The 144179-nt window shown below is 43.7% G+C and overlaps 6 protein-coding genes and 1 long non-coding RNA gene across 10 annotated transcripts; 4 read left to right on the top strand and 3 right to left on the bottom strand.

Annotated features, from left to right (window-relative positions):
- Nucleotides 1-11710: 11710 nt before the first annotated feature.
- Nucleotides 11711-40021, bottom strand: LOC121580695 (CPD photolyase). 2 transcript variants are annotated; one of them, XM_041895684.2, is made up of 10 exons: nucleotides 39851-40021; nucleotides 39285-39661; nucleotides 38845-39029; nucleotides 34284-34466; nucleotides 33669-33827; nucleotides 33073-33271; nucleotides 31721-31873; nucleotides 25063-25184; nucleotides 17575-17734; nucleotides 11711-12191 (listed from the first exon to the last, which is right to left on the bottom strand). In XM_041895684.2, the coding sequence occupies exons 1-10, from the start codon at nucleotides 39859-39861 to the stop codon at nucleotides 12043-12045; spliced, it is 1698 nt and encodes a 565-aa protein (XP_041751618.2). In that variant the 5' UTR covers nucleotides 39862-40021; the 3' UTR covers nucleotides 11711-12042. The 2 variants fall into 2 exon arrangements, with proteins under 2 accessions (XP_041751618.2, XP_041751619.2); XM_041895685.2 differs by having other exon boundaries at nucleotides 38845-38996; nucleotides 39851-40019.
- A 246-nt stretch (nucleotides 40022-40267) lies between these two features.
- On the top strand, nucleotides 40268-52485 carry LOC121581439 (UAP56-interacting factor-like). Its single transcript, XM_041896936.2, is given in 10 exon segments — nucleotides 40268-40446; nucleotides 40939-41032; nucleotides 41034-41065; nucleotides 41403-41575; nucleotides 41823-41965; nucleotides 45935-46004; nucleotides 46118-46170; nucleotides 46358-46432; nucleotides 48840-48978; nucleotides 51720-52485. Coding segments are annotated over 10 exon segments (951 nt in total). The 5' UTR covers nucleotides 40268-40373; the 3' UTR covers nucleotides 51819-52485.
- Nucleotides 52486-57615: 5130 nt separating this feature from the next.
- Nucleotides 57616-81798, bottom strand: LOC121580694 (TSC22 domain family protein 2). 2 transcript variants are annotated; one of them, XM_041895681.2, is made up of 4 exons: nucleotides 79299-81798; nucleotides 68895-68969; nucleotides 60027-60078; nucleotides 57616-59353 (listed from the first exon to the last, which is right to left on the bottom strand). In XM_041895681.2, exons 1-4 carry the CDS (start codon nucleotides 81161-81163, stop codon nucleotides 58952-58954), a joined length of 2394 nt encoding a protein of 797 aa, XP_041751615.2. In that variant the 5' UTR covers nucleotides 81164-81798; the 3' UTR covers nucleotides 57616-58951. The 2 variants fall into 2 exon arrangements, with proteins under 2 accessions (XP_041751615.2, XP_041751616.2); XM_041895682.2 differs by lacking the exon at nucleotides 68895-68969.
- Nucleotides 81799-87625: 5827 nt separating this feature from the next.
- On the top strand, nucleotides 87626-97047 carry pfn2a (profilin 2a). 2 transcript variants are annotated; one of them, XM_041895679.2, is made up of 3 exons: nucleotides 87626-87950; nucleotides 89926-90118; nucleotides 94718-95147. In XM_041895679.2, exons 1-3 carry the CDS (start codon nucleotides 87822-87824, stop codon nucleotides 94813-94815), a joined length of 420 nt encoding a protein of 139 aa, XP_041751613.1. In that variant the 5' UTR covers nucleotides 87626-87821; the 3' UTR covers nucleotides 94816-95147. The 2 variants fall into 2 exon arrangements, with proteins under 2 accessions (XP_041751613.1, XP_041751614.1); XM_041895680.2 differs by having other exon boundaries at nucleotides 87628-87950; nucleotides 95052-97047.
- Nucleotides 97048-104259: 7212 nt separating this feature from the next.
- LOC121581438 lies at nucleotides 104260-105579 on the top strand. The gene is made up of 3 exons (XR_006003207.1): nucleotides 104260-104546; nucleotides 105186-105242; nucleotides 105334-105579. It is a non-coding gene; the product is annotated as an uncharacterized LOC121581438 (long non-coding RNA).
- A 6038-nt stretch (nucleotides 105580-111617) lies between these two features.
- Nucleotides 111618-117141, top strand: LOC121581677 (proline-rich extensin-like protein EPR1). The gene is made up of 7 exons (XM_041897160.2): nucleotides 111618-112014; nucleotides 112269-112442; nucleotides 112562-112683; nucleotides 112765-112930; nucleotides 114172-114287; nucleotides 114398-116949; nucleotides 117045-117141. Exons 1-6 carry the CDS (start codon nucleotides 111648-111650, stop codon nucleotides 116945-116947), a joined length of 3495 nt encoding a protein of 1164 aa, XP_041753094.2. The 5' UTR covers nucleotides 111618-111647; the 3' UTR covers nucleotides 116948-116949; nucleotides 117045-117141.
- A 21732-nt stretch (nucleotides 117142-138873) lies between these two features.
- Nucleotides 138874-142325, bottom strand: ahsg2 (alpha-2-HS-glycoprotein 2). The gene is made up of 7 exons (XM_041895678.2): nucleotides 142030-142325; nucleotides 141158-141268; nucleotides 140983-141064; nucleotides 140495-140652; nucleotides 140055-140162; nucleotides 139774-139851; nucleotides 138874-139580 (listed from the first exon to the last, which is right to left on the bottom strand). The coding sequence occupies exons 1-7, from the start codon at nucleotides 142237-142239 to the stop codon at nucleotides 139200-139202; spliced, it is 1128 nt and encodes a 375-aa protein (XP_041751612.1). The 5' UTR covers nucleotides 142240-142325; the 3' UTR covers nucleotides 138874-139199.
- Nucleotides 142326-144179: the final 1854 nt, after the last annotated feature.

The raw sequence follows: 144179 nt of genomic DNA, 5'->3' as shown, positions 1-144179 counted from the left end.
CATCTGTCCAGTGATGTCCACAAAGCAAATATTGCATTAACAAACAGTTACAGTGGGGAAAAAAAGTATTTAGTCAGCCACCAATTGTGCAAGTTCTCCCACTTAAAAAGATGAGAGAGGCCTGTAATTTTCATCATAGGTACACGTCAACTATGACAGACAAATTGAGAAAAAAAATCCAGAAAATCACATTGTAGGATTTTTAATGAATTTATTTGCAAATTATGGTGGAAAATAAGTATTTGGTCACCTACAAACAAGCAAGATTTCTGGCTCTCACAGACCTGTAACTTCTTCTTTAAGAGGCTCCTCTGTCCTCCACTCGTTACCTGTATTAATGGCACCTGTTTGAACTTGTTATCAGTATAAAAGACACCTGTCCACAACCTCAAACAGTCACACTCCAAACTCCACTTTGGCCAAGACCAAAGAGCTGTCAAAGGACACCAGAAACAAAATTGTAGACCTGCACCAGGCTGGGAAGACTGAATGTGCAATAGGTAAGCAGCTTGGTTTGAAGAAATCAACTGTGGGAGCAATTATTAGGAAATGGAAGACATACAAGACCACTGATAATCTCCCCCGATCTGGGGCTCCACGCAAGATCTCACCCCGTGGGGTCAAAATGATCACAAGAACGGTGAGCAAAAATCCCAGAACCACACGGGGGGACCTAGTGAATGACCTGCAGAGAGCTGGGACCAAAGTAACAAAGCCTACCATCAGTAACACACTATGCCGCCAGGGACTCAAATCCTGCAGTGCAAGACGTGTCCCCCTGCTTAAGCCAGTACATGTCCAGGCCCGTCTGAAGTTTGCTAGAGTGCATTTGGATGATCCAGAAGAGGATTGGGAGAATGTCATATGGTCAGATGAAACCAAAATATAACTTTTTGGTAAAAACTCAACTCGTCGTGTTTGGAGGACAAAGAATGCTGAGTTGCATCCAAAGAACACCATACCTACTGTGAAGCATGGGGGTGGAAACATCATGCTTTGGGGCTGTTTTTCTGTAAAGGGACCAGGACGACTGATCCATTTAAAGGAAAGAATGAATGGGGCCATGTATCGTGAGATTTTGAGTGAAAACCTCTTTCCATCAGCAAGGGCATTGAAGATGAAACGTAGCTGGGTCTTTCAGCATGACAATGATCCAAAACACACCGCCCGGGCAACGAAGGAGTGGCTTCGTAAGAAGCATTTCAAGGTCCTGGAGTGGCCTAGCCAGTCTCCAGATCTCAACCCCATAGAAAATCTTTGGAGGGAGTTGAAAGTCTGTGTTGCCCAGCGACAGCCCCAAAACATCACTGCTCTAGAGGAGATCTGCATGGAGGAATGGGCCAAAATACCAGCAACAGTGTGTGAAAACCTTGTGAAGACTTACAGAAAACGTTTGACCTGTGTCATTGCCAACAAAGGGTATATAACAAAGTATTGAGAAACTTTTGTTATTGACCAAATAAATACTTATTTTCCACCATAATTTGCAAATAAATTCATAAAAAATCCTACAATGTGATTTTCTGGATTTTCTTTCCTCATTTTGTCTGTCATAGTTGACATGTACCTATGATGAAAATTACAAGCCTCTCTCATCTTTTTAAGTGGGAGAACTTGCACAATTGGTGGCTGACTAAATACTTTTTTTCCCCACTGTACATGAAAGCATGGTCAAGCAAGTTAATGTTTTCAACTGTTTACTAAACAACTAATGAAGTAGAACTACAGAGTTACTGCACACCAGCACAAAGACAACAGGAGCACTGCCTCCGCTATTCTAGCACCATTTTCAACTTAAACATTTAAACATAATGAAATCAACTAGGCTATATATGCTTTTTTTAATACAGTGAAAACAAACTTAAAGATATTTTATTATTTATTTATTTTTATTGGTCAAATATTTGGGGAAGTCTGGCTTCCCCTGGCATCCATGAATACACGCCACTCAGCTCTAGCAGTTGGAGATAGTTCAGATGGGTTTGAGGTGGCAAAATTGCTGATGCACACCTCATGGTAAATGTAATACAAGTTTATTTGTTGCTTTACTGGGGAGTCATGAGTTTTTCATGAGGACATGGGTTCCATTGAAGACCAGTACATCACATCATATTATGATGTCGTGGACCCAAACTGCACCACAGGATTAGTTTGACTAATTAATACAAACTTGAGGAAAAATTGGTAAATTCAGATGAATTCAATCACTTTTTGAAAGCACCCTTTTTGATTTGAACGAAATCTTCAATTCGTATTTGCCCATTGTAGAAGTTCTCAGAAAATGACTTTTTGCACATGAATGCCAAAACATTCAAGAAATAAAGGTGCTCAAAGTTGACCTATTTTGCATACCCCACCATACCATGAGACATCCATGTCTTCATCACTGGAAAAGATAAACGGTTGAGATTGAGATAATTTAAAAGCGTACAAACCTTAAACGTCAATTATCTAAAAACGTGTAAAACTCTGTATTCAAGAGCATGTTGTGTCTCAACCGATGGCGGGCACAACACAAAAACCTCAGATGATGTAAAGTAGGGTCTAAGCTACAACATATGCGAATATGAAACAAATCGGAGTTTACGTATTTTTAGATAATTGACGTTAAATGTTTTTAAAAATGACACTTTTCGAAAACATTTTAAAAAATGATTTAAAAAATTGTTTGACAACTCTAAGTTTTAAATGATATCAAACTCCACCATTTATATTTTCCAGTGATGAAGACATGGATGTCTCATGGTATGGTGGGGTATGCAAAATAGTTAACTCTGAGCAACTCTATCTCCAAAAAAAACACTTTCTGACCACTTCTTCCATGGGCAAACATGTATGGCAAGTGTTGTTTAAATCACAATGGATGCTGTCGAAAAGCGATTGAATTCATATGGATTTACCCTAAACTCAATTTTCTACTTGGAGTGTTTACACGCAGTCGTACAAATGAGTTGGCCAAAACAAATTAGTATGAAATTAAAACAAAGATTTACTCTCTCTCACACACACACACACACACACACAGACGGAATTGCTATTGTCTCTTGCTAATAGGGGTCAGGGGTTAATCCCTGGAAAGGTCCTTATTAAAGCAGTTTATTAGCCAGATTAGCTTTCTAGCATATTACAACAGTGATAGACAGTAGAATAATGCAGCATTTCATATCCAACATTTGCTGAAAAACAAGAATATCCCAACATTAAAGGGATACTTCGGTATTTGGGGTAATTTCCTATGAGTCAGATGAACTCATGGATATAATTTTTATGTCTCTACGTGCAGTTTGAAGGAAGTTGAAGGTCATCCCAACATGTAAGAGGCTATACTAAACTTTTTGCTCAAAGCCAACAGGGGTCCCTGTAAATCAGGGTTCTTCAATTCCGGTCCTGGAGGGCCGAAACACCTCTGTTTTTCATCCTCTCCTTCTAATCAGGGGCTAATTCAGACCTGGGACACCAGGTGAGTGCAATTAACTACCAGGTAGGAATAAAAAACAGAAGTGTTTCGGCCCTCCAGGCCCGGAATTGAAGAACCCTGCTGTAAATGGACAGAAATATTACCCAGAAATGACCTGATTGTACAGAAAGGGGCACACCTCCCAATAAACACTCAACGGAGTATGATATTCATATTAGATTCTGTCTGTGTTTAGGATTAGGGGGTACCGTCACTGCCATAGTGGAAGCCCCTGCAGCCGGGGGCCCACAAGCTCTGGGGGCCCATGTGCTCCCCATCTCACACCTATCTACATTTTATGAATTTAAATAAATAATTGACAGTAACCCTCCTTTTTAATTTCCACATGTAAATAATAATAATAATAATAATAAGTCATTTAGCAGACGCTCTTATCCAGAGCGACTTACAGGAGCAATTAGGGTTAAGTGCCTTGCTCAAGGGCACATCGACAGATTTTTCACCTAGTCGTCTCGGGGATTAGAACCAGAGACCTTTCGGTTACTGGCACAACGCTCCTAACCACTAAGCTACCTGCCGCCAAGCAGGTAGCTTAGTGGCAAGCGAAGTGTTTGTGTTGTCCAATCTATATGGGTAGTAGGTGAGGCAGACAAACAATATAGTTGTCATGCGTCTAATTAGCCTATTTCCCAGCGGCAGGCTATAGGCCTACAGGAGTTGTATATTTAAAATAATAATAAGTTACTGATTAGTATGCTGTTGCATCGAAAATCTATTTTACAATCTGCAATGTTTGAATTTCCCACTTTAAATGACTGAACATGTAAATACATTATTGCTGCCAGCCAGCAGTCTAAATACCGTAGGGGAGATTGCCTAGTATAGGGAATTGATCCCATATAAATATGTAACATCTTTGAACTATCCCTTAAGTGTTGATGTGTAGCCCAAATTTGGCAGTGTTTTGATTTTCACTGACCTTACCTGTACATTTATGGGAAAAATATAAAAAATAACTTGCTGTCGTGATGTACAGAAAAGTAAGAGGATAGTATATTTCCAAATATTTGTTTCTCTCTGTGGGACACTTTGCAAAGTATACCTAGGCCACAGTGCTAATGACTCATCTCCACTAGCTGGTCACACAACACGTCAAACTCATCTACACAGTGTACAAAACATTAGGAACACCTGCTCTTTCTATGACAGACTGGCCAGGTGAATCCAGGTGAAAACTATGATCCCTTATTGATGTCACCTGTTAAATCCATTTCAAATCAGTGTAGGTGAAGGGGAGGAGATAGGTTAAAGAATTACTTTTAAGCCTTGAGACAACTGAGACATGAATTGTGTATGTGTGCTATTCAGAGGGTGAATTGGCAATACCCAAAAATGTAAGTGCCTTTGAACGGGGTATGGTAGTTGGTGCCAGGCGCACCGGTTTGTATCAAGAACTGCAACGCTGCTGGGTTTTTCACGCGCAACAGTTTCCCGTGTGTATCAAGAATGGTCCACCATGGGCCAGCATCCCTGTGGAACATGGGCCAGCATCCCTGTGGAACGCTTTCGACACCTTGTACAGTCCATGCCCGACGAATTAAGACTGTTCTGATGGTAAAAGGGGGTGGGGGGTATATATATATATATATATACTCATTGTAATGACAAGATGCGTGTGTCGCCACCCTAACAATGGGATTCTTCGTCCACAGAGCGGAACGGTGGGTTCTCAAGCACCTGCCTATTCCTCTATTTGGATCCATCTTTGAAAACATTCTATGAGGGGTGTTGATGTCAACTGCCCGTATTCAGTGGAGAGTGAGATGCTATGCTAGCCTCGTAAATAATGTATGTATACTGTAGACCGTCTCGAATATCAACAGGAACAACTCCGATAGGGGTTTTTTTCCTCACTGTTGCCGGGATGTCATGTGCATCAAACTTATCAGTACACTCGTAACAACCTTTACGAAACTTCTATTAGCTAAAATAAGCCTCATGTATCAAAATAGCAATTCATTTTTACCTTGACTGAATAGGCTCTATGCACGCATCACTTCCGCATTGGCGTCAGGATGCTTGGGCATTTCCTGTTACCGGAAAAAAAAACATCAGACAGTGACAGTAGACCGTTATGATGGCAGAGATGAAGTTTACAAGGTGTTTGCTGGAGTTGCCTAAAGTATCTGTTAATGATATACGGAGGGTCGTCCGGACATTCAGTACGACACCACGTAGCAAACTGGATAAAGGCTTAACATTTTAAGTTTCTTCTTTTCTTTGAAGGTAATATGCTAACGCTAGCTAGCCTGAGCTAGAAGCCTTGCTTTGGTGTTTTAAGTCACGACTCCGTCCTGCTTCAGGTTAATCATGCTTTAAATAAAGTTTAATCATGTGTATATACCTCTCACTTCATGTGTTTGTACTTTTATGAAAGTATCAGGTAAAAACAGGGCTACAAATGAGATCTCTGTGAGAGCCCACTGCTACCGCTCAATTAAGAAACTAAAGCCACCACACCAGCTGAGAGTAGGACTAGATTAAGTGACACGTTCAAAGTTCTGTTGAACTTGTTCAAGGTTCCGTTCAACACATGTTTTACTCATTTAATGTTACCACAGCTTTGATTGCCATTGCTAAGAGAACACTTTAGAACTTTAGTGGTTTTCACGATAGCTGAACAGTGGTAGCCTAATACAGACCAGGGTAGCTGAGTGGGAATTGCCATGCTTTGTTGTTGGGTCTGTTGTAAACAAATTGGAGTTTGGTTTGAAATGTAAACAATAATGAGATTACTACTTTTTCCTGACTTGATGACTGCAATGACAGTAACATATTCCACTCAGCTATTCTTCAAACTGCTTGCCTTACCTCCATAACTTGCTACATTTGCACACACTGTATATATATGTATTTCTGTTGTATTTTTGACTTTGTTTTGTTTTACCCCATATGTGACTCTGTGTTGTTGTTTTTATCGCACTGCTTTGCTTTATCTTGGCCAGGTCGCAGTTGTAAATGAGAACTTGTTCTCAACTGGTTTACCTGGTTAAATAAAGGTGAAATAAATAAAATAAAAAACTGCTGATGTTCTTCTCAAAACTGTCCTGTCATCTTTACTTCTTTCTTTATAAACATATGGCCCAACTTCCTTGCTTTTGTACTTGATGTTTCTACTTTTCAAGAGGAATTAGGAGCAAAACCTTCACTCTACTGTTGCTATTGGTACTAGGCTACAATGTTGCACCACTCACCTACTGCTCTGCCAATACTGTTTGAAGGTAGGTAAATGGCACAAGACAATAGGTAAGTGGTGGGAGACAGTATAGCCAAGTGGTGCAAGACAGTAGGAAAGTGATGCAGAAAGCACAAAAGTGACACGAGACAGTAGATAAGTTGCTTACACCAGTAAAAAGAACAAGTTTTGCACTCGGTCATTTCCCAAACTCCGGGCCGTGGGGCTGGAAGACTGAAATTGTTCCATTGAAACAGCACTGGAACAGCTCCCTTCTTCAGACGTCTGCGCCCAGCTGGAGTCGGAGGCTCTATCACATCTTCACTTAGAAAGTGTCAGCTGCAGACTCGTGTGTTTGTTGTAAGAAAGTTGACTCGTCGAATGTTAATCACCCACCGTTTATGTAATTCACTGTCTTTGGGAAACACTGTACATTGCGGCACACAGCAGTGATGGCTGGAAGAGCTGTCATCCCGTTTTTGAAAGGACACTTTCGTACGTTTACACGTCATCGTGTTATAAGTCAAGACGAAGTATTACAAGTAAAAACATTAACATAAACATTAAGATAAACAACAACAACGACGAAAATTAACCGTTTCGGATGTTTTTGACGACAAGCATTCAATGGTAGCACAGCATTCTACGATAACCGGAAGTTTACATCCGTCCTGAGATTTAACCGGAAACACGGCATGCTCGCCTGTGCATATCGCCTATTCGACTCTCATTGACCCACATACAAAAACTCCTCAATTGCTTTATAATTGATGATCTGCTTAACGTGGACAGATTTGGGGTGGTCAAATTTGGTCAATAGAACATTTGAAGTTACATTTTATGTGAGGCTTATCTGATCTAATGGAAGTTTCTAAATGGTTAGGTTGTTACAAATGTACTAATAAAATCGGACACGTGGCATCCCGGCAACTTTGAGAAAACCAAATGTTATATCATAGTTGTGCCGGTTGTTCACATGCGAATGTTCCCGCCTGCTCCCACCCCGGTTTGCGGACATTAGTATCGTTAGAGCATTGAGTCCTGCATCTTGTCCTTATCTAGATCATCTTTGCTTTAAGTCAGACTCAGCGATTTGATGTTGCCACAAGCAGCACCGCAGATGTTTCAGATGAGCGCAATGCAAGATGATGCACTCAAGGATTAATCACAGAGTATCTGCGCATGTGCACGGGTTCGCTTCAATAGCTACACATGATGGCTGCGGGACCGGAAACAGCTGAGAAATTCAGTCTGGCACTTCAATGCTCTTAGTTGTTGCGGAAATAGATCCAAAATAACTGTTTACTTTGTGCATCGCTGACTAGCTTTAAAATTATTTTTTGTTATCTATGCAACAGCCCCTGGTCAACAATGTAGAAAACTTTTGATTAATCAAAAAGTGATACACAATGCTCTTTTTTTGTCCTGTGCATCCTGAAGATCACAGATAGCCTTGGTTGCAACTGAGATTGTACTAGGTTTAGCTCTGAAACCAGACTGGTTTTGGGATAAGATACAAAAAAATATTATATAAGAGTTGATGTAGCCATTGGGTTAACATTATAGAATAATAATTTATAGGACACAGAACACTAGACTAAAAACAAATTACAACTTTATTAGAAAAATACAAAGCATCATGCTAATCTCTGCGTAAGACAACTGTGACACAAAAAATAACGGTAACACTTTACTTGACACCCAGTGTCATAACACATTATGACACCCGTCATAACAGCTGACATAACTGTCATAACTGAACATAAGAAGTTCAGGATGTAAGAGAACGTAGCAGACACTCAGATGGAAGTTTGATTTACATTTATTTCAGTACTGGATCACTTAATAAGACGAAAGTGCTTTGCCTCTTAGCATATGACTGAATTACATAGACTCTCTCTCAGCCTATATAGTGCTCTTCCAGTCTACCCTCTATCCTACCCAGTTGCTAACTATTACTAGCTGCCACTCACTTCCTACATATCATTCCTCTCCTTGGTGTCATATCTCACCCTAGCCAGTCCATTCCATCACGCACCAATCCTAAGATTAGAACTAGTGGCCCCCCAATCTATCTTGGCACACTGACCTTCTAGTACTCACTCCTGATACTACGAACACATGGCTTTCCTCGCTCTCTCATACCATTTACAAATCTTTATAATATTGGATCAAACACTCTTCATATCAATAACCTGTCATATGGTAATAACCTGTCATAATATGGTCATAACAAATAATTTTATGGAACCTACATGAGTGTTACCACGCTGGGTGTCAAGTAAAGCGTTCCCAAAATAACACCAGGCGTGAAATAAAGCACTTCCCCCAAAAAAAATTTTTTAATGTACATAGGCTAATGCTGAACTGAAATTGATACTAACGCCTCACGGCTATAAGTCACTACTACAAAACACATGACAACACGATCCAGTATGTAACAACACAAGATGGACTGGAAGTCTGTCTGTGATGTTCTTAACAAGCCAAAGAACATCAACCTGTCATACATTTACATTATATTTTAGTCATTTAGCAGACACTCTTATCCAGAGCCACTTACAGTTAGTGAGTGCATACATTTTTCACACTGACATGAGACATGAGGGGTGGGATGTGTGTTCTGGGTGACGGGTCCACACAGTGTCAGAACAACAGCATCCCCATGCTGACTAGTGGGTTGGCTGGCTGTGGACACGCTAGTGTATGACATACATGTACATACACTAGCATCATTTGCATAGTCGCTTAGATACCAGATACAAATACAATGCAGTATTATTACCTTTGACCCTCAGAAGTCTGTTTGACATCCTATTTGACATGTTTGATCTGCTTCACAACCTAACACACATTGCTATAGCTACAGTAAATGCCGTTTAACAGACGCTTTTATCCAAAGCGACTTACAGTTATGCGTGTATAGCTTGCTTCTGCAGTCCATGTAGTTATATAAACCTGAAATAGCAGCATGCTGTGGCTGAAAACCCCTGGCTGTGCTCAGTAGTTGGAAAACGTTTTGAAACGGTACTACCTGAGCCCGTATCCACAAAGCGTCTCAGAGTAGAACATTGGTCGCAAGTGCTGAAAATAGAGACATTTTACTCCTACTCTGATGGGTCAAAATAAAAGCTTTGCATGAAGCCTCTTTAGTCATAAGAGTTACACCTAGTTTACATATATTTAGGAGACCTCATGAGCTGTCCTGATTAGTTAAGAGTTACCAGCAGGTGTCTTGATTATAGAAAAGGGTAGTGGGTCAGTGGTTCATGCACCATAGATTGTTTTGGAGTTGAAAGAATTTGATATTTCTATACGATCAACCCTTAAATAATCTAGACATTCATGCAACAGTAGGTATCTCTTGCGCCTTTGACAATATTTTACATGAGGCCTAATTAACATGATATGCCTAAACACTTATAACCACTAGGCTAATAAATTCTTAAATTTCGACCATTTCATTAACCTACATCATGTTATATGCCGTTATCCCTTTGGAGCGCAATATCTCTAAATTGGCCTAGAAGTTGGGCAATTGACAGCATCTAGGAGCTGTGTGTTTGCTGATTAATGATAGACCTTTCAAATACATGTTTTAGGCAACATTATCGGCAAGTGACTTGATGCCTACTGTGCAAAAAGCGGTATAGAGTTGTTGAAGGGGAGAAACGAGCATGTTGATATAAGAGTAATATTATCAAAATCCAGCTTTTAACAAACAGTATGATTCAGTGCAATATGCCTACAGTGCTATGAAAAAGTATTTGCCCCCTTTCTCATTTTCTCTACTTTTGCATATTTGTGATACTGAATGTTATCAGATCTTTAACCAAAACCGAATATTAGATAAAGGGAAAATAAGTGAACAAATAACACAACAATTACATATTTATTTCATTTATTTCATAAACAAAGTTATGCAACACCCAATTCCCCTGTGTGAAAAAGTAATTGCCCCCTTACACTCAATAACTGGTTGTGCCACCTTTAGCTGCAATGACTCCAACCAAATGCTTCCTGTAGTTGTTGATCAGTCTCTCACGTCGCTGTGGAGGAATTTTGGCCCACTCTTCCATGCAGAACTGCTTTAACTCAGGTGACGTGTGGGTTTTCAAGCATGAACTGCTCGTTTCAAGTCCTGCCACAACATCTCAATTGGGATTAGGTCTGGACTTTGACTAGGCCATTCCAAAACTACCAATTTGCTGCTTTTTAGTAATTTCCATGTAGACTTGATTGTGTGTTTTGGATCATTGTCAACAGTGAAGAGGCGACTCCGGGATGCTGACCTTCTAGGCAGAGTTGTAAAGAAAAAGCCATATCTCAGACTGGCCAATAAAAATAAAATATTAAGATGGGCAGTCTGAGATATGGCTTTTTCTTTACAACTCTGCCTAGAAGGTCAGCATCCCGGAGTCGCCTCTTCACTGTTGACGTTGAGACTGGTGTTTTGCGGGTACTATTTAATGAAGCTGCCAGGTGAGGCATCTGTTTCTCAAACTAGACACTAATGTATTTGTCCTCTTGCTCAGTTGTGCACCGGGGCCTCCCACTCCTCTTTCTATTCTGGTTAGAGCCAGTTTGCGCTGTTCTGTGAAGGGAGTAGTACACAGCGTTGTACGAGATCTTCAGTTTCTTGGCAATTTCTCGCATGGAATAGCCTTCATTTCTCAGAACAAGAATAGACTGATGAGTTTCAGAAGAAAGTTCTTTGTTTCTGGCCATTTTGAGCCTGTAATCGAACCCACAATTGCGGATGCTCCAGATACTCAACTAGTCTCAAGAAGGCCAGTTGTATTGCTTCTTTAATCAGCACAACAGTTTTCAGTTGTGCTAACATAATTGCAAAAGGGTTTTCTAATGATCAATTGGCGTTTTAAAATGATAAACTTGGATTAGCAAACACAACGTGCCATTGGAACACAGGACTGATGGTTGCTGATAATGGGCCTCTGTACGCCTATGTAGATATTCCATAAAAAAATCAGCCGTTTCCAGCTACAATAGCCATTTACAACATTAACAATGTCTACACTGTATTTCTGATCAATTTTATGTTATTTTAATGGACAAGGACATTTCTAAGTGACCCCAAACTTTTGAACGGTAGTGTATATATATTTTTGAATGTGCCGTACTGAACTTCACCCCATCTTAAAGTCTGTGGAGTAGGTTGGAGAACAGGGTCGTATTCACAAGGCACCAAACCAAACAAAACAGACTGAAACAGAGGGATCACCTGAATGTGTAATAAGAAATACTTATTTTCGTTTTTTTGCGTTGAACAACATTTTGCTACGTTTTGCCCTTACGAATATGACCCAGGTATGGGAGATTATGGCTCTCTTCCCCATCCTTGCACAACTTGCCTCTGCTCCCATTTTCATTACAGGTCTTTGGGGCAGTACTTCCTCTCGAACTGTGCCACGTCAAACTTGCGGGTGCAGCCTTTGTAGTTCATGTACCGTATCTTTCCGAAGATGGGTCTCTCGGCCCAGCCCTGGTCATGTATCCCACATATGGACCACATACAACCTACAGAGAGGTAGAGAGGGTTGGGGGGAAAACACATTCATCAGTGTAGAATAGACATGGTAGCAGTCGTAAGAACAAAGATTCAGCACGAGGCAAGCAGGTAGAGGTGCAAATGGATTGTTGGTTTTATTTACACAGCGCTGGTGATGACGGTGATAAATGTACAAGTTGATATATTTAGAAAAGGTCTGACTTCCAAATGTCAGTATTCAAAAGACAAAAAACTCTTATCAGGCAAAACCTGTCTTAACCAGAAAGCGCAGGTGAGGTCTACTAGGCTCAGATGCAGCCTCCCCAAAACCAAAAGAACATACCCAAACGGTAGAGCTGCACAATTAATCAAAATTGCGATATTGACATGCGCAATACCAATAAATCGAAAGAGTCTGCAATATTTTGAAACGCCACTTAGCCATCTAACGGCCGTTTCTTTTACTTTTGATTTATTACTTGAGTTGACAGAGTTCCCTCTCCATCTCTCCTCTTTAGGCCGCTTCCCAATCCCACACAGAGCAAGCCCCGCCCCGTCACTCAAGCAGGCAGTTCCTTGAGTTGCAGATTCACTCTGCATGCATTGACCAAACAACAGCATGCAGTCAACTGATTTTTCCAAACAAGAACGACGTAGCTTTCCACTTTGCTTCTTAATTTAAATCCACGTTCTCTACACCGAGTGTACAAAACATTAAGAACACCTTCCTAATATTGAGTTGCCCTCAATTCGTCGGGGCATGGACTCTACAAGGTGTCGAAAGCATTCCATAGGGATGCTGTCCCAAGTTGACTCCAATACTTCCCATAGTTGTGTCAAGTTGGCTGGATGTCCTTTGGGTGGTGGACCATTCTTGACACGTGAAACTATTGAGCGTTAAAAACCCAGCAGCGTTGCAGTTCTTGACACAAACCAGTGCGCCTGGAACCTATTACCATACCCAGTTCAAAAGGCACTTAAATATTTTGTCTTGCCCATTCACCCTCTGAATGGCATACATACAGTGAGGGAAAAAAGTATTTGATCCCCTGCTGATTTTGTACGTTTGCCCACAGACAAAGACATGATCAGTCTATAATTTTAATGGTAGGTTTATTTGAACAGTGAGACAGAATAACAACAAAAAAATCAGGAAAAACGCATGTCAAAAATGTTATAAATTGATTTTCATTTTAATGAGGGAAATAAGTATTTGACCCCTCTGCAAAACATGACTTAGTACTTGGTGGCAAAACCCTTGTTGGCAATCACAGAGGTCAGACGTTTCTTGTAGTTGGCCACCAGGTTTGCACACATCTCAGGAGGGATTTTGTTCCACTCCTCTTTGCAGATCTTCTCCAAGTCATTAAGGTTTCGAGGCTGACGTTTGGCAACTCGAACCTTCAGCTCCCTCCACAGATTTTCTATGGGATTAAGGTCTGGAGACTGGCTAGGCCACTCCACGACCTTAATGTGCTTCTTCTTGAGCCACTCCTTTGTTGCCTTGGCCGTGTGTTTTGGGTCATTGTCATGCTGGAATACCCATCCACGACCCATTTTCAATGCCCTGGCTGAGGGAAGGAGGTTCTCACCCAAGATTTGACGGCACATGGCCCCGTCCATCGTCCCTTTGATGTGGTGAAGTTGTCTTGTCCCCTTAGCAGAAAAACACCCCCAAAGCATCATGTTTCCACCTCCATGTTTGACGGTGGGGATGGTGTTCTTGGGGTCATAGGCAGCATTCCTCCTCCTCCAAACACGGCGAGTTGAGTTGATGCCAAAGAGCTCGATTTTGGTCTCATCTGACCACAAAACTTTCACCCAGTTCTCCTCTGAATCATTCAGATGTTCATTGGCAAACTTCAGACGGCCCTGTATATGTGCTTTCTTGATCAAGGGGACCTTGCGGGCGCTGCAGGATTTCAGTCCTTCAGGGCGTAGTGTGTTACCAATTGTTTTCTTGGTGACTATGGTCCCAGCTGCCTTGAGATCATTGACAAGATCCTCCCGTGTAGTTCTGGGCTGATTCCTCACCGTTCTCATGATCATTGCAACTCCACAAGGTGAGATCTTGCATGGAGCCCCAGGCCGAGGGAGATTAACAGTTATTTTGTGTTTCTTCCATTTGCGAATAATCGCACCAACTGTTGTCACCTTCTCACCAAGCTGCTTGGTGATGGTCTTGTAGCCCATTCCAGCCTTGTGTAGGTCTACAATCTTGTCCCTGACATCCTTGGAGAGCTCTTTGGTCTTGGCCATGGTGGAGAGTTTGGAATCTGATTGATTGATTGCTTCTGTGGACAGGTGTCTTTTATACAGGTAACAAACTGAGATTAGGAGCACTCCCTTTAAGAGTGTGCTCCTAATCTCAGCTCGTTACCTGTATAAAAGACACCTGGGAGCCAGAAATCTTTCTGATGGAGAGGGGGTCAAATACTTATTTCCCTCATTAAAATGCAAATCAATTTATAACATTATTTACATGTGTTTTTCTGGATTTTTGTTGTTGTTATTCTGTGTCTCACTGTTCAAATAAACCTACCATTAAAATTATAGAGTGATCATTTCTTTGTCAGTGGGCAAACGTACAAAATCAGCAGGGGATCAAATACTTTTTTCCCCTCACTGTACATAATCAATTTCTCAATTGTCTCAAGGCTTAAAAGTCCTTCTTTAAACCGGTCTCCTCCCCTTCATCTACACTGATTGAAGTGGATTTAACAGGTGACATCAATAAGGGATCATTGCGTTCACCTGGATTCAACTGGTCAGTCTGTCATGGAAAGAGCAGGTGTTCTTAATATTTTGTACACTCAGTGTATATTATACTGTTTGTGTAACTTTTCTCTGCAAAACGCTAGTTGGTGGGTCTTAGCAAGCTGCAAAAGCGCCCAATTTATTTTTTGTTAGACCCCAATGCTAATCGCTAGCTAACTGGCTAGCTAAATCCACTGAGATAGGGGAAACTCTTGCTAGCAAACTTTTGCGCTAATACAGCCCGGTAAAAGTGGTGGAGTAAATCAGCATTGTTTGTAGAATAGCTTGCTCTTAAAATCAGATGAAAAGGCGCAGAATATTCTAAAATCTATGTCTGAATGTACCCATCTATTTAAATCTAATTAGGGTCCCCTGGGAAACACTGACCCACTTTGGTTCCTACTCTGTCACAACCATCTCCTCCCTGACTTTTTCATTCGTTGTCATGCCAAACAAAACTGCATTCCAAGTTCCCATTGTACTCCAACCATAAAATTAGAATGATCATTCTATTTCTATGATTCCAACAGTTTACCTAAGTGTTTTGATCTATAATCGCAAGTAAAATCGCTCTATTTGGGACAGAATCGCAATGCAGGCCTACCAAACGGACACTTAAATACAATAAGCCACACCTATCCTGGCGCGCAGGCCAGGTACTTCTCACAAAACCTTGACAAGACAGAGAAACCGGACACATGCTCGCCAAACAAAGACAATTAAGATATTGACACTAAACTGGTAAATAGAATGAAATAAACCAAAACGTATTTCTAATGAGTGTAGCGCAGTTTGTGAGCTTTACAAACAACATTTCCACTTCGGGAATGAGAATGGTTTAAATGTATTAACATAAATTACCGTAGGCCTAGATTACTGGGATTAACGGTAACCTATTTTTTTTGTTTTGCTTTTTGCTTTTTTTCTCTCTCAAATTTCGTGGTATCCAATTGGTAGTTTCAGTCCTGTCACATCGCTGCAACTCCCGTACGGACACGGGAGAGGCGAAGGTCGAGAGTTGTGCGTCCTCCGAAACACAACCCAACCTAGCCGCACTGCTTCTTGACACAGTGCCCGCTTAACCCGGAAGCCAGCCGCACCAATGTGCCGGAGGAAACACTGTACACCTGGCGACCTAGTCAGCGTGCACTGCGCCCGGCCCGCCACAGGAGTCGCTAGTGCGCGATTTGACAGGAACATCCCTGGCGGCCAAACCCTCCCCTACCCTGGACGGCGCTAGGCCAATTGTGCGCCGCTGATAAAGTAATGTGTGAGTAAGATATGACTAAAATGTCACACCCTCAGTTAAACTAATAATGTATGACTATTAGAAGACTAGAGATTAGAGAGTTAATCATATGTGCTTATATAAGATGCATATTTGCCCAGCAACAGAGTATTTGTGTCTTGTAATTAGGCAAATAGAAGTGCAAACGTTGAAACCAATAACAGGAGACCGGTTTCAAAAAACAGAGGTCCCCACACAGGGAGGGGGAGTGAGAGGCTTGCAGGATATTGTGAGAACAGCGATAACTATGTATGGGAATAGAGAGAAAATGCAGCCTGCCCGAGCAAGGAGTAGGCTATGATAAGAACATGAGTGTGTGTGAGAGTGTAAAGAGACTGTGCGCCCATTTTGTGGCAGAGCCCTCTCTGAATAAATACTGATCCTTGTATGTTGGGACTCTGTCTGATTCATTGAACTGGAGCTTTTACAACCTTCAGGACTATAGTTCAGTTTGAACATTGAGATACAAAATTCTCGTGACAGCCGCCCCATGGGTCTCCCGGTCGCAGCCGGCTGCGACAGAGCCTGGATCGAACCAGGATCTCTAGTGGCACAGCTAGCACTGCGGTGCAGTGCCTTAGACCACTGCGACACTCGGAAGGCCTAGATACTGTATATTTAACAAGGAATTGACAAACAATGGGCAAATAACTGACACACTGAAACAATGAATGCATAGGAATTGGCAGGAGACAGTGCGCATTAGTGGAGAGAGCAGACCTTCCTATTCGGCACAGAACAAACGTGCATTGTAAGTATACATCAGGTATTTGGAGTTGTCTTAAAAACAGACTTTCTTGCATATATGCATTTATTTGACAAAATTCTGCAACAAAACACTACCTTATAAGATGTATTGACACAGATGCGTCAACGTTACCTTATAAGATGCATTGACTGTTAGACAAGTAGACGTCTCAGCATTATCAATCAAACTTTACAGTCCCCAGAGGGACATTTTGTTTTGCAGGCAGGGGTAATTTTATTGATTACCTCCCAGATGCATTGCTGACATTTTTTACAAAAAGTGACAAGCCATCTATTTCTATCTGTATGCTACCTTGCTAGCTCCATTTCTGTCAGGTCAAAGATCACGTGGAGAAATTACAAATTCGAATTGTTATAAGTAAAAAGCTGCGCCTCCGCCAGGTCAAGGCAAATTCAATGGGATGACGCATTGGTTAGGTCTGCCCGTACACCTGTCAATTAACCTTGCCTTCACCTATCCAGTTCTGGCAGATCTAGGAACATTGAAGGGGTGTAGAAAGGGGATAGGTGCAGAAATGGAACCAGGCCTTACACACACACCGAAAGAATACGTGCTTCGGGTAAGAATTTAACCAACTAACCACCAGTGTGTCACTTACCTACAAATCCGTTGGGGTCCTGCCCGTCCAGCTCGTATCGGTCGTTGAGGTAGATGGCGATGGAGAGCGCTCCCTCTGGTGAGGAGGTCCACTCCAGGATCTTCTTGGCCCAGTACATCCTTAGGAAGCCATGCATCTTACCCTCAATCACCATCTGGTACTACAGGAGGAAGGAGACAAGATGGAGTACTTATTACAGTGATATAGGGCTGTCCCCGACAAAAACAAATCTTGGTCGACCAAGAGTCGTCTGTTCTTTCGACCAATCGATTAGTAATAAAAAAATTATAAAGACGTATGTTTTCACATTTTCCCACATTTTGATATGTTACAGCCTTATTCTAAAATGGATTAAATTGTTCCCCCCCCCCATCTACACACAATACCCCATAATGACAAAGCAAAAACTGGTTTTTAGAAATCTTTGCAAATTTATAAAAATAATTGAAATATCACATTTACATAAGTATTCAGACCCTTTACTCAGTACTTTGTTGAAGCACATTTGGCAGCGATTACAGTCTCAACTCCAAGTGGGCTGTCATGTGCCTTTTACTGAGGAGTGGCTTCTGTCTGGCCACTCTACCATAAAGGCCTGATTGGTGGAGTGCTGCAGAGATGGTTGTCCTTCTGGAAGGTTCTCCCATCTCCACAGAAGAACTCTGGAGCTCTGTCAGAGTGACCATCGGGTTCTTGGTCACCTCCCTGACCAAGGCCCTTCTTCCCCGATTGCTCAGTTTGGGCGGGCGGCCAGCTCTATGAAGAGTCTTGGTGGTTCCAAACTTCTTCCATTTAAGAATGATGGAGGGAACTGTGTTCTTGGGGACCTTCAATAATGCAGAAATGTTTTGGTACCCTTCCCCAGGTTTGTGCCTCGACACAATCCTGTCTCGGAGCTCTACGGACAATTCCTTTGACCTCATGGCTTGGTTTTTGCTCTGATATGCACTGTCAACTGTGGGACCTTATATAGACAGGTGTGTGCCTTTCCAAATCATATCCAATCAATTGAATTTACCACAGGTGGACTCCAATGAAGTTGTAGAAACATCTCAAGGATGATCAATGGAAACAGGATGCACAAGCTCAATTTTGAGTCTCATAGCAAAGGGTCTGAATACTTATGTAAATAAGGTATTTCTGTTGTTAATTTTGAATACATTTGCAAAAATTTCTAAAAACCTGTTTTCGCTTTGTCATTATGGGGTAATGTGTGTAGATTGATGAGATTTTTACTTTATTTTATCCATTTTAGAATAAGGCTGTAACGTAACAAAATGTGGAAAAAGTCAAGGGATCTGAATACTTTCCGAATGCACTGTATAAACACATCCTATGCATCAATTACCGTAATTTTCGGACTATAAGCCGCGCCTTTTTTCCAATTTTTCGACCCTGCGGCTTATATAACGGTGCGGCTAATCTATGGATTTTTACAGCTAACGGCCACTAGAAGACCTCCTAAATCTATGGATTTTACAGGTTACAGTCCACCAACTTTAACTCTATGGGCTCTATGACCGGTCCGCGCCCCCCACCTTTAAGCGGCGGGCTCCAGCAGGACAAGCTGGAGGCCGGAAAAGAGTGAGACAGGTAGCGCGCAAAAGTAAAAGTGGAACCGAGAGTGGTACGAGAGACAGAACAAGAGACAGAACGAGAGCAAGACAGACAGACATTACGAGAGCGAGACAGTTTGTCTCTTTCCCGATAATCCCCTCTGTGCACGAACCCTTACATATGGTAATTAAACATTAAAACACCTGCGGCTTATAGTCCAGTGCGGCTTATATATGTACACATCATTCAATATCATTCAATTTAGCTGCTGCGGCTTATACTCCGGTGCGCCTTATAGTGCGGAAAATACGGTATATGCACTGAGCTTGTCCGATGCTTTAAGCGCATTGTTTGATAATAATAATAATAATAATAATAATAATAATGCCATTTAGCAGACGCTTTTATCCAAAGCGACTTACAGTCATGTGTGCATACATTTTTACGTATGGGTGGTCCCGGGGATCGAACCCACTACCCTGGCGTTACAAGCGCCATGCTCTACCAATTGAGCTACAGAGGACCACGATGAAATAATTAGACACAAATGACTGGATTGCATTTCAAATCATGAATGACTCGTATGCTGTGTGATGACATGAACGAATGAATGATTGATACAGTAGCCTATATAAGTATTGAAATATAGGCCTAAGTAAGTTACGGTATTAGGACTAAACAGGACGCGCTCTTTGGCCTACAGCTCAATGGTGGTTATACAAGGCTGCTATACTAAGCCTACTAATGATAATGACATTACTTATTATAATGATGATCATAACAATAATAATAATAATAATAATAATAATAATAATAATAATAACAACAACAATAAGGAGATCAATAAAAAGTTGCGTTATTATTATAATAAATATTTTTGACAATTTGGAACAGTGTAAACACTAAATATATAAGTAATACCAGAGGCTGTTCTAACGAAGAAAATAAAGGGTAAAGCCTTTATTACAGCATAGCAAAGATTTAAAAAATAGCAGAATTTGTGAAATTGTTTATCGACATGTGGTTGCGTGAGGCTTAGTGCTCACGGAATAAGTAGGCTATTAAACATACACTCAAACTGGCAACAGAAGCAGGATCTGTCTTATTTCTGTAGATATAAACTATATATACAAAAGTATGTGGGCACCCCTTCAAATGAGAGGATTTGGCTATTTCCGTTGCTGACAGGTGTATAAAATCAAGCGCACAGCCATGCAATCTCCATAGACAAACATTGGCAGTAGAATGGCCTAACTAAAGAGCTCAGTGACTTTCAACGTGGCACCGTCATAGGATGCCACATTTCCAACAAGTCAGTTTGTCAAATTTCTGCCTTGCTAGAGCTGCCCCGGTCAACTGTAAGTGCTGTTATTGTGAAGTGGAAACGTCTAGGAGCAACAACAGCTCAGCCCTGAAGTGGTAGGCCACACAAGCTCACAGAACGGGACCGCTGAGAGCTGAAGCGCATAAAAATTGTCTGTCCTCAGTTGCAACACTCACTACAGAGTTCCAAACTTCCTCTGGAAGCAACGTCAGCACAATAACTGTTCATCGGGAGCTTCATGAAATGGGTTTCCATGACCGAGCAGCCGCACACAAGCCTAAGATCACTATGCGCAATGCCAAGCGTCGGCTGGAGTGGTGTAAAGCTCGCTGTCATTGGACTCTGGAGCAGTGGAAATGCGTTCTCTGGAGTGATGACTCACGCTTCACTATCTGGCAGTCCGACGGACGAATCTGGGTTTGGCGGATGCCAGGAGAACGATACCTGCCACATGTGACCTTGTTGGTTTCTGAAGACTATGAGCAGAAGCATAGAGGAGAAATTATGACAGAAGCAGAGAAAGCTGTTTTTGTACCAATGAAAGAGAATTTGGCGATTTGGAGGAGTGAAGATCAGCGATTTCTCAAAATCATGATTTCGGCTCAAGGACAAGGACAGCCAACAAGCTGTATGGATGACACATGAATCTATTTGCAGTGCGAAGATGGATTCAGACCCTATGAAAGAGGAGATGTTGCAACAAGTTCCAGAAGGTTTGTGGTCTCAACACAGTGCCGATATTGGACTTGTGAAATCAGCCCAACCGGTGAAAGTTGAACTTCGACCAGGAGCCAGACCTCCTTGGAAGAATCAGTATCCATTGAAAGATGAAGCAATCCACAAGGGATTGAACCACAAATTGAAGGACTTTCGAAAGCAGGTGTTTTCAGGAAAATAAAAAATCCTCAGAGTAACACACCTTTGTTGCCTTTGAAGAAACCCGATGAGACTTATCGTATGGTTCATGATTTGAGAGCAGTGAATGAAGTAGGGACCTTTGAGAGCTATGGTTAAAGATACTGGGAATGGACAACTCCATTAGCAATCTTTCCTGGACACAATAAGGCCTTGTGGCATTTGAAACGATCAAACAGAGGTTACAGGAGGCACCTGCACTCACACTACTCTAAGAATTTCTTACTATATGTGTCTACTTCTACTGGAGGTAAATATGCATGTGCAGTTCTTTGTCAGCCGACAGGTACAGGGACAAATCCTCAACCTATTTCCTACTACTCTACTGCCTATTCAGAAGTAGAACTAGGGCTACCACTGTGCTACAGAGCAATGGTGGGAGTATATTCAATGTATGACAAAGCATCATCTGTTACGATGGGTTAACCAGTAACAATTCTTACCCATCATAGTCTCAGAAATCTTCTGAACTATGGAAAATATACATTGACTATGCCTAGGCTCAGAGACTATCATAGGCTCTTAGAGCAGGAAGATGTCACCCTAGTGAGGTGTGATACGGTGAATCCAACCGAGAATTTGGCAACTTCAGAGGATGGTGAGCCACATGATTGTGTTCAAGAAGCAGAGAAATACTCGAGGCTTAGATCAGATTTGCAAGCCTTTCCATTACGTGAGGCAGACCTGGAGTATTGGACTGATGGGTCTTGTTATCGTGTGGGAGATAAATTGTGTGCTAACTATGCAGTAGTTAAAGCCCAAGGAACTGGATTTGTTGTTGAAAAGGCTGAAGTAATACCACAGCCTGCGTCTGCACAACTTGCTGAACTTGTGGGGCTAACAGAAGCGTGTTTGTTAGCAGAAGGAAAGCGAGTGACGATATATACTGATTCTGCATATGCACATAGTGTATGTCATTTGTTTGGAGCAGTGTGGAAAGGTCGAGGGTTTAAGAAAACGGATGGTTCTCCGATACAACATCATGCGCAAATAATGAAATTGTTGCATGCTATGATGAAGCCTAAAGAGATAGCGATAGCTAAGTGTGCAGCTCATAAAACAGATGTGTCAAAAGTCAAAGTCAAACAAAGCTGCTGATGAAGCTGCAAAAGCCGTCACAGGAGCGGACAAATTGGGAAGGTTTTTCTGGTCACTCATGGAGTGGAATTGGAAGACAAAATTACGCTGAAGGATGTGATTTTGATGCAGGACGCTGCTTCTACGATTGACAAACAGTTATGGCTAGACAGAGGTGCCGTCAAAGATGCTACTGGTCTTTGGAGAAACCATGAGGGGTTGATAGTAGCGCCTCTAGACCTATTAGGCCTGATGATTCAGGAAGCACATGGGTTAGCTCATGTTGCAAGGGGGGAGGTTAGGAGAAAGATCACAAAGGAGTATGGATTTTGGGCACCATATTTGCTTGAACAGGTTGACTATGTCATAGGCAGGTGCACAATCTGTCTGAAAAATAATGTTCGCAGGGGTGTGACTGTTCTTCCTGGTCACCTTCCTACACCGAGAGGTCCTATGTGTGAGTTGGTTATCGACTTTGTTGATATGATAAAACCAGTTGAAGGGAAAATATATATGCTGGTGGTTGTGGATAGATTTTCACGATGGCCGGAGGCCTGTCCAACCAAGCGAAAAGACGCTCAATCGGTTGCCAAGTTCTTGTGTAAAGAAGTCATAAGCAGGTGGGGACTTCCTGATCGAATATCCTCAGAAAATGGGAAAGAGTTTTGTGGATAAATCAGTGAAATTGATTTGAAAAAAATTGGGGAAAAAGTCAGACCAAAACATTATGAAAACTAGGGTTGAAGTAACTCTAGGAAATTTTGAATATCTGATTGTGTGATAATTTTCACATTTCTTTGCATATTATTGTGATATTTAGTATTTTCTTATGAATCAAAGGGGGGAAATGGAATGTGATTCATTTTATATATCATTTTTATATTATTTTTGATATTGATGTTTTAATTTGCATGTGTTGCTTTGCAAAAGATACTGGTTGGTGTTTTCTTTTCTTCCAGAAGCATATGGGGGAATGTGTAGAGTGGGATTCAAATACTCAAACATGGACAATATGAATGGACTGGAGGAAGTTGAACAAGGAAGATGTGGAAATGTTCAGATTCCATCATCGACGTTACATTGAAAGTCGACACTGCTGAGGAGATGCAGTGTAGTGGACTACATTTCAGTGTCTGCATGTGTAATACATAATTTGTGTCATATTCTTTCTGTATAAATTTTTTGAAGAATCATGTTTTCTGTTGTTGGGTACATGTGGGGACCTCAGATGTTTTTGTTTTTTTCGTGGATGCTTAGGGATATTGGGTCTAGGCAGGGACAGAGAGAATGTGGACATTTTTGATTGTATTTTGTTTTCTGAGGTTTTCATGTGTATTCAATTGCATCATAGCTTAAAATGCATTGATAAAAATGTATAAATTAATCTGGAGTACTTAGGTGGTCGCCTGGGGCAGAGGGGCCGTGAGAGAATTTTCCTGTCTTGATTGATTGATGGATATTTGGAATGAAAGCTGCCAGACAGGTTTTTTCGCTCTCACACTCCATAAAAATGTGTTTACACTCCATGAAAATGTGTCTACATAAAAATGTGTTTACTCTCCATAAATTCTGTTTTATTGCTAAAGTTACTCAAGAAGCCTGATGTAATAAAAATTGTTATTTGTCATAATCCTATTATTTTTGTTTTCGAGGCGTAATTAGTCTCGAAGGGGGGAAATATGTAGTATCTGAACAGTTTATAATTTTGGCTGACGTTTGCAAATGGTGTGTTCGATGAATTTTATTCTGCCTTGCTGAAACATCTGGAAAGCATTACTATAGGGGCCCCCTGAAATAGAGGACACTTGGATATGTGGAGGCCAGGGATTGGTCTATCCAAAAACACCCATCTTATGTTACATAGGATATATACCAGGTTTTGAACAAAGGACGGAGAGAATAATCATATTTGAGATTGGGTTAGTTCTCCAGATTCTGCAGAAATCTGTAAATTGACGCTGAAATCTTTTGATATAATAAACCTTTATAATCAAAGTACAGTGTCAGCGGATTCCTTGTCAACACAGCATATCAGCATCGTTGTTCGGCCACCACAGTACCTTTGCTATTATCGCACATTGCAACATGGTCTAGGAAAAGGCGCCAATTTAACAGTGCATTGATGTTTCAGAACGGCGGCCAGTGACCGCTATCCAAACGTGGGAGAAAACACATTTGTTATCAAATGATATTTTTATTAGTGTTGCGCCATTGTTCTTATGTAATATAACCATATACAATTTCAGTAGTGAATGTCTTAGCGTGATGGACTGTGCCATTCCCACGGCCTCCACAATGGATTAGTCCACTCAGACAAGCGCGAATCAAGACAGGTGTCTTGTACACCATGATTTATTTTTATTGCTACTGCTCAACTAAAGACATCTCGGTCGACCAACAGCCTATCGACCAAACAATCATAAATTGGGGTCAGCCCGACAGTGATAGTTCACTTTATTTAAGTTGCTATGGATAAAAGTGTCTGCTAAACGGCATATTTTATTACATGATTTATGTTAAGAAATAAATACAAGTCTTCTTGTTGTTCTGAGAATTGCTGAATTGGCTGGTTTGCATGTTGATAGTCTATGGGAGGTCAGTTCTGTAAATGATACCTGGGCTGCGTTCCAGAGCTTGTCGTGGGTCTGGGCTTTCTCCAGCTGCTTGCGGGTATAGACGTACGGCCTGATGTCTTTGGCGTGATCCTTCAACGTTTTCTGGGCCCAGTCATTCGCACCTAGATCAAATACAAGGATAATTCATTTTAATTTAGCAAAACAGAACGGAATCATCCCTTCCCCATTAAAAATGTCACAATGGACTTTCTTAAAATTGTTGCTTGTCCAAGTGCCTGCACATAATCTACCATATAATACTAATAAAATCAAATGTTATTTGTTATTTGAAATGCTTACTTACGGGCCCTTCCCAACAATGTAGAGAGAAAGAAAATAGAGAAATAAAAGTAATAAAATAATAATAAATAAACAATGAGTAACGATAACGTGGCTTTATACACAGGGTACCGAATCTTTGTGGAGGGGTACAAGGTAATTGAGGTAGATATGTACATATAACTAGGAATAAATTGACTAGGCAACAGGATAGATAAACAATAGCAGCAGTGAATGTGATGAGTCAAATAAGTTAGTGCATAAAGGGTCAATGCAGACAGATAAATAGTTCACCAAATAGCTACCCGGACTAACTATTTAGAAGCCTTATGGCTTGGGGGTAGAAGCTGTTCAGGATCCTGTTGGTTCCAGACTTGGTGCATCGATACCACTTGCCATGCGGTAGCAGAGAGAACAGTCTATGACTAGGGTGGCTGGAGTCTTGACAATTTTTAGGGCCTTCCTCTGACACCGCCTGGTATAGAGGTCCTGGGTGGCAGGGAGCTCGGCCCTCTGTAGCGCCTTGCAGTCGGATGCCAAACAGTTGCCATACCAAGCGGTGATGCAGCCAGTCAAGATGCTCTCAATGGTGCAGCTGTAGGACTTTTGAGGATCTGAGGACCCATGCCAAATCTTTTCAGCCTCCTGAGGGGGAAGAGGCATTGTCGTGCTCACTTCACAACTGTGTTGGTGTGTGTGCACCATGATAAATCCTTAGTGATGTGGACACAGAGGAACTTGAAGCTCTCAACCCGCTCCACTACAGCCCCGTTGATGTGAATGTGGGCCTGCTCGGCGCTCCGTTTCCTGTAGTTCACGATCAGCTCCTTTGTCTTGCTGACGTTGAGGGAGAGGTTATTGTCCTAGCTCCACACTGCCAGCTCTCTGACCTCCTCCCTATAGGCTGTCTCATCATTGTCAGTGATCAGGCCTACCACCGTTGTGTCGTCAGCAAACGTAATGATGGTTTTGGAGTTGTGCGTGGCAAAGCAGTCGTGGGTGAACAGGGAGTACAGGAGGGGACTAAGCACTCACCCCTGAGGGGCCCCCGTGTTGAGGGTCAGCGTGGCGAATGTATTGTTGCCTACTCTCACCACCTGGGTGCAGCCCATCAAGAAGTCCAGGATCCAGTTGCAGAGGGAGGTGTTCAGTCCCAGGGTCCTTAGCTTAGTGATGAGCTTGGAAGGCACTATGATGTTGAATGCTAAGCTGTAGTCAATGAACAGCATTCTCACATAGGTGTTCCTCTTGTCCAGGTGGGAGACGGCAGTGTGGAGTGCAAGAGATTGTGTCATCTGTGGATCTGTTTGGGCGGTATGCGAATTAGAGTGGGTCCAGGGTGTCTGGGATGATGGTGTTGATGTGAGCCATGACCAGCCTTTCAAAACATTTCATGGTTACAGATGTGAGTGCTACAGGGCAATAGTCATTTAAACAGGTTACCTTGGTGTTCTTGGGCTCAGGGACTATGGCAGTCTGCATGAAACATGACAGACTGTGTCAAAATGAAGATACTTGCAAGCTGGTCAGTGCATGCTAATCCGTCGGCCTTGTGAATGTTAACCTGTTTAAAGCGTGATAACACAGTCGTCCAGAACAGCTGGTGCTCTCATGCATGGTTCAATGTTGCTTGCCTCAAAGCGAGTATAGAAGGTGTTTAACTCATCTGGTAGGCTTGCATCACTGGGAAGCTCGCAGCTGGGTTTCCCTTCGTAATTCATGATGGTTTGCAAGCCCTGCCACATCTGATGAGCTTCAGAGCCAGCGTAGTAGGATTCGATCTTAGCCTTGTATTGACACTTTGCTTGTTTGATGGCTCATTGGAGGTCTTAGCAGGATTTCTTATAAGTGTCTGGATTAGTGTCCCGCTCCTTGAAAGCGGAATATCTAGCCTTTAGCTCAGTGTGGATGTTAACTATAATCCATGGCTTCTGGTTGGGATATGTACAGTGCATTCGGAAAGTATTCAGACCCCTTGACTTTTTCCACATTTTGTTACGTTACAGTCTTATTCTAAAATTGATTTAAATTGTTTTTTTCCCCTCATCAGTCTACACACAATACCCCATAATGACAAGCAAAAACAGGTTTGTATACATTTTAGCAAAAATGAAATTGAAATATTACATTTACATAAGTATTCAGGCCCTTTACTCAGTACTTTGTTGAAGCACTTTTGGCAGCGATTACAGCCTCTAGTCTTCTTGGGTATGACGCTACAAGCTTGGCACACCTGTATTTGGGGAGTTTCTCCCATTATTCTCTGCAGATTGTCTCAAGCTCTGTCAGGTTGGATGGGGAGCGTTGCTGCACAGCTATTTTCAGGTCTCTCCAGAGATGTTCGATCGAGTTCTAGTCCGAGCTCTGGTTGGGCCACTCAAGGACATTCAGAGACTTGTCCCGAAGCCACTCCTGTGATGCCTTGGCTGTGTGCTTAGGGTCATTGTCCTGTTGGAAGGTGAACCTTCACCCCAGTCTGAGGTTCTGAGCGCTCTGGAGCAGGTTTTCATCAAGGATCTCTCTGTACTTCGCTCCATTTATCTTTCCCTCGATCCTGACTAGTCTCCCAGTCCCTCCCGCTGAAAAACATCCCCACAGCATGATGCTGCCACCACCATGCTTCACCGTATCGATGGTGCCAGGTTTCCTCCAGACGTGATGCTTGGCATTCAGGCCAAAGAGTTCAATCTTGGTTTCATCAGACCAGAGAATCTTTAGGTGCCTTTTGGCAAACTCCAAGTGGGCTGTCATGTGCCTTTTACTGAGGAGTGGCTTCCGTCTGGCCACTCTACCATAAAGGCCTGATTGGTGGAGTGCTGCAGAGATGATTGTCCTTCTGGAAGGTTCTCCCATCTCCACAGAGGAACTCTGGAGCTCTGTCAGAGTGACCATCGGGTTCTTGGTCACCTCCCTGACCAAGGCCCTTCTTCCCCGATTGCTCAGTTTGGGCGGGCGGCCAGCTCTATGAAGAGTCTTGGTGGTTCCAAACTTCTTCCATTTAAGAATGATGGAGGGAACTGTGTTCTTGGGGACCTTCAATAATGCAGAAATGTTTTGGTACCCTTCCCCAGATTTGTGCCTCGACACAATCCTGTCTCGGAGCTCTACGGACAATTCCTTTGACCTCATGGCTTGGCTTTTTGCTCTGATATGCACTGTCAACTGTGGGACCTTATATAGACAGGTGTGTGCCTTTCCAAATCATATCCAATCAATTGAATTTACCACAGGTAGACTCAAATCAAGTTGTAGAAACATCTTAAGGATGATCAATGGAAACAGGATGCACCTGAGCTCAATTTCAAATCTCATAGCAAAGGGTCTGAATACTTATGTAAATAAGGTATTTCTGTTGTGTTAATACATTTGCAAAAATGTCTAAAAACCTGTTTTCACTTTGTAATTATGGGGTATTGTGTGTAGATTGATGAAGATTTGTATTTATTTAATCCATTTTAGAATAAGGCTGTAACGTAACAAAATGTGGAAAAATGAAAGGGTCTGAACACTTTCCGAAGGCACATGCATACACACGATAACATTTGCACTATACACACACGTACACATGGATTTTGTGTTGTAGATATATATGGTAGGGGCCTGAGGGCACACACTTAATGTGTTTTGAAATCTGTTATGAATGTATTGTAATGTTTTTAAAATTGTATAACTGCCTTAATTTTGCTGGACCCCAGGAAGAGTAGCTAATGCCTTGGCAGCAGCTAATGGGAATCCATAATAAATAAATACAAATACATACGGTCACTGTGGGAACGACGTCGTCGATGCACTTGTTAATGAAGCCGGTGACTGATGTGGTATACCCCTCAATGCCATCGGATGAATCCCGGAACATATTCCAGTCTGTGCTAGCCAAAGTCCTGTAGCTTAGCATCCGCTTCATCGGACCACTTCCGTATTGAGCGAGTCACTGGTACTTCCTGTTTGAGTTTTTGCTTGTAAGCAGGAATCAGGAGGATAGAATTATGGTCAGATTTCCCAAACGGAGGGCGAGGGAGAGCTTTGTATGCCTTTCTGTGTACGGAGTAAAGGTGATCTAGAGTTGTCTCCTCTAGTTGCACAGGTGACATGCTGGTAGAAGTGAGGTAGAACGGATCTGTTTCCCTGCATTAAAATCACCGACCATTAGGAGCGCCGCCTCTGGATGAGCATTTTCTTGTTTGCTTATGGCCAACACACCTCGTTGAATGTGGTCTTAGTGCCAGCATCGATTTGTAGTGGTAAATAGACGGCTACGAATAATATATATGAAAACTCTCTTAGTAGATAGTGGTTTGATATTTGGTCTACAGCTTATCATGAGGTATTCTAGCTCGGGCACCAGCTGTTGTTAAAGAGAAACACACCTCTCCCTTGAGCTTTACTCGAGTCTTCCGTTCGATCCTGCAGATGCATACAGTGAGGTAAAAAAAGTATTTGATCCCCTGCTGATTTTGTACGTTTGCCCACTGACAAAATAAATGATCAGTCTATAAATTTTAAATGGTAGGTTTATTTGAACAGTGAGAGACAGAATAACAACAAAAAAATCCAGAAAAACGCATGTCAAAAATGTTATAAATTGATTTGCATTTTAATGAGGGAAATAAGTAATTCACCCCCTCTCAATCAGAAAGATTCTGGCTCCCAGGTGTCTTTTATACAGGTAACGAGCTGAGATTAGGAGCACACTCTTAAAGGGAGTGCTCCTAATCTCAGCTTGTTACCTGTATAAAAAGACACCTGTCCACAGAATCAATCAATCAGATTCCAAACTCTCCACCATGGCCAAGACCAAAGAGCTCTCCAAGGATGTCAGGGACAAGATTGTAGACCTACACAAGGCTGGAATGGGCTACAAGACCATCGCCAAGCAGCTTGGTGAGAAGGTGACAACAGTTGGTGCGATTATTCGCAAATGGAAGAAACACAAAAGGACTGTCAATCTCCCTCGGCCTGGGGCTCCATGCAAGATCTCACCTTGTGGAGTTGCAATGATCATGAGAACGGTGAGGAATCAGCCCAGAACTACACAGGAGGATCTTGTCAATGATCTCAAGGCAGCTGGGACCATAGTCACCAAGAAAACAATTGGTAACACACTACGCCGTGAAGGACTGAAATCCTGCATTGCCCGCAAGGTCCCCCTGCTCAAGAAAACATATATACAGGGCCGTCTGTAGTTTGCCTATGAACATCTGAATGATTCAGAGGAGAACTGGGTGAAAGTGTTGTGGTCAGATGAGACCAAAATCGAGCTCTTTGGCATCAACTCAACTCGCCGTGTTTGGAGGAGGAGGAATGCTGCCTATGACCCCAAGAACACCATCCCCACCGTCAAACATGGAGGTGGAAACATTATGCTTTGGGGGTGTTTTTCTGCTAAGGGGACAGGACAACTTCACCGCATCAAAGGGACGATGGACGGGGCCATGTACCGCCAAATCTTGGGTGAGATCTTCCCTCAGCCAGGGCATTGAAAATGGGTCGTGGATGGGTATTCCAGCATGACAATGACCCAAAACACACGGCCAAGGCAACAAAGAAGTGGCACAAGAAGTAGCACATTAAGGTCCTGGAGTGGCCTAGCCAGTCTCCAGACCTTAATCCCATAGAAAATCTGACCTCTGTGATTGCCAACAAGGGTTTTTCCACCAAGTACTAAGTCATGTTTTGCAGAGGGGTCAAATACTTATTTCCCTCATTAAAATGCAAATCAATTTATAACATTTTTGACATGCGTTTTTCTGGATTTGTTTGTTGTTATTCTGTCTCTCACTGTTCAAATAAACCTACCATTAAAATTATAGACTGATCATGTCTTTGTCAGTGGGCAAACGTACAAAATCAGTAGGGAATAAAATAATTTTTTCCCCTCACTGTAGAAAAACCAGCTAGATATATTAACCATGTCCTTGTTCGCCAATAGAACAAGGACAACAGAGGGTAAAGGGGGACTATTTATTGGTCAGGGAGCCCGCATGTAGGACTCTCTTACGCCGTCTCTTCCTTTTCCGAGTCTCTGGGATTAGGGCCTGGTCCAGGGTGAGCAGTATGTCCTGTTCCGCCCATTCCTTGAAGTAGAAATCTTCATCCAAATCAAGGTTAGTGATCGCTGTTCTGATGTCCAGAACCTCTCTTCGGTCATAGGAAACGATTACGGAAACATTATGTACAAAAACGTATGCTCAGCACTTAAAACACAAAACAGCAGAACTGGTCATGAGCCTGTAAAATTGCAGCTATCTATTGCAGCGCCATTCTAATCAGGTATTTGTTTAGGGCTCTGGTCAAAAGTAGTGCACTACATAGGGAATAGGGTGCCATTTGGGATGCAGATAATGTCTAAACTCAAGAGAACTCAGTCCTCCTCACTCACCCTTCACGCTGTCATAGTTGGGGTTGTAGAAACAGAAGTTATCAGTCAACTCTCTGCGCACCACCAGTTCTTCTGTGAAGGAGGAAACTGACTCGGCGGCACTCTTCCCACTGCGCTTGACCTGCAGCACCACGCGCTGGGCAGACAAGTGACCTGGAGAGATGTAGGGAGAAATGGAGAGAGGTAGGGATGGAGAGAGAGAGAGAGAGGTAGGGATGGAGAGAGAGAGAGAGAGAGAGAGGTAGGGATGGAGAGAGAGAGAGGTAGGGATGGAGAGAGAGAGAGAGGTAGGATGGAGAGAGAGAGAGAGAGAGCGGTAGGATGGAGAGAGAGAGAGAGAGGGGTAGGGATGGAGAGAGAGAGAGAGAGAGAGAGGTAGGGATGGAGAGAGAGAGGTAGGGATGGAGAGAGAGAGGTAGGGATGGAGAGAGAGAGGTAGGGATGGAGAGAGAGAGCAGGGAGGGAGAGAGAGAGGGCAGGGAGGGAGAGAGAGGTAGGGATGGAGAGAGGGCAGGGAGGGAGAGAGAGGGCAGGGAGGGAGGGAGAGAGACGTAGGGAGGGAGAGAGACGTAGGGAGGGGAGAGAGACGTAGGGAGGGAGAGAGACGTAGGGAGGGAGAGAGAGGGAGAGAGAGAGAGAGGGAGGGAGGGAGAGAGAGGGAGAGGGAGGGAGGGAGAGAGAGAGAGAGGGTAGGGAGGGAGAGAGAGAGGGTAGGGAGGGAGAGAGAGAGGGTAGGGAGGAGAGAGAGAGGGTAGGGAGGAGAGAGAGAGGGTAGGGAGGAGAGAGAGGGTAGGGAGGAGAGAGAGGGTAGGGAGGAGAGAGAGAGAGGGTAGGGAGAGAGAGAGAGGTAGGGATAGAGAGAGAGGGTAGGGAGGAGAGAGAGAGTGTAGAGAGAGAGAGGGTAGGGAGAGAGAGAGGTAGGGATAGAGAGAGAGAGAGAGAGGTAGGGATAGAGAGAGAGATAGAGAGAGAGAGAGGTAGGGATGGAGAGAGAGAGGTAGGGATGGAGAGAGAGAGAGGTAGGGATGGAGAGAGAGAGGTAGGGATATAGAGAGAGAGGTAGGGATGGAGAGAGAGGTAGGGATGGAGAGAGAGAGAGGTAGGGAGGGAGAGAGGGTAGGGAGGGAGAGAGAGAGGGTAGGGTGTGTGTAAGGTCATAGGGTGTGTGTTTGTAGGCTGGCATTAGGTGAACACTAGGTTTTGAGTTGGCATGTTGAATTTCATAAAACACTTAGAAAGGGGAGAGCTGACTGAGATGTGTATTGCAGGGTCATAGGGTGTGTGTTTACAGGCTGAAATAACACTAGAGTTTGTGTTGACAGAAATTCCAATAAGTTGCTTCCTCAACTGACCGAAGCGGATCCACGGCGAGAGCTGACTAACAGCAGAAGAATTGGGGTTGTTCCTCTGAGTGGCAAAGTTCTTGAGGCGCAGGTCGATGAAAGACTCCAACATGGCTATGCCTGCTGCAGTGCCAGATTTGGCCCAATCCACCTCCTCTACCGTCCTGTCCACCTCCAGAGAGGACAATACCTCTGCCCAGTCTACTGGCTGGGAGAAGAGAGCTTGATTTTATTCAATGAAAAGGTTGTGGAAAGATAAATATCCATGAGTGGTTGTGGGTAGGCCTACACCAAGACAGGAGGAAAGATGATGGGAAAGAAATGAGGAAGAACTTATGTCCCCTCTAAAAACAACATCAAACTTACTTCCACTTTGGCGTTTCAGGTCTGGAGGGACTTGATAGGTGTAAGCAATACAGCAGAAGCTCCATTGGAAGGCTTTGCAAAGTCATCACCCTATTGCTTACACCTGTCCTGTGCATTCTGGGGGCTATGGGTTGTTTTCTGATCAGGCAAGATATTACCCAACCCAGAGAGAGTTTAGTGGATTGTCTCTATACAAATACAATACCATTAATACCCACCTTCTATAAACAACCTCTTACCTTGGCGGTTCGGACAGCAGGGTGCGGATGTTTGTCCACTAAAGGCATCTCTGTGAGGAACTCGGGCAGAAGCTTGGTGATCTTGGTACGGATCGTCCTGGCAGCATACTCCAGCTTGTCTGATGCCACCCAGCAGGGCACCACGTTATGGGCATCCACCTGCGTTAGTGATGGGAAGACGTGATAGGTGACGGACTTGAAATCCTTTGTAACAAAGCCTGAGAAATTGAAGAAAGCTAAACAGGAATTCAATAGGTGTTCAGTGTTGGTATGGCAGAGTGAGTTCCATCCCTGTCTACCCAATCCGGGACACGAACCTTCTGACACAAATCTTTTGCACAATGATATTCAAGAAGCACCGTCTCTCAATGACACTGACCCAGAAAAAGAAATGCATTTCTGGGTCTAGGTGCGACTTTCACCCAACTTTTACCGCATAATGATTCAATCAAGCCACAACAAACTGTCTGCGCATTTTCGTGATAAATTGGACAAAAATCATTGCAAATTGCCATGCAAAATGTCAGAATTGCAGCAGCAAAATAAAGCATTTTTGCTCGCAACTATCACAAAAACAAAACCGCTGCGAAATCCTGAAGGGACTGATCTGCATACTTGTATGAAGGGGATATCCGATGGAAGACCATTTTTGACCTCCTCCACCCACTGCAGCGGCGTCCTTAGAGGGGAGAAGTCGGTCACCACTGCCCCCAAAATCCAGTCCCGCACAAAACCCGGCAGCAGTTCTCCAGCGGAGCCCTGGAGCAGGTGGAACTGAATATCCAGCGCACTGCAGTCCTGTGAAAATGGGGACAGATAAGCGCGTGGGACAAGCAGGAAGCAGGTATAGAGGAGAATCTCAATTGGATTTCCTCGATTCCTCTCGCCCCCTTGCGTCCACTCGATGAGGAGGAGAGGAAACGTGGAAACAAATGCGCTTGTAAGAAATGAGACTGTCCTCCTCTATCGCTCCATCAGGCAAATTACGTTTACAGAGGTGGAATCTCAAAATTCATGTGTAAAAGTGGTAAAAAAATGACTGTTAACAGTTCTGCTAGACATTTTATAGATAAAAGGATAGGGTAAACCTCCCTATTAAGCCCACCAAATCCACTTTTCAGACATTTTTTATACATACTGCCCCAATTTAAGTGAGAACATTTTAGTTAAAATGAAAGTATAATCTCTCATTTGAAGTGTCAATATTTCATTTATACCAATTTCTAATGTTTTTATTGTTTAATTTGTCAGAATATGTTGAAAGTCTGGCATGGGCTTAATGGGTACCTAATGTAACCTTTAAGCCCATGGGTGTTGCAAATAAGCCCACTTCAGATTTGTTGATAAATAAATATATATTTTTTGAAAATCTTAACAATACAAACTTCTTCTATTCAAATCTGTAATCTCTTAGCTCTCAATAGCTATTTTCCTTTTGTCTCCACTCCTATCCTATGGCCTGTAAATGGCTTTTGAAATAGGCGTGACCAGCCTTTTTGCTGTGTTGTCAACGCAGAAAAAGATAAAACTTACAACAGGTCTTCTTTGGAATGTAGCTAAAAACCTATTTATGAAAGAAATCAAAACTATAGTGGAAATTACTCTTCAATACTTCATCTTTCAATATGTGTTGTCATTTAGTCTGCATCTCTATCCGATGGTGTGCTGTTGGCATTTGAAATTGGCCAAAATGTCAGATGTTTTTATGAAGATTTCTGAAGACCGACTGACTAAAAGAAAAACAGTTTGCAGGTTCAATACTAATGTTCTAAGGATAGTAAATGAGTCAATTTCAGGATTTACATTTAAACAATAACTTTAACTGATTTTCAAATGTTCAATCACATTTAGGCTAGTAGTTTGAAAACATTGTAAAAACACATTTTAAAACCATTCAGTACATTGTGGAGTAACATTACAACATACAGTTCATTGTGAGGAGACATCAGTCATAACATCTGGAAGCTCATGTATCATTAGCCTATAACTTAAGCAAAATAAACAAGAAACATTTCTGCAATTTCTACTTTCTCCTAGGCTAAACGTAGGCCTATGCTCTTTGATGTGATTTTATCGTTATTTTAGTGTAACATAACAGGTTATAGGGTGGTCTAAGCTTTATTTTGTTTGTTTGTTTCAATCTTTTGCCCACGTGGTGGTTGTCTTTGCTTGCCAGTCTTACGCTAACAAGTCTTTGAAGGCTTTCATCTTGTTTTTGTACAGATTTTCAATGACCTCATGATTGCGCAAATAGAATGGTCCAGGTCCCTCCAGCTCTGCTTTGCAGAGGATGAACTTGAACTCTACATCCTCAATCTTGTCCCTGGATGGGAGGAAGAATGGGTTGTTTGGCCCTCTGTCTAGGAACTTCATCACATACCGTTCACCCTCAGGTACTGACTCGTTAAGTGATGGTACGATGTAATATGCCGCTGGTTTGGTGAACATGACAGCATAGTACACGTCTCTCTCCACTGGGAAGGTTGTGGTACAGGTTTCTGTATTCTCATTTTCCTCTTTGCTCACTGCCTCGTTGCCTCCGATGCGTTTGCCTTCTCCAGAGGAGCCTTCTTGCTCTTGCCATCCTTAGGTTGTTTATTTTTTGCTGCCTTCTTTTTTCCACTTTCCCCTAGCCGCAACAAGGCTTGTTCAGATGTTAGAGACGCTCCATATTTTAGAGTGTTGATTCTGTCTTTTGGCAGGATTGCTCTTCTTGGTTGACATGATGCGTTGCAGGAAGACATCTTTGATGCCAATGCCTGATGAGGGTGAAGGGCTTGAAGTTGCAGAGGATGCAGACGTTGATGGCTGGGGTTGTGACATTTCATCATTTGCAAGCATTGCAATCCTCAATATTGGTGATGTTGAGAATGTTGGACCCAGCAAGAGTTTCTACACTGAGGATAATCTGGGACATGGATTCTTCGCCCACAGATGTTGCGCATGAGCGTGGTTGTGCAGGTGGAGATATAGAGGTGGCACGGGGTCCCACTGGAAAGTTTAGTGCTGTTTTCCTGGCTGGGCGAGGTTGTGCAGGTGGAGACAGAGCGATCACATGGGGTCCCAGAGGAGTATCTTTGCTTGTCATAGCTTCTGCCAGAGAAGAAACAAAAATTATTGTTAACGTTAGGATAGAATATAGGCCTATCCAGAATGAATTGACCTATGCAATATGACTGATATTTAAATATGGATATGAATAATCTGAATTATGGAGCTGATTTATCAGGTGAGGTCAAAATTAGGGAGGAAAATGGTTAAAAGGTCAAAAGGAAGAAAATCCCCATTGAAACACAGTCAAGTGGGCTTAATGGGAGCAGGTGGGCTTAAAGGGAACATCAGTGAATTTATGGTTAAAAAACAGAATATTTTATTCTACGCACATGACATTAAAAAAACAACTATATGAAATAACCCTATATATGGTGCACTAACATAACATGAAAAGTATACATTTATAATGCAGAGAAGTAATTAGCTACACTCATTTACATCCACCCCAGACAGTGTGATATTTTTGCTAGCGTCCCCTTTAAGCCCACCAGGTAAAAATGTTAATAAAAAAATTAATAAAGATAGACATACACATTTATTGTCTATTTAACAGTATAATAATATAAACTGCATACAAAAATGTTAACTATACCTGCTTATCATGCTTTATGTCATTGCAATGAACCATACTATGCAGCTACTGTACTGATGCAGCATGTGGTCTGTTTCCTAGCATGCTAAAACTCATATTTTGATTTAAAAAGAAACAATATTTATAATTCAAGTAATATTCTAACATATGTCTTATTCAAAACACTAATCACTTAAATGAGTACTTACCAAAAACAGGAGTAGAAATATGCAAAAAAAATTGTCTTCTGAGGGTACCAAAATCACCAACGTTTTTTTGCAACTTCTTCTAGGATCAGCAGGCACATGTCACACATATGCTTTGATAACTCAATATTGACAAATCTTACTGGCTTACAATAATAAGTGACATTTATGTAGCAAGCAGCTTAATTGGAAGAAACGTCACACAGCAAAAAATGCTGATGTATTTTTATTTATTTTTTTACTCAGAAGTTGCAAGTGGGCTTCTATGGTACGTGGGCTTAATAGGGACGTTTACCCTAAGTAGTGTATCGTTTTTAAATGCCTGCATGCTTTTCTCATCCGAGAAAATACAGCTGTTTCGAAGGGGGTGTGGCGCATTTCAAAACTCTTCCGAGGTAGGATACACCTGAGCATCCTACACTGGAGGCGGCAACGAGGAGAGGAGAAAACTCCTCCCTTCACCTATTAACGAACTGACACTCTCCTACATATGGCAACCACGTATAGGTTTCCGGGTCACAGAAGAGAGGAGGATGGAGTTGAGGAGAGGACAGAATTTTTGGCCAATTGAGAATCTCCCTCGTCGACTGATTGGGCCATAAACAAGTGTAAGAACTGTGGAGGATGCCAAGCCGACGACCCAGATGTCATATCCTCACATATATTTGTTTACAATCATAACATGAGTAACCTGCTTAATTGCTAACTTAAAAAGGTCTGAAGTCCACTTGCATCAGATCACACAGGACACAGAATTCTCAGAGGCCTCATGAACTCGTGAGACAGAGTGTAACGATCGTAGGGGGGGATGTAGGAGGAGGCCAGGGCCACCCGGGCCGGATACCAAGACAAAAACCGCACACTAGAAAAGACAAGCACCCGACCTTGACTTTGGTTCAATTTATTTTTTATTTCCTGTGAATCAACAAACAGATTCGCATACAAATTCTTCAGGTTTGTGTTCGTTGATTCACTGAAAATGTAAAATGAATAGAATTTAAGTCAAGGTCGGTCGCCTGTCTTTTCTAGTGTGGTTTTTACACTTGTTTTAGGATACTAGTTGTTTTGGCACTGATTGGCCCAATCAGTTCTTGCACTGGTTGGGCCATCTCCATCTCATAGTCTCTCTAAGTTCTGGTTGGGTAAACAGTTTGAGCCCGTCCCTAGATGCAGATTGTCGTTTTTCATCATGAACCTTGTTCTGGAGGAAGCTCTGCAGTGGTCACTAGCTGGCACAGCCAAAGTCCATAAAATCTGATTTTAAACCTAACCACACTGCTAACCCTAATGCCTCACACACAAGTCATTTTCACCCCATACAAAGATGTGGGGGGGGTCTCTCTACCTTAGCAACTTCCTCCAGTCCCCTCAGCATGAAGCCAAAATGGCGGATGGTGGCCAACTCAGAGTCTTGTGGTATCACCAAACAGACACAGATGTGCAGGGGCAGCTTCTCTTCGAGGGCAAGCTGCTGGGCATGGATCAACGCCCAGTTATCTACAGTAAGAGTCAATGAGAGAAGCAAACAATCTACTGGTGTTACTGGTGAATATGACTGCAAATACTGAAAATAATCCCCAAAAACCTTTCACACTACAATGCCAATCCAAACTATACTGGCTTGAATAGTTTATTTTCCCATTGTCCAAGCAACTATGGTGGATGGATAACCAGGCCAGAACAGCACAGTTAGCCTTTGCACACTGCTGAGCCTATAGCTACATTCAATGCACTTTCAATCGGCCATCGTGTTATTGGTAGTATATATACTGGAGATTTTGTCACCTTGGACCCTGTGATCCCGGTTCATCCAGTAGACTACTCCCTCTGAACCTTGCTTTATCTTCTGGGTTTTGGACAGAAAACGGAGGCGCTTCTTGTTGAATTTCAAGTCCTGTTTCTCCTTCCGTTGCTCAGCCACCACACCCTGCAGCCATCCCTTTTCTCTCTCCCTCTCACCCTCTTTTACAGCCTGCAGCTTCTGCTGTTTGGCGTTGTCCATTTTGGCAAAGGTCGCCTTGCGTTTTTTTGCTGGCATTGTGGTTCGATTATTAATAGTGCTTAGGCCTACTAATTTGGTCAAGGAGGAGTAGTAGCAGTGTCTTTGGCTCTCGAGTGTCACAAACTTCCAAATGTGCTTGGATGCTGGAATGAGCAACAAACTGGATAGAGGGAGGCATTGGAGGTCAATTACTAAATACATATCACTCAGTTCAACAATCGTCCTTTTTCATCTTCAATACATTTCTGATAATACAAGCAACATAAAACAGGATGTTATCATGCAGACCAAGGCACAATTTGAAGTCAGCGATGAAATAATTCAATGACAATCGCAAGAAATGACTTACCTGCGATGCATACAGGTTATTGTGAACGTTTATCTCACAGTTAAAATCCTGTTAAACTGAGGGTTCTTGATATGTATCCATTCAAACAACAGCAGAAACGTACACACATACAAGCGTGTTGTTTTCTTTTTGTTTCGTAAGAGCAGACTACGCATGCCATTAGTGTCTCTAGTGCGCGTGCGTAAAGGCGTCCCTAGTTACCACAGCCACAAAGTCATAAACCCCGTCCATTTATACAATTTATCTTCTTAAAATCTGATTTTAAACCTAACCTTAACCCCACTGCTAACAGTATGCCTAACCCTAAATAAAAATAAAAAAGTACATGTTTTTTTCCATGAATTTTTACGAAATCGCCTATTTTGACTTTGTGGCTTTTGTAACTAGTGACAACAGTTTTGACAGGGGGGTATTTTTTGACGTAGCTAGATATCTAGCCTGGCTTGCTAAAGTTTGGAGTTGAGGCGCAGTTTGTAATTTTATTCAGAAAATTATCCTGTGTGTAGTTACAGATTTCCACAGTATGAGCAACGTTCGGTTTTCGGCTACACGGGGGAGCACTTCAGGCGGACCTGATAAGGTCGACATGTCTTTAGGTAAAGCTGCTCGCGACACTGTTTTGATGTGGTTGGGTCACCAGAAGCTCGAGCTTGGTTGTTGTAGCTAGCTTGCCATTTTGCTAAATGTTCGCACGTAAGGGATCATAATATACATCGCTATATAGCTAACTACATGTATTTATTTTAGATACATTACACTGTCTATTTGAAACTCAAAAAGACCTTACTACTTAACTACTACTCTTGGCAACTTTGTATGTTAACCGCGTTCATTCAATGCGACCAAGCAAGCTAGCCACTACTAGTCAGCTAACGAACAACAAGCATAACTTGTTGTTATGCAGGTCTATTGTATTGGCCCATCCAAACGTCAGCGAGAATGATGAATGTAGTTAGTTAATGTACAAATTCAGCCAAGACTTCCAAGAGCCAGACAAGCTTGCATTCATAAGCATGGCATACATACATTGACTGAAAAATAGCTCACTGACAAGTCAACTTATTGTTTTGTTCATCTGACTATCCTAGATGATATCATTCGTTTGAACAAGAAAGAGCAACAAGCAAAGAGGCCGGGCATGGGGAACAGCAGGCCACTACAGAAGGGGAAGGGCTTTGTCCAAGGGAGCTAGGGCCAGGGGACAGACCCAAAGAGGTGTGTACAGTAGCTTTGTTTGTGGTGCTCATCACTGCAGCTGGTTCTCTATTGTTGAATAGCTTCATCTAATCATATAATAATAATAATAATAATAATATGCCATTTAGCAGACGCTTTTATCCAAAGCGACTTACAGTCATGCGTGCATAAATTTTTGTGTATGGGTGGTCCCGGGGATCGAACCCACTACCTTGGCGTTACAAGCGCCGTGCTCTACCAGCTGAGCTACAGAGGACCACATGCCTGGGATATTTGAAATGGCAGACATTCTTAGCTCCACTTAAAATGCCAATTAACTATTCTCCACATGAATAAGAAGCTGTGTCATTTCCAGGAGGTGGTGTACCAAGAGGGGGGATAATGAAAGCGGGTGTTGGAAGAGCCCGGAAGATTACCCCTCTGGATGGTCGACGCTGGGGTCAAGGGGTCATCACTGGACTGGCAGCCCGGAAGACTGCAGCGCTACAGAAAGGCATCAGTCCGCTGAACCGACTTGCTATCAACCAGGTACTAAGGGCTCATACATCTGGGACATTTTCATTAGGGCACGCTGTAGCAAAACGTGCATCAGAAAACCAAAATGAGCATCCCTGAGTTTAGATAATACCTCACTGTTTCACTCAGTTTCTAACTGTTTTCCTCTGTTTCATGCCTAGTTAACATGACCCTTGTTGGGATCAAAGAGGAGAGAGTTAGTTTTCAAAGAAGACCTTGCTCCTCTGTTCACTATCTCTATTTACATTTTCTCTCTCAGAAGTTACGCCCCTTCAACAACCAATCACTGCCTTTTATCCAACCAGCACAATACAGACAGACGCAAGGCCAGAAGAGGGCTTACAGACAGACAGACGTACAGAGAGGCGCCAACTCGACTAGACCCTTTCAGCTGCGGAGACTGTGAGGAAATAACATTTGGAGCATTTACTCCTGGATGACTACCAGGAACCTACCAGGTACAACCCTAAATCCGTAAACATGGGTACCCTCATAGATATCATCCTGACTAACTTACCCTCTAAATACACCTCCGCTGTCTTCAACCAGGATCTCAGCGATCACTGCCTTATTGCCTGCGTCCGTAACGGGTCCGCGGTCAAACGACCACCCCTCATCACTGTCAAACGCTCCCTAAAACACTTTAGCGAGCAGGCCTTCCTAATTGACCTGGCCCAGGTATCCTGGATGGATATAGATCTCATTCCGTCAGTAGAGGATGCCTGGTTGTTCTTTACAAGTAATTTCAAATTAACTTAAATAAACATGCCCCATTCAAAAAATACAGAACTAAGAACAGATATAGCCCCTGGTTCTCCTCAGACTTGACTGCCCTTGACCAGCACAAAAACATCCTGTGGCGTACTGCATTAGCATCAAATAGCCCCCGCGATATGCAACTTTTCAGGGAAGTTAGGAACCAATATACACAAGCAGTCAGGAAAGCAAAGGCTAACTTTTTCAAACAGAAATTTGCATCCTGTAGCACTAACTCCAAAAAGTTTTGGGACACTGTAAAGTCCATGGAGAATAAGAGCACTTCCTCCCAGCTGCCCACTGCACTGAGGCTAGGAAACACTATCACCACCGATAAATCTACAATAATCGAGAATTTCAACAAGCATTTTGCTACAACTTGCCCATGCTCCCCCCCGCTTCTCCTTCACACAAATTCAGACAGCTGATGTTCTGAAAGAGCTGCAAAATCTGGACCCCTACAAATCAGCTGGGCTAGACAATCTGGACCCTTTCTTTCTAAAACTAGCCGCCGAAATTGTCGCAACCCCTATTACTAGCCTGTTCAACCTCTCTTTCGTAACGTCTTGAGATTCCCAGAGATTGGAAAGCTGCCGCGGTCATCCCCCTCTTCAAAGGGGGTGACACTCTAGATCCAAACTGTTACAGACCTATATCCATCCTGCTCTGCCTTTCGAAAGTATTTGAAAGCCAAGTTAACAAACAGATCACCGACCATTTCGAATCCCACCGTACCTTCTCCGCTATGCAATCCGGTTTCCGAGCTGGTCATGGGTGCACTTCAGCCACGCTCAAGGTCCTAAACGATATTATAACCGCGATCGATAATAGACAGTACTGTGCGGCCGTCTTCATCGACCTGGCCAAGGCTTTCGACTCTGTCAACCACCGCAATCTTATTGGCAGACTAAATAGCCTTGGTTTCTCAAATGACTGCCTCGCCTGGTTCACCAACTACTTCTCAGATAGAGTTCAATGTGTCAAATCGGAGAGCCTGTTGTCTGGACCTATGGCAGTCTCTATGGGGGTGCCACAGGGTTCAATTCTTGGGCCGACTCTTTTCTCCGTGTATATCAATGATGTCGCTCTTGCTGCTGGTGACTCTCAGATCCACCTCTACGTAGACGACACCATTTTGTATACATCTGGCCCTTCATTGGACACTGTGTTAACAAACCTCCAAACGAGCTTCAATGCCATACAACACTCCTTCAGTAGCCTCCAACTGCTCTTAAACACTAGTAAAACTAAATGCATGCTCTTCAATCGAACGCTGCTGGCACCCGCCCACCCGACTAGAATCACTACTCTCGACGGGTCTGACCTAGAGTATGTGGACAACTACAAATACCTAGGTGTCTGGTTAGACTGTAAACTCTCCTTCCAGACTCACATTAAGAATCTCCAATCCAAAGTTAAATCTAGAATCGGCTTCCTATTTCGCAACAAAGCCTCCTTCACTCATGCTGCCAAACATGCCCTCGTAAAACTGACTATCCTACTGATCTTTGACTTCGGTGATGTCATTTACAAAATAGCCTCCAACACTCTACTCAGCAAATTGGATGTAGTCTATCACAGTGCCATCCGTTTTGTCTCCAAAGCCCCATACACTACCCACCACTGTGACCTGTACGCTCTTGTTGGCTGGTCCTCACTACATGTTCGTCGTCAAACCCACTGGCTCCAGGCCATCTATAAATCACTGCTAGGCAAATCCCTGCCTTATCTTAGCTCATTGGTCACCATAGCAGCACCCACCCGTAGTCTGCGCTCCAGCAGGTATATCTCACTGGTCATCCCCAAAGCCAACACCTCCTTTGGCCGCCATTCCTTCCAGTTCTCTGCTGCCAATGACTGGAACGAATTGCAAAAATCTCTGAAGCTGGAGACTATTAGCTCCCTCACTAACTTTAAGCATCAGTTGTCAGAGCACCTTACCAATCACTGCACCTGTACACAGCCCATCTGAAATTAGCCCACCCAACTACCTCATCCCTATATTGTTATTTATTTTGCTCTTTTGTACCCCAGTATCTCTATTTGCACATAATCTCTTGCACATCTAGCATTCCAGTGTTAATTCTAATTGTAATTATTTTGCACTATAGCCTATTTATTGCCTTACCTACATAACTTGCTACATTTGCACACACTGTATATATAATTTCAAATGCCAGGAGTGGCTTCGTAAGAAGCATTTCAAGGTCCTGGAGTGGCCTAGCCAGTCTCCAGATGTCAACCCCATAGAAAATCTTTGGAGGGAGTTGAAAGTCTGTGTTGCCCAGCGACAGCCCCAAAACATCACTGCTCTAGAGGAGATCTGCATGGAGGAATGGGCCAAAATACCAGCAACAGTGTGTGAAAACCTTGTGAAGACTTACAGAAAACGTTTGACCTGTGTCATTGCCAACAAAGGGTATATAACAAAGTATTGAGAAACTTTTGTTATTGACCAAATACTTATTTTACACCATAATTTGCAAATAAATTCATTAAAAATCCTACAATGTGATTTTCTGGATTTTCTTTTCTCAATTTGTCTGTCATAGTTGACGTGTACCTATGATGAATTACAGGCCTCTCTCATCTTTTTAAGTGGGAGAACTTGCACAATTGGTGGCTGACTAAATACTTTTTTCCCCACTGTATTTTCTGTTGTATTTTTTTGACGTTATGTTTTTTTACCCCATATGTAACTCTGTGTTGTTGTTTTTATCGCACTGCTTTGCTTTATCTTGGCCAGGTCGCAGTTGTAAATGAGAACTTGTTCTCAACTGGCTTACCTGGTTAAATAAAGGTGAAATAAATACAAAAGATGACTCACCTCCATGGAATATCACCACGTCACACTGTCAGCTGGTCCCAATTCGCTATCTACCCCTTCTTCCCTTTGGCCCTAACCCTTGAATGTTTGCAGATATGTATGGTTTAAAGGGCCAATCAGCACTCAATTTGTTTGGATAGCAGTGAGGATTGTGATTTTTCTCAAGTACATCTGATATATATTTGAAACAGTTGAAACAATAACAAAGTGTCCTCCCTGCCACTGTTATTGGTAAACGGATGAGGGATTGGGCTGAAATGTAACCACTCTAAAATTAATACAGCTATGGATGCAAGGACTGACCATCTATGATATCAGAAGTATAGTTTTAACCATGTGTTGAGGCTATACAGTGTTTGTTTAGATTTACTTTGTTTACAAAGATTGGAGTAAAACAAGCTTATATTTTGGGCTCTGATGTGGTACGCCAGTTGAACTAAGCTCATGAGGCATTTATAAGTTATATTCTTCAAGAATCAATGGGTAAATATAATTCATTTACAAGTCCAAAAAGGGATGTAGCAACTGCAGATTTCCTCTTTAAGTAATGTGGTGGAAGCGCCATACACTGCTTATACCTATCTAGGCCTGTAATATCTGCAAATATCGAAGGGTTAACATCAAAGCAAAGGGGTAGGGAAGAAATTGGGACTGGCTCTGTCTAACACTGAGAATCACTGCAGAATTGTTCCAAGTGCTCTCCAATGACATTGCACAAACGAAGGACATCATGGAACATTTCGATCTCCATTCCTAGACCAACCGTCCATCTTGTCTTCTCCTTGTAGGCCCTTGCACCCTGTCCAAACCCAGAGAGAAGCCTGCCAGTCCACATTTCTCTTCCGCAGGGGCCTCAAGGTACGCTCTATTGGCCCGTAGGTGTCTCTGACCGTATGCAGCCTTTTCTGGGAGGGGGGCAGTGCATGGAAAGTCCTGTCTTTGTCTCACCTGTACATTCTTCCATACCGCAGGTTCAGAAGCTGCCTTTAACCTCTACACCTCCTGCCCCAGTTAGAACTCGCCAGTGAGTATTTTACCTGTGTGTGGGTGTGGAAGGTTGTGAACACATTCTGACTGTGGCCTCTTGACAGACCACATTCCACTGTATAATATAGAGCACCCTCATCATTCTTGAAGACTATACACATCGAACCTTTGCTCGTCATTATCCACAAGTTGTCTAACCATATGTGTGTCTGTCTGTCCACCAGGTGGCGCACGTCAACAAACAGCAGTGGGATCCTGACCGTTTCCATCGACAACCCCACTACCATGACACCGCCTGAGTGAGTCACATTATGAAGCCACACATACCACTATATGAACAGAGGCTGATTGAATACATAGGGCCAGTAGTTACCATACCATAGAACCTGATCATAACTAAGGACCAGAGTTGTTCCTGGTCAGTTCAAGTGGTATGAGGGTGGCAGGTAGTTAAGAGCGTTGGACCATTAACTGAAAGGTAGCTGGTTCAAATCCCCGAGCTGACTAGGTGAAAAATCTGTATGTGCCATTGAGCAAAGCACTTAACCTTAATTGCTCCTGAAAGTCGCTCTGGGTAAGAGCGTCAGCTAAATGACGACAACATTTAAATACTCCTGGCCCTATATATACACAGTTGTGACCAAATATATTGGCACCCTTGGACTTTTCTTACATAATTCCTTGTTTCTTCTAAAATAAGTTGAAAAAATACAATTGGTCTCCACACCTTGTTATTGGATTTTCGACATTGCGGAACCAATTTTATTTTTGTAAACTTAAGTTTACCATTTTAAGTTAGAAAATAAAGACATTGCATGGACACAATTATTGGCACCCCGTGAGCTAGTACTTGGTTGCACAGCCTTTGGCCAAGATACACTATATATACACAAAAGTATGTGAACACCCCTTCAAATGAGTGAATTCGGCTATTTCAGCCACACCCGTTACTGATAGGTGTATAAAATCAAGCACACCGCCATGCAATCTCCATAGACAAACATTGGCCTTACTGAAGAGCTCAGTGACTTTCAGCGTGGCACTGTCATAGTATCGTCAGTTCGTCAAATTTCTGCCCTGCTAGAACTGCCCCGGTCAACTGTAAGTGTTGTTATTGTGAAGTGGAAACATCTAGGAGCAACAGCGGCTCAGCCGCGAAGTGGTAGGCCACACAAGCTCACAGAACGATACCTCCGAGTGTTGAAGCGTGTAGCGCAAAAACATTGTCTGTCCTCGGTTGCAACACTCACTACCAAGTTCCAAACTTCCTCTGGAAGCAACGTCAGCACAAGAAGTGTTTGTCGGGAGCTTCATGAAATGGGTTTCCATGGCCGAGCAGCCGCACACAAGCCTAAGATCACCACGCGCAATGCCAAGCAACGGCTGGAGTGGTGTAAAGCTTGCCGCCATTGGATTCTGGAGCAGTGGAAACTCGTTCTCTGGAGTGATGAATCACGCTTTACCATCTGGCAGTCCAACGGACAAATCTGGGTTTGGCGGATGCCAGGAGAACGCTACCTGCCCCAATGCATAGTACCAACTGTAAAGTTTGGTGGAGGAGGAATAATGGTCTGGGACTGTTTTTCACGGTTTGAGCTAGGCCCCTTAGTTCCAGTGGCTGAATGGAAGCAAGTCCCCGCAGCAATGTTCCAACATCTAGTGGAACATTTTTGGACAGTGGATTGAACATTGCACTCCAAAACACCATGATAATCAGCTGTTTTCATGATGTCTTGAACACATTGAAGGCCCCCAGTACCAGAGGCAGCAAAGCAACCCCACAGTATTATCAAACTTCTCCCATGTTTTGATTGTAGGCAGGGTGTTCTTTTCTTTAAATTCTTAATTTTGTCGTCAGTCAACACAGTGCTGATCTGCATTGCCAAAGCACTATAATTTTGTTTCATTGGTCTACAGAACATTTCCCCCAAGATTTAGGCTTGTTAGGTGGGTCTTTGAGAAGTTCAATCAGGCTTTCTTGTCTCTTTCAGTAGTGAGGTCTTCCTATGTTTACCAACAACCAAATTAAGCAGGGTTGCTTTGCTGCCTCTGGTACTGGGAGGCCTTGAATGTGTGCAAGACATCATGAAAACAGCAGATTATCATGGTGTTTTGTAGTGCAATGTTCAACCCACTGTCCAAAAACTGCATCTGTTGAAGGTTGTGGAACTTCCAGCAGGAAAACAATCCCAAACAAACGTCAAAAGCACCCTGGAATGGTTCAAGAAGAAAAGCTGGACTGTTCTGGAGGGGCCAGTGAAGAGTTCTGATCTGAATCACATCCATAACCTATGGCAAGAGCTGACAACTGCAGTTGGTGGAGGGTACCCCTCAAACATTATTAGAGCAGTTTGCTGCTGAAAAGTTAGCCAAATTGCCAGTAGGAAGGTGCAGCAAGCTCATTAATGGCTACAAGAAGCGTTTGTCTGCAGTTCTTGTCCAAAGGCTGTGCTACCAAGTACTAGCTCCGGGGTGCCAATAATTGTGTCCATTTGTCTTTTATTTTCTAAACTTATATTTACAAAAATACAATTGGTTCTGCAATTTAGAAAATCAAATAACAAGGTTCGGGGAACAAACATTATTTTCCAATGTCAACATATTTTAGAATATATAGGGAATTATTTAAGAAAAGTGCATGAGTGCCAATATATCTTCAGCAACTGTACATAACCACTCGCCATATTTTCTTCTCTGTTCCCCCAGGCCACCCTGTGCTTGGCCCCTGCAACCCCCGGCCCCCACCAGCTCTGCCCCAGTCAAGATGGAGGTAGAAGAGGAGAAGAAATCGGAACCGCCTAAAGGAGTCCCCTTGCAGTTTGACATCAACAGCGTGGGGAAACCGGTGAGAATAAGATACAAACTGATATTTTGACACATTTTTGGCAAAAGAGCTGATCTGATTAGGTAAAAGATCAGAATTAGGCTGCCTGTGTAAACGTACCCCAAGTTGTTTCTGATCTTGTCCTCATGAGCCTCAGTGTACAAAAACATTAGCGACACCTGCTCTTTCTATGACAGACTGACCAGGTGACAGCGATGATCCCTTATTGATGTCACCTGTTAAATCCACTTCAATCAGTATAGATGAAGGGGAGGAGACAGGTTAGAGAAGGAATTTTAAGCCTTGAGACATAGATTGTGTATGTGTGCCATTCAGAGGGTGAATGGGCAAGACAAAAGATTTAAGTGCATTTTGAATGGGGTATGGTAGTAGGTGCCAGGCGCACTGGTTTGTGTCAAGAACTGCAACGCTGCTGGGTTTTTAATGCTCAACAGTTTCCCATGTGTATCAAGAATGGTCCACCACCCAAAGGAAATCCAGCCAACTTGACACAACTGTGGGAAGCATTGGAGTCAATATGGGCCAGCATCCCTGTGGAACGCTTTCGACATCTTGTGGAGTCCATGCCCCAACAAATTGAGGCCGTTCTGAGGACAAAAGTGGGTGCAACTCAATATTAGGAAGGTGTTCCTAATGTTTTGGACACTCCGTGTAAATGTTAGGAATGGTTGTTTGAAGTACCGTATTTTCTGCACTATAAGGCGCACTTAAAAGCCTTTAATTTTCTCAAAAAACGACAGTGCGCCTTATAATCCGGAGCGCCTTATATATGGATCAATTGGTTAATTGGTTGATCCATACTGGTTGTACACGGCGCTCAAGGTGCTCTGTCAAAATGTTTCAGTATGAAAAACCAATAAAAACAATTTAATAATAATGAAATGTTTCAGTACGACTTTGATATTCCCGTGAACCGCACTGTGGAGAAAACGGGGACCAGTACGGTGTCTGTACGCACCACAGGGAATGAGAAGTCATCCTTCACTGTAGTTCTCGCCTGCCAGGCTAATGGCCAGAAACTTCCACCCATGGTTATTTTCAAGAGGAAGACCTTGCCAAAAGAAAACTTACCAGCCGGCGTCGTCATCAAAGCTAGCCCGAAGGGATGGATGGAAGAGGAAAAGATGAGTGAGTGGCTGAGAGAAATGTACGTCAAGAGACCGGGTGGCTTTTTCCACACAGCTCCGTCCCTATTGATCTACGACTCCATGCGCGCCCATATCACCGATGCTGTCAAAAAACAAGTGAAGCAAACTAATTCGGCGCTTGCCGTCATTCCGGGTGGATTAACTAAAGAACTCCAGCCACTAGATATTGGTGTCAACAGGGCGTTCAAAACTAGACTGCGAGCTGCGTGGGAGCAGTGGATGACAGAAGGCGAACACACGTTCACCAAGACGGGGAGACAGCGCCGGGCGACTTACGCCACTATCTGCCAATGGATCGTGGATGCCTGGGCTGATATATCAGTCTCAACTGTGGTCCAAGCTTTCACGAAGGCAGGAATAATCTCTGAACTGCCAGGCAACAGCAGCGACACTGACTCGGATAATGACGAGAGGGAGCCGGCAGGTTGGATGCCGTAGTCGCCCAACTGTTCAATTCGGACACTGAAGAAGAAGAATTTGAGGGATTCGTGGACGGGAATGAACTGAAAAGTGAGCTTTACGTTTGATTTAGTGGTATCAGACTGTTTCTTTTACTACGTGTTTACTGAATCAGGGAAAAGTTCCCCTCCACATTTGGGAGAAGAGTGAGCAAGGCTGGGAGATATTGTTAATATGCACATTAACATTTGAACAATGTTACCATGGGAGTGAACGGAGTTGTCAGAACGCTTAATAAAGTTTGACTTTATTTTGTTGACATTCCCTTTAGCACAGCTCCATCTAGTGGATGCATAACGCAACCCCAGTCAAACGTTTGACTGCAGTATCTTCTATTCTATGCGCCTTATAATCCGGTGCGCCCTATATATGAAAACAGTTCTAAAATAGGCCATTCATTGAAGGTGCGCCTTAGAATCCGGTGCGCCTTATAGTGCGGAAAATACGGTAAATAGTCTAACTCCCCCTAGTGGTTCAAAATCTAAGTTTCCCCCCTGTGAATTGGTGAATAGTGTCATGTTCATTAGGGCACGCTGTAGCAAAAAGGTTTCAAAAACGTCCAGAATTAACATAAACGTAGTGAACAAATTCAGATCGTGCCTCCCTGCTTCGGTCAGTTTGCTTCCATTTCGTTTCTAGCACAATTGGCCCAGCGTCGTCCAGGGTAGGGGAGGGAATGGCCGGCAGGGATGTAGCTCAGTTGGTAGAGCATGGCGTTTGCAACGCCAGGCTTGTGGGTTTGATTCCCATGGGGGGCCAGTATGAAAAATTTAAATATAATGTATGCACTCACTTAACTGTAAGTCGCTCTGGATAAGAGCATCTGCTAAATGACTAAAATGTAAAATGTAGTGAACTGGACCCAGTTATACTGTATGTACACCATTATATGTAAATATATATTTATATTCTGGTCTCTGACATTGTTCGTTTTGATATTTCTTAATTTTTCTGAATGGTGTATTTTTTATTATTATTATTGCTAGGTATTACTGCCCTGTTGAAGCTAGACACACGCATTTCGCTGCACCTGCGATAACATCTGTGCACGCGACCAATGCATCTTTATTTTGTGTGAAGTGAATTGGATGTTTTTCTGACAAGCGTTCTCTCTCCCAACTGTTGTCACAGCAGACTGCGATGACTTTGAATGAGCGATTCCGCATCCTGAAAGACGAGCACGTCACCACTGCGCAGACCAGCAAAGGCAGCCGATTCGTCACTGTGGGTTAAGACAATGATATGAAGGCTAGAAGAGAAGGGGGAATCCCCAAAACCCTTTGTGTCCCAGACAGACACGCACACTGACCCCCACCTATCTGATGAGATTGAACCGTTTAAAAGGCTCATGAGCTGATCGGAAGCTGATCCTCCTGAGTGACGTTCCCTATGGAGCAGACTTGGGGAGAAAGAGAAACACAAAGTATATGACAACTATACGGGTGCAATTATCATGGAAGATAGACAATGTTTGTTTTTGTACCACTATAGGACCCTATATCAATATCGTTAACATTGTACTCAGCTGTCAGTGTTCAGGAGCTTCAACATTTTGTCAAGACGATAAGGAAAATACTTTCTCTCAAAGGAGTGTGGGTCTGCGGTAGTTGTACTGAAGACCATTTTGGAAGAATGTTTTTCAATAGGGAGGTTGCTTTGTGCCAGTAATGAAGGGTTTTGTTTAGTGTACGTTTTTTTAAAATGCTGTTTTTGTTTTAGAATGTTTCAAAGAAATGTGGCACATTGTTTCCCGCTCGATGTTGAAACATGTAGCGTTCAAGTATTTTTGCCCAACACAACCCTTAACCACAGTTCACGACACCTAGACACCAGAGGAGGCTGGTGGGGGGAGCTATAGGAGGACAGGGTCATTGTAATGGCTGGAATGGAATAAATGGAACCTATCGAACATATGGAAACCACATTAATGCCATTCCATCCATTACAATGAGCCCCGTCCTCCTATAGCTCGTCCCACCAGCCTCCTATAGCTCCTCCTACTTCGGGATCGCAGTGGCATGAAAAGTGTTTCCCGTTTGACAACAGCTGAGTGGATGCCCTGTACCAAAATTAAGGAATAGTGGGAATCATTGCGCATTGATGACGCATTCTCAGTAGGATGCCTAGTATGCTGATATGTTGCTTTCTGCATTCATTTTTACTAAACCGTAGGCATACGTTCTTAATAGTATGTTGTACGATTAGTTGTTGAATAAATCCCTAATTAACGTACAAGGCTTTAAAAAAGTATTTGTGCGTAATCACGGTAGGCCTGCAGAGTATACCCAGTGTTAAATATATACAATATATTCATTAGGAAAACAATTATACGACTATCTTGTCTGTACCTGCACGGATGCTGTTGCGCTAAGCTAGTCACCTGATATTTGCTACCCAGTTTATTATTTTAGGAGAGTAGTAGCCTATCGATTGTCTCTCTAATATTTGTCATCTGGTGTATTTGCTTCAGTCTCAATTGTTTAATCGAAGTTTTCGCTGCCAGCTCCTGATATCAGTGCATAGAAACTACACTGTCCTGAATTAGCCTAGAGCCCAGCTATAACCTGTCCCGAGCTTGTTTTCCTTGGCTAAACTAGCTGGACTATGCTAGTTTTCGTCCTCATTGTCAAACTTCATAAATACTGCACCCTCAACATCAAAACTCCTTTGCTAGTTATACAATCATGTAACTAAGAAATTCGCTGGAAAGAAACTTAAATAATGTATTGTTTTGTTGAATAGTCATGACTGGTTCGCGCAATCTGTCAACGATGTCCTTCCCCCTCATTGCTACTTAACGCAATATAATTTCTACTTCGTTCCCATGGTGCCCTTATGGCAGCCTAGGGTGATTTGCTCTGCTGTTTTTATTGAAATGTATTGTTTTAAGTGTTATGTGCATTGTTTTTGATTAACCTTTTTGTTTTTGGGTAGCTAGCTAATTTTCCCCCAACATCGTACACCCCCTAACCTCGGACACTCTAGCGGTTGATGGACTAAATCACCTCGAGCTCAACATTTAAATGGACTGGGAAAAAACGGTACCTTTTGCGACTAACGACACCCTTCTAGCTAGCTGACCACCGATTTTCAGTGCAATTTATGTAAATGAGGTTAGGTTTTGAGTGTTTTCAAAAAAGTTATATCTGTACACATTTTGTGGAACACGCTGCATATTGAAAAATTCGACTGCGCGACAGACCACACATTTAATAGCCACATTTTTACCTCTGAAATATAGCTAACGGATTTTCTAATGTTGCTAGCTTAGTTGCTAAATGTTGATAGAACTGCTAAGAAAGCAAAAAGGAAAGAAATTGTAAGCGTTAGATAATACATATCACGAAAACAGCTGAATGTTGTCAAGCTTTACCGTATCAAAATTGGAGTCCTCTGACCATTAACTTTTTGACATCTATCACTGTTGGCTAAGTTTCATCTTACAACAGCTACATAGAGGCAGTATTTAGTCAAATTTTACAATGTATGCATCAATATTAAACTAAATGGGACACTCATTTTCATTACAGATAACAAACAAAATACGTGGGTACACTTTAAGTTAGTGAAAACTTTCATCACCTTTCAATGCCTTAGCTTTGAAATGTAAATGTTTATACATATTCAGATTGAGTTATCTTTCTAAAATGTGTATAGTATGCCAAGTTATTTAGCTACATGTATTAACACCACAGCATGGAGAAGGTCAAGAGGAAGCAGTGGAGTGAGGTGGACATGTTCCATTCCATGGAGGACTGTGGGGCAGGGATGGCTATCCGCCAGGCTGCCAAGGTTAGGCATCTTTTGTTTTTAGGAGATTACCATGTGTATGTGAATTTTATCTGCTAGTAACAGTTTTCTTTTCTTATCTACCAAGGTGCATGGTGTACCTGCCAGTGCCTCCCAGTGTGCAACACCTGTAGGAGCCGCCGGAGTCCACAGCTGCAGAAGAAGGCCACGTGCCTACTCTACCGGCCACACCATCGTCGGCCCCTCAACCCCACCATTACAAACACCAGCTCCTCCAAGCCATCGTCTGCAGTTTTGTCCACCAATCCCCCCCTGTCTGTCACCACCAACACGACCTCCTCTGGACAAACTGCCTCCTCCGTCTCCCCTGGTCACACCACCATAGCAGCCTCATCTGGTGTCCCTGCCCCCTGCAATTTGAATACCGCCACCTCCACAGGTAAACACATGTTAAATTACGAAAAAATTACTTATGTTTTATAAAACAGCACTGTAAAAATAAAAAATCTCTCTTTACATATCTACAGTACATAGCACCAGCCCTCAAGTCATCTCCACCTCCTCCAAAACCTCTGCAGCTTCCTCCAGAGGTATTGATGTAAAAAAAAAGTTGAAAAGGGTTTTCATGAAACATGCTCTGTCTAACACTACTTTTTCTCAAACTGCAGCACAGAAAAGGAAGAGAAAAGCTCCACCGGTCACATCTGTCACGCCACCACTCTCAGGTACTTCATCATCTGTTTTTCTCTCTCTCTCAGTTGTATCAATTACTATTGTTGTTGAAGAACTTCTACATTTTGCAAAACCATATTAATCCATTTTTATTATTATTTTATATAAAAGAAGACACCTGCTGTGCTCGCTACGGGGAGCATGATCCGCCTGCAAGCTCCTCTCAGGAGTGTAGATCCGAGGTGCCATGGGTGTGCTGTGACTTCTGCCAGCACTGGTTCCACTGCAGGTGTGTGCAGTGGGATCAAGAGGTAGCGGTGGAGCTGGATTTCTATTGTGATTTTTGTGACAATATAGGTCGAGATTTAATTGTTTGTTTTGTTTGTGTTCATATGAAATTATTTATTTGTACAAAAGTCTAAAATATTATATTTATTGAACCCATCTTGTGTATTTCTTCCTTTACTTTCCAAGTGCACCTCTGCAACAAACTCCAACAGTGTTTTCATTGTTTGTCAATGCACATAACTGAAATTAGTTTTATTTGATGTAAATTATTAATACTCATTTTAGTATTCAACTGTTATCTATTTTTTTTTTAAACATAAGATTCATCTGTAAAACAAATTAGACATTTGGTTACAACACTGAATATGTTGGTGAAGAACCATTTTTTAAGAGTCCACAGGAGGGCACACCGGGCTACGCAATGAAAAGCTGACAGGCAAGTCATAATTTTTTACAGGAAGGCTAGCCAACTATCTAGTAAACACTACGGGTACGTGGTTGGTGTCTCTTCTTTGAACAAAATAGTAAGGTGGCCAATAACGGGTCGTATGCCGATAATACGGGGCATATTTTTTTGCTAAACCGCTTATCAAAAAGCTGATAATAGTAGTATTTCCACTGAAATGTCAATCTTGCTAATTGCTAACCCGTTAGCTAACATTTTTATGACACCAATAATCACATAACATTGATGGCTTGATCACAAGATAACACTGTTGAAGGTAATATTTATTAAACGCTGTTGAATATGCCGATAATACGGGGTTCCACGGTAAATAAAAGTATTGATCTAATCATTTTTAACCTCAACGTTGAAATTGGACAATACATTTTACTTTTCTGTCATCAAGTATATCTAGCCGCATTTTCTTTTGAATACCTGAATTGAAGAGTTTCACCTATTGGTTGCATTCGTAAATTCACTCTGGCCATCTACTCCGATTTCAGAGCACTCTCGTCTGAGTGTGCCAGAGCACCCGTTGAATGTGGCCGGTGTCAGTAAACGTAGGCAAAAAAAGCGTAGTTAAATTGTTGCCAGCAGCACAATTACAATCACCAACGCTCTTGATAACATGAAAACAGCCTAACTAGCTCTGCTAGGGCGAGTAAAACGGTCAGTGAGGTGTTCTCCCATTTGTGTCTGGAAGTAGCTAGCCAACGTTAGCTTGGGTGCTTGACTGCGGTTGTGTGGTCCGAACGCTCGGATCAACCCTACTCCTCGGCCAGCGTCCAGTGTGCGCTCTGAATTTATGAATGGACAATCTGACAACGCTCTGAATTTATGAATACCCAGAGCGCATTTACGAACACACCCATTATCTCATGGAGGACTAAAGTATCCTGAACAAAAATATAAACGCAACATGAGCTGAAATAAAAAATCAGAGACATTTTCCATTCGTACAAAAAGCTGTGCACAAATTTGTTTAAATCCTTGTTAGTGCGCATTTCTCCTTTGCCAAGATAATCCATCCACTTGATAGGTGTGGCATATAAAAATGCTGATTAAACAGCATGATCATTACATATGTGTACCTTGTGCTGGGGACAAAAGGCCACTAAAATGTGCAGTTGTCACACAACACAATGCCACAGATGTCTCAAGTTGAGTGTGCAATTGACATGTTGAATGCAGGAATGTCCACCAGAGATGTACCAGAGAATTTGGTAGTACGTCCAACCGACCTCACAATGGCAGACCACATGTAACCACGTCAGCCCAGGACCTCCACATCCGGCTTCTTCACCTGCGGGATCGTCTGAGACCAGTCACCTGGACGATAAAACAAACCCTTAGTAAGGTGCTCAAAAAAGGTCTTCAACTTGAATCCTACCTAAAAAGCTTAAACATTAAGGACGGCGGTAGGAAATCCATTCATAAGCCAAGAGTCCACACAGAACTGTACGTCACCCTCTCTGCAGTGCAGATTCTGACTCTGCAGCAAGTTTTTTTAAAAGTATATGGTCCGCCTCTCACTCAGGTCCATTTCAGAGTGGCACTGTTTAATGGCAGTCTGACAAACAACACTACTATTACAAGACTTAAATCAGTGACAATGGCCTGGGACTATTATGTTTGAAGGAAATAATCTAAAAAATGAAAACTACCAGGTTGACAAGCCAGTCTTATTGGAAGGAAATTGTAGGCAATTACTCCTCAAATGGTCAAGTTGTGAGGTTTGCTAGAAGGTAACTAATATAATACTACATTAAATTTTGGCATTTATGTAGAGAAACTAATTACACACACAATTGTGACAATTTAAAATGACTTCTCAGTCTCCTGTAGTTTCTAATGGGTAGTAAATTCACACAAAAAAATTCTGAATATTGCATTTATTTAAATACATTAAATTTGCAATGTAACAAAACTATTGGCATATGAAATTCAAACACCATTTAAATGAACAAAACATGGCTCACTTCATTTTCTGTAGCTACTGCCCGTAACACTTGTTTGTATCGCACTACCAAAACCCTAGCTCTGTCTCCACTTACATTGTTCACAGACTACTATCTTGCAATAAGAGTGCTGAATAAAAATATGAGGTAAGAAAGTGGTTTGAAGATTACAGATCATGCAGAACATGCTAAACAGCAACAAAAATATTTTGTTGTGAAAGTAAGAGAAAAAAAATTACAGAAGTGTGCATTACAAAATAATTATTGAATTACAGCTTTGCATCTTTGGTTACAAAGTAGGTATGAACGATTTCACAGCTTTTTTCCCCCCACCCCGAAAACACATGTACAAGAAGACATGAGGGTATGACAATACACTTTCCATTTTGGAGACAGAAACTAGCAATTGGATTGGAAGTTTGTCTAAATAGCCTACCGCAGATTCACGTTCAGATTTCCTGTCAGAAGACTTGGTTTTCACCTGTACAAACTTTGCTATGTTCTTAATACTTTACACTATACAAAATGTACATTCAAACTGGATCTTGACTGGTGCGGATAAACAATTCCATTGTAAAACTGCCTGTTTAGTGTTACACGTATATGTCAGTTTCTTTATTATTGCCTACATATTCAACTGGTTAATGTAATACACAACCCATTGGGTGTACGGCCAATTATTTTAAACACTGATGACAAAAAAAAAAGAAAAAACTTTTTTTGTTTTTTGTGACGTTCCTTTCATGAAAATAGCAGCCCCGTAATAAATAAACACTAACCGTAGAACTTTAGACTGATGCATGGATTGGCGCGGCTCCGAAAATAGATCTCTCCCCCGCTTCTTACTTACAACATGAAACAGCAAGGCTAAAAATAAATCTCTTACAAAAAAAAAAATCTCTTGGATGCTCTGATTCATCCTCTCATGTGAGCTGCACCACTCCTTTGTGGGTGGGGGTCTGGTCCACAGGGTCTGACAGCACTCAACCAGTCCATGCTCCAGCATGGCACCCCATAAGAAAAGCCCCCCCCCTTGCGCGATGATTGCATTAACACTGGGAAGGCCAAACAACAGGCATACAGTACGCACACAGACACTGAAGCACTGCTCTTGGTTGTGGTGGTCAAGCTGGTGGAGAACAAGACAATATTATTTAATTTTTTGCTTCGTATGCTAATTTAGAATAATTGGAGGGTGCTTTTCTACTTTTTCCCCTCCCCCTCCTGTAGCGGAGAGAGGGGGAGGATGTACTTCAAGCGGAGTTAACGTTGGGCTGCGGTTGCGGCGAAGGCTGGCTGGCGTCGAGCTGGGGTTGCTGGGGCTGGAGTTGTTGAGGCTGAGGCTGGGGTTGGAGTTGCTGGGGCTGGAGTTGAGGCTGCTGCGTTTGAGGCTGGGCCTGGGCCTGTGGTGGAGCCTGTAGCTGTAGTTGCAGCTGGCCTTGGCCCACCCCTTGCTGGGGAGGCGTGCTGCAGGAAGAGTTTGTGGCGGCCGGCCGGACGGAGAGCTCAGACAGCTGGTCGCTGTTGGCCAGGGATTTCAGCACAGCGTTCTCCTGCTCCAGCATAGAGTTCCTCTCAAACAGCTCCTTGATCTGCTCCTTCAGCACCTCCACCTCCTCACGCACCGCATACATCAGATGGCTTTTCACCAAGTCCTGAAGAGAGAGAAAACAGGGGACATGCATTTAGCTCGCTAATATCCTCTGTGGGAAGACAGAGCAGAACATGCTATTAGCATTTAGCTCGCTAACATCCTCTGTGGGAGGACAGAGCAGAACATGCTATTAGCATTTAGCTCGCTAACATCCTCTGTGGGAGGACAGAGCAGAACATGCTATTAGCCTTTAGCTCACTACCATCCTCTGTGGGAGGAAAGAGCAGAACAAGCTATTAGTCTTTAGCGCGCTAACAGCCAATGCGAGAGGACAGAGCAGAAAACAACTAGCCTATGTACATTAGCTGAACAAAGCAAACCCTGTAGGCACATGATGATTTGGCAAACAAAAATGTCCCGGAGGGGCAATGAAGTCAGTGATAAGTCAGGCCACAATTTATGCTTGTATTCGTCCTCGTCAGCGACTGGATCAGACCAAGGAAACTAGGTAATGGAGTCTCTAGACGGCAAATTATTTTAATTACTTTCGTTTTTCAGTTAAGTACCAAGGAGGGACCTAAACCAGGGACCTAAAACATGAGGACATGAGTTGAGATTTGTTCCTTGCAATACAGTAGTTCCATTTCAACAATGAGATTTCAACAATACCGTTTAAAACAAAAAATGAAGGCAAATGATACCATAAAATGAATATGGTTAAATAAAACACTTACCATAGCCTGTTCGATTTTATTGTCAATGGCAACAACACTGGCTCCAGAGGCACTGTAAAAAGGAAGAGAGGAGGATATTAGACCGAAGACAATCACAGGGGAATTATTGAACCAATTATTGGTTTATTTATTTATTTTTATTATTACTACTATTACTACTACTACTACTACTTTTCATGCACTTTAAAAAGGTTTCTTTAACTTCTTTAATTTCTGACAGTAGAAACCTGTGAGATACCATGGGCCAGTTGATCATGAAAGTAAAGTAAAAAGTAGCCCAGCCTGGTCTCATACACTAGACGTAACATAGTAAATGTAAATCCGGGACATTGAAATGATATGTTATGTTTGGTATGGTTACATTAAGACAAAATGGTTACATAAGGCAAAAACAAAAAGTAGGGGGGTTGGTTGGGGTGGATGTATAACGTGAACGTCTAGCAACCCAAAGGTTGCGAGTTAGACTCATCACGGACAACTCTAGCATTTTAGCAACTTTTCAGCTACTTTGCAACTACTTCCCCTAACCTTAACCCTTTTAGCTAACCCTAACCCTTTAACCTAACTCCTAAACTTAACCCTAACCTAGCTAACATTAGCCAGCTAGCTAGAATTCGTAACATATACGTTTTGCAGATTTAACATATACTAAGTTTAGCAAATTCGTAACGTACAACATGAATTGTAATTCGTAACATATCATACGAAATGGGTGATGGACACCCACAAACTAATATATACTATACGAAATGTAACATATCATACTAAATGTGGTGTTTCGGATTTAAGTACAGAATAATACGAAATGCTCTGAGACCAAGTTGAGTAGCCATGATTTTTTTTCTATATTATTCCTCAAATATCCTAACTAGATCATAAAATCGTAAGTGCTTCAAATGCAGTAAATTGATTAAAGCATTAGTGACAATTATGATAGTAAAAGAGTAGCCTATTAAGATATGAATGTCATGCTACCAAGTACCCACTTTAGTACTACTAGTATGCTAAGTTACTAGTAGTGACGCAGACAACAGTTCAATGTAGGTCACAGCAAAGCCTATAGGAGAAAGGCCAGTCATATGGCCGCATTAATGCTACAATATCTAACTTTTTGGGCGACACGACAAAATTCACATAGAAATGTGAGTTATATATTCTCATTGAAAGCAAGTCTTGGAAGCGGGGGATTGGAAGTGATGCAGACAATTACATTGATGGAAGTTACAATCTATCTGCAATATTAAAGCTGATCTAGCAAATAAAAAAAGAAATAATAAGTATTGGAAGAGGTAGATCTGGTCCATGTGTGCCATGTCTATGCTTCCTGTTTTGAAGTTTGGTTTTTGCATATTTTACTTTCTGTTTTGTACACCAGCTTAAAAACAACAATAATTCTCTATACTATACTTCCTTGTCTTGTCACAACCTGAAATTAGGTGAACTATTATAATTTTAGCAACCAGGAACTGGCGGAGCTATTTCTTAATAGTGCATCTTTAAACGCAGACATGACTCACATTCGTCTATACTGTGCGATCAAAATCTAGCACGAGTTGAATGTACAACATAAACTTTGACAAAACTACAGTTAACACATCTTGTTATGAGGACCAGAATGAAAATAAATCGTGACTTTTATTTTGACTCGATAATTTTTTGTGTGCATTGTTGTACTCATGGCTGAGGCAAATCTATATGCATCCCAAAAAAAAAATTTTTACGGAAAAATAACATGCATTCATTCAACGACAGGTGTGATAATTCTGCAACGTTACCTTTTTGTAAATGTAGTCTACATTTATCGAACGTGTGCACAAAACGTATTCCAAACATCTGACTGAAACCACATTTCAAACCAAATTTTGCCATTTCTGAGATACTGGAACCGGCCCGCCTGGCACCGACGATCATCCCACGCTCAAAGTTGTTAAGGTCACTCATTTTGCCCATTCTAACGTTCAATCAAACAGTAACTGAATACATCAATGCCTGTCTGCCTGTCTGCCTGCCTGCTTTATATAGCACGCCACGGCTACGCGACTGTCTGTAGGAGCGAACCATTTTCGTAAACCGGGTGGTGTACCTAAAACTGGCCATAGTGTGTGTATATATGCAGTATTCACCACCAGATATGATGTGGTAGCCTTTATCAGCAAGGACTGATTGCATGGGTTGACATTCGGTGCCATTCTACAATGGTCATCATACATCGGGGTGTTAACATATTGCACTGTAGTGACTAACACTTTAGAAGGCTAGGAATACATTGAGACAGCTCCTGCTTTTTGACGTCTAACAAGTGCCTGCACACACACACGCTTAGAGCTTCCGTCAAAATGAGCATTGGATGGCGATGGAGCACGACACAAGACATTCTGTTCGTTCACCATCCAATTGAACTGTCTAGGAGGGGCGGAAGCACAAGCAGATTAACATCAGCAGGCTTCTCCAGGGAGGAATGGCCTCCAAGCTCTGCAGCCAGTCCAGTGACATCATTTGTACCACAAATCTCCTCTCTGAGCTCGCTGACAAGAGGATGATGGATAATGAAGGCAGAGTAAGACACAAACATGTCACATGCAAGGAGGCAGTGGGCACACTCCCCCAAAACCTCAAACACAATGCAAGCTCAGCTCACACATGCGCACAGCACCAGACCTGGGTTCAAATACTATTAGAAATAATTTCAAAAACTATCTGTGCTTGCCTGTTGCAATGGAACTAATAGAAAAGTATTGAAAGTATTTCTCCCTGCCCACCTGGGTCACCAGGCAGCCTAAAGCAACCATATGCGAAGTCAGGCAGGTCCCCACTGCCAAGGAGTCGTTACGTAAGCCACAAAAACCTTGGAGAAAGCAGGCAAAACACAAACTTCACGCAACACGGCCCAAATGTGTGTTTAATTGGGTCCGTTCCAGGCATGCACACAGGCCCTCCTATAGGTTTCCTGCCTGCTGTGAGTTTTCAAAAAGGTCTGACCCGATGGATCCCTCGCTCTGTAAAAAGCATAGACGTCGCCGTGGGCCCCAAGTCCAAATACCTCCAGACTGCTCCCACGCCAGTGAGAGAACAAAAACTATAATCTGTTCATATTCTTAAAATCAAATGCATGAATGCAATCATGGACTTGCCTAATCATTTGACGTAGGCCTAAACCAAACACTGTTGTCGCCATGGTGTCACTGGTCCTTTGGCACTTTCATTAAAAAATAAATCTTACACAACACTGGGCTAGTAGTGCATGAACAACAAAACAACCAGAATTAAACATGTAAGCTTAGCGGTTAAGAGCGTTGGGGCAGTAACCAAAAGGTAGCTGGTTCAAATCCCCGAGCCGACTAGGTGAAAAATCTGTCGATGTGGCCTTGAGCAAGGCACTTAACCCTAATTGCTCCTGTACGTCGCTCTGGATAAGAGAGTCTGCTAAATGACTAATGTAAACATTGGGCTCTCGCGTGTACAGTATGTAAAGGGTTAATATCAGCATGATGTAGTTAGACGCTGGGACAGACTGAAGGGGAGTTTGTTTATTCATTTGCTCAGAAACGACAAACATGACAGCACACAGGCCCGGTTTACAGGATAAAATACCATGGAGTACAGTAGTGTGGTTCTTCCATGTTTGCTCAAGATGAGCCTGGATAAAACCAGCCACTGGTGGACACTGGCAGGGGTGTGGTGGACGCTGGCAGGGGTGTGGTGGACGCTGGCAGGGGTGTGGTGGACCACCCCCCCACCATATTTAGGGAGGATGGTAGAGTCCAACTATGCGACTGTGGCAGAGGTCAATGTGACCACGACGAGGACAGTCTGACACCTCAGTCTGTTTTGGCCATTAAGCACAGTGAATAGAAGAGACTGCTATTCAGTGTAAAGGACCGGGGGATTGCCAAATATAGCTGGTGCTAGATCAGCGCACATGGTGGTATTCAGCACCGGTCAGAGCTGCCACAAACCAGCGGATCATTGATCAGTCTGGGCAGTGTCCACTCAAATTAAGCTACTTTAATACGCTACCTACCGTGTACCGTTTTTCACACCATTCTGGTGGGCCTATGCATCTACATAGGAAAAAACAAACTGTAAAATCCTTCCATTGGCATAATTCTTGCAGTGCGTCCAAGAAGCAAAATGATGCTTGAAAGTTGTGAATTTTGTTGTTGTAAGGCAAAACAAAATGTGGCCAGGTGATGTTACAAGTTTTCCCAAGCCTGTTCTGACACATGATCTTGTTAGGCCAATAGCTTCTAGGTAAAGCCACGTAGGCCTCCCTCTTTGTTCGAGACACTGACTTCGAACATGTACCATCGGTGGTATAAAGCTACTTCTCCGGCTCTACGTGGGTAAAGGTGTCAAACTTCCTCTCTTCGTCAGAGCCCACGGGGGCAGGGCTTAGGGTTGGGCTGAGATCAAACGAAAAGCCGCTGGGGAAAAAAGGGTTCTTATCACCCATCTTACGCAACTCTGTAAAGTTTACCTTGTGCAAGCACCAGACGGAGCTTAATGGAGCTCAAAATGGGGTTTGGTGTTCCAAGCAGCACGACTGAGACGGTTAAAACCTCAAGGGTTCAAGAGAAGAATGTGAATCAAAGATGTATTAGTCGCCGAAGAGTGGACAGTCATGAAGAGCTCCGACGTTGACTGAGGGGGGGGAACTCAGTTGGAACCTGGAATTGTTGTCATACCTTGACACTGTTGCCTCAGTGTCACTGGGATCACTACCGTCGGTGCTTCAGTGCCGAGAGAAGCCCAGTTAGGGCTTTTGGCTCAGCTTGGCTTTCGATAAAACTAGCGCAAAGCTCAAAAGGCGAGGCCAGTCCACATGTTCAGTACCTGCAGGTGGGCTTGACTACCTTGACACCTTTGAGAGTAAATACCTGCTGCTAGCATGAAAGGTTTTTCAAAACAATGTGTGACTATAAGCAGATTCCTTTCGTAACTAGAAGGAAATTAACAGATAAACATTTTCTTCTTGCAAGAGAATTGGCAATGGGGCATCCATCCATCGTAAACTCTTTACAGTAAACATTAGGAGGGAACGGTGAAGCATGATGTTGAGAGACATCGGAACAATCTCTATGGAATCATGTTGAGAGAGCACAATCGGTTTCAAAATGAGGTTGAATAACTTTTTTTTTAAATGTTGTATAATAATTGTCACATGCTTCGTAAACAGGTGTGGAGTAACAGTGAAATGCTTACTTACGGGCCCTTCCCAACAATGCAGAGAAAGAAAAGAGAAATATTAGAAAAGTAAAACGTAGTAATAATAGATACACAATGAGTAACGATAACTTGGCTATATACAAGGAGTACTAGTACCGAGTTGATGTGCAGGGGTACGAGGTAACTGAGTTAGATATGTTCATATAACTAGGAATAAAGTGACAGACAGTAAACCGTAGCAGCAGCGTATGTGATGAGTCAAAAACTTTAGTGCAGAAAGGGTCAATGTAGATAGTTAACTAAATAGCTACCCGGACTAACTATTTAGCAGTCTTATGGCTTAGTCATAGAAGCTGACTATAGGCCATGGTCAACAGTAGTGCATTATACAGGGAATAGGATGCCATACAGCATATAGGAATAAAGTGACCAGGCAACAGGATAGGAAAAAAAAGTGACAGATAGTAAAACAGTAGCAGCAGCGTATGCGAGGAGTCAAAAAAGTTAGTGCAAAAAGGGTCAATGCAGATATTTGGTTAACTATTTAACTATTACCCAGACTAACTATTTAGCAGTCTTGACTTGGGGGTAGAAGCTGTTCAGGGTCTGGTTGGTTCCAGACTTGGTGCATCGTACCGCTTGCCGTGCCGTAGCAGAGAGAACAGTCTATGACGGGTGACAATTTTTAGGGTCTTCCTCAGACACTGCCTGGTATAGAGGTCCTGGATGGCAGGGAGCTCGGCCCCATTGATGTAATGGGTCGTACGCACTACCCTCTGTAGCGCCTTGCAGTCGGATGCCAAGCAATTGCCATACCAAGCAGTGATGCAGCCAGTCAAGATGTTCTGCAGCTGTAGAACTTTGAGGATCTGATGGCGCATGAAATCTTTTCAGCCTCCTGAGGGGGAACTTTGACATGAAATACAGCCTCAGAGCGCCAGGGGCACCATTGAGATCTACAGATGACTTGAGCCTGGCCCGTTTGCGCTTCTGCCATGGAAACGGACACTCATGGAAGTGTGTGCCTACGGAGCACCCTAAATACAGCACCTCTAAACACAGGAAGTGAAGCAGAAAGTGAGGCTGAGGGCACCGATGCTATCCCTCCACCTCGCCATCCTGTGGTGCTGGTGATGTAAACCAACGAGACATTCCAGGTGCATGCAGTAACAGTAAAGTCTCAAAACACAGCACAACTGAAATCCACATGTACTCTTCCAGGCGGAAGAAGTACATGATATTACTGCAGCGTCCCGGTTTAAAAGCACTAAGTCAGTCAGCCAGCCAATCGATGCTTTAGTGCGAGTGGGGCTCAGGCACACAGCGTCCGGTGTATGAAATGACTGACTATATGAGGTCCGGTGTATGAAATGACTGACTATGTATGTGTGCAGTTCTCCTCCACGGCGTCTGTCAGCCGAGTGTGGCTTTAACGACGCACATTCATTTCCAGTCTGGTGCTGCGCTCTCCTCAGATATGGTTTCATGTACAGTGCCTTCAGAAACTATTCACACCCCTTGACCTTTTCCACATTTTGTTGTGTTACAGCCTGAATTTTAAATGGATTCAATTGAGATTTTTTTCGTCACTGATCTACACACAATACCCCATAATGTCAAAGTAGAATTATGTTTTTCAAATATTTTACAAATTAATTACATATGAAAAGCTGAAATGTATTGAGTCAGTAAGTACTCAACCTCTTATGGCAAGCCTAAATACGTTCAGGAGTAAACATTTGCTGAACAAGTCACATAATAAGTTGTATGGACTCACTGTGTGCAATAATAGTGTTTAACATGATTTTGAATGACTACCTTATCTCTGTACCCCACACATACAATTATCTAGAAGTTCCTTCAAATCAAGCAGTGAATTTCAAACACAGATTCAACCACAAAGACCAGGGAGGTTTTCCAATGCCTCGCAAAGAAGGGCACCGATTGGTAGAAATAAAATAAAAAGCAGATCTTTAATATCCCTTTGAGCATGGTGAAGTTATTCATTACACTTTGGATGGTGTATCAATAAACCCAGTCACTACAAAGATACAGGCGTCCTTCCTAACTCAGTTGCCGGAGAGGAAGGAAACCACTCAGAGGTTTCACCATGAGGCCAATGGTGACTTTAAAACAGTTACAGACCTTAATGGCTGTGATAGGAGAAAACTGAGGATGGATCAACAACATTGTAGTTACTCCACAAAACTAACCTAATTGACAGCATGAAAAGAAGGACGCCTGTACAGAATTACAAATATTCCAAAACATGCATCCTGTTTTCAACAAGGTACTAAAGTAATACTGCAAAGTTTGGCAAAGCAATTAACTTTTTTTCCTGAATACAAAGTGTTATATTTGGGGCAAATCCTATACATTACTGAGTACCACTCGCCATACTTTCAAGCATAGTGGTGGCTGCATCATGTTATGGGTATGTAATCGTTAAGGACTGGGCAGTTTTTCAGGATAAAAAAGAAATGGAGCTAATCACATGCAAAATCCTAGAGGAAAACCTGGTTCAGTCTGCTTTCCACCAGACAGTGGGTGATGAATTCACCTTACAGCAGGACAATAACCTAAAACACAAGGCCAAATCTACACAGTTGCTTACCAAGAGGCCAGTGGATGTTCCTGGGTGGCCAAGTTACAGTTTTGACTTAAATCTGCTTGAAAATCTATGGCAAGACCTGAAAATGGTTGTTTAGCAATGATTTGGACAGAGCTTGAAGAATTTTCAAAAGAATGGGCAAATGTTGAACAATCCAGGTGTGGAAAGCTCTTAGAGACTTACCCAGAAAGACTCACAGCTGTAATCGCTGCCAAAGGTGATTCTAACATGTATTAACTCAGGGGGTTGAAAACGTATCTAATCAAGATAGTGTTACATTTTTCATAATTGTTTTACAAATGTTAGTATTTTGTGTAGATCGTTGACAAAAAAAGGACAAATCCATTTTAATCACACTTTGTAAAACAACAAAATGTGGAAAAAGTCAAGGGGTGTGAATACTTTCTGAAGGCACTGTGTGGTTGCCTTTTCATTTTTATAGAGTCATCTCAAGAATGTCCTGCCTCCTGAATGCACCCTCCGTCTAGCTGTCCGAAAGGTGAGAAGTCATAATATATTGGCAAATCTGCTCTGTACGTAGGAGCGTTAGGGAAAGGTATCGGATGTGTCATGTTCTATTTCATCACTGATTATTCCTATTGATGACTTCATATTATGACAAAAAAAGTAGTTGGCCCTTTCTAGCACCACTCGGTTCAGTGACATACTGACTAGCGTGAGTCAGTTGAGGGGAGGTTCAGGGAACAACTGTTTATGGGCTTTAGTAGGCCTTAGTGTTACTGAGGAGGCAGGTAGCCTAGCGCTTAAGAGTGTTGGGCCAGTAACTGAAAGGTCACTGGTTCGAATCCCCGAGCTGACTAGGTGAAACATCTGTCGATGTGCCCTTGAGCAAGGCACTTAACCCTAATTGCTCCTGTAAGTCGCTCTGGGTAAGAGCGTCTGCTAAATGACTCAAATGTACTGATGTAGGCCTATTGGCTGAGTGTGAGGTTTGGCTGGCCAACATCCCAGCTGCCATGCGGTTTCCATCCATGCACATCCACAAAGGAAAGCTCACTGTTGCTGAGCTGCTATGCACCATAAACACACACAGGCAGGCCTGTCCCATCCAGTCCAGTCCGGTACGGTACCTATCACTGTGGGCCTTAGAGTCCCGCAGCCTGCTGCCAGACTGGAAGGCCTGGTAGAACGCCATGGAGGGGTTCCTGTGCCAACCAAAGTCAGAGAAAACAGGGGAGAAAGAAGAGAGAGAGGGGATGAATCAGAGAAGAAAGAGTGACAGGAGAAAGCGAGAGACCTGTCTCGTATTGTTAAACGTCTTAAAATCAGAAGAAAGAATACTGTGTGCATAGTTAACTAGCTAGGAGGATAGAGGCTGTGCCTGAAGGCGTTTCACTAAATCGTCTGTCACAAGTTCAAGATGAGCAAACAGTACATAATTCACAAATATTCAAATAAAACTTGCTTAGCTGTAGGTAAAAATCAACATTATACCTACATCTAACCCCACACTCTTAAAAATATTTTGAATGCAGCACAGGCAACTGAGGCTAAAACTGGAAAATCGCCTAAGTGTTGAGTTCTGCAGAGTAGGAAAGGAGTTATTTTGCCAACCGCTGTGTTGATAGGAGGCGAGTTCATATGGTTACCATTCCCTCCCATGTCCCAACTATGGGGCCTTGGAGGCCACAAGCACACCATGTTCTATGAGGACGGAGAAATGCCCTCCCCCCCAAAGCCCCATGTCCATAAACCAAACTACACGTGTGCACCCCCCCTACAGCATGTGTGAATATCTGAACACTGAGCCAAGGCTCTTTTCCTAGAAATCTCTGGCACAAACTCCCTTTGTCACATTAGCTCATGACCAAACACTTTTATGGAGCTCCTCCTTCACTCTCTGACTCACTTCATACAAAACCCAACATCAATACAAACTCATGCAGTATTAACAGTGTTGAGCAAATAGCGCTTTTTGAGGTCCGTTCCGTTCTGTTCTATTATAAAAAAATTGAATCACTGTTTTTGATTTTTATATAGTGTTGTACATTAAAATGCACTATGCGGGTTCAACGGTGTAACACAGAATAAAACAATGAATAAAAATCCCATGATGGTAGTGTCTGCCCATTACTGCTCATCACTTATTAACATGACTTTACTTCAATCAAATAGTTCAGTTGTGTTGTATTTTACATTTGATAACTATTATTTCATTCCAAGTCATCATCTCTATAGAGCTGCTACCTATGCTGTCTGACAAATCACTATTTTAGTAGTTCTTCAAAGTAAATAAGTCGTCCTTTTATGACAGCTGAATAGCAACTATCAATAACTTAGAGCATGTATTTTCAGGTAGAGATCCGCAAAGCAACCGCTCTCTATCCCTTTCCATCAAGCATTCTTCCTCTCTTTACCCCCTCTGTGTCTGCCCCACACTAACCTCTGTGTCTGCCCCACACTAACCTCTGTGTCTGCCCCACACTAACCTCTGTGTCTGCCCCACACTAACCTCTGTGTCTGCCCCACACTAACCTCTGTGTCTGCCCCACACTAACCTCTGTGTCTGCCCCACACTAACCTCTGTGTCTGCCCCACACTAACCTCTGTGTCTGCCCCACACTAACCTCTGTGTCTGCCCCACACTAACCTCTGTGTCTGCCCCACACTAACCTCTGTGTCTGCCCCACACTAACCTCTGTGTCTGCCCCACACTAACCTCTGTGTCTGCCCCACACTAACCTCTGTGTCTGCCCCACACTAACCTCTGTGTCTGCCCCACACTAACCTCTGTGTCTGCCCCACACTAACCTCTGTGTCTGCCCCCACACTAACCTCTGTGTCTGCCCCACACTAACCTCTGTGTCTGCCCCACACTAACCTCTGTGTCTGCCCCCACACTAACCTCTGTGTCTGCCCCACACTAACCTCTGTGTCTGCCCCACACTAACCTCTGTGTCTGCCCCACACTAACCTCTGTGTCTGCCCCACACTAACCTCTGTGTCTGCCCCACACTAACCTCTGTGTCTGCCCCACACTAACCTAAAGCATCAGGCGTAAAAGAAACACACAGACCGGACAAGTAGGCGGGCAATGGATTATGATCGTTGTAGTTTATTCCTACGTTTTCTGCACTAAACTATGTACAATATTGGCCTGTTGGAAACTACAACTGCATCCTACATCGCAAAGTTCGGCCTTGATCTGAAGAAAAAAATGAAATGGAATTCAAATAATTGAACCGATGCCGGTCAATTAGTTGTTCACACACACACACACTCAGGTAAAAGAGGACATAACATCACCGGTCAAGCTTAGGAGAGGGTTGCTGCAGGTCGTCGGTGGGCTCGGCTGGGCTTACATTAGGGTGGGGCGATATCCAGATTGGCATACCTTCATACTGTTCCTGAACGCACAAAACAAATTTAGGCAGCAGGGAGGGGATTGATCCAGGAGGGGATTGATTGTCTCTGCTGTAAGCAAGAAGATTGCTCTTGCAAGCTAGCCACATAGCTAGCAAGTTAGCAAACCAAATGCATAGTTGGAGCCCCGAGCTGGAGATAATTTATTTGGCACATCTTAAGATCGTTAACTATCTTAACGTTAACTTTTAGTTAACTTAAGTAGTGGCGTAGCATTCAACCCCGCAAAGCTTTTATTTTGTTGACGATATTGAAAATCATACCGTCGGTATTTCAAAATACCCCAGTATACCGCCCAAGCCTAGCTCACATGATTCTAGGCCACCTTCATCGTCAATGTAACAGATGAACTGGAGCGGTTATCCTCTCCTGTTTTCAAGTTGGAAATCTCGACTCTGAAAGGACACCTTTGTAACGTCGGCCTAATTATGACTGGTTGTAACGTCCTCCTAATTATGACTGGTTGTAACATCCTCTAATTATGACTGGTTGTAACGTTCGCCTAATTATGACTGGTTGTAACGTTCGCCTAAACATGACTGGTTGTAACGTTCGCCTAAACATGACTGGTTGTAACGTTCGCCTAAACATGACTGGTTGTAACGTTCGCCTAAACATGACTGGTTGTAACGTTCGCCTAATTATGACTGGTTGTAACGTTCGCCTAAACATGACTGGTTGTAACGTTCGCCTAAACTAACAGACCTCAACCCGTGAAGCAACACGCCCATCAGCCCATGACTGAGGTAGCCTAGATGACAGCCATATCCATAGGTATGCTGTTCATTCCTAGGCCTAAATTGGTCGAAAATCTACTAGAAAACTTTGCTCCAACATGACTGATAGTTGCATGTTGCCTAACCTAACTCAATGCTGCCCTCAAGCAAAACTAATGACCCCAACAACCGGTTCAACAAAAATAACCTTTCAGGCATTCTTTTTCGTTGATGTCAACCATTTCTATCTGGGTCAAACGTTGGCTGCGTTCACCCCTGCACACACAGAACAGCCGTGAGTGAGCCTGGCGGCTGGTTGGTTTGCTTGCAGGGTGTTGGACCTCAGAGCAACCTCTAACTCACTGAGCATGTGAAAAGCCATAGGGGCTTTGTGAATCAATTCAGTTACATAGTGATATTATTTTTGACAATATCGCAATATTTTTGCGCTAGTCAGCTGTACCGCCACCAAAACTACAGTATTTTTCCTTCTATAGCTTGTTCTCCATCTTCTTTTGAAAATGGTGAGCCAAGACTGATTATTTCCACGACTGATCAAAACGTAGTCAGATTGCTCTTGTCCCTCTGCAGCAGACATGGTGAGCAATATGTTAGGAAAAATAGAAATCACAGTATCAAATCGCAATACATACAGAATCGTGACAATCGCCGTTCATGTCATATCAGCTCCAAATTATGGTGATATCATCGTATCACGAGGTCCCTGGCAATTGCCAGCCCTAGAAAGAAGATGAGGCCTTCTGTCATCTGCCCAATCCATCAGAGCCTGGGCAGAACTAGGTCAGGACTACTTAGATTCCAGCGCCATGTTGGAGTCCCCCTGCAGCACAGGTTTAGTTCAGTGGGGTGGTGGGGAGTAAGAGAAGGGGGCTCAATGCCCACTCTGTAAATTCATAAATATGGCCACACTTTTATGAATGTTCCCCTGTACTGTAGGCCCCTAATCAGGAAGCAGGGGTGATGGAAAACAAAACTATGGAGAGAGAGTCAGGGAACTGTGGTTTCTTGGACTCACTGTATTTCCTATAGGCCATGTCCTGTTTTCCCATACTCTTGTGAGGATGTGGATAGGACAGGTAGAAAAGTGACGTATATGAAGTTTGTGACATTGCTTTAACCTACCTGGCCAACCAATCAGTCCTTTCAGATTTACGCTGATAAGAAAGTAGAGCAAGGGAAAGGTCTAAACACCGCCCACCTAAATACTGTGCATTAATAACATCTCCGCTTGAGCCCTCTGTGACGTACAGTAACAGTACATCCCCATGAAGGCACTGTTAAACTAGTCTATTATCGGCAGTGGCCTGAAGCCGGGGCTGAGGAGCCTTTCTTTCTGAAGCCAGGGCTGAGGAGCCTTTCTTTCTGAAGCCGGGGCTGAGGAGCCTTTCTTTCTGAAGCCGGGGCTGAGGAGCCTTTCTTTCTGAGGCCGGGGCTGAGGAGCCTTTCTTTCTGAGGCCGGGGCTGAGGAGCCTTTCTTTCTGAGGCCGGGGCTGAGGAGCCTTTCTTTCTGAGGCCGGTGCTGAGGAGCCTTTCTTTCTGAGGCCGGGGCTGAGGAGCCTTTCTTTCTGAGGCCGGGGCTGACTGAGCATTTCTTTCTGAAGACAGGGCTGACGTGCCTTTCTTTCTGAAGACCGGGCTGACGTGGCTTTCTTTCTGAAGACAGGGCTGACGTGCCTTTCTCTGTACCTTGGGCAGAGGTGATGACTGAGAAAGAACCTAAAGACTGAGAGACCTGCAGAGTGGGTCCGCAGAGAACAATGCACCTTTCTTTAGAATAGCATTAAAAAAGGCAGACAGGACTCGAGAGGCTGATGAGTTCAAAGCAGTGCAAAGATTACTGGTGGTAGGCTAATTCTGTTCACCCGTTTTAGCCAAAAGGGCCCCCTGCCTGCTGAATGGTATGAAAGTGAAGAGCATGGGGCTGGATGCAGATCTTCAGGTACATTATAAATGAGTAGCAGAGGTTGCAGGCGAGTCAGGACACACAGTGATCAGTGATGGTCCAGGCCTGCCCCCTCTTCTCTCTCTCTAGCCAGCAAAACAGGATACAGCAGAACACCCTGGGGTTAAAGGCCAAGTGCCACTCGTTGTCACACATGTCCATCCTGACATTAAATACATATACTTCCCCTAACAGACTATTGTACTCAAAACTTTCAAAGTTCATCCCAACCCCCCCATCCTCTACCCATATTCCACACACATACACACCACACCCCTCCTCCAGATACACCTCCTTGTCCACCCACAAACCCCTTCCCCAGACACATCTTGTCCACAAACTGGCTCATTTCACAGTGTCAATCACTCCTTGCCACCTTCTACTGGGCTGCTGTGGAGGAGTCAGGTTGCACAGATCAGCCAACTTGGATCTAGAACACATTCCATCCACCAGGTGATTTACTTTGACTGACACCATAAAGGTAAATTAGGCTACCATTATTCAACATTATATATTTTTGTATGCAAATAGCTTATTCAGTTCATTATACAAGTCTAACTAGATTAACATCTTCCCCTAAAATGTATTTTACTCTGACAACACCACATAAAGCTGCAAAATGTTCTGCAACAAGTTTTTCGACCATCAGGCAAACGTTAAACGTCTCCAAATCTGAAGTAAAAAGCAGATAGATGGCGGGAGAGCAGCTTAATCGTCCATCTTTAGCCTAGCTATGGCTGAGGGGGGAAGCGAGTCAACAGACAGCTAAGCTCTACAGTAATCACTTTCAGGAAGAACTGGCAGGGGGGGACACTGACTTACGGATGAAGCAACAGTTGACTCGAAAAAAACGTTCCCGAACTTGCCATTAGAATAACAGTTTAATGCTTGAGGGGAGGGGACCCGTGTCCCATTACAAATTCTAAAACATATGGGCAGAATGTGCAACACAGATCAAATCAGATCATGACTTAGTCGTCTCATTACAGTAACAGTTGCAGTCACTGCGACAGCAACAAATTAGAAACCCAATATTAGCAACATCTTTGATGACATTTGATTTCTATTGTGAAACAAACCTAAATTCAAATTCAAATTCAAAGTCATTTAGCAGACGCTCTTATCCAGAGCGACTTACAGGAGCAATTAGGGTTAAGTGCCTTGCTCAAGGGCACATCGACAGATTTTTCACCTAGTAGGCTCGGGGATTAGAACCAGTGACCTTTCGGTTACTGGCACAACGCTCTTACCCACTAAGCTACCTGCCACCAACTAACCTAAAATTGGTTAGTTGGACGTAGATGTTATAGCCCTGATGTAACCAAGGGAGACAGGCCTACTACATAACTCACATACCTACCTTACACACCAATCTGGAAACATTGTAATAGAATAGGACTCCATGGAACTCTACTCACTCTGCGCCGGCTTCCTAGAGTTCTGGGAATCCCTCAGTCATCGCAATGTCATTCAACACTTATCTGACGAGCAACAACTGCCAGTTTGCCTTGCCTCTCTATGCCTGTCAGTCAGTCAGTCAAGGGGCCTGGCTCTAGACACTGCAACAGAGGATGTTCCCCGCTGGCACAAAAGACACTGGGGTGGTACAGAATGCACAAAACAGATGAGCGTTTCCTCTGGAAAGATTTGTAGCAGAGGAAAAAGGTCACAGGGCCTATTTTTGCAGCCTATATTCGAGTTGGGTAATTGTTTCCCTAAGGCACTCGTAACTTGAATGAGCCTCGAGGGGAATATTTATCTGGCATAGAACACACAACAAGCCGACTAGGTAAATAGATCAACTATTCTACTATGGGATTGTCAGATTCTTCTATTCATTACTCGTTTTGTTTGCAGAGGAAAAGTAAATGTGGACTGTTACAGCATCTTCAACGTGTGCCCCAGCAGAAATATTTTTTCCATGTTCCATATTTTTTGGCCGTGGAGGAAATGATTTTGCCACAGCTGAAAGACTGCAGTGGAAACGGTCTCGCCAGCCAGGGCCCCAGTGTGGTTTTGGTTGAGGCATTGCACAGTTTCACACGCCACTCAGTTCCTGACAAGTGACGATGGGTGACACCGACGAGTTTCGATTAAGTTTCCGACAGAGAAAAATAAGTATGTATGACAGAAGAACAACATGACAACAACTAGTAGTGACTGACGGCCGACACGCCCCTCTGTAGTACGGGGGCACAGTGGAAAGACCACTGTTCGCCTCCCGATAGGGCTGATGCTATCGTGAGAGACCCCCGCTCTAATCAGTTTGAGAGAGTCTTCGTTCTCACGAGCCTGGGACAAGTGGCTGCTTGCTTCACTCACAACAGCTAAAAGAAGAGAGCCAGTCACTTAGTTGCAAGGAGTGAATCTGATTCTGCATTGCAGTTTTAAACACAGCAACTTGTGAATGGCAAAACTGGGTAACTTACATGTTCAAACACACAACTACATCCCTTTTTCAAAGGCTAAAATGCAAGTTAAGCTCAGGAATCAACAAAGAGCAGAACCAGTGCCGTCAAAATACAAAACCCCTGTGCTGCAAAAACACACTAAACTATTTTTTTTAAAAGCCTGTAAGGCAAGTTAGGCTCGTAAATCAACAGAAATGGTAAAACTATTGTAGGTATCTAGGACATGTGACCGAATGCAAAATGCCTGCGCTGCTGCATACGTTGCCTGGTCTAGGCTATATTTCAGTCTATAAAACCTGTATAAGGAAACCACCAAGAGATTTGAGGCACTTTACCGTTTCCTCTAATGCTTGCCGACCCTGACGAGCGCTCAACTCAGGAACTGAAACTTGTAGCATATGAACAGGAAGTGTGAGTGACACCTCACAACCCTAACCCCTAACCCTCTCAACCCTAACCCCTAACCCTCTCAACCCCTACCCTCTCAACCCCTACCCTCTCAACCCCTACCCTCTCAACCCCTACGCTCTCAACCCCTACCCTCTCAACCCCTACGCTCTCAACCCCTACCCTCTCAACCCCTACCCTCTCAACCCCTACCCTCTCAACCCCTACCCTCTCAACCCCTACGCTCTCAACCCCTACCCTCTCAACCCCTACCCTCTCAACCCCTACCCTCTCAACCCCTACCCTCTCAACCCCTACGCTCTCAACCCCTACCCTCTCAACCCCTACGCTCTCAACCCCTACCCTCTCAACCCCTACCCTCTCAACCCCTACCCTCTCAACCCCTACCCTCTCAACCCCTACCCTCTCAACCCCTACCCTCTCAACCCCTACCCTCTCAACCCCTACCCTCTCAACCCCTACCCTCTCAACCCCTACCCTCTCAACCCCTACCCTCTCAACCCCTACCCTCTCAACCCCTACGCTCTCAACCCAATCTGTATGATAATTTAGGACGTGATCATCTACTTTGTAGTCTAGTTCCTAAACTGTATACACTAAAATGACTATTTTCAGTCTAAGGTTACCATCTGTAAGGCTCCTACGTCAGACTGTAGTATATCCTTCAATATATCATCCTTATCTGTTTGTAGGCCTATCTTATACCAAAACTTGATAACTCCTGTATCAAATGAATACACATCATACAGCCGAACAACAGTCCTTGAGCAATCCACTTGGCTAGACTTACCCCAAAAAATACCCAGCAGCCTCACTAGCAGCACTGCACCAACTCCTGGCCCATCCTCCCAGAACATTTTCCTAAGTGGGGTCTACTAGCTACGTGAATGGAAATTCTGATAGCATGAAATGTGGCAAAACACAAGCTGCAGCCTCTACCATACTTCAATGAGGAAGCCTTTTTCTATGGCAGGAGCTAACATTTCAAAAAAGGTCAAGCACACAGGAGGACTAAGACAAAAGGAATGTCTAGCCTCTAGTGTAGAAGGTGGCTGGCTATAAGCTTATTTTGCAAGTTGGTTACAGAGGCCATCAACTTAAAAATTGCCTTAAAGGCCCAGTGCAGTCAAAAACGTGATTTTCCTGTGATATATATATATATATGGTTTCTTTTTTTTTTTTTTTTAAACACACACTATGAGTTTGGAATGATACTGTGAAAATGATGTAAGAGCGGTTTGAAAAAAAAACACCTGAAATGTCTGCCTTTTTTGGGAGGATGGAGTTTTGGCTGGCCCGGTGACATCACCAGGCGATAAAGTGGTTAATAGACCAATAAGAAAGAGAGTTCCAAACCTCTGCCAATAACAGCTAGTTTTCCATTTTCCCCACCCCACTCAGACCACTCCCAGACAGTCCTAGCAAAACTCTTGCTTATTTATATTTTACATTTGAGTCATTTAGCAGACGCTCTTATCCAGAGCCACTTACAGTTAGGGAGTGCATACATTTTTCATACTGGCCCCCCGTGGGAATCGAACCTACAACCCTGGTGTTGCAAACACCATGCTCTACCAACTGAGCTACACGGGGCCTTATGAAATTGCTCTTTGCTTAGAAGCTATGTGTTTATTTTTTACAATTTCAATCAAAAAAAATGTCATTAATCACAGTAAAGTACTTAATTGTTACCCAGAAATGATTTGATATTGAGATAAAAATGGCTGCATTGGACCTTTAATGTGTGATGGCAACAGAATTAGGATAGCTGGAGATTAGCCTAGGTCAAGTTAGGAACATTGTATTTAGACTAACAACTGAAAACAGACAAGAATACATCAAAGCAACAGGAGTACACACACTACTGTACACCAGTAAGGAGTTAATAATGTATGCTCATTGCTCTCTAACCCAGGTGTTAAATTGGGGGTGGTGGCCATGGGGGTTGACCTGTAGTGGCCTCCACTCCAGCTCCCTTTGGAGTCTGCCTACTGAGAAACATTCTATTTCCTTCCTGTGTACCCCTCTGCTCCCCTGTATCGCTAAGCTACATCCCAAATGATACCCTATTCCCTACATAGTGCTCTACTTTTGAACAGAGCCCTGGAGGAAAGCCCTTGTCTGTCCAACCACGCCAACCAAACCACTGATAACAAAACATGATTGTGACAAGAGGAAAGACATTTGAGATCTCCTGAACGCACCCGCTGCTCTCTACTCTTCTCCAGTCCATCCACATGTCCAGAGAGCTGGCTGGATGCAACCATGAGTTCAAACACAGACCTTCCCCCTCGTGAACACACACACACACTTCATAAAACCACTCCACAGCTCCAATGTTTTTCCAAACTGCTATAAAAGCATGCCAATTGTACTGCTTAAAAAGAGAAACAGTGCCAAAATGATTTAAACCTCAACATAGGAGATTGAGCTATTATTTCGCAATAGCTATTGTTACCTAGGCCTAAGCCATGCGTCTGAATGGCCCTGCCCCTGAGAGTCTACAGTATGTGGCCTGACAGCCTTTTGTTGACTTTCTAGCCAGGTTATTCCCTTCTCTCTGATCAATGGTAAACTGTGACAGGGTGAAAGGTGGTGGCGGTGGTGGCTTACCTGTCCTCGTCTATTTGTATGGGTATTCCAAACAGGCTGTTCACAGAGGGGTTGTCGGCCAGATGCAGGCTCTCAGGGATCTTCATCAGGTTTTTCTCAGAGAAGGTGGGATGCTGGGCTGCTGCGAGGCCCTCTGCCTTCCTACCGCCCTCCTCCACTTGGCTGAACACGGCCGCCGGGAGGCCCTGCGCCCCCCTGCCATCGCGGGCCATGGGAGCCTGTTGCCCGGGCAACAAGGAGGCAGTCAGGTTTGGCATGGCGGTGGGGGCTGCTGCGGTGGTGGCGCAGGAGGCACTGTGCACGGCGGTGGGCACGCCAGTGATGCCGGTGCTCACTGCTATGATGGCGGTAGGCACGTTTTGTGCGCCGGGAGGCGAAGGATGGAGGCCAAAGGGTTGAGGAATAACCGTGGGGGCGTACTGACCCACAAGCTGCTGCAGAGTAGAGCCTCCGCCCAGTAGCATGGATGACCCGACACCTCCCCCCATCAGGCTTGAAGCTGGCTGGCTGACAGGTAAAGAACCTCCTCCCCCCGCTGCCGCCATCTCCCCTACCTGCCCCAGCATCGGAGCCCCGGTGGTGGGAGTCATGACCAGCGACGGGCCCTGACCCACAGTCTGTCCCACATAGAGGGTCTGGCCAGCCGAGGCCACTGCCTGCATGCCAGGCTGGTTCTGTTGGTGTTGGTAGTAGTCCACCTGGTTCTGGGGCAGGCCTGGGGGCTGGTTGGGTAGGTGGTGTCCCAGTGGAAGCTGCTGTAACATGGCCGGCTGCTGCTGGGGGGGGTAGGCCAGCGGCTGGGTCTGGGCTGCAGGGGGCATGCTAGGGGATTTCTGTATGTGGATGCCAGTTTGAGGCAGACCGTTGAGCCCCACAGGAAGGAGATTCTGGGGGGCAGCGGGTTGGATAGTACTCAGCGTTGGCTGCTGAGTTGGGACAGCCATGGGTTTGTTGGTGGGGAAAGCATTGGGTGTGGCTGTTCCAGGCTGCCCCATGTTGTAGTTTTGGTGGTGGAGCTGCTGCTGATGCTGTTGCAGTGTGTCCACTGGGTGAACGTACAAGGCATTAAGTGCAGCAGCGTCCACTATGGAGTCTAGGCCCTGGCCGGAGAGAGTCAACGGGGCGACCACCGTACCACCCGTCAACCCCAGCCCGCTGTCCCTGTCAGCGCTGGGGTCAAACGCATTGACATGCCTAATGTTATCCGTAGTCCTGTTGACCACTGTGTTACCCTCTGAGTCTTTCTCATAGAACTCTGTGCAAGTCCATCGGCCCCTTCTGAAGGGCTCTCCAGTACCATGATCAAGTTTGATGACCCTGAAACGTGAACTGCAACTTGCTGTCGACGATATAGCAGAAGTAGGGGTTAAACTAGGTACTACTGGCTGGGATGTGCTCACTGACACCGTTGTAGCCCCCCCACTGGCCGCTGGGGCAGGCTGTGGCATGAGCCCGGACAGAGCAATAGGGAGGCCGCTTGACGGACCACTTCCCAGAGTTTGCTGGCTAACATGAGGCGAGCCTGCCACTCCTACCTTTCGAATAGCAAAACCTCCATTTGAAGGCCCCGACATTGCAGGTATCTGCCCAACTTTAGGTACACTACGCGGCGGGGCCATAACGCCAGGTGCCTCTTGCTCCCCTACATGGTTTAGGGTTTCCTCAGACGAACTTCGATCACATACCTCCGGCTCGAAGTCGGCCCGGGACACATCGAATATTTCCGACGACACGTCTTCAGTCCGTGATTCGTCTGGGTCGTCCAGGCTCTCCGTGTCGTCCGTGGCACTGCTGGCCGCAACTTGAGCCTGTGTCACACTTGTGATCTGAAAACAGCTTTTCTTTTTAGCCGGCATTTTAGACATTTTGAGAGCCTGCGTTCACAACTCCCGTCTAAATGTCTCGCGTTAAAAGCAAGTGAGTTAGCTAATATCAGCTGACTATCTGAAACAGCGTATTTGCATCGATGTAAGTTTTTTAAAACTATTATCAAGAGGAGTATGACTCATCCTTGTTCCTTCCTCCTCTCGTCTCCTGTTGCATTTTACGACTTCATAACATTGAAGCCCAACCTTTCCAAGTCCAGCGTTTGCCAATAGAAGTAGTAATTCAATAACTGATCCAAAGCTTTGATCCGTCCGTACCGGCCTGCCCAGTAAAGTAATGTCCCGACTCCGTAGTTGTCAGATGGCGGTTGTCGCAGATAGAGTTCCCCAGCTGCGGGAGCTACTTTAGTCCGACTGTGAAGCGGGCCCGTACCTTTCCACTCAACGAGCTAGCTAGCTAGCTACAACACTCCTTTACGTTGGGACAAGTATGTAAGACATCCTGCGGAACAAGTCTCCTCTCCCCTCTTGACTTACGAACTTAAAATGATTCAATACTAACACCTGTTTCAAAGGTATATGTAACACATTTCCAAGCATAAATCGTCTCTATTTCACACTTCAGGGAACTGAAATTCCAACCAGCGGCTACCTCCCTCATTCTTGTCAAGATGGCTAGCTAGCCTAGGCTAGTTATGTACAACCGCACTGCATCGTGGGTAGCGTACGCAACAACATTTACGTACATGATTATTGAGAATTTCAATTACCTTCTATTTATTTCTCTCTCTCTCTCTCTATCTATCTCTCGTGAAACAGCAGCTTTTTAGACAACTTGTCTCAATTGAAAGGCATTTACAGACTAAATGTTGTATGCATCTCAAGATCTCTCAATTTAAGACAATTTTAAACTTGATTGTTATTTGTTGAGGCATCATTTGAATTAGGCATTTTTATTAATCACTTGGCTGACATCACCCCATCAAAAAAAATGTGGGGAGGATGTCAGCCAAGTTAGTAATAAACTGCACGCTTACCATCCTGTTCCCCTCAAGGGATGGGTGAATAACACTATTGAAGGGATTGGCAACAATCCAAAGTGAAACCCCTCCATGTACCCCTGGGGGTCTTTGTGTTGAACGGGTTCTCATTCTGCATACCAATGTATGCAAATCTTAAAATATTCAGTCAGTTCAATATAATTATAGATTGGTGTGAATCCCTAGCTAAATAGTTTTCATTAGGATCTGGCAAGTTAGAACCACTGTGCCTAAAGATATTTAGATCTGACTTTGTTCATAGTATAACTAGAGGGACATTCCAAGCACATCATGATGATTTTTGCTTTATTAGTTTGAGGTTATTGGATTGTTCATAATATTACTCAGCTTCTTCAAAATGTTGTCTCTTTTCATTTATTTCTGCTCTAATGTCCCCATGAGACCTCGTTTTCCAGGTGGGACCACGTGAGACACATCTACTGTAGCCTACAGAGTGAACGTTTGACAACAACAATGTCTGCATAGTACTGTAATATTTTATTTCTTTAGATTATTATTTACTTGCTTTGGGGCACGGCAGCAATATGCAAAGTCTTATGACTGATGATTCTCTGATCACCAGACTTAATCGTACTCATATTCTTTACAAATTGGTCATAGTGCTGTATCGAAGCATTTTCGGCACTTTATGAACAGTCAGCCTCCACTGAAAAACCCTAAGTCTAAGAAAAAATATTTGATAAAATATTGAATTTGGCCTTTAGCACCAAATCCCATAGAAATGCAATAAATAACAGATTCATAAATGGCACAACAAAAGAGAGGCAAAAAATACATAATAAGGAATAAGGTTTAGAAGTGTCTGTCTTATATCTAGGAAATATAAGAAAGTTCAGGAAATATATATATATATATGTTTGTTTTACACATATTTAACCCCTTTTTGGGGGGTAGGCACAAAACTACCTCTGTACTTCCATTCATTTTTTAAACCAGTAGGGGTTATCTTCAGAGGAGTCACTTGTGGATTGGTCATATTAGTTTGTAGACCAAACCATTCCCGACGCTACAGCCGTTTTCGTGAGACGCTCGATTTTCGGGATGTCTCATGGTCTGACAAACACCACTATAGCTCGGCCACCTTCCACCTCAGCTGCGGAAGGCATCCAAAGGAGGATGTGGTGGATTGAGACGCAGCCCATGCAAAAAAATATATATCTCTAGTTTAAATTGACTGATTTTGATGGAGATTTTTAAATTCTGTTAGTTATATTGAAGCACCGGTTTCTTATATTTGAAAAAGGAAACTGCGTAACCCTGCATAGTCTGCGTAACATGTCTGACATATTTCTGGCGTTGCATCAGGTAGTGACATATATAGACAGTGTTCTTTGTCACTAGGGAACTTAAGCATTACATTTCGATGGGAATATGCGGTTTAGAAAATGTATATATAATATTGTTAGCAGCACAAAGGGAATGTTGTTATTACATTTCCTCGAAACTCGGTTGTCAGGTTTGAGTTAATAGGGGCTTGCCCTTTTTAGGTAAAACTGCATATATTTAAACATATTACAGACAAACAGGTTTTCTAGTGTATTCGTTTGCATTCGTTTTCACACAGTAATATCACAGACAAAAGGGGTTAGTTTAAGTATCTTTGGTAATATCTTCAAATCGGCCTGTGTGCAACCAATGGAAATATATAATAATATATAATATAATATATAATAATATTTGCCATTTAGCAGATGCTTTTATCCAAAACGACTTAAAGTCATGCGTGCATCCATTTTACACATGAGTGGCCCCAGGAATCGAACCCATAACCCTGACATAGAGAACCAGACATTTATACAATGTTGATGTAGAAGTTTTAGAGGTTACATCTGCATCAATAACATTAGCTTAGAAATGGTGTCTTCTTTTTTAGGATACAAAAAATCAGTTGCAACATGTTTGGAAATTAATTTCAATATTTCGTACTGTACAGTATACATAGAGGCCTTATCTCAATGCTTCTGGTGTAGCTTAAATGATACGCATAACGTCACATTTACCCCTCAGGCCTTCACCTATCAGCTGTGATGATACTGATGGTGATGATACTGATGGTGGTGACGAGAGTATGTGAGCAGAGCGTGCCCAATTTGACTGAGCGAGATTCCCAAAGGCTGCCTTTGGCGCCCGCTCTAATTTCGCTCCAATAGCGCTCCAGTAGCGCTCACTTCACAAGCTCAGGGCATGCCCGGCCCAGCATGCATTTGTAGTGTACTTGTGTGCTGCTATAGCCCCTTGCTTTAGCTACTGTCATGGAGCTCACTAAATATTTTCAGAAAGAAACTAATAAAACACGCAGGTGCACAATCAAGAAGGACTTACAAAGATGAGGACGAACACAAAGGGAAAAGGGAGTGCGGTGATGTAATGTCCACAACTAAATAATAATTCTGGAATCTGAAAAGACACATATCCAGAAAGCATGATAGTGTACTTACTATATGCACATGCTAAAAGAAAGGAAATAGGTGGGTAGCTAATTAAGTGTGTCATTGTAGCAAAGTATTTATAAACAAAAAATCAAGATATCTTAAAAGTTTCCTTCATTTTTGTTCTATTATCTATACAATAGGTCATAATGGATTTTGTCCCAATAAGCCTGGCATATTACAACTATCAAGGAGCGTTCAGTTTTGATTTGGTTATTTTGCCTAAAAACCTTTAGGCCTACCAGCCGGGCAAGAGTGGCCAAAAGGGTGTTTAGCATTCCCAGTGGCTCTGCCAGCACAGACAGGATATTCTCCGCTGCTGGCCTGCTCTCCAGGCGCCATCGCCAAACTGGTGTTTCCAAAAATGAATTCAAAGACACTGTAGACTAAGTCTAATAAGGCATTTATTGTTTAATTTGTATTTAATTCTAAGCAATACTTGCACAATGTATAGACTATAGTGATTTAATACAACGAAATGTTGTTTAAATGCTGAGCGCTTAATGTCCATGACTCCCTACCAGCCTAGTGTGTCGCACTCGAAAACGCTTCACAATGTATTTCTTTGTAGGCTATAGCCTTGAAATAATTGAAATAATATAGCCTAAATAATTCATTTTGTTCCTTCTAAGGCTCAGTGTCTGGCTCCTGACCTATTAAGAGTCTTTATATGCTGTTTAATATGACATGTAGCCTATTTGAAATGATGAGCGCTTCTTAAACACACCTTTTCATGTTTATTATAATACTTTTCATTCAAATCATATGGTTTGGTTTCAATACTTCAAAACCAAATGGTAGGTCCAGGTAGTCATAAAAAGTTAGTTAAATTGTGATTTTAATGAATGGAGCGAATTTGGAGCTGCAGTTTTCTTCCTGTGATAGAGGAGCGGATTTTAGTGGAACAGTTGGAAAGGACGTGGAGCGCCAGAGCAGTGCAAGCAATGAGCGAGATTTCCGACTGCTCAACTCTGCTTACATTTACATGTTAGTCATTTAGCAGACACTCTTATCCAGAGCGACTTACAGTTAGTGAGTGCATATATATATATTTTTTTCATACTGGCCCCCCGTGCGATTCAAACCCCACAACCCTGGCGTTGCAAACACCATGCTCTACCAACTGAGCTACATCCCTGCCGGCCATTCCCTCCCCTACCCTGGACGACGCTGGGCCAATTGTGCGCCGCCCCATTGGTCTCCCGGTCGCGGCCAGCTATGACAGAGCCTGGATATGAACCAGGATCTCTAGTGGCACAGCTAGCACTGCGGATGCAGTGCCTTAGACCACTGCATCACAGTGGTGACTGGGAGCGTTCTGGTGCAGAATGGTTGCTGGGTGCAAATAAGTAGCTGTGGTGGTGGATGATATGAGGTTTTTCCTAATAATGCATTCTGAGACCTACAGTATAGTGAAATGCTCTACATACAATTTGTAAGTTCCAAGTTGTATTCGTTTTATGTACAGGATACATATGGTATACAGTGCCTTCAGAAAGTATTTGGTTATTCCACATTTTGTTGTGTTTACAGCCTGAATTCAAAATTGATTCAAATGTTATTTTTTCTCTCACCCATAATACCCCATAATGACAAAGTGAAAACATGTTTTTAGAAAATGTTGCAAATGTATTGCAAATGAAATACAGAAATGAATAATTTACATAAGTATTCACTCCCCTGAGTCAATGCTTTGTAGAAGCACCTTTGGCAGAAATTACAGCTGTGAATCTTTCTGGGTAAATCTCTAAGAGCTTTGCACACCTGGATTGTACAATATTCGCACATTATTCTTAAAAAAATTATTCAAACTGTCAAGTTGGTTGTTGATCATTGCAAGACAACCATTTTCAAGTCTTGCCATAGATTTTCAAGCCAATTTAAGTAAAAGCAGTAACTAGGCCACTCAGGAACATTCAATGTCGTTTTGGTAAGCAACACCAGTGTGGCCTGTGTTTTAGGTTATTGTCATGCTGAAAGGTGAATTTGTCTCCCAGTATCTGTTGGAAAGCAGGTTGAACCAGGTTTTCCTCTAGGATTTTGCCTGTGCCCTGTAAAAAAAAACTCTGTAGTCCTTGCCGATGACAAGCATACCCATAACATGATGCAGCCACCAACATGCTTGAAAATATGAAGAGTGGTACTCAGTGATGTGTTGTGTTGAATTTGCCCCAAACATAACACTTTTGTATTCAGGACATAAAGTTCATTTATTTGCCAAATTTTTTGCAGTTTTACTTTAGTACCTTATTGTAAACAGGATGCATGTTTTGGAATATTTTTTATCTGTAAAGGCTTCCGTCTTTTCACTCTGTCATTTAGGTTAGTATTGTGGAGTAACTACAATGTTTTTGATCCATCCTCAGTGTTCTCCTATCACAGCCATTAAACTCTGTAACTGTTTTAAAGTAACCAGGTGGGTAAATCCCTTAGCGGCTTCCTTCCTCTCCGGCATCTGAGTTAGGAAGGAGGTCTGTATCTTTGTAGTGACTGGGTGTATTGATACACCATCCAAAATGTAATTAATAACTTCACCACCTTGGCCTAGAGAGATTTACATGGTTATCAAAACGTCACGCCAGGGTAAGCCTACACAAAACACAGCCCTATTTTAAGTGTTTCTAAAATCCCCTATGGGGAAAATGAATGGTGGAAAATTGATTGGAACAATTTCCCTGTTTGACCGCTACGTTTTATGGGTATTATGACTCAAACTGTGGTACTCTATTACAATGTTGTGTGAAATAATATACAGAGGTCCACAAATCAGGAAGGGTGTTGTTACGTTACTACAGCAACATGCTATAGTCACTCACCCTGTCTATGAATTTCTAAATTTAACTGACAACAAAATATTTTCCAGAAAAATAGATTACACGTAAGGACTACAATCCAATGCTATACAAAACCTTGAAGACACTCCAGAGAACTCTGAAGTGCAGTACGGTTTTATTCTTCCGCCCCTTATGCTAAAGCGCCAGTGAGTCCATTGTGCGGAGTGATCTAATGCAGACTACACCCATGCGCTGCCTGATTACATTGGCTTTCTTTACTGCCCGAGCCAAGACGTGTGTGAACGTCGAAGTGGGGGTACAATTGTAGACACTAAATTGATCCGTAAACAGCGCTAAATCGGCTGTAACTATCTTATCCCAGAAACTACACTTCGGAGTTCATAGGGAGCTGTTTATTTCAACAAATTCCAAAATGTCTTGGCAAAGCTACGTGGATAACCTGATGGCCGATGGCAGCTGTCAGGATTCCGCCATTGTTGGGTATACGGACGCCAAATACGTTTGGGCAGCACATGCCGGTGGTACTTTTAGCAACATAACGGTAAGAAATAAAAGGGGAAACAATAACAAATGTAAATCAGAATGAATGTTGGCAGGGATAATCACAACCTCTCCGGACCTAGTTTAGCTAACGAGTTCGCTTGCTAGCTAGCTAACTAGCTCCACCGCCCATTCCGTTTGGCCAGTAAGCTAGGAGCTAAAGCTGGATAAGTTAGCAAGCTAGCTTGCTATTGCTAACGTCAAATATGTACAATGTGACTTGGGCAATAATATTAGGCTAAAACTGTTGTGGATTTATCCTAGCTGCTAACAATGTTAACTAGCTGTCCGGCATTAGCCTGGCTAGCGGGCTAGATGTCATGCTTGCTAGCTAACGTTAACGTTAGACACAATGAATGAGTGTCGTGGTCTGAAGTTAACGTCAGATACCCGCCTAGTAGTTAATTTAGCCAACTAGCTAATGTGGCTAGCTACCTACCTATGCTCGTCTTGCCAACGCGTTACTAGCTAGCGGCCTAATCTGTTTATTCTATACTGGTGTGTTAGCTAGTTATTATGGCTAGCTACCCAATGTTTCCATTTGGAGAACATAGCCAATTTAGCTTATACATTACGACATTTATAATGTTCTAGCTCGGTAACTAAGTATGTGCTTGGTAGTAGTTTGTATTAACTAGTTGCAGAAAGAGTGCTTAAACGTTTTACGCAAGTCAGGACCTAATTTGGCTTGTTGCTTCCCAAGATGGCGGCTCCCCATGCCATCCACAATGGGTGAGCTTACTAATTATACTGAACAAAAATATAAACTCAACCATTTCTCATATTTTACTGAGTTACAGTCAATTGAAATAAACCCATTAGTCCCTAATCTATGGATTTCACATGACTGTGACTACAGATATGCATCAGTTGGTCACAGACACCTTTAAAAAAGGTAGGGTTGTGGATAAAATAAAATAAAAGTCAGTATCTGGTGTGACCACCATTTGCCTCATACAGCATGACACATCTCCTTCACATGGAGTTGATCAGGCTGTTGATTGTGTCCTGTGGAATGTTGCACTCCTCTTCAATTGCTGTGCAAAGTTGCTGGATAATGGCGGGAACTGGAACACGTTGTCGTACACGGCGATCAAGAGCATCCCAAACATGCTCAATGTCTGAGTATGCAGGCCATGGACGAACTGGGACATTTTCAGCTTCCAGGAATTGTGTACAGATCCATGCGATGTGGACCCATGCATTATCATGCTGAAACATGAGGTGATGGAGGCGGATGAATGGCACAACAATGGGCCTCAGGATCTGGTCACGGTATCTCTATGCATTCAAATTGCCAACGATAAAATGCAATTGTGTTCGTTGTCCGTAGCTTATGCTTGCCCATACCATAACCCCACCGCCTCCATGGGGCACTCTGTTCACAACATTGACATCAGCAAACCGCTCGCCCACACGACGCCATACACGCTGTCTGCGGTTGTGAGGCCGGTTGGATGTACTGCCAAATTCTCTAAAATGATGCTGGAGGTGGCATATGGTAGGTGGTTTATATTAGGCTTAGTGATTTGGTACTTATTCATTATTCCCTGGGTGTATTCAAACAAACTGCTAATCCAGAATGTGTTCAAAAGTACATTCGTACTCCCCATCAAACTTGATCAACTAACATAATCAATATGGGCGAACATGATTACACCTGTGGTGACCACAGCAGTGTGCGTGGGAGAACAGGGTCAGGGTAGTCACCCCCACCCCCCCCCCCAAAAAAGCAAGCTTTGACAAATATTGAAGTTGAAACCCGTCAGCATTTAAAAATTAAAATAGCACCTATGCATTATAAAATACTTTTGATGCGGTCTTTTTGGTAGATGCCATACCCTCTTTTTGAAATATGACTTAAAGCATCTGGAATGGGGTGCTCATCTGGATTTTAGTAGTGCTGGCATTTCTAAATGTTACATGTCCACTTTTTAATCTGCATTAACTTTGTGTGCACTTTAACTGTTTTTCAGCCTCAAGAAATTGATGTCCTCATTGGAAAGGACAGGACTAGCTTCTTCACCAATGGCATGACCTTGGGTTCGAAGAAGTGCTCGGTCATCAGAGACAGCCTCCATAGTGAAGGGGACTGGACAATGGACATCAGGACAAAGAGTCAAGGAGGAGAGCCAACATACAACATTACTGTAGGCAAAGCCGGAAAAGGTAAAGGGTGACTACTTTTAGTGGTAAACAAAACATTTCAGTGATTGCAACGTTGTAGGATGGATCTGGGGCTATTAGTTTGCGTTTAGACTGGCAGCCCAATTCTGATCTTTTTCCTACTAATTGGTCTTTTGACCAATCACATCAGATCTTTTCAGATCTTTTTTAATTTTTTTTAATTTTTATATCTTATTGGTCAAAAGTCCAATTAGTGAAAAATATCAGAATTGGGCTGCCTTTCTAACGGAGCCCAACATACTCAAGTGTTGCCTTCCAGTCAATGCAAGAATCTTGCAGATTGGTGGTGATGATTCATTCTCTAATGCTCTCTGTTCTCATATTAATACATGCAGCTTTTCTACTATGATACAGAATACAGCACAACCTATATCGGTAGTCTGAGCATGTCAATTGCAAAGGGAAATATGAACATGTGCAATTTGATTGATCAATATAGTCAATGGGTACAGTTTAAGCTAGGACATTGCTGTGACTTTCGGATAGAGATCAAAGAGAACTTGTTGAATTTCATCACCGGTCAGCAAGATGTGTCCATTGAGGCAAAGTTCATAATGTTACATCCGAAGATCCATGCTTTGTATGAGAAAAATGCTCGTTGTGAATTAGGCTTCAGTCTCATTCAAGTTAGTGTATTGAAATGACATCAGAAATGGCAGAAGTAAAGAAACTAGAAGACAAGATTTGCTCTTAAGTCTCTTAAGTCCATCTGCCTTTGTGGTGCTTACTAACGTCTGTCATTTGAGTCTAATCAACAACCTTCAGGATCTTTACCCTTTTCTGATTCTTCTTCTTGCCCCTTTTGGGTGGTTGTCAACCTCACTAACATTTTAGATGCTATCAGGGTAGTCTGTTTAACTTTATTATATCTAAGCTCTGAACAGTAGCCTAAAATGGCTCTCCACAAGCAAAACGAGTCTGTAGCCTACATTTTGATAAACTAGCAGTCCATGGACTTCCATCTTCAAGGCAATGTCACATTTTTCATATGCTACGTGCATTTGTTATTCTGCCTCAAATGTTTTTGGGCAAGATACCGCCAAGTATTATTTATAGAAATGGTAGGTGGCTGTCCAATCTCCCTGTGCCACTCTGCCTCTGCCACCACTTAATACAGGGCTCCACCACTTAATATAGGGCTCTACACTGACGTTTTTTTACAATGAGCACGTGTGCGCCTATTTTGAAAATGTAGAGTCCTTAATTTCTTCTAGGCACACTGGTGCTCCTAAATACAAATTCCAGGTTGCACAGCAAAATATGTAGTCGCCTATGTGAGTAAAATGGTTGCCCTGTAGGACCCTGTTATAACCCTGAGTAAGATTCCAGTGTAGAAGTGGCTTTAAAAACATACCACACACATCTCCCACCCATTACCTTATGTTAGGCACATTCAACTCATTTTACATTTTAGCCATTTAGCAGACACTCTTATCCAGTGCGACTTAAAGTAGTGAGTGCATACATTTTCATACTTTTTTTGTACTGGTCCCCTGTGGGAATCAAACCCACAACCCTGGCATTGCAAGCGCCATGCGCTACCCACTGAGCCACACGGGACCCCCACTCCTCAGAGGGAAGGTCCTATATGCATGTAGTGAAACAGGTGCTCTGTAGAGTAGTTATGATGACACTGCAAAAGGTGGCCTAATAAACTAGAGATTATACATGCTGGTGCCTTCATATTGCATACACTCCTAAAGGGTAGACACCTTTTTTTTGCCATACCAAATTAGAGGTAATTTGGCTTATTCCTGGTGTCTGTAAAGTTGAACAGCTTCTGTTCAGTTACATAATTTATCTGTATGAAAAATGTATCTTAAACATTTGCAAGTGTGTGTTGGAAGTTATTTGCAAGTAGTCAGGGGACTTGTGAAGAATGGGCTCTACTTGGTTTAATGTAAAGCTTCAGACCTTATAGTAATAAAAACAACTCTCAGGCGGTATTCTTCAAGTTAAGGTCAGGTCTGTATAATTCTGTACATTGTTGACATGCTTGAATCCAGGCAATGACATTGATGATTGATAGCGTAGCAATATAAAAAGTGTTGTCCTCCTAAAAAATAATATATTATACAAATAGTTAGCTGTGTTGTAGGTTTTTTGACCACTGGCAAAGTTTTTTGGGGTATTTCCCTCCATTCATGCTCTTCCCTGCAACTGGGGCTGGAAATTGCCATGGACCTCACCGATACGATTTTTCTTGCGATTGTCACGATTCTATATGTATTGTGACTCAATATTGTGATTGAGATTCGACGTTCCAAACATATTGCTCACCATATGTCTGTTGCAGAGGGACAAGACAGGGCCATGAGAAGTTTTGATCAGTCAGGGAAATAAGTGCTTAAAACAAATTAGCTCCCTATTTAAAAGAAGATGGAGATCAAGCTATGAAGGAAAAATACTGGAGTTCTTTCGTGCATGTAGAAGCCGACTAGCGCAAAAATAATATTGTGACATTGTCAAAACGATACGATATATTATCAAAAAATATCCCGATATGGAACTATCGATAAAATATCAAATTAACCCCATCACTACCTGTAACACACAAGCCATAACTTTAACTTCTGTAATGCCAACTGTACAGTGTTTCCCCTAGGATTTCTTTCAGCAGTGGTAGCAATGACTTGCTAGCTGTTCCCATAGACATCCAGTCATTGAGCCAACAACTATCCATTTAAAAGCGCGTCTCGGGAGAAATGTATACAGTACCAGTCAAAAGTTGACACACCTACTTGTAGAATAATAGTGAAGACATCAAAACTATGAAATAACACATGGAATCATGTAGTAACCAAAAAAGTGTTAAATAATATAATAATAATATGCCATTTAGCAGACGCTTTTATCCAAAGCGACTTACAGTCATGCGTGCATACATTTTCTTTTTTGTGTATGGGTGGTCCCGGGGATCGAACCCACTACCTTGGCGTTACAAGCGCCGCGCTCTACCAATAGCCACCCTTTGCCTTGATGACAGCTTTGCACACTCTTGGCATTCTCTCATCCAGCTTCATGAGGTAGTCACCTGGAATGCATTTCAATTAACAGTTAATTTGAGGAATTTATTTCCTTAATGCATTTGAGCCAATCAGTTGTGTTGTGACAAGGTAGGGGGGAATATACAGAAGATAGCCCTATTTGGTAAAAGACCAAGTCCATATTATGGCAAGAACAGCTCAAATAAGCATGGCAAGAACAGCTCAAATAAGCAAAGAGATACGACAGTCCATCATTACTTTAAGACATGAAGGTCAGTCAATCTCGAAAATGTATAGAACTTTGAAAGTTTCTTCAAGTGCAGTCGGATAAACCATCAAGCACTATGATGAAACTGGCTCTCATGAGGACCGCCACAGGAATGGAAGACCCAGAGTTACCTCTGCTGCAGAGGATAAGTTCATTAGCGTTACCGGCCTCAGATATTGCAGCCCAAATAAATGCTTCACTGAGTTCAAGTAACAGACACATCTCAACATCAACTGTTCAGAGGGGACTGTGTGAATCAGGCCTTCATGGTCGAATTGCTGCAAAGAAACCACTACTAAAGGACACCAATAAGAAGAAGAGACCTGCTTGGGCCAAGAAACACGAGCAATGGACATAAGACCGGTGAAAATGTGTCCTTTGGTCTGATGAGTCCAAATTGGAGATTTTTGGTTCCAACCGCCGTGTCTTTGTGAGACTCGGTGTGGGTGAACGGATGATCTCCTCATGTGTATTTCTCACCGTAAAGCGTGGAGGTGTTATGGTGTGTGGGTGCTTTTCTGGTGTGCCTTGAATTCTAAATAAGTCACTTAACCAGCATGGCTACCACAGCATTCTACAGCGATACTCCATCCCATCTGATTTGGGCTTAGTGGGACTATCATTTTGTTTTTCAACAGGACAATGACCCAACACACCTCCAGGCTGTGTAAGGGCTATTTTACCAAGAAGGAGAGGGATGGAGTGCTGCATCAGATGACCTGGCCTCCACAATCCCCCGACCTAAACCAAATTGAGATGGTTTGGGATGAGTCGGACCGCAGAGTGAAGGAAATGTGGGAACTCCTTCAAGACTGTTGGAAAAGCATTCCAGGTGAAGCTGGTTGAGAGAATGCCAAGAGTGTGCAAAGCTGTCAAGGCAAAGGGTGGCTATTTGAAAAATCTCAAATATAAAATATATTTTGATTTGTTGAACACTTTTTTTGTTTACTACATGATTCCATATGTGTTATTTCATAGTTTTGATGTCTTCACTATTATTCTACAATGTAAAAATAAAAACCCTTGAAATGACTAGGTGTCCAAACTTTTGACTGGTAGTGTATATATATATCTTATCATATTTTTTGCAGCGGTAGCAACAATTCAGCAGTGGTGGGCCACCGCTGCGAAATGAATATAGGGGCAACACTGGTACACTTCCATAGGATCGCTAACCTTCTTTAACTTCTGTTATGCCAGCTGTAAACTTCCATAGGATCACTAACCTTATTTTCCTCACTTGACTCTTTCCCTTTTAACCTTTCACTTCAATTTTCCCTTTAACCTTTCACCTCAACTTTCCCTTTTTCCTTTCTTCTCTTTCAGTCTTGGTTCTTGTAACGGGCAAAGAAGGGGTCCACGGAGGCGGATTGAATAAGAAGGCATACTCAATGGCAAAATACTTGAGGGATTCAGGGTTCTAGTGTCACCAAGCGTGCGTAGTTAATATTGAGGGACAAAAAGACAAAAAAAATATTGCTGTAAAGATTTCTCCTGCAAGCAGTCAAATGTCGTGGAAACTTTAATAGCAATGAAGAGTAATGGTGGTGGTGGTGGTGGTGGTAAGATCCTATGTCACCTTTATCCCCGCTCTTAGCAGGGAAAAAGACTCTTTCTTGTCAATTTGTCATTTTTCCTTTTGTTTCCTTGTGTGCTCCAGCATTGGTTTTAGTCATGGGAAAAGAAGGTGTCCATGGCGGACAGCTCAACAAGAAAGCATTTACTATGGCTGAGCACCTGAGGAAGTCTGGATCTTAAGGCAGCCTCTCTACCCACCTAGCAGTTCCCTCATCCTCATTCTGTTGACAGTACTTCCAGGATTAGTTAGCAGACGCATCTCTCCCCCAGTTCCATTTTTATGTACACCCTTTATTTTTTCCCCCATGTTAATTCATGATTTTTGCTCCTATATCCCCGTACTTTCTCAGAGCATTAACACAATGTACTCAACTCTATTTCTGACACTACAATAACAAGTAGTTGAGGTTTATATTTAACAAAAGACAAATGTGCAAAGAAATGAATAAAAATGTAATAAAAAGTGTATACAAAATTTGGACTCCGCTTGTATAAACAAATACTTAGCAATTGGGAAATGACGAGGAAGCACACCTTAAATGGCTGTCATTCATTGGTGCAGATAGTTTTGGATGGGACAATGCCTTCTGAGCATACTAAAGAGATAACCGGCCTGTATGGTTTTCCTTTCCTAAGGGTGGCTTCCATGTCAGGTTTTGAAAGTTGCATGCATATATTTTAGCAGGGTTGGGGTCAATTCCATTTTAATTCCAGACAATTCAGAAAGTTAACCCAATTCCAAATTTTCCTAATTTAAAAGCATTGAAGAGAATTGGAATTTCAGTGTAATTCCTGAATTGACTGGAATTGACCCCAACCCGGTCTTTAACCATACAGAGCTGAACTGTCCTTGCCCTCTGTTTCTTGCTTTGACATTGGATACTACATACATCATAAATCCAGAATAATCCTCTATACATACACCTTGAAACCCCTGAGTCAGACCACTTTTTTTTATTTTACATTGTCTTCCATCAAAAGCTTTTGCTGTTGTAACTTGAATGTGGTCTTACAAGTCATTGTGGTGTTGGAATATTGTAATGGCAGATCAAATCAGTATTGCAGAGTTTTTTTTGGGGGGGGGGATAGAAATTACTCCCATGAACCCTCACTACATCTTGAAGTCTCCATGGACATTCCATCTCTGCAATAGCTCAGGCACTTATCTTCCATCTGCCAGCTCCTGCAATTGTATTTCACGCTGCTGGTATTGCACAGTGCATCGTCCCGACTCACTACATAACCATGTTTTGTAAAGTTGGCAAGTTATATTTTCCATAGGACCAATTGTTATGTCACAGTTAGAGGGGGGGGGGCTTTTCAGAATTACTTCAAATCATTGTGAAGGATGATTGTTGGCCTCCTTTGTTTGACTGTAATCATTAGACTCTATACTTCAGATGACTGTAAAACACTTACTGGTTCTTATGATGACTTTAAAACACTAATTGATTTACTGATAATTTGTCGTTAGCAGATTAAATTGCAGTCTCATTTGACATCTGTGGTAACCAGAGTATTCTCACTGAAAGCATTTGACTGTAAACCCAAGCTCTGCTGGGCAACAAAATGTTTGAATTTATTGCCTTGTGCTCTACTTATCATCAACGATGTATCAGCAACTGTCATAGCACGGTACTTAACAGTATATAAAAAAATATGAAAAAAAATAGTGATAGTGTGTACACAATTTATGAAAAATGGTGTTGGTTGGAATAAGAACACTAGTAAGTTGTCTTGTGAAAACTTTCTAAGAAAAACTGTATCCTGTGCCATAACATAGATCTGATCTGTTGCTACTGTGAGTTTGATTTTTGTTTAAACTGCTGCCCCAGCAAGGACTAACTTCAATGGCACTTTCCTTCGGGATATTTTGGCATCAACCGATACACACAAGGCTTTGTGGACTATGTACATAACAAAAAATAATTTATTGTCAATTTCTTCCCCCTTATGCATTTGGATTCAGTCCAAATTATGAAATGTGCATTTTCTAAATTTGGGGAAATGCTGTAAATTGATAAATCATCTTTGTTTACAGACAGATCAAATAAAAGTTATTCCAACCAGAACTGTAACCCTGTGTTTCCTTGGTTTATTAACTGATTAAATTCTGTAGTTGAGTTATTTGATCAGACTGATCTTTAGGGGACAAATGCTGCAGCATTACAGAGTAGGAGATGTGGGAAAACGTGCAAGACATCCTACAATATACAGTGGGGAGAACAAGTATTTGATACACTGCCGAATTTGCAGGTTTTCCTACTTACAAAGCATTTTTATCATAGGTACACTTCAACTGTGAGAGACGGAATCTAAAACAAAAATCCAGAAAATCACATTGTATGATTAAGTAATTAATTTGCATTTTATTGCATGACATAAGTATTTGATACATCAGAAAAGCAGAACTTAATATTTGGTACAGAAACCTTTGTTTAGCAATTACAGAGATCATACGTTTCCTGTAGGTCTTGACCAGGTTTGCACACACTGCAGCAGGGATTTTGGCCCACTCCTCCATACAGACCTTCTCCAGATCTTTCAGGTTTCGGGGCTGTCGCTGGGCAATATGGACTTTCAGCTCCCTCCAAAGATGTTCTATTGGGTTCAGGTCTGGAGACTGACTAGGCCACTCCAGAACCTTGAGATGCTTCTTACTGAGCCACTCCTTAGTTGCCCTGGCTGTGTGTTTTGGGTCGTTGTCATGCTGGAAGACCCAGCCATGACCCATCTTCAATGCTCTTACTGAGGGAAGGAGGTTGTTGGCCAAGATCTCGCGATACATGGCCCCATCCATCCTCCCCTCAATACGGTGCAGTCGTCCTGTCCGCTTTGCAGAAAACCATCCCCAAAGAATGATGTTTCCACCTCCATGCTTCACGGTTGGGATGGTGTTCTTGGGGTTGTACTCATCCTTCTTCTTCCTCCAAACACAGCGAGTGGAGTAGAGACCAAAAAGCTCTATTTTTGTCTCATCAGACCACATGACCTTCTCCCATTCCTCCTCTGGATCATCCAGATGGTCATTGGCAAACTTCAGACGGGCCTGGACATGCGCTGGCTTGAGCAGGGGGACCTTGCGTGCGCTGCAGGATTTTAATCCATGACGGCGTAGTGTGTTACTAATGGTTTTCTTTGAGACTGTGGTCCCAGCTCTCTTCAGGTCATTGCCCAGGTCCTGCCGTGTAGTTCTGGGCTGATCCCTCACCTTCCTCATGATCATTGATGCCCCACGAGGTGAGATCTTGCATGGAGCCGCAGACGAGGGTCATCTTGAACTTCTTCCATTTTCTAATAATTGCGCCAACAGTTGTTGCCTTCTCACCAAGCTGCTTGCCTATTGTCCTGTAGCCCATCCCAGCCTTGTGCAGGTCTACAATTTTATCCCTGATGTCCTTACACAGCTCTCTGGTCTTGGCCATTGTGGAGAGGTTGGAATCTGTTTGAGTGTGTGGACAGGTGTCTTTTATACAGGTAATGAGTTCAAACAGGTGCAGTTAATACAGGTAATGAGTGGAGAACAGGAGGGCTTCTTAAAGAAAAACTAACAGGTCTGTGAGAGCCGGAATTCTTACTGGTTGGTAGGTGATCAAATACTTATGTCATGCAATAAAATGCAAATTAATTACTTAAAAATCATACAATGTTATTTTCTGGATTTTTAGATTCTGTCTCTCACAGTTGAAGTGTACCTATGATAAAAATTACAGACCTCTACATGCTTTGTAAGTAGGAAAACCTGCAAAATCGGCAGTGTATCAAATACTTGTTCTCCCCACTGTATGCCATGTTTACACAGGCAGCTCAATTCTGATATTTTCCCACTAATTGGTATTTTACCAATAATTGGGCAAAAGATCAGAATTGGGCTGCCTGTGTAAACGCAGCCATAGGTACAGTGGCTTGCGAAAGTATTCACCCCCCCTTGGCATTTTTCCTATTTTGTTGCCTTACAACCTGAAATTAAAATGGATTTTTGGGGGGTTTGTATCATTTGATTTACACAACATGCCTAACACTTTGAATATGCAAAATATTTTTTCTTGTGAAACAATCAAGAAATAACACAAAATAACAACTTGAGCGTGCATAACTATTCACCCCCCCCCAAGTCAATACTTTCTAGAGCCACCTTTTGCAGCAAATTACAGCTGCAAGTCTCTTGGGGTATGTCTCTATAAGATTGGCACATCTAGCCACTGGGATTTTTGCCCATTCTTGAAGGCAAAACTGCTCATACTCCTTCAAGTTGAATGGGTTCTGCTGGTGTACAGCAATCTTTAAGTCATACCACAGATTCTCAATTGGATTGAGGTCTGGGCTTTCACTAGGCCATTCCAAGACATTTAAATGTTTCCCCTTAAACCACTCGAGTGTTGCTTTAGCAGTATGCTTAGGGTCATTGTCCTGCTAGAAGGTGAACCTCCGTCCCAGTCTCAAATCTCTGGAAGACAAACAGGTTTCCCTCAAGAATTTCCCTGTATTTAGCGCCATCCATCATTCCTTCAATTCTGACCAGTTTCTCAGTCCCTGCCGATGGAAAAACATCCCCACAGCATGATGCTGCCACCACCATGCTTCACTGTGGGGATGGTGTTCTCTGGGTGATGAGAGGTGTTGGGTTTGCGCCAGACATAGCGTTTTTCCTTGATGGCCAAAAAGCTCAATTTTAGTCTCATCTGACCAGAGTACCTTCTTCCATATGTTTGGGGAGTCTCCCACATGGCTTTTGGCGAACACCAAACGTGTTTGCTTATTTTTTTCTTTAAGTAATGGCATTTTTCTGGCCACTCTTCTGTAAAGTCCAGCTCTGTGGAGTGTACGGCTTAAAGTGGTCCTATGGACAGATACTCCAATCTCACTGTGGAGCTTTGCAGCTCCTTCAGGGTTATCTTTGGTCTCTTTGTTGCTTCTGATTAATGCCCTCCTTGCCTGGTCCGTGAGTTTTGGTGGGCGGCCCTCTCTTGGCAGGTTTGTTGTGGTGCCATATTCTTTCAATTTTTTAATAATGGATTTAATGGTGCTCCGTGGGATGGTCAAAGTTTCTGATATTTTTTTATAACCCAACCCTGATCTACTGCTCCACAACTTTGTCCCTGACCTGTTTGGAGAGCTCCTTGGTCTTCATGGTGCCGCTTGCTTGGTGGTGCCCCTTGCTTAGTGGTGTTGCAGACTGTGGGGCCTTTCGGAACAGGTGTGTGTATATATACTGAGATCATGTGACAGATCATGTGACACTTAGACTGCACACAGGTGGACTTTATTTAACTAATTATGTGACTTCTGCAGGTAATTGGTTGCACCAGATCTTATTTAGGGGCTTCATAGCAAAAGGGATGAATACATATGCACGCCCCACTTTTCCGTTATTCATTTTTTAGAATTTTTTAGAAATAAGTTATTGTTTTAATTTCACTTCATCAATTTGGACTATTTTGTGTATGTCCGTTACATGAAATCCAAATAAAAATCAATTTAAATTACAGGTTGTAATACAACAAAATAGGAAAAACGCCAAGGGGGATGAATACTTCTGCAAGGCACTGTAGCGTTTTCCTGCTCAGATGTTGCATGGATCAACCAATGGTTGCGTGCATTGTCATCAGCTGTTCTGTCGAGCACCACATTGCTGTAACATAATGGGAGCGTTCCGCTGCCCAGGCTTTGCTGACACCTTACCGATCTTACAATGCCTGGATAGGTATTTTACGTATCAGCTAGCCACATGCTTTTGTGTATATATAGTGACACCCATTCAAATGTGTGTATTCGGCTGTTTCAGCCACACCCGTTGCTGACAGGTGTATAAAATTGAGCACATAGCCATGCAATCTCCACAAACATTGGCAGTAGAATGGCCTTACTGAAGAGCTCAGTGACTTTCAACGTGTTACCGTCATAGGATGCATGCCACCTTTCCAACAAGTCAGTTCGTCAAATTTCTGCCCTGGTAGAGCTGCCCCGCTCAACTGTAAGTGCTGTTATTGTGAAGTGGAAACGTCTAGGAGCAACAACGGCTCAGCTGTGAAGTGGTAGGCCACACAAGCTCACAGAATGGGACCGTCCTCGTTTGCAACACTCACTACAGAGTTCCAAACTGCCTCTGGAAGCAACGTCAGCACAATAACTTTTCATCGGGAGCTTCATGAATTAGGTTTCCTTGGCCGAGCAGCCACACACAAGCGTAAGACCACCATGCGCAATGCCAAGCATCTGCTGGAGTGGCGTAAAGCTCACCGCCATTGGACTCTTGAGCAGTGGAAATGTGCTCCGTTCTGGACTTTATTATGAGGCGTTCTCCCCTCAACAGCCTCCTGTGCACTAGACCAGGGTTTCCCAAACCAGGTGCTGCGTTTACACTGGCAGCCAAATTCTGATATTTTATCACTTATTGGTCGTTTTGACCAATCAGATCAGCTCTTTTGACAATAATTGGGCTGCCTGTGTAAATGCAGCCTGAGAGGATTTTATCTTATAATGCTGCGTTCATAATAAAATGGGAAGGTTGTATTTACCACAAATGACTGGGAAGAATCCACTTGAACGCCCCTACAACTCGTAATTACTAGCGGGAAACTCGTCTTTCATCCCTGAGCTCCGACTTCTCCCACATGCTGACCTCTGACATCACCTACTAAGGAAATGACCTCTTAACAGCGTTTTCGGCAGTTAATTGTATCAAAATATGATATATAAAAAGCAACTTATTGACTGTAATGGGGGATCCTGCTTTCTGAAAACATTGCCTGCAGTACCCCGGTCTGCCTTGAACTTGAAGTCCTCAATGAGAGGGGGCAGTCGTTCTTCCCTGACCTAATGCCGCGTTCAAGACAACTGGGAACTCTGAAAAAAACTAACTCAGACTGGGAGAAATCATTTTGAACGGTCATCCAATTTGGAAACTCTGGAATCACCCTACGGAGCCGACTTGAAGATCACTGACATCACAATTTGACCTTGTTTTTTTCCAGAGTTGCCAGTTGTCTTGAAAGCACAATACACACATCATATGTTATGGCAATCTGGTGGCCGACAGCACAGTTTTATTTTTTTACCTTTATTTACTAGGCAAGTCAGTTAAGAACAAATTCTTATTTACAATGACGGCCTACACCGGCCAAACCCGGACGACGCTGGGCCAATTGTGCGCCGCCCAATCACATCTGGTTGTGATACAGCCTGGAAATGAACCGAGGGGTCTGTAGTGACGCCTCAAGCACTGAGATGCAGTGCCTTAGACTGCTGCGCCACTCGGGAGCCAGAGCAGGGCAACATGACCATTGCTTACACCTGTCAATCACTCAATGCTTTGAGCAGGGGAACATGACCATTGCTTACTCATGTCAATCACTCAATGCTTTGAGCAGGGGAACATGACCATTGCTTACTCATGTCAATCACTCAATGCTTTGAGCAGGGGAACATGACCATTGCTTACACCTGTCAATCACTCAGTGCTTATACATTTACATTTTAGTCATTTAACAGACGCTCTTATCCAGAGCGACTTACAGTTAGTGAGTGCATACATAATTATTATATTTTTTCATACTGGCCCCCCGTGGGAATCGAACCCACAACCCTGAGCTACCAACTGAGCTACATCCCTGCCGGCCATTCCCTCCCCTACCCTGGACGACTTGTGCGCCGCCCCATGGGTCTCCCGGTCGCAGCCGGCTACGACAGAGCCTGGATTCGAACCAGGATCTCTAGTGGCACAGCTAGCACTGTGATGCAGTGTCTTAGACCACTGCGCCACTCGGGAGTAGTGGGTATGTTTCTCTGTCCAGGCATTGCTGATGAATGCCAGAGGGGTACACTACAAAGCAGGATTATGGAGTTAGCAAGCTAACTTGTCTAAATATTCTGTTAACTTTTTATTTTGTAGAAAGATAAGCTTGGTCTAATTGATTTAACAAATTTAAGATATTTCTGGTTGCTTATCAAAGTTAGCTGGCTAACTCATTGATCCTACTTTGTATAGGTATTTTTAAGTACCAGCTAACCATATCATATGTTATGGCAATCTGATGCCTGACGGAAAAGTCAATGACGTTGCCAACGTCTAAGCAGGGGAACGGCCTGGGTCTAGGGGTCGATTTGAGGTTGGGCCAATGTCTTCAAGTGGTGACGATAAACCAGGTTCCATCCAACCTTTTTATGCGAGTAAAGTACATGTCGGATAAAAAATTTTTCACAACAGGCCTGATGGAAACAGCAAATTTGTCTGTAAACTTTTCAAATCCCGACAAAACAAAATTCGGTAAAATTCTAATGCAAGAAATGGCAGTTAAAATGCCTTATGTGTGCAAATATGTATAAAATAACCATCATATTGATGTGCAAATATGTATAAAATAACCATCATATTGAAATAAACTTGTAATAACGCGATATGTTGTGGCAAAAGTTATTTTTATGTGCACAATGTCATCACGCACAGCTGGAAAGGAGCATCAAGCTCATCACCGTGCACTTTCACCACCCTGTGAATTTCATCATGTAATTTCATCTGTAGCCTAATAAACTGCATGCTTTCCAGCGTCGTAGTGGGAGGTCCACACAACCTATCATCTTGTGACTCCAAGTTTACTTCGATATGATGGTTATTATATAAATGTTTGCGCATAAAGGCTTTTCCACCGCAATGTCTCGCATAATTACATTTACAGACACAAAAAGATCCTACCTTGTCTAGCGTGTTTTGTCGACATTTGGAAAGTAAACAAATGTGCTGTTTCCATCAGGCCAGCGACATGTACGTTACTCTCATAAAAAGGTTGGATGGAAAGCTGGTTATAGATGGGAAATATTCTAAGCGTACACATCAATCGACCAAATACCACTAATTGATCACAGGCGCATATAACAGTTGCGTTCTCTTGGGTGCAATGTTCAGAATTGAAATGTAGGCTGTAATGTAGATTAGACATATGGGTCTCGTAGAATCGTGTCAGCTCAATACAAGACATTTCTGTCTGCATCATTCTGAATGTTGCACCCTCCTGAATGTGACACTGGTCATTTGATTTAATCTGCACTCAGGGGTAGACGTGACATAGTAAATGTAAATATGGTACACTCCAATTAGTATGATGTGTTAAGTTTCTTATGTTATGCATTTAATTTGTAGATGTCCATCATCAATTACGTATGATATGTTATGAATTGCAATTTGTACAGTATGTTACCAAATCCAAAATGAACATATCATACTAATTGGAATATCATGGATTTACGTTTACTATGTTACGTATAGACTATGAGACCAGGCTGTGAATGGAAGATCTGAAGTCTGATTGGTTGGTAATCATCTTCAGCCTCTGGCGACAGTGAGTGAAGGAAACTTTTGTGGCACACTGATGTGGTGGTCTGGTGTGTGTGTGAAAAGTTGCTGCCTACCCTACGCCCCAAACTCCAGGCTCCACTGCATCCTCACTACCAATATCCTTATGACCCTCAGCCAGACAAGCCTGTAACTGGCTCGGGTTCCAAAGATCTTCAGCGTCCTTGGTATCCAGATCCCTTCTACACTTATGACCCTCAGCCAGCCAAGCCTGCTACTCATCCGCCTGTGAGTCAAAAGCCTACTCCTGCTATGCTTCCCCCTGCTACTGAAAAGCCAACAGCTCCACTGCATCCTATCTACCCAAAACCTGCTACTTCCCCTCTTGGGAACCCTCAGTATTACTTTTCCTTCTACCCTCAGCCAGCCAAGCCTGTAACTCGTCTGAGTTATCCACAGGGTAAAAGCCAATTTATGCTTGATCTGAAAATGTGGTCGGAGGCTTCGTATGGAAGGTGTGACGCAATTGCGGAGCCTCCAGAGTCATGCAGAGGCAAAATCAAACTCCGTACCGCATCGCCGTGCGCCTCTCAAATTTTTTAACAATGTGGAGTGCTCCATATAGCTCCGCATTCACATGATTGGTTGACGATAGGTGGGGTCGGTATGTCCTGTATAAAAACAAACACTTCCTTCACAATAGCTCTGACGTCTGCAGTGGCTGCATCGCACTAAATGCTGTACGGCCACTTCAGACTTCGGATTGACCATGTAGAGGCTTTTACTGTCAACACGTGAGTCTGCAATGGACACTGGAGGTGAAGGAATCTGCATCGTACATATCAATTAGATTTTCATGAACATTAACCCCTAATTCTTCATTTGAGTGGAATGTTTTCACTGACTCTGGCTCTGCATTATCCACAGATTAACTGTCAACTTGTGAGTCTGAAAATGGACACTGGAGGTGAAGGAATCTGCATAGTAAGTATAAATTTGATCTATAAAGACATTAATTTCAAATACAGATGTTAAGTGCACAGAGGTAATTTGTACATTATATTTTGTCTTTCAGATGCGACCATCCAGTGACTCCCATGCCACAATTGAACAATGGACCAAGTTATTTGAGCAAAAAAATTAAGATAATTGAAAGCGTTCTTTTAGTTGTCATTAATTATTACTTTTGCGAAGTATATCACAGCATGCTATTGTGATTTAGTGCTGAACTTTGTAGTTTTATGCATTGAATTTTTATGCAGCCTAGCTACAGTATGTAGGGTAAAAAGCTACATTCTCCGCTTATTAAATATACACTGAACAAAAATATAAATGCAACAATTTCAAAGATTTTACTGTGTTACAAGTCATATAAGGAAATCAGTCAATTTAAATACATTCATTAGGCCCTAATCTAAGGATTTCACGTGACTGGGAATACAGACATGCATCTGTTGGTCGCAGATACCTTTAAAAAAAGGTAGGGGTGTGGATCAGAAAACCAGTCAGTATCTAGTGTGATCACCATTTGCCTTATGCAGCGCAACACATCTCCTTCGCATAGAATTGATCAGGCTGTGGATTGTGGCCTGTGGAACGTTGTCCCACTTCACTTCAATGGCTGTGCGAAGTTGCTGGATATTGGTGGGAACTGGAACATGCTGTCATATACGTCGATCCAGAGCATCCCAAACATGCTCAATGGGTGACATGTCTGGTGAGTATGCAGGCCATGGAAGACTGGGGCATTTTAAGCTCCAGGAATTGTGTACAGATCCTTGTGACATGGGGCCGTGCATTATCATGCTGAAACGAGGTGATGGCAGGCGTATGAATGGAACGACAGTGGGCTTCAGGATCTCGTCACAGTATCTCTGTGCATTCAAATTGCCATCGATTAAAATGCAGTTGTGTTCGTTGTCTGTAGCATATGCCTGCCCATACCATAACCCCACCGCCACCATGGGGCACTCTGTTCACAACGTTGACATCAGCAAACTGCTCGCCCACACGACGCCATACACGCTGTCTGCCATCTGCCCAGTACAGTTGAAACCAGGATTCATCTGTGAAGAGCACACTTCTCCAGTGTGCCAGTGGCCATTGAAGGTGAGCATTTGCCCACTGAAGTCGGTTACGACGCCGAACTGCAGTCAGGTCAAGACGCTGGTGAGGACAATGAGCACGCAGATGAGCTTCCCTGAGACGGTTTCTGACAGTTTGTGCATAAATTATTCGGTTGTGCAAACCCACAGTTTCATCAGCTGTCTGGGTGGCTGGTCTCAGACAATTCCGCAGGTGAAGAAGCTGGATGTGGAGGTCTTGGGCTGGCGTGGTTACACGTGGTCTGCGGTTGTGAGGCCGGTTGGACGTACTGCCAAATTCTTTAAAACGACATTGGAGGCAGCTTATGGTAAAGAAATAAACATTCAATTCTCTGGCAAACGCTCTGGTGGACATTCCTGCAGTTAGCATGCCAATGGCACACTCCCTCAACTTGATACAGTGGGGAAAAAAAGTATATAGTCAGCCACCAATTGTGCAAGTTCTCCCACTTAAAAAGATGAGAGAGGCCTGTATAGTCTACAATTTTGTTTCTGGTGTCCTTTGACAGCTCTTTGGTCTTGGCCATAGTGGAGTTTGGAGTGTGACTGTTTGAGGTTGTGGACAGGTGTCTTTTATACTGATAACAAGTTAAAACAGGTGCCATTAATACAGGTAACGCGTGGAGGACAGAGGAGCCTCTTAAAGAAGAAGTTACAGGTCTGTGAGAGCCAGAAATCTTGCTTGTTTGTAGGTGACCAAATACTTATTTTCCACCATAATTTGCAAATAAATTCATTAAAAATCCTACAATGTGATTTTCTGGAAAAATTTTCTCATTTTGTCTGTCATAGTTGACGTGTACCTATGATGAAAATTACAGGCCTCTCATCTTTTTAAGTGGGAGAACTTGCACAATTGGTGGCTGACTAAATACTTTTTTCCCCCACTGTACATCTGTGGCATTGTGTTTGTGTGACAAAACTGCACATTTGAGTGGCCTTTTATTGTCCCCAGCACAAGGTGCACCTGTGTAATGATCATGCTGTTTAATCAGCTTCTTGATATGCCACACCTGTCAGGTGGATGGATTATCTTGGCAAAGGAGAAATGCTCACTAACAGGGATGTAAACAAATTTGTGAAAAACATTTGAGCTAAATTGGCTTTTTGAGTGTATGGAAAATTTCGGGGATCTTTTATTTCAGCTTATGAAACATGTGACCAACACTTGACATGTTGCGTTTATATTTTGGTGTATTTTGGAATATATTTTAGTAGCTACCACAGCATGCTGTCAAAATGTATTTCCACAGTGCCTTCTGAAAGTATTCAGACCCCTTTACTTTTTTTTGTTACAGTCATTCTAAAATTGATAAAATAAAATCCTCAGCAATCTACACACAATACCCCATAATGACAAAGCAAAAAACGTTTTTTGGAAATGTTTTGCAAATGTATTAAAAATAAAAAACAGAAATACCTTATTTACATAAGTATTCAGACCCTTTGCTATGAGACTCGAAATTGAGCTCAGGTGCATCCTGTTTCCATTGATCATCCTTGATGTTTCTACAACTGGAGTCCACCTGTGGTAAATCCAATTGATTGGATATGATTTGGAAATGCACACACATGTATATACAGTGGGGAAAAAAAGTATTTAGTCAGCCACCAATTGTGCAAGTTCTCCCACTTAAAAAAATGAGAGAGGCCTGTAATTTTCATCATAGGTACACGTCAACTATGACAGACAAAATGAGAAAAAAAAATCCAGAAAATCACATTGTAGGATTTTTTATGAATTTCTTTGCAAATTATGGTGGAAAATAAGTATTTGGTCAATAACAAAAGTTTCTCAATACTTTGTTATATACCCTTTGTTGGCAATGACACAGGTCAAACATTTTCTGTAAGTCTTCACAAGGTTTTCATACACTGTTGCTGGGATTTTGGCCCATTCCTCCATGCAGTTCTCCTCTAGAGAAGTGATGTTTTGGGGCTGTCGCTGGGCAACACGGACTTTCAACTCCCTCCAAAGATTTTCTATGGGGTTGAGATCTGGAGACTGGCTAGGCCACTCCAGGACCTTGAAATGCTTCTTACGAAGCCACTCCTTCGTTGCCCGGGCGGTGTGTTTGGGATCATTGTCATGCTGAAAGACCCAGTCACGTTTCATCTTCAATGCCCTTGCTGATGGAAGGAGGTTTTCACTCAAAATCTCACGATACATGGCCCCATTCATTCTTTCCTTTACACGGATCAGTCGTCCTGGTCCCTTTGTAGAAAAACAGCCCCAAAGCATGATGTTTCCACACCCATGCTTCACAGTAGGTATGGTGTTCTTTGGATGCAACTCAGCATTCTTTGTCCTCCAAACACGACGAGTTGAGTTTTTACCAAAAAGTTATATTTTGGTTTCATCTGACCATATGACATTCTCCCAATCCTCTTCTGGATCATCCAAATGCACTCTAGTAAACTTCAGATGGGCCTGGACATGTACTGGCTTAAGCAGGGGGACACGTCTTGCACTGCAGGATTTGAGTCCCTGGCGGCGTAGTGTGTTACTGATGGTAGGCTTTGTTACTTCGGTCCCAGCTCTCTGCAGGTCATTCACTAGGTCCCCCCGTGTGGTTCTGGGATTTTTTCTCACCGTTCTTGTGATCATTTTGACCCCACGGGGTGAGATCTTGCGTGGAGCCCCAGATCGAGGGAGATTATCAGTGGTCTTGTATGTCTTCCATTTCCTAATAATTGCTCCCACAGTTGATTTCTTCAAACCAAGCTGCTTACCTATTGCAGATTCAGTCTTCCCAGCCTGGTGCAGGTCTACAATTTTGTTTCTGGTGTCCTTTGACAGCTCTTTGGTCTTGGCCATAGTGGAGTTTGGAGTGTGACTGTTTGAGGTTGTGGACAGGTGTCTTTTATACTGATAACAAGTTCAAACAGGTGCCATTAATACAGGTAACGAGTGGAGGACAGAGGAGCCTCTTAAAGAAGAAGTTACAGGTCTGTGAGAGCCAGAAATCTTGCTTGTTTGTAGGTGACCAAATACTTATTTTCCACCATAATTGGCAAATAAATTCATTAAAAATCCTACAATGTGATTTTCTGGAATTTTTTTCCTCAATTTGTCTGTCATAGTTGACGTGTACCTATGATGAAAATTACAGGCCTCTCTCATCTTTTTAAGTGGGAGAACTTGCACAATTAGTGGCTGACTAAATACTTTTTTCCCCCACTGTATAAGGTCCCACAGTTGACAGTGCATGTCAGAGCAAAAACCAAGACATGAGGTCAAAGGAATTGTCCGTAGAGCTCTGAGACAGGATTGTGTCGAGGCACAGATCTGGGGAAGGGTACCAAAAAATGTCTGCAGCATTGAAGGTCCCCAAGAACACAGTGGCTTCCATCATTCTTAAATGGAAGAAGTTTGGAACCACCAAGACTCTTCCTAGAGCTGGCCACCCGGCCAAACTGAGCAATCGGGGGAGAAGGGCCTTGGTCAGGGAGGTGACCAAGAACCCGATGGTCAGTCTGACAGAGCTCTAGAGTTCCTCTGTGGAGATGGGAGAACCTTCCAGAAGGACAACCATCTCTGCAGCACTCCACCAATCAGGCCTTTATGGTAGAGTGGCCAGACGGAAGCTACTCCTCAGTAAAAGGCACACGACAGCCCGCTTGGAGTTTGCCAAAAGGCACCTAAAGACTCTCAGACCATGAGAAACAAGATTCTCTGGTCTGATGAAACCAAGATTGAACTCTTTGGCCTGAATGCCAAGCGTCACAGGAAACCTGGCACCATCCCTATGGTGAAGCATGGTGGTGGTAGCATCATGCCGTGGGGATGTTTTTCAGCGGCAGGGACTGGGAGACTAGTCAGGATCGAGGCAAAGATGAACGGAGCAAAGTACAGAAAAAAAATAAAAAATAAAAATAGATCCTTGATGAAAACCTGCTCCAGAGTGCTCAGGACCTCAGACTGGGGTGAAGGTTCACCTTTCAACAGGACAACGCAGGAGTGGCTTCGAGACATGTCTCTGAATATCCTTGAGTGGGCCAGCCAGAGGCCGGACCTGAACCCTATCGAACATCTCTGGAGAGACCTGAAAATAGCTGTGCAGCAACGCACCCCATCCAACCTGACAGAGCTTGAGAGGATCTGCAGAGAAGGATGGGAGAAACTCCCCAAATACAGGTGTGCCAAGCTTGTAGTGTCATTCCCAAGAAGACACAAGGCTGTAATCGCTGCCAAAGGTGCTTCAACAAAGTACTGAGTAAAGGGTCTGAATACTTATGTAAATTGAATATTTCTGTTTTTATTAGTAATAAATTAGCAAAAATTTCGAATGTCCTGATTTTGCTTTGTCATTATGGGGTATTGTGTGTAGATTGATGAGTGGAAAAAAACAATTGAATACATTTTAGAATAAGGCTGTAACCTAACAAAATGTGGAAAAACTCAAGGGGTCTGAATACTTTCCGAAGGCACTGTATTTTAAATATATAAACATAGATGTAGAAATTATTGAAAACGGCCAGTTTTGCAATATGTCCATATATTTTGGTGTACATATCAGGCTTAAAAATATATTTAGCAGTGGAGGCTGGTAGGAGGAGCTATAGGAGGATGGGCTCATTTTGATGGCTGGAATGGAATTAAAGGAATGGAGTCAAATGTGGTTTCCATATGTTTGATGTGTTTGATACCATTCCATTAATTGCATTCCAGACGTAATAATGAGCCCGTCCTCCTATAGCTCCTCCCACCAGCCTCCTCTGCTATTTAGATATCTGTAATTTACATATGTAAATACATGTACATCCATGTTTATCTGAGGTACTTTACTCCCATAAAAAAGTTGGATGGAAACACAGGAGGCTGCCGAGGGGAGAACGGCTCATAATGATGGCTGGAATGGAGCATTGCGTCCGCTCCAGCCATTACGAGCCCGTTCTCCCCAATTAAGGTGCTACCAAATCCTGTGGATGGAAACCTAGTTATAGATGGGACATATTCTAAGCGTATACATCAATCGACCAAATACCACTAATTGATCACAGGTGCATATCATCACAGTTGTGTTCACTTGGGCGCAATGTTCAGGTAGAAATGTAGGCTGTAATGTAGATTAGACAGCTGCCTCTCATGTAGAATAGGGAATCATGTCAGCTGCATACAATTCATTTCTATCTGCATCGTTCTGAACGTTGCCCCCTCCTGAACGTGACGCGCGTCATTTGATTAGAGACACCTGTGAATGGGAGGTCTGAAGTCTGATTGGTCGGTAATCATATTCGGCCTCTGGCGACAGTGAGTGAAGGAAACGCTTGCGGCACACTGATGTGGTGGGCTGGTGTGTTTGTGAAACGCGATTTTAATCCGATGGCATGGAACGCGGAAGGGCAGCATATATCTTTAATATGTTTAGGGCTGTTTGTGGTAGTTTTGAACTCCTTTGGTCAGTGTAATGCTTTAACACAAACGAGGGCATCAATGTCCTCCATCGTCCTGGGACCCCATTTCAAGGGGAATATTAACAATGGTAAAGCAGAGCAGTCTACAGGTGCTGTGCGATTTGGAAGGCTTATACTTGGACGTAATGTCAAACCAAGAAATGAGAGTTTTGCTACTGATGAACGTGCTGTCTCTAAAGTCATATCATCCAATGGCTCTCTGGATGATGAAGCGGACTACCAGTCTGACATGGGTATGTTTGACTTATTTCCATTTTAAAACTGAATGTCCTTTTTGCTTCCAGTTGTACCCCATGTTTGACTTAGTTCCAAACAATTGGTCATAATTAGTTGCACCTGCCAGTGTAAATGGAAGCGTTTGTTCCAAACAATGCCTTGAAGTACTCTTACTCCCACGAACGCTTTAGTAGCCTAGCCCTACAACCAAGGTTAAGAATTGATTACCCATCGGTGTTTTAATACTTAAGTGGTCTTCTCCTTTTTAAAGGTTGGGAATCTAAGCAGCTGGAAGGACAAGTTTATGGCACAGCTAGCCCAAATAGTCCAGTGGTGGCAAGTCTCTTGCAGATGGAACCAAGGGTTGAATGTGTTGGGGACTCCATGAAACTAACGGTCCATGACACAGGCGCTACACCAGGCGCTCTCTTTTTTGTGGACCGAGGCAAGTATCAAGCTGTTTATCCTGGTACTCCAAATTGAGTCATTTGAAAGCTGTACAAGTTAGATGTAATTCCTTGGCTACTGGTTATCTTATTTCCGTTCTGTTACAATGTTTTTCAGGAAATCATCAGTCTCCCCTGCCTTTGTCACAGTTGCCCTCAAGCTGTGGTCATTCCATGCGCACCACTCGGAGGGATTGGATTTTCATTGCAATCTATAATGGCTGTTACGTCACGCGGGAGGTGGGAAATCATTCAATTTGTTCCTGTTTTATTGGGAATTTTAACATTTGCCAAGATGAGTAACTTTAAATTATCTTACAGGATGATAAATATGTTCTGCCTTTGCGTTGGTGGGGGTTGCCAATGAAAATGTCCTGCCCTGCCAAAAAGCCCTCTAAACCCAACCCTCCTACTGTTTCCTGCTACCCTGAGGGCATGGTGGTGAAAATGGAAGGTGGCACCTCTGCCGAGGAGCTCAGAGTCAAGTGTAAGTACAGTCGTGGTCAAAAGTTGAGAATGACAAGTGTTGGTCTTCAAAGTTTGCTGCTTCAGTGTTTTTTAGATATTTTGTCAGATGTTACTGAAGTATAATTAGAAGCATTCCATAAGTGTCAAAGGCTTTCATTGACATTTACATTAAGTTTATGCAAAGAGTAAATATTTGCAGTGTTGACCCTTCTTTTTCAAGACCTCTGCAATCTGCCCTGGCATGCTGTCAATTAACTTCTGGGCCACATCCTGACTGATTGCAGCCCGTTCTTGCATAATCAATGCTTGGAGTTTGTCAGTTTGAGGGGTTTTGTTTGTCCACCTGCCTCTTGAGGATTGACCACATTCTCAATGGGATTATGGTCTGGGGAGTTTCCTGGCCATGGACCCAACATTTCAATGTTTTGTCCCCGAGCCACTTAGTTATCACTTTTGCCTTATGGCAAGGCGCTCCATCATGCTGGAAAAGGCATTGTTTGTCACCAAACTGTTCTTGGATGGTTAGTAGTTTCGGAGGATGTGTTGATACCATTCTTTATTCATGGCTGTGTTCTGCGAAATTGTGAGTGAGCCCGCTCCCTTGGCTGAGAAGCAACCCCATACATGAATGGTTTCAGGATGCTTTACTGTTGGCATGACACAGGACTGATGGTAGCGCTCACCAAACAATCGGAAAGGGATTCTGAGAATTGACTTTATCCCAGTCCTCAGCAGTCCAATCCCTGTACCTTTTGCGGAATATCAGTCTGTCCCTGTTTTTTTCTGGAGAGAAGTGGCTTCCTCACTGCCCTTGACACCAGGCCAACCTCCAAAAGTCTTTGCCTCACTGTGCGTGCAGATACACTCACACCTGCCTGCTGCCATTCCTGCGCAAGCTCGGCACTGGTGGTCCCCCGATCCCGCAGCTGGATCAACTTTAACCGCTCTCCTTGAAGTTCTTGATGATCAGATAAATGGTTGATTTAGGCGCAATATCCTTACCTGTGAAGCCCTTTTTGTGCAAAGCAATGATGACTGCACGTGTTAACAGAGGAAGAACAATGATATGCAAATTGACATAACTGAGGCAGCAGACTTTGTGAAAATTAATATTTGTGTCATTAACTTTTGACCATGAGTGTAGGTTCCATAAGTCCCAATCCTTGCACTTGTTTCCCTCTTGGTATTATGCTGAAGTTTGGTGAGTAAATCATAACTGTATGCATTAAGTTTTGTTTTCTACTCCAATTCTTCTCCCAGTCAAAGGACACTGGCAGCCATTGATGAGCGTTTCGCCCCAGTGTGGCTACAGTGTGGTAGCTCATCTAGAGGCTGTGATCATTTCTGCTCACTATGAACCCTGTGTGGAAACTAAGGTATGGCCATCTGAATTGTCAGTCTTGTGTAAATATTGTCATTGCTGGTTTTGAAGACATGGACGGGAATCAAGGCATTTGACTCAAACGTTTTTCTCTTTTTATTGCAGGATGGGATGTTCACCCTTGAACTTGCCAGAGAGGGGGAGATTAAAGTATCCTGTCCTGGTTCTGTTGAACAGCCTTTCCCTCGCCCCAGTTACCCCCAAAACCCTGTGACTCTTCCTCCTGTCATTGCGCTTCAACAAAGTCCCATGTTTCCTCCTCGGCCTACTCCACCCCCTAAACCCCAGGCTCCACTGCAGCCTTACTACACAAAGCCTGCTGAGAAGCCAAAACCTGCTACTCCGCCTCCTTGGAACCCTCAGTATCACTTTCCCTTCTACCCTCAGCCAGCTGAGCCTGTAACTAGCTCTCCTCCTAAAGACCCCCAGCCTCCTTGGTATTCAGATTCCTTCTACCCTCAGCCAGCCAAGCCTGTAACTAGGTCTCCTCCTAAAGAGCCCCAGCCTCCTTGGTATTCAGAGTCCTTCTACCCTCAGCCAGCCAAGCCTGTAACTAGGTCTCCTCCTAAAGAGCCCCAGCCTCATTGGTATTCAGAGTCCTTCTACCCTCAGCCAGCCAAGCCTGTAACTAGCTCTCCTCCTAAAGACCCCCAGCCTCCTTGGTATTCAGATTCCTTCTACCCTCAGCCAGCCAAGCCTGTAACTAGGTCTCCTCCTAAAGAGCCCCAGCCTCCTTGGTATTCAGAGTCCTTCTACCCTCAGCCAGCCAAGCCTGTAACTAGGTCTCCTCCTAAAGAGCCCCAGCCTCCTTGGTATTCAGAGTCCTTCTACCCTCAGCCAGCCAAGCCTGTAACTAGGTCTCCTCCTAAAGACCCCCAGCCTCCTTGGTATTCAGAGTCCTTCTACCCTCAGCCAGCCAAGCCTGTAACTAGGTCTCCTCCTAAAGACCCCCAGCCTCCTTGGTATTCAGAGTCCTTCTACCCTCAGCCAGCCAAGCCTGTAACTAGGTCTCCTCCTAAAGACCCCCAGCCTCCTTGGTATTCAGATTCCTTCTACCCTCAGCCAGCTGAGCCAGTTACTCATACGCCTGCCACACTTCCCCCTGCAACAGAAGCTCCAAATGGCAAGGTGTACTATCCTTACTACCAATATCCTTATGACCCTCAGCCAGCCAAGCCTGCTACTCATCCTCCTGCGAGTCAAAAGCCTACCCATGTCATGCTTCCCCTTGCTACTGAAAAGCCAACAACTCCACTGCATCCTTACGACCCACATCCTTACTACCAACATTTCTACCCTCGGCCAGCTAAGCCCATAACAATCCCTCTTAGGCCTGGGACTCAAAAACCAGAACAAACCCCACTTGCAGTCCATACCTGGACACCTGCTTCGCCACAATCTAGTCATCCTAGAACTACAAAAGCACCTGAAAGTGTGGCTCCTTCTACTCGGCCAGGTGACCCTTATCCACCCCATCCTGGGTATTGTCCTACAATCTGCCCTACTGGTTTCTTGAACTGCTGCCCAATGCCCGTCTCTTTCCATCAGCACCACCACAACCATTTTGGCCCTGTAGCATCCAAGGATGGTGTTATCATTCCCCATTACCCTTTCAAATATACATCTGACCTGTTCAACTACGTGTCAGTTTCTGGACCTACCCAAGCCACTACAACCCCAGAACCTGTAAAGGTTCAGACTGTTGCCCCCAGTAAAACTTCCTTGACTGGTTTCCATGACTACTGGAGTCGGCATGGAATGAGGTTTTCAACCGCCTTGGCTTCGTATGGCCAAGCACCTAGTGATGCCAACAAGCCCTCAGAACCCCAACGTCCAAAGCAGTCTCATTTTCAGCCCTACAACCCACAGCCAATGCACCCATATTTTCAAGCACCTTCCAGTGACTCCAACAAGCCGACTGAACAGCAACGACCAATGCAGCCATATCTGCCCTATAACCCACAAAGGCTTATGCATGCATATCCTCTGCCTTACAACCCACAAGGTCCAGTACAGCCAAATGGCCAAGCACCTGTTTATTCTAACAAGCCCTTGGAACTTCAGCGACCTGCCAGTGATCCAAGTAAACCATCTGAACCTCAAGCGCTTTCTAGTGGCCCCAACAAGCCCTTAAAACCCCAACCTTCAACGCGGCCGCATTATCCTTTCAGACCACCTCCAATGTGGCATGACCCAGACGTGTTCTACGCATCCAAGCCACTGATGCAACCAGACCACCACCAAACCCAACTTTCTGAATCTGCAATGCACATGCATGGCAAACTTGAACAATTGACAAGTCCTCAAGAGCAGCCACATAGACCAGTCAAGGAATGGGGTGGCTCCCTTCCCAGTAATTCAGAGGGTATCTCTAGCCTTCAGCAACCAAACCCCTCAAGCCAACAAATGCCTACCCATTACGGCTCATTGCCAATATATTATGCTGGTTCCAAACCATCCTACCCCCAGAAACCTGAAGCCAAGCCTTCTGGTAAACCCTCCAGACCTGAATTCCCAGAGTCATTCGAACACTATTGGAAGCCCATTGTGCCACTAGGTTCTAACCAGGGGTTCCATGTCTCTTACCCGGCCCAATCTGCTGGAGGTTCTTACCCGGCCCAATCCGCTGGAGGTGAAGACAATGCTGCTAACTAAATGTAAGTCACTTTGACCTCTCTCCATAGTTGACATAACATTTTTAAGTCTAACTCTTTTAATTGAACAGTAGTTAACATGCATCTGTCTTTTTCAGGCTGCATGACCTGTCCCATCATTCAGATAATGGCACTGATGCCCGCCAGAAGCAGCCATGTTTTTGAGGTTTTCCCAATAAAGTGATAAACTGAAAATTGCGTAACTTTTTCATTTTAGTGTTTGGAATGACTTAACTGCATGTGTTTTAGGAAATATAGGTTCTTCAGGAAATATTTTAGCCAGGTGTGATGGGTAACACTTGTACTGTAAACCAGAATTACTTTTGAAGGCCCGTTTTCCCCATAGCCACTACTGACTGGATTTCAGTGTACCTTTTCCCAGTCAATGTCACCCACATACAAACTTACTAAATTCTAAACAAATCAGTTTGTTAACATTTTGACAATGGTCACAGAAGCGATTTCAGAATACTGCTGAAAAGCTGGCAACCATCTACCCCTCAAATATGGTTTAAGCCTCCCATCTAGTGGTCATATAAAAAAATTAGTTTCGGCTATTCATGTGAATGGGTTCAAGTGGTTGTATTGGCCACTGATCTCGACGGAGTCTAAGGGCAACTATTTGCTATTGAATGTTAACCATTACTCAAATAGCAATTGTTCATAGTGCATCAATTTATATCCTACTGGTTTGAAGCTTTGTAGTATACAGCATTTTGCTGGCATCCCACTCAGACTGCACACCTTTTCACTCATTTATCCTCTAGAAATTGTAATCACTCATTTGCACACCTGCAAGTCTTTGACAGTCTAGAGATTGAACTACAGTAACTTTGACCAGTCCATGCAAATAAAGCTTTTCTGCAGTATTAAGAAATTGAGGTCAGGCACTTATACTTTATTTTTTATTTTATTTATAACAATTGAATTAGTTGTGGGTGTCATGTTTGGTAGAGTTCACACAACTGGTTAGGAGATGTGTATGGGGGTTATTGTGGCTTGTTTCAATGCTGGGTTACGGTAAGACCTATCAGCCAACAAATCCTGCGTTGGCCTGGTTATATATCCACCATATTTGCTGGAATAGTGCTAGAAAGTACGATTATAAAAATAATCTGAGGTAGCACGGTTTACAGTTGAGTCATTGAGCAGTCATTATCCAACGCAATTTACAATTAGCAGTAGTCGGGCTACGAGTCAGGTCGGCAGATTGTGTGTAACGGGCATAACTGTGGTCCTCTGTAGCTCAGCTGGTAGAGCATAGCGTTTGCAGTGCCGGGATAGTGGGTTCGATTCCTGCACCACCCGTATGTATAATGTATGCACGCATTAGTCGTGTTGGATAAAAGCGTCTAATGCACCCCCCCCCCCAAAGTTTACAATATTTTCACCTGATCCTCCCCTAGTACTGTAAAATAAGATGAACACCCTCATAGAATTAACTCAATGTGTATGACCGTAACTGTAGCGACCCTGTGGATATAGACTTAAATATTGTAATGACCCAGCTGGGTCATAAAGTAAAAGAGAGACGGGCACCAGGTGTACAGGCAGAACACAGGTTTATTCCTGAATGGGCTATTGTTCAGGCCACAACCCACGCCGCTAAACCTCGAACATACACAAATAGAACATGTCAAATCAAGGGTCCCGAAGAGAGAGAGATGAGACCGTAACCCCTATTTAAGCATTCCAAAACCCCGCGGGATTACCCATCATACCCCCCCAACCTTTCCATCTGTCCTGGCATATTTAACCCCTGCTAGCACCCATGAGAACGATAACACATCCATGAACACAGAACACAATACAGGGTCGCGTTACATAGCCCCCCCTTTCTAAACCCTAGCCCCTAGGGTTACAAAACAAAATCCTTAAAAACGACCCGGAGGTCGCATCAGTCTCTTGTGCCTCCCCTTGACTCTCACTGGTGGACCCCCAGAACACTCATCTGCCCCAATGTCATTTCCAGCGCCCTCCGAAGAGGCAGCCCCCGTCCCAGGCTCAGCTTGCACTAGAGTCTCCTCGCTAGACTGTCCCCGTGTGCTCACATCAGAGTCCTCACTTCCATTCCCTACCGTTTTCCTCCCTCTGTAGGGCGCCAATCGATCCCGGTGGACCACCACCTTCCTGCCCCGTGGGGGAACCTCCACCCGGTACGTCACCTCCCCCACTCTCTCTATCACCAGGCACGGCCCCACCCAGGCACTGTCCAGCTTTGGGCACCGCCCCTTCTTGCGCGTGGGGTTGTGAAACCACACGCGTTCTCCCGCTCCAAAGTGCCTCCCCCTAGCGCGTGAGTCATAGTGGCGCTTTTGGCGCATTCCTGCGTTCTCGAGTTGCTCTCTTGCGAAGGTGTGAGCCGCTTCTAACCGGTTCTACAGTCGACGAACATAGTTCGGGCCAGGCAAAACCCCGTCGTCGTTATCAGGAGGGTGGCCAAACGTCAGTTCGGCTGGGGTGCGCAACTCACGACCTAACATTAGTAGCGCTGGGGAGCACGCAGTCGATTCCTGAACAGCCGACCTACATGCCATAAGAATAAACGGTAAGTGGGTGTCCCAATCTCTCTGGTGTTTTGAGGTAACGATAGCCAGCTGTTGTGCTAATGTTCTGTTAAATCTTTCCACCAGCCCATCACTCTGGGGGTGAAGCGGAGTAGTGCGCGTCTTCTCCGCGCCTAACCGTCTACACAACTCTGAGAACACCCGTGACTCAAAGTTTCTCCCCTGGTCGCTGTGTATAGACTGTGGCACCCCGAACCGACTGATTATTCCCCCTACCAATGCATCAGCTACTGTTTCTGCCTCCTGGTCTGGGAGAGCGTAAGCCTCTGGCCACTTGGTGAAGTAGTCCATAGCAGTTAGAATCCACCTGTTACCGCTGTCTGTGGTTGGAAACGGTCCAACTATGTCTACCCCCAGTCTCTCCATGGGCTCCCCTACTGGGAATTGTTGTAGGAGGGCGTGTGACTGACCTGGAGGTCCTTTCTTAGCAGCACACTCATCGCACTGCCTGCAAAAAGTCCTCCACATCCCTCCTGTGCCTGGCCCAATAGAAGCCTTTACGTACGCGCTTTAACGTTTTGGAGACCCCAAAATGCCCTGCGCCTACTCCCCCGTGAAGCTGCTGTAACACGCTCCCTTGCAGCCTTTTGGGCACCACTACCTGCCACGTCATTTCTCCAGTAGCTGGCTTTTTCCACCCCCTCTGGAGCACTCCCTCAGCCACTCTAAGGACTGAGAATTTAGCCCAGAGTCCTTTGGTGACTGGTGATAGAGGGGCTACTTCCCCCCATGGCGGTCGTCTTCTCTCTTCCACCCACCCCAGCACAGGACGCAGCTCTGCGTCCTCCTCCTGGCGACGCCTCCACTCCCCGACGTCCACAGCCTCAAGCTCCCGGCACTCTGTCACCCTCAGCTGACTCACCGTGGCGGTGACTCCCTCCTCCATGCACAGTTCCCTCTCTCGCTCCACCCGTTTGGCGCAGTACCCACAGCCGTCCTCAGCACACGGGCGGCGGGACAAGGCGTCTGCATTGCTGTGGCGAAGGCCGGCCCTGTGCTCCACCTGGAAGTCGTAGGGTTGCAGCTCCTCCAACCAGCGGGCGATCTGACCCTCTGGCTCCTTGAAGGAGAGAAGCCACTGCAGGGCGGAGTGATCCGTCCGCACCACAAACGGCAGGCCCCCCAGGTAGTACTTGAAATGGCGTACTGCTGCCATGACAACCAAAAGCTCCCTCCTTGTCACGCAGTAGCGTTTTTCAGCCTTATCAAAAGTTCTGCTGTAATAAGCTACTACGTGCTCCCCGTCAGAACCACGCTGAGCCAGCACGGCCCCCAAGCCCTCATTGCTTGCGTCGGTGTCCAGGATAAACGGACGGTTTGGGTCTGGTGAGGACAGGACAGGGGCCTCCACCAGGGCACGTTTGAGGGCCTCAAACGCCCGCTGGTGCTCTTCGGTCCACTGAAAAACAGTGTCCTTCTTGAGAAGGTGGTTCAAAGGAGCTGCTATCCCCGCAAACCCTTTCACAAACCTACGATAGTAGGATGCCAGACCCAGGAAGCTCTTAACCTCTTTTTTCCCCTTGGAATTGGCCACCCCCTCACAGCCTCCACTTTGTCTGGCATCGTGCTGATACCCTCACCACCCAGCTGATGACCCAGGAACGCCAACTCCCTTTGCATGAAATGGCACTTTTCCGGGTGTAATTTTAGCCCCGCCCCCGAGATCCTCTCCAGCACTCGCCTAAGTGCCCCCAGTGCCCCCTCAAACGACGTGCCGTGTACCAATACGTCGTCTAGGTACACGACACACTCGTCTCTCGGAACCCCCGCCAGCACTCTGTCCATGAGCCTCTCAAAGGTGGCAGGAGCATTACAAAGCCCGAAGCACAGCACCTTGAACTGCCAATGGCCCCTATCCGTGGAGAAGGCCGTTTTTTCACGTGCCCCAGGCGAGAGGGGCACCTGCCAGTAGCCACTGCGCAGATCAAGGGAAGAGAACCACGAGGACCCTCTGACGTGGTCTAGCGACTCATCGATCCTCGGTATGGGGTAAGAGTCTTTAATGGTGACAGAATTTAGGCCCCTGTAGTCCGCACAAAACCTAAGTTTACCCCCTTTCTTAGGCACCATGACAACCGGAGCGGACCATGGGCTATCTGATGGCTCAATGAAATCAGCCCGCAACATGTCAGCAATAGCTGTGGCTGCTGCTTCCCTCTTGGCAAGGGGAATGCGACGGGGCCGAATTTTAATGGGTTGGTTGTCCCCAGTGTCGATGTCGTGCTGAACCAGGTGCGTTTGCCCTACCTCATCTTCCCCCCAAGCGAAGCTATCTTTAAAGTCAAACAGCAGCTGCTTTAACTGTCTCTGTTGTCTCTCGTCCAGACCTTGACAGTTTTTCAGCCACACAGCCTCAACGGCGTCGATAACTTCCTCCTTCCCCCCGTCGGGCTGATGGGGTGAAGGAGCCAGTGTGTTTTGGGCTACTGGAATGCCTGTGCTTGCACCATTATGGGGAGTGAAGGTCGTTGCCGTCGGAGACAGCTGCTGGGATGGCACAACGACCAAGGGAGCAGCCGGGACGACCAGTGGAGTTTCGGCAAGCTTGGAGGAAGACGGAGGGACAGCCCTGCCCCCTGCTGGCCCTCCCGAAGGCGACATTCCCACTGTGGGCCCCCCCGACAGCCTCAAAGTGCCCGAAGCTAAGTCCAACTGAGCCCCACAGTTTTTCAAAAAGTCCATTCCCAGTATACAGGGGTCCTGTACCGCTGCTACCCACACCGGACACCCCACAGTTCTCCCCCCCACAGTCACAGACACCCGACACTTCCCTAACATGGGGGCTAGCTCCCCCGTGACAGTCCGTAGCTGGACAAGGGTCGGCTCCACCCGCACCCCAACAGGTAGTATGTCTGGTCTCACCAGGGTTACTGTAGAGCCCGTGTCGACCAGGGCCAAACATTCCACCCCCTCTACCCTGACGATGACATTGCAGAAGTCCCCAATAGTGGTACGTCCCACCACAACTACCGGACTAGGAAACACGGTGGCAGCTACACCCTGGGGAAGCAGGTCCCCACCCTCTTGCCTGCACTGCTGGGTACCTCTTCTGCTTACTGTGGGTTCGGGGGCGGAGGAATGGGCCCGCGCTGCCCCCTGCGCGAGAACCCGCTGTCGTTTCCCTGTTGACTGGAGAATCTGCCACACTCCCGCTGAATGTGGCCAGGCTGGCCACAACCCCAGCAGACAATGGAAGTTGAGCTGACACTGCGATGTTGTCTGGAGCCCCTCTCCATGACAAGCGAAGCGGTCTTGACTAACCCTCCCAACTCGTCGACCCACTCTGGTTTGGTGACCCCCGGCACCCCGGCCGCCGCTGGTCTCACCTCTGGTTGACTGGCAACCTCCACTCCCTCACCCCAGATCAGCTCCCTCTTCCTGGCTATCTCCACTGCAGCCCGCAGAGATGCTGGGTCCGACATCTGCACATGCTTACCCAGTTCGGTGGGGGAGAGCGCTCTAATAAAACTGTCCCGTGCCAGCTCGTCTTGCACCCCAATCGGCATAGTTGCATAAGCCCGCCTGGTCAGGCTCAGAATATCACTTGTCAACGCCTTTAATGATTCCCCCTGAAGTCTCTTTTTGTTATTCAGTTCAATCCGCAGCATGTTGGGCTGTGCATCGCTGCCGAAACGGCCCCCAATGCCTCCACTAGCGCACCGTAGTCGCCCCTCTCGTCCGGGGCTAGCGTTAGCAGGCATTCCGACGCCTCCTCTGACAGGCTCAGGGCAAGCTGTAACCCTTTCGTCTCGTCAGACCACCTCCCGGCTCTAGCCAACAACTCGAATTGAGTGAAAAAAACTTCCCATTTACCTTGTCCATTGAACTTTGGAAGTTTAGCCGCTACCGTGGCTAATGGCAATAGGGCGCTGCCATCTCTGTTTACATAAGGAGGTCCAGCCATTTTCCGCACGCGGTGACGTCGATATCTCCGTCGCCGTGACGTCTGTTCTGGTCGAGCAGTTTGAAGGAAAACCCGCCCGTTCTGCCATCTTGCTGACTGACAATTTAACTCCCGCCATGTGGCTCTCCAGCTCTTCTACAGCCGTCATCGCCTGACCCTCCCGACCCGGGTACACCCGAGCCCACAACGGACACTTTGTCCGACTCTTCCTTAACTTTCCGCCTCGCCCGATCATCATGACCGTAGATGCGAGTCACGCTAAAGCTAACCACGGCCTATACTGAAACAGCTAACTCGCCTAATCTCGATCTATCCCGTCGTTCGAAAGCACTTCTGACACCAATGTAATGACCCAGCTGGGTCATAAAGTAAAGAGAGACGGGCACCAGGTGTACAGGCAGAACACAGGTTTATTCCTGAATGGGCTATTGTTCAGGCCACAACCCACGCCGCTAAACCTCGAACATACACAAATAGAACATGTCAAATCAAGGGTCCCGAACAGAAGAGAGAGAGATGAGACCGTAACCCCTATTCAAGCATTCCCAAACCCCGCGGGATTACCCATCATACCCCCCCAACCTTTCCATCTGTCCTGGCATATTTAACCCCTGCTAGCACCCATGAGAACGATAACACATCCATGAACACAGAACACAATACAGGGTCGTTACAATATATTACATAGAGATGAAAAAATGCTCAACCTCCAGATCAGTACGAGGGGGGAGTTCAAGTACAATTCTTACAAGCTTGTTGGGATGGTAGCTTATTCTTTAGATGTTTGGGGCTGCTGGTGAACCATGACGTGCAGCATTATCAAAGTGACACTGGACTTGCGCACTTGTCTTTAGGGTGTCTATAGCTAGGTTTCCATCGCATTGGCGACAGATTTTCATGTGAATATTATAAAATCTTCATAAAAACAATATGCCATTTCAGAGTTTCCTTTAGCAAAATTTTGCACCGGACAACATGACAGGGAAGATTTTAATTTTCCGGACATTTGAGAAAGGTTTATAAACATCCATATGCATTCAGATCCAAAACACCAAGGACACATTTACGTGTCCTTAAAAACAGCCTATAACAAATTACTAAAACACTATTCTTTGTGTTTCGATGTGTAGCATATGCAAAACGTTTTAGCCAATTTTTGTTTTTTTTAGGCTACTTTCGTAAAACAATAATTGTCCACGTCAAGGTTCAGCTCTCAGAGATTTGAGCATTACATGTATCAGGCCATTGTATGCAAAGGCCTATAGGCTTAGATGTCCACTGTATGATATTAATATTTTATTATACAGTACCAGTCAAAAGTTTTGAAACCTACTCATTCCAGGGTTTTTCTATATTTCTACAATTTTTTTTTACATTGTAGAATAATAGTGAAGACATCAAAACTATGAAATAACACATGGAATCATGTAGTAACCAAAAAAAGTGTTCAACAAATCAAAATATATTTTATATTTTAGATTATTCAAAGTAGCCACCCTTTGCCTTGATGACAGCTTTGCACACTCTTGGCATTCTCTCAACCAGCTTCATGAGGTAGTCACCCGGAATGCATTTCAATTAACAGCTGTGCCTTGTTAAAAGTTAATTTCTTTCCTTCTTAATGCATTTGAGCCAATTAATTGTGTTGTGACAAGGTAGGGGTGGTATACAGAAGATAGCCCTATTTGGTAAAATACCAAGTCCATATTATGGCAAGAACAGCTCAAATAAGCAAAGAGAAACGACAGTCCATCATTACTTTAAGACATGAAGGTCAGTCAATACGGAAATTGTCAAGAACTTTGAAAGTTTCTTGAAGTGCAGTCGCAAAAACCATCAAGCGCTATGATGAAACTGGCTCTCATGAGGACCGCCACAGGAAAGGAAGACCCAGAGTTACTTCTGCTGCAGAGGATAAGTTCATTAGAGTTAACTGCACCTCAGATTGCAGCCCAAATAAATGCTTCACAGAGTTCAAATAACAGACACATCTCAACATCAACTGTTCAGAGGAGACTGCGTGAATCAGGCCTTCATGGTCAAATTACTGCAAAGAAACCACTACTAAAGGACACCAATTAGAAGAAGAGACTTGCTTGGGCCAAGAAACACGAGCAATGGACATTAGACCGATGGAAATCTCTCCTTTGGTCTGATGAGTCCAAATTTGAGATTTTTGGTTCCAAACGCCGTGTCTTTGTGAGACGCAGAGTAGGTGAACGGATGATTTCCGTATGTGTGGTTCCCACCGTGAAGCATGGAGGGGGAGGCGTGATGGTATGGCGGTGCTTTGCTGGTGACACTGTCTGTGATTTATTTAGAATTCAAGTCACACTTAGCCAGCATGGCTACCACAGCATTCTGCAGCGATACGCCATCCCATCTGGTTTGCGCTTAGTGGGACTATCATTTGATTTTCAACAGGACAATGACCCAAAACACACCTCCATGCTGTGTAAGGGCTATCTGACCAAGAAGGAGAGTGATGGAGTGCTGCATCAGATGACCTGGCCTCCACAATCACCCGACCTCAAAAAAATTGAGATGGTTTGGGATGAGATGGACCGCAGAGTGAAGGAAAAGCAGCCAACAAGTGCTCAGCATATGTGGGAACTCCTTCAAGACTGTTGGAAAAGCATTCCTCATGAAGCTGGTTGAGAGAATGCCAAGAGTGTGCAAAGCTGTCATCAAGGCAAAGGGTGGCTACTTTGAAGAATCTCAAATATAAAATATATTTTGATTTCTTTAACACTTTTTTGGTTACTACATGATTCCATATGTATTATTTCGTAGTTTTTATTCTACAATGTAGAAAATTGTAAAAAAAAGAAAAACCAAACTTTTGACTGGTACTGTATATATATACAGTGGGGAGAACAAGTATTTGATACACTGCCGATTTTGCAGGTTTTCCTACTTACAAAGCATGTAGAGGTCTGTAATTTTTATCATAGGTACACTTCAACTGTGAGAGACGGAATCTAAAACAAAACTCCAGAAAATCACATTGTATGATTTTTAAGTAATAATTTGCATTTTATTGCATGACATAAGTATTTGATCACCTACCAACTAGTAAGAATTCCGGCTCTCACAGACCTCTTAGTTTTTCTTTAAGAAACCCTCCTGTTCTCCACTCATTACCTGTATTAACTGCACCTGTTTGAACTCATTACCTGTATAAAAGACACCTGTCCACACACTCAATCAAACAGACTCCAACCTCTCCACAATGGCCAAGACCAGAGAGCTGTGTAAGGACATCAGGGATAAAATTGTAGACCTGCACAAGGCTGGGATGGGCTACAGGACAATAGGCAAGCAGCTTGGTGAGAAGGCAACAACTGTTGGCGCAATTATTAGAAAATGGAAGAAGTTCAAGATGACGGTCAATCACCCTCGGTCTGGGGCTCCATGCAAGATCTCACCTCGTGGGGCATCAATGATCATGAGGAAGGTGAGGGATCAGCCCAGAACTACACGGCAGGACCTGGTCAATGACCTGAAGAGAGCTGGGACCACAGTCTCAAAGAAAACCATTAGTAACACACTACACCGTCATGAATTAAAATCCTGCAGCGCACGCAAGGTCCCCCTGCTCAAGCCAACGCATGTCCAGGCCCGTCTGAAGTTTGCGAATGACCATCTGGATGATCCAGAGGAGGAATGGGAGAAGGTCATGTGGTCTGATGAGACAAAAATAGAGCTTTTTGGTCTAAACTCCACTCGCCGTGTTTGGAGGAAGAAGAAGGATGAGTACAACCCCAAGAACACCATCCCAACTGTGAAGCATGGAGGTGGAAACATCATTCTTTGGGGATGCTTTTCTGCAAAGGGGACAGGACGACTGCACCGTATTGAGGGGAGGATGGATGGGCCATGTATCGCGAGATCTTGGCCAACAACCTCCTTCCCTCAGTAAGAGCATTGAAGATGGGTCGTGGCTGGATCTTCCAGCATGACAACGACCCGAAACACACAGCCAGGGCAACTAAGGAGTGGTCTCCGTAAGAAGCATCTGAAGGCCCTGGAGTGGCCTAGCCAGTCTCCGGACCTGAACCCAATAGAAAATCTTTGGAGGGAGCTGAAAGTCCGTATTGCCCAGCTACAGCCCCGAAACCTGAAGGATCTGGAGAAGGTCTGTATGTAGGAGTGGGTCAAAATCCCTGCTGCAGTGTGTGCAAACCTGGTCAAGACCTACAGGAAACGTATGATCTCTGTAATTGCAAACAAAGGTTTCTGTACCAAATATTAAGTTCTGTTTTCTGATGTATCAAATACTTATGTCATGCAATAAAATGCAAATGATTTACATAAAAATCATACAATGTGATTTTCTGGATTTTTGTTTTAGATTCAGTCTCTCACAGTTGAAGTGTACCTATGATAAAAATTACAGACCTCTACATGCTTTGTAAGTAGGAAGACCTGCAAAATCGGCAGTGTATCAAATACTTGTTCTCCACACTGTATATATACAGTGAGGGAAAAAAGTATTTGATCCCCTGCTGATTTTGTACGTTTGCCCACTGACAAAGACATGATCAGTCTATAATTTTAATAGTAGGTTTATTTGAACAGTGAGAGACAGAATAACAAAAACTAAAATCCAGAAAAACGCATGTCAAAAATGTTATCAATTGATTTGCATTTTAATTAGGGAAATAAGTATTTGACCCCTCTGCAAAACATGATTTAGTACTTGGTGGCAAAACCCTTGTTGGCAATCACAGAGGTCAGACGTTTCTTGTAGTTGGCCACCAGGTTTGCACACATCTCAGGAGGGATTTTGTCCCACTCCTCTTTGCAGATCTTCTCCAAGTCATTAAGGTTTCAAGGCTGACATTTGGCAACTTGAACCTTCAGCTCCCTCCACAGATATTCTATGGGATTAAGGTCTGGAGACTGGCTAAGCCACTCCAGGACCTTAATGTGCTTCTTCTTGAGCCACTCCTTTGTTGCCTTGGCTGTGTGTTTTGGGTCATTGTCATGCTGGAGCACCCATCCACGACCCATTTTCAATGCCCTGGCTGAAGGAAGGAGGTTCTCACCCAAGATTTGACGGTACATGGCCCCATCCATCGTCCCTTTGATGCGGTGAAGTTGTCCTGTCCCCTTAGCAGAAAAACATCCCCAAAGCATAATGTTTCCACCTCCATGTTTGACGGTGGGGATGGTGTTCTTGGGGTCATAGGCAGCATCCCTCCTCCTCCAAACACGGCGAGTTGAGTTGATGCCAAAGAGCTCGATTTTGGTCTCATCTGACCACAACACTTTCACCCAGTTCTCCTCTGAATCATTCAGATGTTCATTGGCAAACTTCAGACGGGCCTGTATATGTGCTTTCTTGAGCAGGGGGACCTTGCGGGCACTGCAGGATTTCAGTCCTTCACGGCGTAGTGTGTTACCAATTGTTTTCTTGGTGACTATGGTCCCAGCTGCCTTGAGATCATTGACAAGATCCTCCCGTGTAGTTCTGGGCTGATTCCTCACCGTTCTCATGATCATTGCAACTCCACGAGGTGAGATCTTGCATGGAGCCCCAGGCCAAGGGAGATTGACAGTCCTTTTGTGTTTCTTCCATTTGCGAATAATCGCACCAACTGTTGTCACCTTCTCACCAAGCTGCTTGGCGATGGTCTTGTAGCCCATTCCAGCCTTGTGTAGGTCTACAATCTTGTCCCTGACATCCTTGGAGAGCTCTTTGGTCTTGGCCATGGTGGAGAGTTTGGAATCTGATTGATTGCGTCTGTGGGCAGGTGTCTTTTATACAGGTAACAAACTGAGATTAAGAGCACTCCCTTTAAGAGTGTGCTCCTAATCTCAGCTCGTTACCTGTATAAAAGACACCTGGGAGCCAGAAATCTTTCCGATTGAGAGGGGGTCAAATACTTATTTCCCTCATTAAAATGCAAATCAATTTATAACATTTTTTACATGCGTTTTTCAGGATTTTTTTGTTGTTATTCTGTCTCTCACTGTTCAAATAAACCTACCATTAAAATTATAGACTGATCATTTCTTTGTCAGTGGGCAAACATACAAAATCAGCAGGGGATCAAATACTTTTTTCCCTCACTGTATAAAGGAAGAGAAGCTTAGGCCTAACCGCAGCGAGATAGAGATACGCCGGTGGCATGCTACGACGCCGACATGCATTTCTTTGACAGATGGCTACTGTATCTGCTATACAGATATAGACATACAGAATTTTTTATCTGAATATTTTGTATAAAAGATAATCACATTGTTAGATGATAGAAGTAACTCTGGTATGCCTTCAACAGGTAATATCAAAAGTCAAGCCATTGTTTATCGGGAAAATACAGTACGAGCAGAAGAGCAAATGTAAACCAGGGAAAAAACGCACTACCCCCCCTCCCCCCAAAACCACACAGCCCTTCCCAAAGCAAAAAAAAATTAGTTTGCCAACCTTCCCCTGTTTTGGACCACCCCTCCCCCCAGTAAATTTCGATCTGTCCCTAAATTACATACAATGGGTATAAGTATTCACCCCTCTTGGATTTTTTCACATTTGGTTGCGTTACTAACTGGGATTGAATATATAATTTTTTTTCTTAAATTGTCATTGATCTACACAAAATACTCAATGTCAAAGTGAAAATAATATTCTAAAATATAGTATTCAACCCCTTTGTTTAGGCAAGCCTAACTAAGTTTATGAGTAGAAATGTGCTTAACAAATCACATAATTTACAGGGACTCTGTCTGAAATAATAGGGGTTGACATGATTTTTGAATGACTACCCCTTCCTCTGTCCCACATACATACAATATATGTAAGGTCCCTCAGGTAAGTATTGAATTTAAAGCACAGATTCAACTACAAAGACCAGGGAGCTTTTCAGTAACAATAACAAATCAGACATTGAACATCTCTTTAAGTATGGTCAAGTTAATAATTATGCAGTGGATTATATATTAAACCAACCAGACCCATCAAAGATAGTCGTCCTTCTGAACTGAACTGCAGGACAGGAATGAAACTGCTCAGGGATGTCATTGGTGATTTTAAAACAGCTACGGAGTTCAATGGCTGTGATGGGAGAACTGAGGATAGATCAACATCATTTTAGTGACTCCACAATAATGACCTTAATGACAGAGTGAAAAGAATAATACAAATATACAGAATAAAAAGATTCCAAAACATGCATCTTGTATGCAACAAGGCACTAAAGTAATACTGCAATAAACCTGCAAAGGAATACACTTTTTGGCCTAAATGCAAAGCCTTATGTTTGGGGCAAATCCAACAACACATCACTGAGTAACTGCCTCCTTATTTTCAAGCATGGTGATGTCTGCAACATGGTATGGGTATGCTTGACATCGGCAAAGACTGGGGAGTTTTTCAGGATAAAAAGAAACAAGATGGAGCTAAGCACAGGTAAAATCCTAGAGGAAAACCTGCTTAAGACATCAAAGGGGGCTGAATACATAAAATACCCACTGTATATTATTATATTAAATATTACTGTAAAGTGTCAGTCTGGTTCCACCTCTAGCACTGATCTGAAATGACTAGATAGGTGAAATAAAGCTCAATCAGGCATCTTCCCCAGATTTAAGACTCTTATAAAGTCCTGGATGATTTTGCTCAGTTCCTCTTGGACTGTCTGTAGGCAACTGCCAGTTGATGGTGTCATCGGGTCCACAGACATGGCATGGACATCAGCTTGCCAACAGCAACAGCAACAGCAAACAATGGCACATCTTCAACCTTGATCATTGCTCTTTGCCAGGACTGGCTGAAATAAACAAGTATTCTGAATGATCAAAACAAGTGATTTAAGCTGTCAGCTCATTTCATACTACATGCTGATCGTTTACTTGGAATGTCTGCATATTTATGTTGTCTTCGATCATCAAGAAGGCCTCATATTTGAAAACAAGAATGCTCACCAATGCTGAGTGTGTGTAGGTTCTGAGTGTAAAGAGGTCCACAGTAACCCAGGATACACATTTGCCTTCATTGACCAATCAATAGGGTAGTTCTTTGAATTGGAGTATCAGAAAAAGGGGTTTCATAAGACATTATTTACACAAGCAAAGTACCATTGAACATTTTGAATGAAAGCTGTGTTGCTATTGTAATATACAGTGCTATGAAAAAGTATTTGCCCCCTTTCTAATTTTCTCTACTTTTGCATATTGGTGATACTGAATGTTATCAGATCTTCAACCAAAACCTAATATTAGATAAAGGGAACATGAGTGAACAAATAACACAACAATTACATATTTATTTCATAAATAAAGTTATGCAACACCCAATTCCCCTGTGTGAAAAAGTAATTGCCCCCTTACACTCAATAACTGGTTGTGCCACCTTTAGCTGCAATGACTCCAATCAAATGCTTCCTGTAGTTGTTGATCAGTCTCTCACATCGCTGTGGAGGCATTTTGGCCCACTCTTCCATGCAGAACTGCTTTAACTCAGTGACGTGTGGGTTTTCAAGCATGAACTGCTAATTTCAAGTCCTGCCACAACATCTCAATTGGGATTAGGTCTGGACATTGACTAGGCCATTCCAAAACTTCCAATTGTTATCTGAAGCTGAAGCGCAGCTGGGTCATGCAGAAAGACAATGATCCAAAACACACAATCAAGTCTACATGAAAATTGCTAAAAAGCAACATATTGGAAGTTTTGGAATGGCCTAGTCAAAGTCCAGACCTAATCCCAATTGAGATGTTGTGGCAGGACTTTAAATGAGCAGTTCATGCTTGAAAACCCACACGTCACTGAGTTAAAGCAGTTCTGCATGGAAGAGTGGGCCAAAATGCCTCCACAGCGACGTGAGAGACTGATCAACAACTACAGGAAGCATTTGGTTGGAGTCATTGCAGCTAAAGGTGGCACAACCAGTTAGAGTGTAAGGGGGCAATTACTTTTTCACACAGGGGAATTGGGTGTAGCATAACTTTGTTTATGAAATAAATATGTAATTGTTGTGTTATTTGTTCACTTATGTTCCCTTTATCTAATATTATGTTTTGGTTGAAGATCTGATAACATTCAGTATCACAAATATGCAAAAGTAGAGAAAATTAGAAAGGGGGCAAATACTTTTTCATAGCACTGTATACTCAGGGAGAAAATGGTGTAGATTCACGCGCAGAGCGCGGCAGGTGTTTATTTCACCTTCGCAGAAGGCAGGAATCGTGGTCACAGGCAGGCAATGGTCATACACAGGTAGGCAAACAGGCAGGAGAATCAAAAACGAGGACTGAAGGCTATAACTGGTTCTTACAAACGAGCTAGGAAAAGGCTTAGTAGAGTCAAAACGAACAATACCTCACAAGGCATAAACAGAAAGAACTGAACTAAATAAGGAGCTGATGAGACCAGGTGAGTAACAAACACAGGTGAAATCAATTAACAAAAATGAAAGACAGGGCTACGTTCAAGAACACACGATTGACTAAGAAAATAAATACAGAACCTTACAGTCCCCCCCCCCCAAGGGAGGATGAAGAGGACTGTAGGTGACCGGTTTTAACAGAGACACATGGAAGGACGAGGAGATTTTATACTGACGGGGTAACTAGAGGCGGTACGTGACAGGGTTGATGAGATGAGTTATCTTGAAGGGACCAATGAAGCGAGGCAGAACTTTTTGCAGGGGAGGCGGAGCCGGATGTCTCTGGTAGAGAGCCACACACGCTGTCCGGGGTGAAAGAGTGGCGTAGGTCGGCGGCGTCTGTCGGCAAAGCGTTTCTGGGTATTAGAAGCTTCCTGCAGATGCCGGTGAGCGGTCTCCCATACCCGCTCACTATGCCGAAACCAGTCGCCGACAGCTGGGACAGTACCAGGCTCCGCCTCCCAGGGAAACATGGGGGGTTGGTAACCAAGGACACACTGAAACAGAGTAAGGCGGAGGGATGAATGAGTGAGTTCTGAGCGTATTCGGCCCAGGCCATATACCGACTCCAGTCGAGTGGAGAGGCTGAGGTACTTCCCTATTTCTTGGTTCAGGCGTTCCGTCTGCCCGTTGGTCTGGGGATGGTACCCGGAGGAGAGGCTGAGGACGATCCCCCAGTCGGTCACAGAAGGCTCGCCACACCCGGGAGACAAACTGGGGCCCGCGGTCAAAGACTATGTCCTCCCATATACAGACGGAAAACCTGCTGGAACATACACTCAGCCAATTCAATGGCGTTAGGTAAATGAGGAAGAGGAACCAGACGACACATTTTTGAAAAACTGTCTACTATGACAAGGATGGTGGTGTTACCAGAGGATTCAGGAAGGTCTGTGATGAAGTCAACAGCTCTGTGGGACCAGGTCTGTGAGGGATTGGCAAAGGTTGAAGCTTACCGGAAGGGAGATGACGAGGGCTTTTGGTTTGGGTGCAGACTGGACAGGAGAGGACGTAATCTCTGACGTCGGATGCCAGTGAGGACCACCAGAACTTATGGGCTAGATGTTCGGTGGTTCATGTAATGCCCGGATGTCCTGACCCCAAGGACGTGTGACACCATTGCATCAGTTGGGGTCTAACAGCTGCTGGTATGTAACTCTTCCCAGCTGGTGTCTCAGGAGGAGCCGGGTCTGAGGTTAGGGCTTCTTGTATGGCAGAGTGAACCTCCCACTGTTCCGGTCCCATAATGCAAGAGGAAGGAAGAATGGGTGTAGGGTCTGAGTTACTGGTCAGAAGGTCAAACTGGCAGGAGAGAGAGCATCAGCTTTTACTTCTTTCTTTCCAGGGATGTAAGTAACATGAAAATGGAAGCGTGTGAAGAGAGCCCAGCGGGCTTGTCTGGAGTTTAACCTCTTGGCCCCTCTGATATATTCCAGATTACGATGATCTGTTAGGACGAGAAAGGGATGTTGTGCGCCCTCCAACCAGTAGCGCCACTCCTTGAGGGCCAGCTTGATTTCGAGGAGAACTCTGTTCCCCACATCGTAATTCCTCTCAGCGGAGGATAACTTCCTGGCGAAGAAGGCACAGGGATGTTATTTTGGAGGTGTTCCCACCCACTGAGAGAGTATGGCTCCTACTCCTACTTCGGAGGCATCCACCTCCAGGGTGAAAGGAAGGGTCGGATCAGGTTGGCGAAGGACAGGAGCTGAGGTGAAGAGGCGTTAAGGTGTTGAAAGCAGTCAGTGCGGTATCAGTCCATTGAAGGGTCCGGGTCTTTTGGCTGGTAAGGGCAGTGAGGGGAGCGGCAGTAGAACTGAAGTTCCGAATGAACCAGCAATAGAAGTTGGAGAACCCAATGAAACGGAGTTCCTTAACGGTGGTGGGTTTGGGCCAGTTACTGATGGCAGTGACTTGGTTCTCATCCATGCTGACCCCTCCAGGTGTCAGTACAAAACCGAGGAAGTTTACGGAGGTTACGTGGAAGGTGCTCTTTTCAGTCTTCACATAAAGGTTATGGTCAAGGAGCCATTGAAGAACCTTTTGTACATGCTGTAGGTGTTCCTTCAGGGAGTGGGAGTAAATCAGGAGGTCATCAATGTAGACGATGAGAAAGCGGTTGATCATATCCTGGAAACCCTTGTTCATAAAGGATTGGAAGACGGCGGGGGCGTTAGTAAGGCAAGACCAGGTATTCGTAGTGCCCTTGTGTGGTGATAAAGTCAGTCTTCCATTCGTCGCCTTCACGTATACGGACAAGGTTATAAGCACTCCGCAGGTCGAGTTTTGTATAGATGTTGGCGTGGCCCACTTGTTCAAGGGTCACTGGGATCAGAGGAAAACGGTTTTTGACCGTGACGTCATTCAGGGAACGGTAATCAATACATGGACGGAGACCACCGTCCTTTTTTCCAACGAAGAAGCTGGACGCAGCCGGGGAAGAAGAAGGATGAATGAAACCGTTTGCCGTTTGCTTCAGCAATGTAGTTCTCCATTGCCTCATTTTCCAGGATAGATAGGGGGTAAACGCGGCCCTTCGGTGGGGACACTCCAGGGAGTATGTCAATAGTACAGTCCCCTGGGCGATGTGGTGGCAGAGTGCAGGCCTTGATTTTGCTGAAGACATTGCTGTACTGGGCGTATTCAGATGGTATGGTGGGTGGCACTGCAGAGGCAGAGTCCTCAATGGTGGTGGCTCTGCAGGGTAGGCTGAGATAACTGGTGAAGCAGGTAGAAGACCAGGACAGTAGTTCACCTTGTCGCCACGAGATGGCAGAGTCGTGACGACAAAGCCAGGGGTGTCCGAGGATGAGTGGCTGTTTGGGGGATGAGAGTTCCATGAGTTGAATGGTTTCGGTGTGGAAGACTCCAATCTGGAGGGTAACGCTCTGTGTCAGGTGCGTAATGAAGCCCGTGCCCAATGGCTGCCCATCCAGGGCGTTAATCCTTAAGGGAGGGGTGACAGGTGTTAGATCAATGTCAAGCTCTTGTACTAGCTGGTGATCGAGAAAACTTCCTGCTGCTCCCGAATCTATCAAGCTCTCTACGTACTTTGTAACCCCCTTCACGGTTATCAATACTGGATGGAGAATTGCTTCTGGGAAATATTTAGAAATACGGACCCGCCTACCTGCATGGCAGTGGAGGGACCCTTCTCATCTCTCCGTGGGGAGGCAAACAGGGCAATGGCTGAGTAGATGATATTTCCCTCCACAGTATAGGCAGAGCCCTTCTTGGATGCGTCTTTGACGTTCGATACACGGGAGAGGAGCATGGCCCAACTGCATGGGCTCTGGAAGACTCGGACAGGATCATGGAAAGAGAAGGTTTCTGGTTTCTGGGTGCCAGAGTTCTTTGGCGGTCAGCGATGAGGTGGTCGATGGAGATCCAAATGCATTGATTTAAATCCTGAAGGTCACCTCTACAGGCCAGCTCCGCCTGAAATTCCCTGTTGAGCCATCTTCGGTAGACGGTAAGTAAATCAGCCTCACTCCATCCACTCCCTGCAGCCATGGTGCGGAACTCGAGGGCACTCTCGGCAGCTGAATTGCGTCCTTGTTGAAGTTCTATGAGGAGGTCTCCTATAGGACGACCGGAAGGAGAGTGATCGAATACCTCTTTGAAGAGGATGTGGAAATTGGTCTCGGATCTGAGTTCTGTGCTGTTGGCAGTCCATATGGCGGTGGCCCAATCCAGGGCTTTGCCTGTGAGTAGAGACACAACAAAATCCACCCTGCTCTTGTCGGTGGCGAAGTTAGTGGAGTTGTGCTCAATGTATTTGCTGCATTACATCAGAAATCCCAGGTGAACCGTCATATTTTCCAGGCATGGATATGAATGAAGGAGGGCTATGGGTTACGGTACCTGGCATCGGAGGAGTAGGGATAGGCTGGCAGAGAAGATGGCAGATTTCCTCCATACACTCCTCTTGCTGGGTTAGGCGCCGCTGTAGCTCCGCTGAATCCATTCCGTTTTGGTGAGGTATTCTGTAATGAATACTCAGGGAGAAAATGGTGTAGATTCACGCACAGCAGGTGTTTATTTCACCTTCGCAGAAGGCAGGAATCGTGGTCACAGGCAGGCAATGGTCATACACAGGTAGGCAAACAGGCAGGAGAATCAAAACTAGGACTGAAGGCTAAAACTGATTCTCACAAACGAGCTAAGAAAAGGCTTAGTAGAGTCAAAACGAACAATACCTCACAAGGCACAAACAGAAAGAACTGAATTAAATAAGGAGCTGATGAAACCAGGAATTAACACAGGTGAAATCAATGAACAAAAATGAAAGACAGGGCTACGTTCAAGAACACAAAGAAACAGGGCTACGTTCAAGAACACAAGGTGAACTAAGAAAATAAATACAGAACCTTACAGCTATCACAAGCTTCTTAACCAAATTGTGTTTTCTGGATTCAAATGTGTCACTTAATCCTTTTCTAAATTGTCCACAGTTATGTCCATATTTTCTAGCCACATATTCTTTACGTTTTGATATACATGAACATTCAGGGATTTATTATGATACTATAATTTTGATTAGAAATGTATAGTGCCAGTATTATTTTGTACCAGGGCCTCGACCCCTGGTATCATATAAACACACATAAGAAATGGCAAACTTTGTAGAATTTCAGGATATGAGCTTTAAAACTGCAAAATGTTCTCTCCGCCCGATGGCAAACGGTGTAAAATTGCAAAAAATTAACTTTCAAATTGCTAAATGTTCTCTCCGCCAACAAGAGGGGTGTTAACAGTTTGAACAGTTTGGGGTCGCATGGGTTGTGAGGTGGGGGTTTGTTACTACGCCGATAAATACAGTGACAATATCCATCCGGACCTTTGCTACCTAGGAAATGTATGTACTTGAGTACCCCAGCCATAGGCTATAGTCAGTGCTATGTATCATAAGGTGGCCCAATCTGGACAGCATGGATCAATTAATAGTTTGATAATAATAGATCAATGAATTGTTTAATTCTTAGAGGATGGATGATGCCAGTGCTTCTGAAAATAGTCATTGATTTTGAATAGCTTATGAATTATATCACCAGAGTAGTTTATCTACTAATGCATTTGAAGATGCTCCAAAAATGACTAACGTTCATGCATATTAACCCAATGTGTCCTATCGTCACACCGGAGTGAATTAGGACTTCTAACCCCCTTTTAAACGTGTGTTTGAGCTACAGACTTCTGGGTTGTACTATTGGATTCGTCCACTCCGTCTGCATCCTTTGGTACCAACCATTTGTTTATTTAACAGGGGCTGAGCTAAAGCGATGTTTGTGAAACAAGAGCGGATCCCAAAGGGGCCTGGGGCCAGGTCTTTTATACAAAAACGTCTGTAGAGTCAGAATCGTTTGAGCTTTCAAATATTAAAAGCTATCTACGAACACTCACGTGTAACATGTTTTGCTTTATGACGCTCACAGGCTACAGAGTGGTTAGAATGTAAGGGGTTCTTCTACATAGAAGATCATAGGAAATCCTAGAACATACATTTACATTTACATTTTAGTCATTTAGCAGACGCTCTTATCCAGAGCGACTTACAGGAGCAATTAGGGTTAAGTGCCTTGCTTAAGGGCACATCGACAGATTTTTCACCTAGGAGGCTCGGGGATTAGAACCAGCGACCTTTCGGTTACTGGCACAACGCTCTTACCCACTACGCTACCTGCCGCCCTAATAGAAAGAACATAGTGTATATGATACTGTAATATGCTCCAAGCTCCACACAGTTGTCACTGACAAGTTGGATTTTCATTTCCTACTGACCAAACCATTTCTGTACTTACAGCATTCATATAAATTCATTCTGGTCAGGTTTTTGCTTTGGCTTACTTTTTTATTTTTTTATTGACATTTGTCAATAAATCTTATGAATGCAACTGTTTATGTCAAATATTTTTGTGTTCTACTTGCAGCCCTGGTTGTCCTGAAAAGAAACATTTCATTGCAAGGCTAAATATTAGGGCTTGACATCAAAGTCAGATAAATGAAAAGCCCATTTCTGCTGGGGTCTCGTTTAGCTGTGCAAGACACATGAGAAAGTAAGACTGTGAATAATGTAATTCTTTATTGTCCCTAGATACAGAGCAGTTCCGAGTACATACAACCATTGCGCATTAAGCGTGGGAAATTAACCCTTATTAACTACATTTGAACCCTTACTTGTAACTCCCACATGTTTAGAACCATGACAACCCCCCTAAACAAATAGTTTAGTAAAGATGTAGTAAATCTCTGCCTAACCAATTGATGATGACGGTCTTGTAAAAGCAAAATAAAAACTCAGTAGACTCAAGCCCTTATGTGCCATTCTATGATCATGCAGTGGGCCGCTGCACGCAGTTTGATGACTGCGACAGTAAAGAGTCTGAACGCTTCTCAGAAAAATTTCTTCTTCCCTGGGCACACTCGCACAGGTGCCAGCACAATAGCTGGGCTGTCTGGCACTGGTCCCGGGGCCTCCCTCTTCACCACCCCAGCTACAACAGGTGCGTCCATGCCTACAGCAGGATCGACTACAACCACAGGGGACGCTTCGGTACCTACAGGGACCACCATCACGGGGACCACAGGCACTATGGACTCGTTAGACTCGCCAGACTCGTCAGACTCTGCAGACAGAAGGCCGCTGAGGTCGGGGTCGTGGAGGGCGGTGAGTTTGTGGTGCCTTAGGCCGTGGACCTTGGGGAGGTTACCAGCGTGGACGTGGACCACTGGCGCAGGCACCGGGACTGTGCCATTGGTGTCCACGATGGGCATCTGTACATTAGAACGAGAGACAGGTTGTCAAAGTACTGTGTCAGTGCAATGGTTTGTTTTCATAGATGGCATTTATTGTTCGGTTCAAATAAGATATAGCCTTTATAGAGTATAGAAGAGAAATTAATAACTCTATGACAACAAGTCATCTACTTATTCACAGGTGTGAATAATTGCATATATTTTCTCTTACCATTGAAGATGCAGCAAATATACTGCAGTCGACTGAGTGTGAAGAACTCACACCTGCAACTTGACAAAAGCCACGTTGCTGAAAGATAAATTAAACGTGGCTTGTTAGCTTGTCACATGGTGGGAATTGATTAAATACATTGAGTATGTTTCAATAACCACACTATCATACCACCTAGAATGAAAAAAATGTGTTGGGCGTGCATTCTAAGTGGTATGCTAGTATGGGCATTTGAATGCAGGTTTGGGCATTCCTCCTTCCAAGATATAATGTATACTTACTGCCATAGCATGGGTCAGCGGCACACAGTTGTCATCACTGTCATCAGCGGTGCAGTTAGTCTCTACTATAACGTATTCCGCTAAGTATCTGGCTCCACCAGATACAACCTGCAAACAGAATTGACGTACATAAGGGCTTTCCACTATAGCTTTGTCACAGTTAGTATATGGGAGGAATATGCTCCAACAGAGGAGATAGAGGTACTACATCAACCTGTCTAATGGAGCCCTTCTTCACTTTTATATTTAGGGCTAGTTTCCTGGACACAGAAAAAGCCTAGATCTGTGTGCAGGAAACTGGCCCTTTTTTGGGCTATAAAAAAACATGACCATACTCTTTTTAAAAGATTGAGAAATGCCTAAAGACTGCTGGCAACTTGAATGTAACTTTTTTGCTCTTGCCTACATGATGATCATGTGATTAGAAAAAATATGTTTACCTGAGTTGACATGCGTCCAACTTCCATGATTGCAAACAATGACTCATTGCCTGTCTTCTTGTTGAAGTTGGCCAGCGAGGCAGAGACCACGGCCAGGCCTGCAGTGTCGTTAAGGGGAAGGAGTGAAGCACAGCCCACACAGAGGTCCTCCGTTGATTCTTTACATGGTACCAGATAGAGAGAGGAGGTGAGTGTATTGGTGTGTGTGTGTGTGAATATATTCCACTGGGCACAGACGTCAATTCAGCATCTATTCCACGTTGGTTCAATGTAATTTCCTTGAAATGACGTGGAACAACGTTGATTCAACCAGTGTGTGCCCAGTGGGATCTCACCTTCCCACTTCTGTGGTACCTCTCCAGTCAGTAGCTGTCAGACTTTGTTCACAGAATGTGTTGATTATACTTTGTTTGCCCTGGGAACGTGATTGTGAAATTATATAATTCACTGGGCTAGATTGAAAAAAATCTGACATGAAGATTGCATACCTTCAGTTTTACACTTGAAAGCTGTGACAGACATAACTCCTCCAACCTTTTTCAGTACCACATCACAATCTCCCTCCACTGCCTAAAACAACAACAAACAACATTACCAATGATCCATCGGAATTAACTACGTAGTATACAACATCTATTTAATAAAGTGGAGAATTGGCCTCACTGTGGCCACTTTCGGTCTGACGGTGCAGTTGGCGACAGGTGTGGGGTCCAGAACATGACATGTGGTCTCCAGCAGGTCCACCTCCATCACGTAGGTCTCTGTTCCATCAGGCTATGGAGCAACACAGGAGAGCATGACTGCAAAGGGAATATCTTATATCTTATATCTATGTCTCAGAGTGGGAGTTCTGATCTAGGATCAGATCCCCCTCACACACACCCCCCTCGTCCATATAGTCTCAATCACTATAATCTAAAAGGTGAGACTGATCCTAGATCAGTACTTCCACTCAGAGATAACCATGAATGCAGCTCCAGGGCTAACTGTAGAGGTTAACACAAGAAGAAGAAAAAAAGGGGCTTTGTATCAAAACGTGTATTTCTCCTTAGATGTTGGATGTTCAGACAACACTAGGGTAAACAAAACCGAAATAAAAATGTGTACATTTTTGTTTGAATCATGTCAATTTTATCCGTCTCAAACATCTGCAAAACTGTAGACTGGTAGGACCTGGGTAGTTGATAAGATAAACTTGAAAATGTATCTTGTCTTTACATTTACCTTTTTTAGTCATTTATCAGATGCTCTTATCCAGAGCGACTTACAGTTAGTGAGTGCAAACATTTTCGTACTTGTTGTTTTTCGTACTTAAACAACATAACAATAATTCCACCTCATTCTGCGAGTACAGAAGTCCAATCTAACTGAGGTGGGTATTTCTAATACGGTCTATAATAATGAATGTTGCTATGTTTGACATTACACTAGACTGTATCATACATCTATGCCAATCTAGAGATGAGCCATATAGAGATGTATCTATATGTGACCCTGTGAACTATTCTATTATCCATGCTCCGGCTCTGGCTCACCTTGGTTATGATCTTGATGTCATCGATCTGGTTCAGGGTGTACTTGTAGCCGTGGGTGTGCTGGCTGTTGAGGTAATCCTGGGCCACCAGGGCTGCAGCTTCCACGTCGGGCGAGTCGCAGGGAGGACGGGTCACGTTATGCAGCAACAACTGGGCCCATGCCCCCGTCAGCAGCCCCAAAACCAAGGCTATACCCAGGTAGCTCATCATCAGGTGGGTTAGGACAGGGCGAGAGGATGGAAGTATTGTAGCAGGTAATGAAGGGGGTACACTAGAATAACGACTGAGTCCACATGCCCTGGTATATAGCCTGTACTTTAAACTTCACCACAGAGCTTAAGTAAACACATGTCCACCCCGGACTTCTGTGTAACGTGTGGGTTGTGCAAGAATCCTCAGCCTGAACCCCATGAGGAATATTGCCAAGTTAAATGCTAGACTGACAAAGTCTGGGGTGACCAGGTGCATTGGTGTCAGCAGGGAGATGTCAAAGTTTTACTCTTTAGTTCAACTGAGGAAAAAGTCAAGCTTTGATCAAATATGGGATTGCATTGATGTGAATTAAGAAGATGCCATGAAAAGTAATAGTCTAGCAAAACTGTAGCCCAGATCTTCTCTAGATATTTGTATAGCCTGTGTGTTCAGAACATGCAGTAGCTTTACAAGACAACGTAATATACATTGTGATTGATAAGGGACCAGTGTAAATTTCATATCACTAGTATGAAAAATGTATACACTCACTAACTGTAAGTCGCTCTGGATAAGAGCGTCTGCTAAATGACTAGAATGTTAAATGTAAATGAGGTATCACCCTGTATTTCCCTGAAAGGGAGCAAAAGGCCTATAGTCTGGTTCCAGATCTCTCTGTGTAGCCAGGCCCTAGCTCTGTCTTTGCTGTCTTGTGTCTTGCCAATGGTATGTAAAACAGCATAAACCGATCTGGGACCAGGCTAGCGATGTAAACTACTACCATATTAGATAGGAGAGCCACATCAACAATGACGCAATGACACCTGGTGGATTATATAGGCTCTGCCACTGAGCCAGAGGCAAGCGATTTGCAAGTATGCTGTTGATAGGAGATGATTGGCCTACTACAGAAGGCACAGATCCCTGCCCCACTCACAACAGGCGCAACAGGTAGGCAGGCGAACAAAGGGACAGATCTTACAACGCATGGAAAGGTATTTTAAGTGTCAGCTAACCACATCATATGTTATAGCAATCTATCAGTTGATGACGTAACACGTAACCATTGGTTGATGCATGCAACGTCTCAGCGGGGGAACGTACAGACATCGGCCGAGTTCGAGAGCATCAAAACGAGTGCAGGCGACTGCCGATCAGTCAGTCACAATTTACCCATGATACATTGTGGTTTTGATCCTCTCGAACACGTCCACAGACACAGAGAGCGCGAGAGAATCTGAAACTGAAGTAAAATGTCTAATGTTTGCTGATGATCTAGAGCTTCTGTCACCAACCAAGGAGGGCCTACAGCAGCACCTAGATCATCTGCACAGATTCTGTCAGACCTGGGCCCTGACAGTAAATCTCAGTAAGACAAAAATAATGGTGTTCCAAAAAAGGTCCAGTTGCCAGGACCACAAATACAAATTCCTTCCTGACACCGTTGCCCTAGAGCACACAAACAACTATACATACCTCGGCCTTAACATCAGCGCCACAGGTAACTTCCACAAAGCTGTGAACGATCTGAGAGACAAGGCAAGAAGGGCCTTCTATGCCATCAAAAGGAACATAAAATTCGACATACCAATTAGGATCTGGCTAAAAATACTTGAATCAGTTACAAACCCATTGCCATTTATGGTTGTGAGGTCTGGGGTCCGCTCACCAACCAAGAATTCACAAAATGGGACAAACACCAAATTGAGACTCTGCATGCAGAATTCTGCAGAAATATCCTCAGTGTACAACGAAAAACACCAAATAATGCATGCAGAGCAGAATTAGGCAGATACCCGCTAATGATCAAAATTCAGAAAAGAGCCGTTCAATTCTATAACCACTTAAAAGGAAGCGATTCCCAAACCTTCCATAACAAAGCCATCACCTACAGAGAGATGAACTTGGAGAAGAGTCCCCTAAGCAAGCTGGTCCTGGGGCTCTGTTCACAAACACAA

The sequence above is a fragment of the Coregonus clupeaformis genome, chromosome 14 (assembly GCF_020615455.1).
Source record: "Coregonus clupeaformis isolate EN_2021a chromosome 14, ASM2061545v1, whole genome shotgun sequence".
NCBI lineage: Eukaryota > Metazoa > Chordata > Actinopteri > Salmoniformes > Salmonidae > Coregonus > Coregonus clupeaformis.
This window is presented reverse-complemented; position numbering and strand designations above follow the sequence as displayed.

Coding starts and splice junctions, on each gene's coding strand:
- LOC121580695 (XM_041895684.2), bottom strand. Junction 31,874..33,072: donor CTCGCCGTGGATCCGCTTCG/GTCAGTTGAGGA, acceptor ACATCTCTCCAG/GTCACTTGTCTGCCCAGCGC. Junction 12,192..17,574: donor GGACCCCAACGGATTTGTAG/GTAAGTGACACA, acceptor ACCTCTCTGTAG/GTTGTATGTGGTCCATATGT.
- LOC121580694 (XM_041895681.2), bottom strand. CDS start 81,163: ATGTCTAAAATGCCGGCTAAAAAGAAAAGCTGTTTTCAGATCACAAGT. Junction 60,079..68,894: donor TCTAAGGCCCACAGTGATAG/GTACCGTACCGG, acceptor TCCTTTTTACAG/TGCCTCTGGAGCCAGTGTTG. Junction 59,354..60,026: donor ATAAAATCGAACAGGCTATG/GTAAGTGTTTTA, acceptor CTCTCTCTTCAG/GACTTGGTGAAAAGCCATCT.
- pfn2a (XM_041895680.2), top strand. CDS start 87,822: ATGTCTTGGCAAAGCTACGTGGATAACCTGATGGCCGATGGCAGCTGT. Junction 87,951..89,925: donor GTACTTTTAGCAACATAACG/GTAAGAAATAAA, acceptor ACTGTTTTTCAG/CCTCAAGAAATTGATGTCCT. Junction 90,119..95,051: donor TGTAGGCAAAGCCGGAAAAG/GTAAAGGGTGAC, acceptor TGTGTGCTCCAG/CATTGGTTTTAGTCATGGGA.
- LOC121581677 (XM_041897160.2), top strand. CDS start 111,648: ATGTGGTGGGCTGGTGTGTTTGTGAAACGCGATTTTAATCCGATGGCA. Junction 112,443..112,561: donor TCTCTTTTTTGTGGACCGAG/GCAAGTATCAAG, acceptor AATGTTTTTCAG/GAAATCATCAGTCTCCCCTG. Junction 112,684..112,764: donor GCTGTTACGTCACGCGGGAG/GTGGGAAATCAT, acceptor ATTATCTTACAG/GATGATAAATATGTTCTGCC.
- ahsg2 (XM_041895678.2), bottom strand. CDS start 142,239: ATGATGAGCTACCTGGGTATAGCCTTGGTTTTGGGGCTGCTGACGGGG. Junction 141,269..142,029: donor ACATCAAGATCATAACCAAG/GTGAGCCAGAGC, acceptor GTTGCTCCATAG/CCTGATGGAACAGAGACCTA. Junction 139,852..140,054: donor CGCTGACCCATGCTATGGCA/GTAAGTATACAT, acceptor TTTATCTTTCAG/CAACGTGGCTTTTGTCAAGT.